The sequence below is a fragment of the Ranitomeya imitator genome, chromosome 2 (assembly GCF_032444005.1).
Source record: "Ranitomeya imitator isolate aRanImi1 chromosome 2, aRanImi1.pri, whole genome shotgun sequence".
In the NCBI taxonomy this organism is placed as follows: Eukaryota; Metazoa; Chordata; class Amphibia; order Anura; family Dendrobatidae; genus Ranitomeya; species Ranitomeya imitator.
The window spans coordinates 302742850-302887028 of NC_091283.1; the positions used below are offsets into that span (position 1 = coordinate 302742850).

The window sequence follows — 144179 nt, forward strand, 5'->3', positions numbered from 1 at the left end:
CAATTTTGTATTCAAAAAGTCAGATGGTACACCTTCCCTTCGGAGCCCTGCCATGCACCCAAACAGTGCCTTTCCCCACACATGGGGTATCGGCGTACTCAGGAAAAATTGCACAACAAATTATATGGAAGGGGACAGAGGAGGAAGATGCACTATTAATAAATGAGCTCAATAATAACACCTGGGGGATTACCTTTTACATCACAAATTTAATAAAGAAAAAATTATGTCTCTTGATTTTGAGACTCGCCATAGTGGGGGAAAAAATGATTACAAAAATCCACTTAAAAAAGTGGATTCAAATGGCTTTTAAGATTTCAACAGTGCACATTACAAGAAGGGGAAGGTTAACCCCTTCATGACCGTGGGATTTTTCATTTTTCCGTGTTCGTTTTTCACTCCCCTCCTTCCCAGAGCCATAACTTTATTTTTCCGTCAATTTGGCCATGTGAAGGCTTATTTTTTGCGGGACGAGTTGTACTTTTGAACGACATCATTGGTTTTAGCATGTCGTGTACTAGAAAACGGGAAAAAAATTCCAAGTGCGGTGAAATTGCAAAAAAAGTGCAGTCCCACACTTGTTTTTTGTTTGGCTTTTTTGCTAGGTTCACTAAATGCTAAAACTGACTTGACATTATGATTCTCCAGGTCAGTACGAGTTCGTAGACACCTAACATGACTAGGTTATTTTTTATCTAAGTGGTGAAAAAAAATTCCAAACTTTGCTAAAAAAAAAATAAAAATTGCGCCATTTTCCGATACTTGTAGCGTCTCCATTTTTCGTGATCTGGGGTCGGTTGAGGGCTTATTTTTTGCGTGCCGAGATGACGTTTTTAATGATAGCATTTCGGTGCAGATACCTTCTTTTGATCGCCCGTTATTGCACTTTAATGCAATGTTGCGGCGACCAAAAAAACGTAATTCTGGTGTTTCGAATTTTTTTCCCGCTACGCTGTTTAGCGATCAGGTTAATGCTTTTTTTTAATTGATAGATCGGGCGATTCTGAGCGCGGCGATACCAAATATGTGTAGATTTGATATTTCTTTTAATGATTTATTTTGATTGGGGCGAAAGGGGGGTGATTTAAAGTTTTATATTTTTTTTATTTTTTTAACATTTTTTTCAACTTTTTTTTTTTTTTTTTACTTTTGCCATGCTTCAATAGCCTCTATGGGAGGCTAGAAGCAGGCACAGCACGAGCGCCTCTGCTACATAGCAGCGATCTGCTGATGCAGGTGTGTTGTGAGCGCCGACCACAGGGTGGCGCTCACAGCCACCGGCGATCAGTAACCATAGAGGTCTCAAGGACCTCTATGGTTACAATGGAGATGCATCGCCAACCCCCGATCATGTGACGGGGTCGGCGATGACATCATTTCCGGCCGGAAGCGGTAGTTAAATGCCGCTGTCTGCGTTTGACAGCGGCATTTAACTAGTTAATAGGTGTGGGCAGATCGCGATTCTGCCCGCGCCTATTACGGGCACATGTCAGCTGTTCAAAACAGCTGACATGTCCCGGCTTTGATGCGGGCTCACCGCGGAGCCTTGCATCAAAGCAGGGGATCTGACCTTGGACGTACTATCCCGTCCAAGGTCAGAAAGGGGTTAATATACCCCACAGCCAATTTTTTCATATAAGAAAGCCTTGTACAAGAGAATCTTATGTAGCTCAGTCTAAAATTCTAAAAAGAAAATTTAAGGAAAAAGATTGTTAGGGCTAGCGGAACGTACCAAATAATTAGAGAAAAGGAATAAGGTGCTTTTGCAGCCTGGGGTCCACCGTGCAGAGATGGAACCTGCTGCTAAGCAATGACGGACTATATGGCGGTACAATGAGGATACACACGGGTTAGCTTCACCCTGTGTGAAAGAAGCGAACCCTGTTGAGTCACAGGGTCGCAGTACTGCACGTAACAAAACTAATAATTAAATAGCACGAGAGTGCATGCGATGCCGCACTGGCGGATGCCACTAACCACCCAGACTTGGGTTTGGAAAGCGCAGTGATAGCGCACGGCGCCGCACTGGTGGTCACAGCAATAGATGCTGTTTGTGTACCAGTGTTGGTTACAAGTCGGGCGCTAGATTACAATCTTCCTCCTTACACGAGCATTCAAACACAACGGAGGGGATGATTTAAGAGTGACTTTCACTCACAACACACACACACATATACAAGTGTATACTAGCGCATGGCCGTGCGAACCTTTTATAGCTGCAGCATGTACAGGGCCTTCCCAGAAGGACCAATGGGAGGCTGCCACAGAAGTTGAGCAACTTCAGGACCTTCCTGGAGGACCAAAGGGATCTGCTGCAGTATTTGAGCATGTGACCCTCGATCTCCAACGGGAGATCTTGCCCTGGGCATGCTCAGAAGGGAAAAAGCAGGACTTAGTCCCAAAAACGTCTGCTCGCCGTTCCCCAGTACTGGCTTCAATGGCGGAAGCTGGAAAAGCAGCAGTAACCTTTGCACAGAGTGAGACTGAGGAAGACGCTGGGACCGACGTCTCCGCTGAGCAGGCTCCACTGTGGCTGATGCAGAATGAGAGACCACAGCAGACATGGTTCAAGATTCCCCCTGTGCAGCGGTGGAAACTCGACAAAAATACCCTCAAAATTTGATAAATGGTGCATATAGGGATAACAAAATAAAAACACAGGAGGAATGTTTAAAAGGAAAAAATAGGAAGGGGGATAATTTAACTGTTGGTAAAGAAAAAAGCGAAGATCGCTGGAAATTGAATTTTGTGACAAAATTCAATAGGGGAAATAAAGTCATAAGAACTGTGCTTTCAAAATATTGGTATATCTTGAAGCGTGACCCTGTTTTGAGAAAATATCTCCCTGATAAAAAAGGGATTACATATAGAAGGGAGGAAAACTTTGAAAAATTTGGTGGCCCCCAGCAAATAAAAAAACAAAACTTTAACCCCTTAATCCCATATGACATACTATCCAGTCAAGGTGACCTGGGACTTAATTCCCAGTGACGGGATAGTACGTCATACGCGATCAGCCGCGCTCACGGGGGGAGTGCGGCAGGGTGTCAGCTGACTATCTCAGCTGACATCCGGCACTATGTGCCAGGAGCGGTCATGGACCGCTCCCGGAACATTAACCCCCGGGACACCGCGATCAAACATGATCGCAGTGTGCAGGCGGTATAGGGAAGCATCGCGCAGGGAGGGGGCTCCCCTGAGACGATCGGTACAAGGCGATGTACTCACCTTGTACCAAGCGTCTCGTCCCTGCAGGCCCCAGACCCAAAATAGCCTCGAGGCTACTTCCAGGTCCTGCAGGGACTACTTCTGGGTCCAGAGCAGGCTCTGGTAACCAAGGAGCAGGGCACGCCAGATCGCTGATCTGACACAGTGCTTTGCAAAGTGTCAGATCAGCGATCTGTCACTATACAGTGATGTCCCCCCTGGGACAAAGTAAAAAAAAATTTTTTAGATGTGTAAAATAAAAAAAAATAAAAAAAATTTTAAGTAAAGAAAAAAAATATATTGTTCCCATAAATACATTTTTTTGATCTAAATAATAAAAAAACAATAAAAGTACACACATTTAGTATCGCCGCGTCCATAACGACCCGACCTATAAAACTGGCCCACTAGTTAACCCCTTCAGTGAACACCGTAAAAAAAAAAACGAGGCAAAACACGCTTTATTATCATACCGCCGAACAAAAAGTGGAATAACACGCGATCAAAAAGACGTATGGGGTATCAGCACACTCAGGACAAATTGGACAACAACTATTGGGGTCCAATTTCTCTTGTTACCCTTGGGAAAATAAAAATTTGGGGGGCTAAAAAAACATTTTTGTGGGAAAAAATGTATTTTCACGACTCTGCGTTATAAACTGTAGTGAAACACTTGGGGGTTCAAAGCTGTCAAAACACATCTAGATAAGTTCCTTAGGGGGTCTACTTTCCAAAATGGTGTCAGTCACTTGTGGGGGGTTTCAGTGTTTAGGCACATCAGGGGCTCTCCAAACGCAACATGGTGTCCCATCTCAATTCCAGTCAATTTTGCATTGAAAAGTCAAACGGCGCTCCTTCCCTTCCGAGCTCTGCCATGCGCCCAAACAGTGGCTTACCCCCACATGTGGGGTATCGGCGTACTCAGACAAAATGGCACAACAACTTTTGGGGTCCAATTTCTTCTCCTACCCTTGGGAAAATAAAACAAATTGGAGCTGAAGTAAATTTTTTGTTAAAAAAAGTTAAATGTTAATTTTTTTTTTTAAACATTCCAAAAATTCCTGTAAAACACCTGAAGGGTTAATAAACTTCTGGAATGTGGGTTTGAGAACCTTGAGGGGTACAGTTTTTAGAATGGTGTCACACTTGGGTATTTTCTGTCATATAGACCCATCAAAATGACTTCAAATGTGATGTGGTCCCTAAAAAATATTGGTGCTGTAAAAACGAGATATTGCTGGTCAACTTTTAACCCTTATAACTCCCTAACAAAAAAAAAAATTTCGTTCCAAAATTGTGCTGATGTAAAGTAGACATGTGGGAAATGTTATTATGCTATTAAGTATTTTACATGACATATCTCTGTGATTTAAGGCTATAAAAATTCAAAGTTGGAAAATTGCAAAATTTTCGCCAAATTTCCATTTTTTTCACAAATAAACGCAAGTTATATCGAAGAAATTTTACCACTATCATGAAGTACAGCATGTCACGAGAAAACAATGTCAGAATCGCCAAGATCCGTTGAAGCGTTCCAGACCTCATAAAGGGACAGTGGTCAGAATTGTAAAAATTGGCCCGGTCATTAACGTGCAAACCACCCTTGGGGTTTAAGCGGTTAATAAAAGGATCAAATTTTATGTGGTGTTCTTCAAGGAACTGAAGTTTTTAAATGCAACTCCATAAAATGTTGTACCTGTGGGATCCTAGATCACGGGGCTAAAACTATCAAATGTAATAATATTGGTGAGGTCTTTGAGATCTCACAAAGACTCACCTGTAGTAGTTATCATGTTGTATATATCACCACATGCAGCTGCAGTTTGCAATATGTGGGACGCACTGTGCATACTCTGCGGTCCCGCATTAATGGTCACAGAAAACAGTCTCTAAAGGCATCTGCTAATTAAACATAACATTTTTAACATAAAAGTATCCCCGGTGGAGCAGATACCTTCTGGTGTTCCAAATACGAATGATCTTTTAAACTGGAAAGAAACATTTTGGATAACATTTTGGGAACATTATATTCAAATGGATTGAATGATATCAGAGTTTAAAAGTTTTTTTTTTCGGTTTTTTCTTTCTTGCATCTGCTGTCAAGGTTGGATCAATCAGTGGGTGTCTTCCTGAATATGGTACACACCCCAAATCAAGTTTCTGAGGCTGGGATAAAATGTTTGCTACTATATGTGTAATTGAATTTTATACTAGTAGGATTTGTACTGTCTTTTTAGGTTACCAGAAGAAGGATATATACTGTATCGGAAACGGGTTGTATATCCACTTTTAAGTTATCAAATAAAAAAATATGAAATATCATCTTTGGATTTGAGTCCTGGAAAGTGCTGCCATTCATAGTCTGGATGTGCTTTTCTTGATAAACCTTTAAAAAAAATAAATAAAAGGTCTCTTCTGATCCTATAATTCACGTGGCTCACAACCTAAGTGATGTGTAGGATAAATGATTTAGCTGGATTGTAACGCTCCATATTATTGTTAGAATTGTAATGATGTATTACATTCACTTGCATTTAATAATATACATTTTATAATATTCTGTAAGAAATAAGATTTGTAATGATATATAGCAGTTGTAATGGTTTTTATATTATTGAATTGTCTTGTGTCTACATAAAATCTGTGACTGGACCATTCTGAGATGTTATTATTTTCAGAACCATAAAATCTGTTAAAACTTTTACAATATTGCATCTCTCCTTATTCACAAACCTACAAAACACACACTTTATACTTGGGAAGGTGATTTGAAAGAGCTGAATTATAGGTTTATGGGCCATATAAATAATATGCCCAATCAGTGAGAATCACACTATCAAATAAGAATGACAAATGATCTGATAGGTATATCAAACTCATAAAATACTGCATACATAGCGCGATTCTCGTTGATTGGGTTTGTATTCACTATCAAATAAGAATGACAAATAAATGATCTGATGGGTATATCAAACTCATAAAATATAGGGAACAGCACAAAGGATGGTCTGATAGGGGAGCGGGAGTGTGTTTGTAGAGGGGGGCAGAACACACAGTTTTTGATAGGGCATGGCACCTGTCATATTAAGTTTGATGAATATGTAAGCTACACTATTTGAATTTTTTCACCAGGGCCATTGACCCCGTAGACTGGCATCCTTTAGAATGACAAATCTGTGTCCCACAAGATGGAGCCATGCTGTCCTGTAGAGAATCACTGGTTCCTTGGATGTATATCTCTATATGGAGGTACCGTATATACTCGAGTATAAGCCGACCCGAGTATAAGCCGACCCCCCCTAATTTTGCCACAAAAAACTGGGAAAACTTATTGACTCGAGTATAAGCCTAGGGTGGAAATGCAGCATTTACCGGTGAATTTCAAAAATAAAAATAGATCATTCTTGCCTCATAGCTGTGCCATATAGTGCTCTGCACCGTTCATATTGCCCCATAGCTCTGCCAAATAGTGCTCTGCACTGTTCATATTTCCCCATAGCTGTGCCATATAGTGCTCTGCACCGTTCATATTGCCCCATAGCTCTGCCATATAGTGCTCTACACCGTTCATATTTCCCCATAGCTGTGCCACATATAGTGCTCTGCACCGTTCATATTGCCCCATAGCTCTGCCATATAGTGCTCTGCACCGTTCATATTGCCCCATAGCTCTGCCACATAGTGCTCTGCACCGTTCATATTGCCCCATAGCTCTGCCATATAGTGCTCTGCACCGTTCATATTTCCCCATAGCTGTGCCCCATATAGTGCTCTGCACCGTTTATATTTCCCCATAGATGCTCCACATAAATCTGTGCCATTGCTGCTGCTGCAATAAAAAAAAAATGCCATACTCACCTCGCTGCTTGCAGCTCCCAGCGTCCAGTCCCGGCGTCTCTCCGCTCTGACTGATCAGGCAGAGAGCGCCGCGCACAATATATGCGTCATCGCGCCCTCTGACCTGCACAGTCAGTGCAGATAGACGCCGGGAAGATGGAGCGGCGCCCGGCGTGTGGAACGGGGATAGGTGAGTATGCGATACTTACCTGCTCCCGGCGTCCGGCTCCTTCTCCCGGACAGCTGTCTTCGGTGCCGCAGCTTCTTCCTCTATCAGCGGTCACCAGCACCGCTGATTAGAGAAATGAATAGGCGGCTCCACCCCTATGGGAGGTGGAGCCGCTTATTCATTTCTCTAATGAGCGGTCCCACGTGACCGCTGAACAGTGGAAGAGCTGCAGCACCGAAGACCGTGGGACAGGCGGGGAGCGTCAGGATCGCTGGAAGCAGGTAAGTATGCCTCAGCGCCCTCTCCCCCTCACCCGCCGACCCTGCCGCCCACCTTGACTTGAGTATAAGCCGAGAGGGGCACTTTCAGCCCCAAAATTTGGGCTGAAAATCTCGGCTTATACTCGAGTATATACGGTATATGTTACAGAGGCGCATAAATCCTCTTTTTATAGTTTACAACCTAGCACAGGAAAAGAGAGCGTTGTCACCCACTGGCACCAATCATGGACCCAGGCGTCAGGTGCTTAGATGACGTGCTTGATCATGCTAATGGTGGTTAGGCTCTTAGTGGTCAGGGCTCAGAACTCTCTTTATAAAAGTCCAAGACTGGGGAACTCCTAACTCTTTGATGGAGAAATTCATAAGTGTCAGTACTCTATGGAACAGTTGCCTACCTTCTCCCTCTGGTCACCCCACTGCCTTTCTGCCTTTTTCGGTGCTGCTGATCCATCCCCCTCAGCGCTTCTGGCCTCGCTCTGCATGCCACCTTGGGTCAGTGACTTCGTCATCCACCACCTCATGTTCCACCACCAAATCCTGTTCCTCCTGACTTGGTAACTTAACAACAACCTGACTTGTCAACAATTGTGCCTCATCATCATCTTCCTTGTTAGACAAAATGTGGGTACTCTAAGTTTTGTGCATCATTAAACAGAAATTCCAAGAGAGACAAGGGAATAATGCAGGTTAAGAGGCCACAATCAAGAAATTATGTTGTATAGAGCTACTTGGAGTATCCTAGTGTGGGATCACTAATCTCCTGGGACTCAACATAGAAGGAGTATCAGTGTGAGAATTAAGTGATTCAGACTCTTGGCTGGTGAGACTGGACCATGTGGAAGACTGGGTTGTGCTGCTAAACATGCTGAAAACATTATCTGCTATCCAACTGACCACTTGTTCGCACTGTTGTGACTTCAGAAGTGGTGTACTTTACCTTCCTGCAAAGTGGGACAGAAACCTAGGTGATGTGGATGGGCAGGGTTCTTGTGCTTCAGCAACTGGCGGTCACATCTGCTCCATATCCTCCATCATTAGCGCCTCCACTTCCCCGATCTTTACCGCACGCATTACAAATTTTCTAATTGCTAGGGCTCTGGAAACCAAGTTTATTTTTGAGAAAACAAAAATTGGTCACCTACAGCAGTCAAAGCATTTTTTGGGAGTTTAATATTACCATAATGTAACATAAACCACGTAAAAATTCATGAATGACAAATTCAATCCAGAAAAATTTCTCAACGCTTATTTGGAGTGTTATATACCTCCAGAATGCACCACAAAGCACGTAATACTCTATGGATAACACTATAGTCTATTTTTTCACCCTCCAAAAGAATATGGTCAACTGCCAATTCTATATATTTAGCAACGGACTGCAAAGCACTAAGCCCTGCCTAGAGACCGTATTCAGCTACTCTCCCTGCTTATGCAACTGTCCCTCCCTAGGCTAAATGCAGAATGTATCTGATACAAATAAAGCACAAGATTAGCCCTTACAAGGACTGTTAATATGATGGTTCATCTTCGGCACCAGTATCAACACTACAGGACTCTAATTTGTTATACTGTGCACAGAAAGGCCTGCACAATGACACTCTTCTTCCAATAAGAACGGTCCCTGAGCAGTGCACTGGCGTCAGTGTGCCAAGTGTGGTGGTGCCTGTTCTTTTATAACCCCTGATTACATAATACAGCCAATAGCAGTAATGCCACTACCGAGATGACTAAAGCATTACAGGTAATCTGGCAGGTAATCTCCTGCATGTTTATTGGCTGTGTAACAGACACCAAACATGCGGAGTAGGGATTCGAACTTCAAATCCAAGCAATGACTAATGCTCACCGAGTATTTCCAACCACGCAGATATTCAAGTGGTATCCTTTCTCATTTAATTATACGACTATCTGTTATGTTTTTGTACAATTTGTCAATAATGTATGTATTGTCTCCTTGTCTTGAGTTATTTTTGACGGTCAACAAAATACGATAGGTATGATAATGATTTTTTTCTCTGTGTGGGATTTTTGATGTTGGACAATCCCTTCTCACAGGAAAGTGAAAGATTTATCCAGCTTCTACTCCAAGACATGTTTAAAATGATGAATTCTTCATTTTTTTTCAAAAAGTTAAAATAAAGTCTTCTTTCTTTGGTTGAACCATGTAGGAAAAAATGTATTTAAGGATCATAGGGAACATAGGGAAAAGACTAATAGAATACCAAACGCGTTTTGAAAGCAAGTGCGTTCTTAAACTTGGTTCACTATCTCCACTTTTGGACATATCAAGCAATAAGAGTAAGTCACAAAGCAGCCGCAGCCTTGGCTTCCTGTTGATGTTCAATGCATCCGAATGTAGGAATAGTGAAACCAGCACTGATTTGGCGCTGGGCTCGTGTTATGTAACAACCTCACATGAGCCCCGGCAACGTGAGTGCCAAGACCACTTGAACAGCGCCGGCATGGAAAATGAGTATGAGTTCTGTTATTTGAAATAGGACAAACATGATGAATCATAAAGGTGTTGTCATAGTAGTGGACAACCCCTTTTAGAAATACAATTTTTGGTTAAAACATTTCCAACATTCTGAACATAAAAAAGGCTTCTCCCCTTTGTGACTTCTCTGATGTTAAGGAGTTGATTTTAGTGTAAAACATTTCCTATATTATGAACACGAAAAATACTTTTTTCTTGTGTGGGTTCTCTGGTGCTTAACCAAATCTGATTTCTGTGTAAAACATTTTCCACATTCTGAACATGAAAAAGGCTTGTCCCCTGTGTGAGTTCTTTGGTGTTTAACAAGATTACATTTCTGGTTAAAACATTTCCCACATTCTAAACATGAAAAAGGCTTCTCTTCTGTGTGGATTCTCTGGTGGCAATCAAGATGCGCTTTCCGGTTAAAACGTTTACTACATTCTGAACATGAAAAAGGCTTCTCTCCTGTGTGGGTTCTCTGATGCCTATCCAAACCTGATTTCTGTGTAAAACATTTCCCACATTCTGAACAAGAAAAAGGCTTCTCCCCTGTGTGGATTCTCTGGTGCTTAACAAAATCTGATTTATGGTTAAAACATTTCCCACAATCTGAACATGAAAAAGGCTTTTCCTCTGTGTGAATTCTCTGGTGTTTAACCAAATCTGATTTCTGTGTAAAACATTTCCCGCATTCTGAACATGAAAAAAGTTTCTCTCCTGTGTGGGTTCTTTGGTGTACAACCAGATTCCATTTCTGGTTAAAACATTTCCCACATTCTGAACAGGAAAAAGGCTTCTCCCCTGTGTGGGTTCTTTGGTGTCTAAGATGATGTGATTTGTGTTTAAAAAATTTCCCACACTTGGAACAAGAAAATCTTTTCTCCACTGTGTGAATTTTTGGATGTTTACGAAAATACTTTACGATGGGAAAATGGTTTCTATATTCTGAACATGAAAATGGCTTCTTTGATTGAGGAGTATTTCTGTTTTTAATGCTTTTTTTGTGATTCTTATTTTCCTTAGTTGTTGATAATGAATCAGAGGACAGAACCTGTTTCAAAGGATCATTTGACAGATCTTTGCTTTGAAGGGATGATGGTACATCTGATTTAAAATTTAAAGATGTCAGCTGTTCCTCTGATCTCCTGGTACAGTCATCTGCCAAGATATAAACCAATTATTAATTTTGTTTAAATCGTGTTTATTGAAGCAAATAAACAATACAGCAATGAAATAGAATGGGAACACAATCAATCAAATAAATGGAATACAATCTGCTGTTTCGTCGTAAAGTTAGTGTCTCAACAATTTTAAAGTGTTATTGGCATTTTCCAGTTTAAAACTTTAATTATCACTATTATAATAGGCAATTATTTGAAAAAGATTAGGCGTTACACTAAATGCTATAATCTTATAATAATCTTTATTTTTATATAGCGCTAACATATTCCGCAGCGCTTTACAGTTTGCACACATTATCATCACTGTCCCTGATGGGGCTCACAATCTAAATGCTAAGATACATATGTTGATAGTAGGTATCTCGTACAGGATGAGGAAAGTTTGAAGGAGAGGTAGTAAAAGAAAAAAGAAAGAGAGGAAAAGAAGAATAAAGATGAGGACAAGAAGATATATTATAGGTAGTCGAGTACGGGAGAGCCGAGCTCCCTCCCTCGGGCAGCTCCCCACCCCCCTCCAACGGAGGACAAGATGGCGACCTGCTGAATTTGGTTTCAGATCATGAGACCAGGTTAATTTAGATAAGTAATGTTCAGGAAGTAGGAACAGCTGAAGCTAATCCATATATGGATCAGCGTCTAGATAGCCACACATCCAAATACGGAGTCTCTCTGAATACAATCCATGGAGCCCAGGTATTGTAAAATTTTGTGGGATCCCCAGAAACCTGATTTATCAATTGCTCCATTCTGTAGATATCGTTAAGTTCCGCAACAAATTCAGAGCATGAGGGGGATTTTTCTTGCTTCCAATACCGGGGGATCAAGTTTCTAGTAGCCGTGAGGAAATGTCTGAGAAGATTCTTCTTAAACCCAGATATTGACAAGTCACACAAAGACAGGAGGGCTAATTCTGCTGTGGGCCTAGCCTTACGGATAGATCATTTGTTATCAAACATTGACATCCACAATTTCTGTATGGGCGGACATTCCCACCAGATATGGACATATGTTCCCTTTTTGCTTTGCACATCTCCAGCATATATCTGGGATCACCGGGAACATTGCATGAACCAAGGTAGGGCATCTATACCACCTCGACAGTATCTTGTAGCTCCTCTCCTGTGACACAGAGGACAGCGAGGTCCTAAAAGTAAATAATAGAATCTTGTTCCTCTCCTCTTGAGACAATGACACCCCCAAATCACTTTCCCATTTTGAGAAATATATTGGAAAATTGTGCGTTGGGGTTGGACCCCTTTGGAAAAGATTATATAGCAATGAGACCATGTGGACCAGAGGTTCCCCAGCAATACAAAGCTTTTCAAAAGGTGTCAATGCTCTTACAATGTTGTTTTGTTTAGATGTTGTGTGTATGAAACTTTTCAATTGTTCATAGAAAAACCAGGTACCTGTAGGAGGCTCCTCCCCTTGGTATATTTCGTGAAGAGGCTTGACACCTGTTTAATTTAAGTAGTCACATATTTTAGGTCTTGAGGCTCTATATTTGTTCAGGTAGGTCTCCCTGTGGAGTCCTGCAGGGAAATTAGGGTTATCATATATTGGGGTGAGTGGTCCCGGGGATGTTGAAGTTTGTAGGCGCACGCCGCTCTGCCGGATAAGTAGGATCATATTTCTAGTCATAAAGGGCAGGCAAAGCCCCCCCCCCTTCCCTTGCGTTCCATAATATTATTTGAGGGTCACCTCCAATGAGATCTCCTTCATTTTAACCCACTTTTTGCTGTTCCTGCTGTGATATAAATCTAAGATACAGGTTCCTATTGATGCACAGCCGTACACCAGAAAGTCTGGTAGTCCAATTCCCTCCCCTTTGCTTAGATCTACTTAATACAAAGTATGATGCTCATGTTCTAGTATGTGACCAAACAAATCGGGTGATTGTCTTAAGATGCAAGAAAAAAAAGAGGCTGGTAGATATAAGGGAATTGTTTGAAAATAATATTGGAGGCGATGCAATAAGTCCACCTTAATTACACGAACTCTGCCGAACCAGGACAGCTGAAGTCTGTGCCATCTCTCTAAATCTAATTCCACTTTATGTAAAGCAAGTTTAAAGTTTGCGTCATACAGTGTAGGAATTTTCGCTGTTATTTTTACACCTAAGTATGTAAGCAAGTCGAAACGCCACCTAAAAGGAAAGGAGGCGCGCAACTGGTTAACCTCAGATAGTTGTAGTGAAATGTTGAGAATCTCAGATTTATGGGGATTCATTTTAAAGATGCTCAAGAGACCAAACTTCTGAAATTCTAAGATAATGTTTGGTAAGCTAGTTAGCAGGGATGTAACATATAGAAGAATGTCGTTGGCTAAAAGAGCCACCTTGTGCTCCTCCGATCGCAGCTTAACTCCCTTAATGGAGGGGTTGTTGCGTATTGCAGAAGCCAAATACTCCATCGTTAAGATGTACAAGAGAGGGGAAAGTGGGCACCACTGCCTCCTGCCATTCCTGATTGCAACCACATCAGAAAGGGCGCCATTAACTTTTATCTGAGCGCTGGGGAGGGCATATAAGGCCATAATTCTATGAAGCATATTCTCTCCTAAGCCGATCCCTTTCAGGGCCTGGACAGTACACCCTGTCGAAGGCTTCCTCAGCATCAATCGACAGGATGCACATGGGGTTTGCCCTCCCACCCCCCACCCCACTCGATCTATCAATGAGATGGTCCGTATGGTGTTATCTTGCGCCTCCCTACCCGGAACAAAACCCACCTGATCTTGGTTTATTAAGCTCTTGAGAGGGGGGCCCAACCTGTTTGCAATCATCTTTACATAAAGCTTAAAGTCAAGGTTTATCAGGGATATTGGGCGATAATTATTACATAGGGAGAGATCCTTATCAGGCTTTGGTAGCACTGTAATGTGGGCGGACAAAGCCTGAGGAGGAAAATAGCTGCCTGAAGAGATAGAGTTACAAACTGTAAGAAAAATTTAGCTTAATGATGTGGAGAAAAGCTTATAAAAACCGGCTGTATACCCATCTGGGCCAGGGCTTTTCCCCTGCTTTAAGTCTTTAATAGTTTCGGACACCTCCTCCAGCGTAAATTCCCTTTCCAGGTCTGATACCATATCCTCCGATAGGAGGGGTATATTGTTCTGTTGTAAATATGTATTGATTTTGTCCTGAAGTAAGGATGTTGACATATCTTTCTAATGTCCGGGTATATTGCATAAGTCTTTATAATAATCACCAAAGCCCAGAAGGATGCCCCTAGTGTTGTGTACCCTTCTTCCTCCCTTATCCCTAATGAAGGGGATGAATGTATTCGGACCACGTGGGTTAATGCTTCCGGCCAGAAGTTTGCCGCTTTTATTTCCATACTGGTAAAAGCGATTGCGGAGTTTTTCTCTAAAGCATTGAGATTTTTGGTCCAGTATGGTGAGCAACTTCAGCGTTGCTATAGATAGGAGTGCGAATGTAGTCGCATTGCGGTCACGTTTGTGTTGTGTTTCTAATTTATGAATTTGATCTGACAGTTTAATTATTTCGGCAACTCTCTCACTTTTTAAGCATGCACCATGTGAAATAAGTACACCCCTTATTACACTTTTTAAAGCTTCCCATTTCATAGGAGGGGATGTGGGGTCCCTGTCGTGATTTGTTATAAAGTTAGAGATTGTATTTTCAACATCAGATTTACACAGCACGACTTGGAGCAAATTCTCATTTAGACGCCACAAGAAGCCCAACCTTGTGCGTGGATGTAACAAAATTGAGAAATATATTGGGGCATGGTCTGACCACAGAATCGAGCCCACCTCAGCCTCCACTGGTAGATCTAGTAGTAAGCTATGCGAGATAAAAAAAAATAGTCTATTCTACTGTATGTATTATGTACTTGTGAGAAGAAACTACAATTATTATTTTTGAATAAATTGTCTTTGAATGTCATTTAACACTTCTACTTAACCCCTTAGCGACCGCCGATACGCCTTTTAACGGCGGCCGCTAAGGGTACTTAAACCACAGCGCCGTTAATTAACGGCGCTGGGAAAAAAGTCCATAGCGCCCCCCAGAGGCCGATTTTCTCCGGGGTCTCGGCTGCCGAGGGTAGCCGAGACCCCAGAGAACATGATTCGGGGGGTTTTTAACCCACCCCGCATTTGCGATCGCCGGTAATTAACCGTTTACCGGCGATCGCAAAAAAAAAAAAAAAAAAAAACGCGATCTCTTTAATTTCTCTGTCCTCCGATGTGATCGCACATCGGAGGACATAGAAAAGGGGTCCCAGGTGGCCCCCCAATACTCACCTAGCTCCCCCGATGCTCCTCGTGTCTCCCGGTGGGCGCCGCCATCTTCAAAATGGCGGGCGCATGCGCAGTGCGCCCGCCGGCCAGCACCGGGAGAATCTTTGGGGTCTCGGCTGCCGGGGGTAGCCGAGACCCCAAAGAGCATGATTCGGGGGGTTTTTAACCCACCCCGCATTTGCGATCGCCGGTAATTAACTGTTTACCGGCGACCGCAAAAAAAAAAAAAAAAGTAAAGTGTAATTCTCTGTCCTCTGATGTGATCGCACATCAGAGGACAGAGAAATAGCGGGATTTGGGGACCCTAGCATACTCACCTAGGTCCCTGGATCCTCTTGCTGCTCCTCCTGGCCGCCGGCAGAAGAACATGGCGGACGCATGCCCAGTGCGCCCACCATCTGTCTCCATCTGCCGGCCGGCAGGAGAACAGCAGTTGGGGCTAAAATTAGGGTTAGGGTTAGGGGTAGGGTTAGGGGTAGGGTTAGGGTTAGGGTTAGGGGTAGGGTTAGGGCTAGGGTTAGGGCTAGGGTTGGGGCTAAATTTAGGGTTAGGGTTGGGGCTAAATTTAGGGTTAGGGTTGGGGCTAAATTTAGGGTTAGGCTTCTTTCACACTTACGTCGGTACGGGGCCGTCGCAATGCGTCGGCCCGACATACCGACGCACGTTGTGAAAATTGTGCACAACGTGGGCAGCAGCTGTAGTTTTTCAACGCATCCGCTGCCCAATCTATGTCCTGGGGAGGAGGGGGCGGAGTTACGGCCACGCATGCGCGGTCAGAAATGGCGGATGCGACGTACAAAAAAACGTTTCATTGAACTTTTTTTGTGCCGACGTTCCACCAAAACACAACTGATCCAGTGCACGACGGACGCGACGTGTGGCCATCCGTCACGATCCGTCGGCAATACAAGTCTATGGGCAAAAAACGCATCCTGCGGCCACATTTGCAGGATCCGTTTCTTGTCCAAAATGACGGATTGCGACGGAATGCCAAACGACGCAAGTGTGAAAGTAGCCTTAGGGCTAGGGTTAGGGTTGGGGCTAAAGTTAGGGCTAGGGTTGGGGCTAAAGTTAGGGTTAGAGCTGGGATTAGGGTTAGGATTAGGGTTGGTATTAGGGTTAGGGTTGGCATTAGAGTTACGCTTGGGATTAGGGTTAGGTTTGGGATTAGGGTTAAGGTTAGGGTTGTGATTAGGGGTGTATTGGGATTAGGGTTAGGTTTGAGGTTAGGGTTGAGATTAGGATTAGGGGTGTGTTGGATTTAGGGTTTTGATTAGGGTTATGGTTAGGGTTGACATTAGGGTTGTTTTGGGGTAAGGGTTGTGATTATGGTTAGGGTTAGTGATTAGGATTATGGATCAGGTTGGGATTAGGGTTAGGGGTGTGTTGGGGTTATGGTTGGAGCTAGAATTGGGGGGTTTCCACTGTTTAGGTACATCAGGGGGTCTCCAAACACGACAGCCAATTTTGCGCTCAAAAAGTCAAATGGTGCTCCCTCCCTTCTGAGCTCTGCCGTGCGCCCAAACAGCGGGTTACCCCCACATATGGGGCATCAGCATACTCGGGATAAATTGGACAACAACTTCTGGGGTCCAATTTCTCTTGTTACCCTTGTGAAAATAAAAACTTGGGGGCTACAAAATCTTTTTTGTGAAAAAAAAAAATATTTTTTATTTTCACGACTCTGCATTCTAAACTTCTGTGAAGCACTTGGGCATTCAAAGTTCTCACCACACATCTAGATAAGTTCCTTGGGGGGTCTAGTTTCCAAAATGGGGTCACTTGTGGGGGGTTACTACAGTTTAGGTACATCAGGGGCTCTGCAATCGCAACATAATGCCCACAGACCATTCTATCAAAGTCTGCATTCCAAAAAGGCGCTCCTTTTCTTCCGAGCTCTGCCGTGCGCCCAAACAGTGGTTTACCCCCACATATGGGGTACCAGCATACTCAGGACAAATTGGACAACAACTTTTGAGGTCCAATTTCTCTTGTTACCCTTGTGAAAATAAAAACTTGGGGGCTAAAAAATCTTTTTTGTGGAAAAAAAAATTTTTTTTATTTTCACGGCTCTGCATTATAAACTTCTGTGAAGCACTTGGGCATTCAAAGTTCTCACCACACATCTAGATAAGTTCCATGGGGGGTCTAGTTTCCAAAATGGGGTCACTTGTGGGGGATTTCTACTGTTTAGGCACATCAGGGGCTCTCCAAACGCGACATGGCGTCCGATCTCAATTCCAGCCAATTCTACATTGAAAAAGTAAAACGGCACTCTTTCTCTTCCAAGCTCTGCGGTGCGCCCAAACAGTGGTTTACCCCCACATATTGGGTATCGACGTACTCAGGAGAAATTGCACAACAACTTTAGTGGTCTAATTTCTCCTGTTACCCTTGTGAAAATAAAAATTTGTGGGCAAAAAGATCATTTTTGTAGAAAAAAATGCAATTTTTTTTTTTCACGGCTCTACGTTATAAACTTCTGTGAAGCACATGGGGGTTCAAAGTGCTCGCCACACATCTAGATAAGTTCCTTAAGGGGTCTAGTTTCCAAAATGGTGTCACTTGTGGGGGGTTTCCACTGTTTAGGCACATCAGGGGCTCTCCAAACGCGACATGGCGTCCAATCTCAATTCCAGCCAATTCTACATTGAAAAAGTAAAACGGCACTCCTTCTCTTCCAAGCTCTGCGGTGCGCCCTAACAGTTGTTTACCCCCACATATTGGGTATCAGCGTACTCAGGAGAAATTGCACAACAACCTTTGTGGTCTAATTTCTCCTGTTACCCTTGTGAAAATAAAAATTTGTGGGCAAAAAGATCATTTTTGTAGAAAAAATGCGATTTTTTTTTTTTCACGGCTCTACGTTATAAACTTCTGTGAAGCACATGGGGGTTCAAAGTGCTCGCCACACATCTAGATAAGTTCCTTAAGGGGTCTAGTTTCCAAAATGGTGTCACTTGTGGGGGGTTTCCACTGTTTAGGCACATCAGGGGCTCTCCAAACGCGACATGGCGTCCAATCTCAATTCCAGCCAATTCAACATTGAAAAAGTAAAACGGCGCTCCTTCACTTCTAAGTTCTGCGGTGCGCCCTAACAGTGGTTTACTCCCACATATGGGGTATTGGCGTATTCAGGAGAAATTGCATAACAAAATTTATGGTTACATTTCTGTTTTTACACTTGTGAAAATAAAAAAAATGGTTCTGAATTAAGATGTTTGCAAAAAAAAGTTAAATGTTCATTTTTTCCTTCCACATTGTTTCAGTTCCTGTGAAGCACGTAAAGGGTTAATAAACTTCTTGAATGTGGTTTTGAGAACCTTGAGGGGTGTAGTTTTTAGAATGGTGTCACACTTCATTATTTTCTATCATATAGACCCCTCAAAATGACTTCAAATGTGATGTGGTCCCTAAAAAAAAAATGGTGTTGTAAAAATGAGAAATTGCTGGTCAACTTTTAACCCTTATACCTCCCTAACAAAAAAAAATTTTGTTTCCAAAACTGTGCTGATGTAAAGTAGACATGTGGGAAATGTTATTTATTAACTATATTTCGTGACATATCTATCTGATTTAAGGGCATAAAAATACAAAGTTTGAAAATTGCAAAATTTTAAAAATTTTCGCCATATTTCCGTTTTTTTCATAAATAATCGCAAGTAATATCGAAGAAATGTTACCACTAACATGAAGTACAATATGTCACGAAAAAACAATCTCAGAATCAGCGGGATCCGTTGAAGCGTTCCAGAGTTATAACCTCATAAAGTGACAGTGGTCAGAATTGCAAAAATTGGCCTGGTCATTTAGTACCAAATTGGCTCTGTCACTAAGGGGTTAAACTATCCGCCAGGTTATTTAAAAATCTTGAATTCTTCACCAATACAATGACAGTTCATAGTCTAATAGAGAATCTCATAGGATGAACCAGTGGAGTGTGGTGTTCAACTGTTGGTTCATTCTGCCTCCCAAATATGGAATAAAAAGCCACAAAGAAACGTTATGTAGACGAACATAATACCAATAAAAACTTCTATTCATTTCACAAAAAAATCAAGTCCCCACTCAGCTCCATCATCTGTCAGTGGAAAAACAGAGGTTTCCATATTATTAATGGCTCAAAGGCTCTTGAAAAGCAACATGGCTTCCATAAACCAATCAACCAATAACCACTCTCCCAAAGTGAAATCTCCCCTTTGCCTCTGAGTCTTGCAGTGTGCCAAAACCACATTAAGCATCCATGTATTTGGCATTACTATAGTGAGAAGAACCCACTTAAAGGGAACCTGTCACCCCCAAAATCGAAGATGAGCTAAGCCCACCAGCATCAGGGGCTTATCTACAGCATTCTGCAATGCTGTAGATAAGCCCCGATGTATCCTGAAAGATGAGAAAAAGAGGTTAGATTATACTCATCTGGGGGGGCGGTCCTGTCCGATAGGAGGCCCCGGACCGCGACGCCCATCTCCATAGGATGACGTCCTCTTCTTGTCTTCACGCTGCGGCTCCGGCGCAGGCGTACTGTCTGCCCTGTTGAGGGCAGAGCAAAGTACTGCAGTGCACAGGCGCCGGGCCTCTCTGACTTTTCCCGGCGCCTGCGCACTGCAGTACTTTGCTCTGCCCTCAACAGGGCAGACAAAGTACGCCTGCGCCAGAGCCGTAGCGTGAACACAAGAAGAGGACGTCATCGTAAGAAGATAGGAGGCCCCGGACCGCGATGCCCACCGGACCGCCCCTAGGTGAGTATAATCTAACCTCTTTCGCATCTTTCAGGTTACATCGGGGGCTTATCTACAGCATTACAGAATGCTGTAGATAAGCCCCTGATGACGGTGGGCTTAGCTCATCTTCGATTTTGGGGGTGACAGATTCCCTTTAATTTACAGTGTGTTTCTCCTGGAGCACAATCTGGGCACTATGTGTTGCTTAATAAAATGGCATATTTGCATTTTTTTTCTCCCACATCCACTGCGTACTAATTTCCAGAAAGTGCCTGTGGAATAAAAAATAGTCAGTACTTTAATAGATTAATTCTCTGAGGGTTATAACATGGGTAGCAGCGGTGGATAAACCATATGTCCTGGGTGAAGGCGGCTACATGGATGGAACAATGGTCAGACAAAATGGAGGAGCAGCAGGTACAGCAGGGTTAAAACATTTGATCCTTTGTCCGGAGGAGTTGAGCCGGATTATAGAGCGTTTATCAGCATAAATGTCCAATTTGGTGGTGCTCAGCATATATCAATATGTAGATATGAACGATACAGAAAAAAGTTTGTGGCACTCACCTTGGCAGCTTGAATGAAAAGTCCTTTATTTCATGACTATCGTAGATGGTAAGGTTCAGTGGTGGGCGTCTTTCTCAGACACCGAGCTTACACCTGTGGGGACGCCCACATTCCAGGGTCTATGGTATGTGCACTCAACCAAATATATTGACTTGATTGTTATTTTATTATTTATGGCTGGATTGTTATGACCTTATGATAACTTTTTGGTGTTTGTTTACATGATTCATGCATATTGCACTTCCATTATGAGTGCCTAAATTGCTATGGTATCATGTCCTAGGGTCACATAGATGTATTATTGTACATGGATGGGGGTGTTATCATTGTTTTTAAATATTTTTAATCATGTTTGTGCTTTGGTGATAAAGTAGTTTTTAATATTTTTTGTACCTCGGGTGTGCACTTTCTACATACGCATTAGTCTTTCCTCCAGTACATGTCTTGAGGGGCATCTAGGCATAGATGAAATTCAACAGTGAGTCCTTCAGAGGTTCTACTGGCCTGGGTGTCACAGGGACATTGTTAATTTTTGCCGGTCCTGCCCTATCAGCTAACTGCCCCCATATCCCACTTCTGCAGTCCCCTTGTCCTGATACCCATAATTGAAGTCCCATTTAACCGGATTGCCATGGACCTGGTCGTGCCCTTAGTTAAGTCCACCAGGGGTCATCAATAGATCCTGGCAGTACCTCTAAGAAACTCCTCCGCCTAGAGTATAGCACGAGAGATAGTCCAAATTTTCTCCCAGTCGGGCATGCCGAATGAGGTCCTGACAGATCAAGGGACACCGTTCATGTCCAAGGTAATGAGGGAGTTGTGCAGGGCCCTCCAGATTACTAAACTTAGGACCTCGGTGTACCATCCGCAGACAGGATGCCTGGTAGAGAGGTTCAATAAGACCTTGAAGTTCATGTTGAAGGTTATGGAGAAGTATGACAGATTCAGATTGCCTCCTGCCATACCTACTGTTCTCCATCAGAGAAGTCCCACAGGCCTCTATAGGGTTTTCACTGTTCGAGCTGTTATACGGACGACTTCTAGATGTTGCAAAGGAGACCTGGGAAGCAGAAGTTATACCCCATCAGAGCGTCATGTGGCCCAAATGCGGGACCAGATCGCAAGGCTGATGCAGATTGTGAAGGACAGCCTCCTTCAAGCACAAGAAGCCCAGGTGAGGGTCTACAACCGAGCCGCGAGGCAATTTAGCCCTGGAGACAGGGTGTTGGTATTTATCCCCACTGTGGAAAGTTCCTGGCCAAGTGGCAAAGGCCATATGAGGTGGTTGAGAAGTTGAATGATGTCAACTACAAGGTCCACCCACCAGGGAGAACAAAGCCGTACCAAGTGTACCACATCAGCCTGCTCAAACCGTGGAGAGAAAGGGATCTGGTTGAAGCAACGTGCCTAGGGGCCCATCCTGAAGCCAAGGTTGAGGATGTCACAGTGGCAGAGACATTGTATCCAGCCCAGAAACAACAGTGCCGTGAGCTGCTTCAGCAGAACAGAGACCTGTTTTCAGAGTTACCAGGATGTACGAAGGTGGTGGAGCACAAAATCCTAACTGAACCGCATGTGAGGGTGAAACAAAGGATGTATTGGATTCCTGCAGCTCGCCACCAGGTGATATCCAAAGAGGTGAATAGAATGTTTAGCTTGGGCGTCATCGAGGAGTTAAAGAGTGGCTGGTACAGCAAACTTATCCTTGTGCCATAGCTGGACAGAGTGGCACTTCTGCAATGATTACAGGAAGCTAAATGAGGTATCCAAGTTCGATGCATATCCGATGCCCCGTGTTGATGAGCTTATTGAGGATACATCACAACCCTGGACCTAATGAAAGGGTACTGGCAAATCTCCTGTCTCCAAGTTCCAAGGAGAAGATGGCCTTCTCTACACCCGATAGGTGCTTTCAGTATACCCAGATGCCGTTCGGTTTACAAAAAGTCCTATCTACCTTCCAAAGGGCTATGGACTGGATACTATTCCCTCACAAGAAGTACACCACCGCTTACTTTGACGACATTGTTATCTTCAGCATGGATTGGGGAAGGCACCTGCAGAAGGTCCAGGCAGTACTGAGGAAGGCAGGGTTTACTATAAACCCAAAGAAGTACGCTTTTGGCAAAGAACTTGGGCTTCATCATTGGAAGAGGCGAGAAAGCCACATATAGACAAAGGGGAGGCAATCCAAAAGTGGCCGCAGCCGATTTCCAAGAAACAGGTTAGGGCGTTTCTGAGAATTGTGGGATATTATCGGCGATTTGTCTCGAATTTCACCATGATAGCAGCATCCCTGATGGATCTGCTCAAGGGCACAAGTACGTCGATGGTCAGGTGGTCCTCTGAAGCAGAGATGGCATTCCAGGAGTTGAAGCTCGCCATGTGCAGACAACCGGTCTTGGTAGCATCGGATTTCACTAAGGAATTTGTGCTCCAGATGGATGACTGACATTGGGGTGGGAGCTGTGTTGTCCCAGGAAATAGATTGGGATGAACATCCCGTCCTATACCTCCTGTGAGAAAAACTATGCCATCGTTGAAAAAGAGTGCTTGGCCATAAAGGTACTACCTGCTAGGCTGTAAATTCAGGCTAGTATCAGATCTTGCACCACTGAGATGGATGAGGGAAAGGAAGGGGAAGAAGCCAGGTGACTAGATGGTTTTTCGCACTCCAGGATTTTATTTTTCATGTGTAGCACAGGCTAGTGATGTTGTATGAAAATGCAGATGCCCTGTCGGAAGTCCACTGCTTAGCCAGTGAAGGTGCCCAAATCCCCAGCTTTGGGCAGAGGGGGGCTGGGATATGAGACAAAATCATTGGTAAAGTAATGAAAGGGAGATATGGGTCACTGCACTTAATGGTGGCAGTGATGTAAAACCAGAGTATTTTCTTCTAGTACACTGTGTTGGGAGGGTTAAGCTAAATATTCATACACTAGATTGTGGCCCGATTCTAACGCATCGGGTATTCTAGAATATGCATGTCCCCGTAGTATATGGACAATGATGATTCCAGAATTCACGGCAGACTGTGCCCGTCGCTGATTGGTCGAGGCAACCTTTATGACATCATCGTCGCCATGGCAACCATTATGACATCTACGTCGATACTGTGCCCGTCGCTGATTGGTCGAGGCGAATTCGCGACAGACTGTGCCCGTCGCTGATTGGTCGAGGCAACCTTTATGACATCATCATCATCACCATGCTGTGCCCGTCGCTGATTGGTCGAGGCCTGGTGGCTTCGACCAATCAGAGACGCGGGATTTCCAGGACAGACAGACAGACGGAAAAACCCTTAGACAATTATATATATAGATGGGCTGGATTTATGTGGGCATCTATAGAGTGGGTGGGACGATGCTCACTTTATCTCCCCCTGCACCGCTGTGTACTGACAGGACCTGTGTGATGTCAAAATCATGTGGCCAGTCACATGATGGATAGGAGTCACATGGTCTAGGGTTTAAGTGGCGGGCTTTGCAAGACAGCAGTGTACAGTGTACCTGCAGAGCAAAAACTCCAGGAAAGTGTTTGTGCCCGTGTAGCATGTTATGGATCTGTACAGTAGACACTATACCCGTGAGTGGGCTGAACCCGCTGGATAAGGACTGCGTTTTCTTCCTTTTTTATTTTGTTTTTCTGTTTTGCCCAGAGGGCCGCATTTATTTTTCCCTGCTTGGTTTATGTTGCATCAATAAACCAAGTATGTTCTTAAAGAGACTGTGTTCCGTTTATACCTTTGTGTCCAGCCGAGTGAGAAGCACTACCACATATAGTATTGTCGGATTCAAGAAAAGTTATAAAATAATTTGTGAGGTCCATCTATTTGCGATTCCCCTTTGGGATAGTGCAAAATTGGGGCTTATATTTTGTGAAGAATTCCAAAGATATCACCACATAAAGTGAAACACGTCAGATATGAAAAAAAAGCCCGATTAGGAACACAGAACTGGCTGCGGGAAGTGATTATCAAAGTATTTTGGGCACTACCTACTGTAGTCAAAAACGGTGACTATAGACAATAGCACATCTACTGAAATGATCAAACTCGACAATCTTCATCAGTAAAAAATGAGTAACTAGTGGTGAAACCTATCTGGGGTAATTACAGTATGTGGCTCTTGGCAATCTAAACTATCATCGTAAGGGCCAATAATTGATGAGTTTCAAGAAGAAATATTAGATAGTCAAATATAGGAGTAGAGAAAGTATTAGTCCTCCTCATTTCAGGAGAAATTGTGCAGTTAGCTGAATTCCTTTTGATCAAAAACAGATTTATAATTTTATGAGAGTGAATCCATGAAACCAGGGTTCGAGCCATGTAAGCACATCTCCTGCAGGCGTGACTAAATGTATATTACAGCCATCAGCCACACACAGCTTAGAGATACAGGCGCTTCTCACAAAGTTAGAATACCATCAAAAAGTTAATTTATTTCACTTCTCCAATACAAAAAGAGAAATTCATTATGTAGAGTCATTACAAACAGAGTGATCTATTTCAAGCGTTTATTTCTGTTAATATTGATGATTATGGCTTACAGCCAATGAAAACCCAAAAGTCATTATCTCAATAAATTAGAATACTTCATAACACCAGCTTGAAAAATTATTTTAAAATCAGAAATGTTGGCCTACTGAAATGTATGTTCAGCAAATGCACTCAATACTTGGTCAGGGCTCATTTTGCATCAATTACTGCATCAATGCGGCATGGCACGGAGGCGATCAGCCTGTGTCACTGCTGAGGTGTTAAGGAAGCCCAGGTTGCTTTGATAGCAGTCTTCAGCTCGTCTGCATTGTTGGGTTTGGTGTCTCATCTTCCTCTTGACAATACCCCACAGATTCCCTATAGGGTTAAGGTCAGGCAAGTTTTCTGGCCAATCAAGTACAGTGACACTGTTGTTTTTAAACCAGGTATTGGTACTTTTGGTAATGTGGACAGGTGCCAAGTCCTGCTGGAGAATTAAATTTCCATCTCCAAAAAGCTTGTCGGCAGAGGGAAGCATGAAGTGCTGTAAAATTTCCTGGTGGATGGCTGCGCTCACTTTGGTCTTGATAAAACACAGTGAACCTACACCAGCAGATGACATGGCTCCCCAAACCATCACTGATTGTGGAAACTTCACACTAGACCACAAGCAGATGGATTGTGGCCTCTCCACTCTTCCTCCAGACTTTGGGACCTTGATTTCCAGATGAAATGCAAAATTTACTTTCATCTGAAAACACCTTGGACCACTGAACAACAGTCCAGTTCTTTTTTTCACTGGTCCAGGTAAGACCCTCCTGGCGTTGTTTATTGTTTCTGAGTAGCTTGACACATGGAATGCGACACTTGTAGCCCATGTCCTGGATACCGCTATTTGTGGAGGCTCTTGGAGCAATGACTCCAGCAGCAGTCCACTCCTTGTGAATCTCCCCCAAATTTCTCAATGGCCTTTTCTTAACAATTCTTTCAAGGCTGCGGTTATCCCGGTTGCTTGTGCAACTTTTTCTACCACACTTTTTCTTTATACTCAAATTCCCATTAATATCTTTAACAATGACCTTTTGTGGCTTATCCTCCTTGTGGAGTGTGTCAGTGACTGCCTTCTGGACATCTGTCAAGTCAGCAGTCTTCCGCATGATTGTGGAGCTACTGAAACAGACTATGGGACCTTTTTAAAGCTTAGAAGCATTTGCAGGTGTTTTTTGTTAGTCATTATCTCAGTAAATTAGAATAATGTTTTCATTGGCTGTAAGTCATAATCATCAACATTAACAGAAATAAACACTTGAAATAGATCACTCTATTTGTAATGACTATCTAATATATGAGGTTCACTTTTGTATTGAAGAACTGAAATAAATTAACTATTGGGTGATACTCTAATTTTGTGTTAAGCACCTGTATATCATGGCACAGGATAAAAATGATAAAGGGAAACTCTGCTGGTATTGTACAGAAATTCACACTTGCCCTCACTGCACATTTAATAATGTCGATCATAAAAGTGAAGTTTGTCCAGAAAGACTGGACCTGGTCTTGTAGGGACCATATGAGCACATTCAGCAGCACAGAAGGGAGAGAAGGGAGATTCATCCAATAAGAGATCAGAGATCTAGGAAGCCACCAGCATCATTACCCTCCGCTTTCTCTTACATGCCTATTATAATATTTTTCTTCAAGTGATTTTCTAGCATGTCAGCACATTCTACGTACACGGTCATTTGGCTTTATAGTTTACGCATCTGGTCAGGTAATGGTCACCAGCTTTCACAATTTCACAAAGTAATTTCAACATTTCCAAATGGAGAATGTTGTGGTCTAGAGGCAAATTGGGGATCATACGATTGTGACACGGGCGGATTACATGACCGATAAAGCAGCTACAGCCAGTGACTAAAAAGAATCTGTGTAAAGAAGAAGAGTCGCGGACTGAATAGAGCACTTAGGGTGGAGATGAAAAAGGCATATATGATTAAAAGGAGCAAACCTTTAACACAGAATTATCCACAGTGGTACCTGATGAAGACGGCGGCTTGCCATTGAAATGCGTAGTTGACAACTACTATATTAAAGGTTTGCTCATTTTAATCATATATGCCTTTTTTATCTCCAGTCTAAGTGCTCCATTTAGACCACGACTCTTCTTCTTTACTCATTACCTATCCCTCTGTGAGGGTTCGTGGCCGGAGCTGCAGCGGTAGAGGCATTTACCTTCATCCCATTGAGGACCTGGGGTCATATGATCTTCAGGACCTGCAGTGACGTGGTGCTCAGTGCTCTCATCACTAACCACCATCAGGAGACACCGCAGCTTCCCCGAAGTACAGGGATTGCTACACCATTGTTCCGAGTGCTTCCAACATCAACTCACGCCTATCAGGGTTATGCATGCTTGCATAACCCTCAAAGGTTAGTAGCCCTTTGGCTATTCATATGCTAATTCTTGAACACATTGTTCCAACTAGTACCATGTGTGCTCCCCAAACCTTTTATTTTGCATGAAAAGAATCTGTGATTTCTCTGTATTTAGTGGTTACTACTCACCTGGGTAGTCATATGTAGGAATCTCCTCTTTACACCACTCATCACCCCTGACATATGTCTCTGTAGTATTAATATGGGTCAGATCTTCACCCTGAAACAAATATTGTAAAAGTGAGACAGAGGTAGAAGTCTAATCTATGATCAGCTCTAATCCTGCCATCTCCACCGTTCTCATTACACAAGTATAAAACATGTAATATTGGTGGACTGAGCACAAGACCTTCACAGCCATCTACATATTATAGGGGAAATCTCATGACACCTTCTCTCCATCTACCTGATGATCCTGAGGAACATTGGGATCTTCTTGTTTACAGTCCTTTGGAAGAAGAGGAAGGGGAAAACTCTCTGGTGTTGTCCTCTTAGTAGATAGATCTGGAGGAAACGCAAACAGGGACTGAATTAATTCTTTACATACAGATAATTACAGGCCGTGTGTATTTAGTCCTGTCTATTACCTGGTGATGTGAGGGACTGGGGAACCTCCATTATGACGTCCTTGTACAGATCTTTGTGTCCTTCTAAATACTCCCACTCCTCCATGGAAAAATAGACGGAGACATCCTGACACCTTATAGGAACCTGTCACATACAATGATACCGTCATTCCTCCGATCCCTTCATAGCATTACTGTATAATGTCCCAGCAGTGTCACCTCTCCAGTTAGCAGCTCAATCATCTTGTAGGTGAGTTCTAGGATCTCCTGGTCATTGATGTCCTCATGTATCAGGGGGTGAGGTGGAGGCCCCAAGATTGGGCTCAAGGGTCTTCCCCATCCTTCAGACACAGGGTCCTGACAGCGCTCACTAGAGGTCTTCTTCACCACTGTGTAATCCTGGTAATGAAGAGACACATTAATAAATCTCACTACAAACATTTCCAGAGTCCTCACCTCTCCAGTTCTGTCCATCTGTTATTCCCATTGATAAGAATGATGTAATGTGACGTCATCAGAATCTCTCACCTCTCCAGTAAGCCAGAAGATGATTTCTAGGGTGAGGTGTAATATCTTCTCTGCCATCTTGTCTCCGTCCATATCCAAAATGGGTAACTCACAAAAATTCTCTAATATAGAAGATCTTCACTGAGAGGATGCGATATTGTAGAGACCTGAATGAGAAGATGAGCCGATGTAACATCGTAATAATACAATTACTGGAGATAATAAGGGAAATATATCAGGAGATAGAACGTGTAAATGTATTCTCTAGTCTTGCATGGAGTGGAACATAAGTTGAATTGCTGACTAACATCTCCTCCATGTTCCCAATCACTGGCTGTTACTCACTGCTTCGGGAACTGATTAGCTGAACGAATAACAAGTTTGTTGGGACTGAGCAGGAACTACAGAGACTAGCGATGAACCAAGCAACAATGGTATTTTTATTATTTTACAACATTTAGTTTTTTCCCCTGACATCTACTAATAAAACCTATATAGTTTAGGCCACAGGCAACAAGCATGTCACGTCTCCTGCATCTTCTTATACTTACCTGTCCTGTCGCGCCGCTGCTACAGCTCCTGCTGGGTCTTCTTCCGGCTTCCGGTGTGCACGTTCGTCTCTGCGCGCTCCCGCTCCGTCCGCGCGCCACCTGGTCTCCTCTCTCCTTCCTTCCCCACTGGATCCTGGTTCTAGGCGCCGGCGTGTGCGCACTTCTCCTGACATCTACGCTGTCGGCGCACGCGTACTCCCTCTGGCTGATCCTCACTCTCTCCGCTCCTCCCCCCTGATCCTGGAGGGATCCTGACCCGGAAGTGCTGCGCAACTTTGCTATATCAGGTAGCCTCTCCTCCTACTCTGCCTGATTGTCATTTGTCCTCATTTGACCCAGGTCTCGCCATATCTTGCTCTGCCCTGTGCGTCCGTCATACCCTGCTCTGTCTTGCGCGTCCGCCATATCTTGCTCTGCCCTGTGCGTCCGTCATACCCTGCTCTGTCCTGTGTGTCCGCCATACCTTGCTCTGTCTAGTTCATTTCTTACCCTGCCTGTTCTGTGTTACCGTTATACCCTGTTTGCCCTGTGGCTCCATTTTAGCCAGTTCAGCGTCTTCTCCGCTCCTACTTTCTGTCCCCGAGTATCAGCTTCCGCGGCAATAGTCTCCCTCGGGTCTGCCCCTAACGCTCCCTGTATTGGGGGTAGTCCACCTGGTTAGCTCATCCTGAAGAGGTTTGTTGTCGCGGTACTGAAGGTTCGCTCTAGCAGGTTTTGAAGACCTGACCCCGTGACAGTACAATCAGGCCATGGACCCCGCTGCTACTCCGTCTCCCACCCAGAAAGAACTTCTATTTTTACGGGAGAATCAGACAAGAATTATGTCCTTCCTGAAGGCCATGGAGTCCCGTTTATCGGCCCTTCAGACTTCTGATCCTGGGAGCACTACTCAGCTGGCCGGTCTCCAACAGGAGCTTGCTCAGCAGCGTGATACCCAGGCTCACATTCTGAATTATATGGCATGATCGCCTGCTTGCCCTCCAGTCCGCCGCCTCTGTCTCGCCCTAGGCTACTACTACTCACCCTTTGCCCCGTTTTGCGAAGCCGCCACGGTACAGGGGTGACCCTAAGTTGTGCAGAGGGTTTATTAATCAGTGCCAACTACATATTGAGTTGCTGCCTCAGCAGTACCCCACTGACCGAGCAAAAGTGGCTTTTGTTGTGTCTCATTTAGAGGGAGAGGCCTTAGCCTGGGTGAATCCTCTCTGGGAGCGTGATGATCCTATAGTCTCGTAGCTTTCCACCTTTCTCAATACATTCCGCAAGGTATTCGACGAGCCTGGTCATTTGGCCTCTGCTACGGAATCACTCTTTAATCTTCAGACTCGCTTAAGGGCTCTGTTTTTTACTGCGGCAGTGCTTCGAATTTCCTGCGTTCTTGTCCATTGAGGCCGGGAAACGCCTCCGCCTAGGACAGGTAAGAGAGGATTTCCTAGGTGATTCTGATTCCTCTCCACCTATGACTCTTTCTGTTCTTTTGAATTTAGGTTCTAAGCATTTCTCTGAAGTAGCTTATATTCATTCAGGTTCAGCCGGAAATTTCATTCAGCTCGAGGCGGTGAGAAGACTTCGGATTCCTGTCAGGTCCCTGGAGACTCCTCGGCAGATTGCTTCGGTCGACGGTCAACCCCTGCGGGAGTCTGTTACTCAGGTTACCGAAGAACTGGAATTACAGATCGGAGTTCGACATCGAGAGAGAATTGTCTTCTACGTACAACCCTCCTTGTCTCATGCTATTCTTCTCGGTCTCCCTTGGCTGAGGAAGCACGAGCCTACTCTCAACTGGTGGTCTGGGGACATTCTTCGTTGGGGACATCTCTGCCAAAATCAGTGCTTGCTTCCCATCCAGTTTAAAACCTCTCCTCAATCAACATCTGTGTCTCCAGATTTACCATCTGCCTATGTGGCCATTGCTGACGTCTTCAACAAGAGAGAGGCGGAGATCCTTCCTCCGCATCGTCCATATGATTGCCCGATCGACCTTGTTCCAGGTTCCACTCCTCCTAGAGGCCGGATCTACCCTCTGTCCACTGCTGAGACCCAGGCTATGACCGAGTATGTTCAAGAGAACTTAGCCAAGGGCTTTATTCGAAAAATCCTCTTCTCCCGCTGGTGCAGGGTTCTTTTTCGTCAAAAAGAAAGATGGTACACTTCGTCCTGGCATCGACTACCGAGGTCTCAATAATATCACGATTAAGAACAAGTACCCACTTCCTCTCATTCCAGAACTATTTGACCGTCTCCGTGGTGCGCGTATCTTCACTAAATTGGATCTCCGTGGGGCCTACAATCTCATCCGTATTCGACGGAAAAATGGAAAACCGCATTCAACACCCGGGATGGTCATTAGGAGTACTTGGTTATGCCCTTTGGTCTGTGCAACGCCCCCGCTGTTTTCCAGGAGTTCGTGAACGATGTGCTCCGGGATCTACTTTATTCTAGCGTGGTGGTGTACTTGGACGATATTCTTATATTCTCTCCAGATCTTCTTACCCACAGAAAAGACGTCCGCCAAGTCCTCTTACGTCTTAGAGCGAATCGTCTGTATGCCAAGCTACAGAAGTGCGCCTTTGAACAGTTGTCCCTACCATTCTTAGGATACTTCATATTCGACTCTGGTCTTCAAATGGATCCGGAAAAATGTCCGCCGTGCTGAACTGGCCGCGTCCTCAAGGCGATCCAACGATTCCTTGGATTTGCCAATTACTACCGGCAGTTTATCCCACACTTTTCTACCCTGTCCGGCTCCATCTCCGCTTTGATCCGCAAGGGAGCTAACCCTCACTCCTGGTCCCCGGAGGCCGAAAACGCCTTCCAGTCTTTGAAACAAGCCTTTGCTACAGCTTCCGTACTCCATCGTCCAGAGATAAGCAAACCCTTCATTTTGTAGGTGGATGCTTCTGCAATCGGAGCTGGAGCAGTTCTTTCTCAGAAGTCTTCCTCTGGTCGGCTTGTCACCTGCAGCTTCTTCTCTAAGACCTTCTCTGCGGCTGAGAGGAACTATACCATTGGTGACAGAGATTTGCTGACTATCAAATTGGCGTTGGAGGAGTGGTGGTATTTGTTGGAAGGAGCTGTCCATCCTTTTAAGATCTATACTGACCACAAGAATCTGGCATACATCCGCTCTGCACAGAGACTGGATCCTCGGCAAGCCAGGTGGTCGCTGTTGAGGAGAAACCTTCACATATCGTGGATCCAAGTAAGGTCATCTCGGTTGCTCCCGTTACCTTGACATCGTTGCCTTCGGGTAAGACTTTTGTTCAAGAGCGCAACAGGAAGCAAGTTTTACGTTGGGGTCATGCTTCCAAGCTGGCAGTTCATGTCGGTTTTAAGAAAACCCTTTCTTTGGTGTCGCAGTACTACTGGTGGACATCTTTCTCAAGACACCCGAAGCTTCGTCGCTTCCTGCTCGTCCTGTGCAAAGAACAAAGTACCTAGACATTTACCCTCTGGTCTATTGCACCCGCTTCGAGTTCCCTTGTCTCCTTGGCGACACCTTGCAATGGACTTTATTACTGATCTGCCTCGGTCCTCTGGTCAAACAGTTATCTTTGTAGCAGTGGATCGATTTTCCAAGGTGGCTCATTTCGTTCCTCTTCCAGGTTTACCTTCTGCTCCCGAATTGGCTAAGATCTTCATCACTCATGTTTTTCGAATTCACGGCTTTCCTCAGCACATAGTTTCGGACAGAGGAGTTCAATTCACCTTGCGCTTCTGGCGTGCATTATGCAAACTAATGGACGTGACTTTGGACTTCTCCTCTGCCTACCACCCTCAAACTAATGGTCAGGCAGAACGCACAAATCAAATCCTGGTCACCTACCTTCATCATTTCTCAAACGTCCATCAAAACGACTGTTCTAGTCTACTTCCTTGGGCCGAGTTTGCATACAACCACTCTAATGAATCATCTTCCAAGTCTCCTTTCTTTGTCATCTACGGGCAACATCCAGGTGTACCTCTGCCAGTACTCCCTGCCTTGAGTGTGCCGGCGGCCGATCTTCTGTCCGAGGAGTTTTCTAAGGTCTGGCAGGAGACCAAAACCGCACTCGAATGAGCTGAAGACAGAATTAAAAAACATGCCGACAAGAGGCGTCTGGATTCTCCGTCTTTTCAACCTGGTGATAAAGTGTGGTTATCTTCCAAGTTTATTCGGCTTAAGATCCCTTCGTATAAGTTAGGTCCACGGTATATCGGTCCATTTGAGGTGTTAGCGCGCATTAATGATGTTGTTTACAAGTTAAGGTTACTCGCCTCGCTTCGCATTCCAAATTCATTTCACGTCTCTCTACTCAAGCCAGTCGTATTCAACCAATTTCACCCTACCACTGGTCAGTCGCCTGTACCCATTTCCGCACAAGATGTCTTTGAAGTTAAGGACATACTGTGTTATGATCTGGTGGCTTAGGAGCATCATGGGACGAGCATTGAAGGAAGTGGTACCTGTACTGACCGCAGTCCCTAAGCTCAACACAACACTAGAAGTAGCCGTGGGATGCTCCTGACACTCCCTAGGCACCTCGTCACAGCCTGAGAACTAACTACCCCTAAAGATAGAAACAGGAAAACTATCTTGCCTCAGAGAAAATCCCCAAAGGATAGATAGCCCCCACAAGTAATGACTGTGAGTGGAGAGGGAAAAGACATACACAGAATGAAACCAGGAAGAGCACAGGAGGCCAGTCTAGCTAGATAGGACAGGATGGAATACTGTGCGGTCAGCATAAAACACTACAAAAAATCCACACAGAGTTTACAAAAATCTCCACACCTGACTAAAGGTGTGGAGGGTAAATCTGCTTCCCAGAGCTTCCAGCTACACAGAATTAATTCATACTGACAAGCTGGACAAACATAGAAAGCACAGAACGGATTAGTCCACAACCTGTGGACAGAAAAGAGCAAGCAAGGACTTAGCTTTGCTGAACTGGTCAGGATAACAGGGAAATCCAAAGAGATGTGAATACAACCAGGAACCATTGACAAGTGGCACAGGCTGAAGAGAGAGCCAGGCATAAATAGTCGAGCAGAAAGACAATCAGTGGAAGCAGCTGCAGACTGCTAAATCCAAGGAGCAACCATACCACTTAAAACCACCGGAGGGAGCCCAAGAGCAGAACTCACAAAAGTGCCACTTACAACCACCGGAGGGAGCCCAAGAGCGGAATTCACAACAGTACCCCCCTTGAGGAAGGGTCACCGAACCCTCACCAGAGCCCCCAGGCCGATCAGGACGAGCCAAGTGAAAAGCACAAACCAAATCGGCGGCATGGACATCGGAGGCAACAACCCAAGAATTATCCTCCTGGCCATAACCCTTCCACTTGACAAGATACTGAAGCCTCCGCCTCGAAAAACGAGAATCCAAAATTTTCTCAACCTCATATTCCAACTCTCCCTCAACCAACACCGGGGCAGGAGGATCAACCGAGGGAACAACGGGCACCACATATCTCCGCAACAAAGATCTATGGAAAACATTATGAATGGCAAAAGAGGCTGGAAGAGCCAAACGAAAAGACACCGGATTGATAATTTCAGAAATCTTTTAAGGACCAATAAATCGAGGCTTAAACTTAGGAGAATAAACCTTCATAGGAACATGACGAGAAGACAACCAAACCAAATCCCCCACACGAAGCCGGGGACCAACACACCGACGGCGATTAGCAAAACGTTGAGCCTTTTCCTGAGACAATGTCAAATTGTCCACCACATGAGTCCAAATCTGCTGCAGCCTGTCCACCACAGAATCCACACCAGGACAATCAGAAGGCTCAACCTGCCCCGAAGAAAAACGAGGATGAAAACCAAAATTACAAAAGAAAGGTGAAACCAAAGTAGCCGAACTAGCCCGATTATTAAGGGCAAACTCGGCCAACGGCAAGAAAGCCACCCTATCATTCTGATCAGCAGACACAAAGCATCTCAAATAGGTTTCCAAGGTCTGATTAGTTCGCTCAGTTTGGCCATTAGTCTGAGGATGAAACGCTGAAGAAAAAGACAAATCAATGCCCATTCTAGCACAAAAGGCCCGCCAAAACCTAGAGACAAACTGAGAACCTCTGTCAGACACAATATTCTCCGGAATGCCATGCAAACGAACCACATGCTGAAAAAATAATGGAACCAAATCTGATGAGGAAGGCAACTTAGGCAAAGGTACCAGATGGACCATTTTAGAGAACCGGTCACAAACAACCCAGATAACAGACATCTATGAAACAGGAAGATCCGAAATAAAATCCATGGAAATATGCATCCAGGGCCTCTCAGGGACCGGCAAAGGCAAAAGCAACCCACTAGCGCGGGAACAGCAAGGCTTGGCCCAGGCGCAAGTCCCACAGGACTGCACAAAAGCACGCACATCGCGCGACAAGGAAGGCCACCAAAAGGACCTAGCAACCAATTCTCTGGTACCAAAAATCCCAGGATGACCAGCCAACACTGAACAATGAACCTCAGAAATCACCTTACTTGTCCATCCATCAGGAACAAACAGCTTCCCCACTGGACAGCGGTCAGGCCTATCAGCCTGAAATTCCCGAAGCACCCGCCACAAATCAGGGGAGATGGCAGAAAGAATCACCCCTTCCTTAAGAATGCCAACCGGCTCAAGGACTCCAGGAAAAACAGGCGAAAAACTCCTAGAGAGGGCATCAGCCTTAACATTCTTAGATCCCGGAAGATACGAGACCACAAAATCAAAACGGGAGAAAAACAGGGACCATCGAGCCTGTCTAGGATTCAGCCGCTTGGCCGACTCGAGGTAAATCAGATTCTTATGATCAGTCAAGACCACAACGCGGTGCTTAGCTCCCTCAAGCCAATGTCGCCACTCCTCAAACGCCCACTTCATAGCCAACAACTCCCGATTGCCGACATCATAATTGCGTTCCGCAGGCGAAAACTTTCTGGAAAAAAAGCACATGGTTTCATCAAAGAACCATCAGAATCCCTCTGAGACAAAACGGCCCCTGCCCCAATCTCAGAAGCGTCAACCTCAACCTGAATAGGAAGAGAAACATCCGGCTGACGCAACACAGGGGCAGAAGTAAATCGGCGTTTAAGCTCCCGAAAGGCCTCAACAGCCGCAGAGGACCAATTCGTCACATCAGCGTCTTTCTTCGTCAAATCAGTAAGGGGCTTAACCACACTGGAAAAGTTGGCAATGAAACGGCGATAGAAATTAGCAAAGCCCAAAAATTTTTGAAGGCTCTTCACAGATGTGGGTTGAATCCAGTCATGAATAGCTTGGACCTTAACAGGATCCATTTCCATAGACGAGGGAGAAAAAATAAAACCCCAAAAAAGAGACCTTCTGAACTCCGAATAGGCACTTAGACCCCTTCACAAATAAAGCATTATCACGAAGGATCTGGAACACCATCCTGACCTGCTCCACATGAGACTCCCAATCATCGGAAAAAATCAAAATATCATCCAAATATACAACCATGAATTTATCAAGATAATTGCGGAAAATATCATGCATGAAGGATTGGAACACAGATGGAGCATTAGAGAGCCCGAATGGCATCAAAAGGTATTCAAAATGGCCTTCGGGCGTATTAAATGCAGTTTTCCATTCGTCATCCTGTTTAATACGAACAAGATTATATGCCCCTCGGAGGTCAATCTTAGTAAACCAACTAGCCCCCTTAATCTGAGCAAACAAATCAGAAAGCAAAGGCAAGGGGTATTGGAATTTGACCGTGATCTTATTAAGAAGACGACAATCTATACAGGGTCTCAAGGAGCCATCCTTCTTAGCAACAAAAAAGAAACCCGCTCTCAATGGTGACGAAGACGGCCGAATATGCCCCTTCTCCAAAGATTCCTTAACATAGCTCCGCATGGCGGCATGCTCTGGCACAGACAGATTGAAAAGTCGGCCCTTAGGGAACTTACAACCAGGAATCAAGTTAATAGCACAATCACAGTCCCTATGTGGAGGAAGGGAACTGGACTTGGGCTCATCAAATACATCCTGGAAATCCGACAAAAACTCAGGGACCTCAGAAGAGGGGGAAGAGGAAATTGACATCAAAGGAATGTCACTATGTACCCCTTGACAACCCCAACTAGTCACAGACATAGTTTTCCAATCCAGCACCGGATTATGTTCCTGTAACCATGGAAAACCCAGTACAACAACATCATGCAGGTTATGCAACACCAGAAAATGGCAATTTTCCTGATGTGCAGGAGCCATGTACATGGTGATCTGCGTCCAGTACTGAGGTTTATCCTTGGCCAATGGTGTAGCATCAATGCCCCTCAAAGGAATAGGGCTCTGCAAAGGCTGCAAGGAAAAACCACAGCGCCTGGCGAATTCTAAGTCCATTAAGTTCAGGGCAGCGCCTGAATCCACAAATGCCATGACAGAAAAGGACGACAATGAGCAAATCAGGTGAGTGCGTCCCTCTCTGGCGATCCAGTGCCACGCATATCTGAGCTCCTCACCCTGATTATGGGCCATAGACTCCATTAGCGACTTAGTTCGCCTAGAGCCCCTTCGTTTTCCCATTTATTGCATTACTCCACAGTTTCGCGTAAGAAGGTGATTTTTCCTTCCACACGTTGTAACCAGCTTAACCAGATAAATTGGAAATTGTTCTGAAGAAGGTCCGGTGGGACCGAAAACGTTTAACTGTCGAAACTGTATCTGGGACTTGCAATAAAGCTGATTAACTTCACCTTACTACCGTTTTGAGTGCCAAGTTTATTGTATACATTGACTGACGGGTTGGAGACCCTACTTGAGCACCATCTCTCACCAACTAGCAGAGTGCCGTGTTTTGTTTATTAAATGAGCAAATCAGGGTCACAGATAAAAGAAATTTAGGCTGTACAGTACTAATGGTAACAGACCTAGCGACCCTCCTAGTACGTTTAGGGCAAACAGAAATAACATGAGCAGAATCACCACAGTAAAAACACAGCCTATTCTGACGTCTGAATTCCTGCCGTTCTGTTCTAGTCAAAATCCTATCACATTGCATAGGTTCAGGACTCTGCTCAGAGGACACTGCCATATGGTGCATAGCTTTGCGCTCGCGCAGACGCCGATCAATCTGAATGGCTAGAGACATAGAGTAGGCGTAGGGAAGCCCACCATAACATCTTTAAGGGCTTCAGAAAGACCTTTTCTGAAAATATATCAACAAAATCCAGAAAAAAAGTGGACTCACCACCTCCAAATACAATATCTTACAAAAAAACACCCTAACCATAATGGGTGAAAAAGAGGCATAGGCGAATATAATTAAAACATAATATTTTAAACTGCTATTGTTTACCATTAAACCTGCTCGCTACTTTGCACCAGACACTTTCTCCACTTGTCTTTAGCAGTACAGGCATATGGACACTTTTGTCTCATTAGCATTGCAAGTGTTAAGCCCCCGTCACATACAGCGAGATCGCTAGCGAGATCGCTGCTGAGTCACAAGTTTTGTGACGCAACAGCGATCTCAGTAGCGATCTCGCTATGTGTGACATGTAGCAGCGACCAGGCCCCTGCTGTGAGATCGCTGGTCGTGTCGGAATGGCCTGGGCCATTTTTTGATCGTTGAGGTCCCGCTGGGTAGCACACATCGCTGTGTTTGACACCTTACCAACGACCTCGCTGACAGGACGTCCCATTGAATCGTCATGAAATAGCATCGTTCTACAGGTCGCTACAGTTCGCCGCATCGCTGCTGCGTCGTTGGGGAGATCGCACTGTGTGACATCTCACCAGCGACCACATAGCGACGCTTGAGCGATCCCTGACAGGTCGTATCGTTGTCGGAATCGCTCAAGCGTCGCTATGTGTGACGGGGCCTTAATAAACAGGATTCTCTGCGGCTACTATGTGTCACGATACCCTTGTGATATTTTCACTAAGCACTTTGAGCTTTATTTAAGCAGAGTGGGTATACGAATTCCTGCAATTAGAAAGTTTTACAAATATATCTTTCTGCTAATATATTTTCTATGATTCTTTGCACTCAGCACTTTCATCCCCTTATGTGTAGGCGATGTTAAAATGCCGATATTTTGCTGAGTTTTTGATAAACTGCAATAGCTTCATGTTTGAGGCGATCTAGTTATTCTATTGAAAAAATAAAAATATATGATTGCAAAGGTGTATCTATAAAAGGAATAATATATTACTACTATTGAATAGGGCTGGTTCCCATTAATATATGATTTGAAAGTGTTATAGCGTTATGCAGTTTTGTCCATTCTCTCTCCTTTTCTTGTGTTTGTTCCATTAGGTGTTTTTTTTGAATTTTCTTGTCTTGTTGTTTTATGTTTTTTTGTTTATTAATAAAATATGTTTTAATTATATTCGCCTATGCCTCTTTTTCACCCTTTTCTGAAAATAGCAGCCAGAGCATCCTCATTCCATTTAGTGAGCACAGACCATTTCCTAAATTTCTGGCAGTATAATTCTGCCGCTTCCTGACCTTGACACAGGGCCAACAGGGTTTTTTCTGCATGATCCACAGAATAAGGTTCGTCATACAATAATCCGAGCGCTTGAAAAAATGCGTCTACATTCAGCAATGCCGGATCCCCTGATTCAAGGGAGAATGCCCAGTCCTGAGGGTCACCATGCAGCAAGGATATGATGATTTTAACTTGCTGAATGGGATCACCAGAAGAACGGGGTTCCAAAGCAAAAAACAATTTGCAGTTATTTTTAAAGTTCAAAAACTTGGATCTGTCCCCAAAAAACAAATCAGGAGTTGGAATTCTAGGCTCCAAAGCCGGAGTCTGGACAACATAATCTTGGATACTCTGTACTCTTGCAGCAAGTTGATCCACACGAGAAAACAAACCCTGAACATCCATGCCAGAGCATAAATCCTGAACCACCCAGAGATCAAGAGGAAAAAAAAGACAGAACAGAGCACAGAAAAAAAAATGGCTCAGAATTTTTTCCTTCTTTTGAGATGCATTTAATTCATTTATGGCCACTTGTACTGTTATGATCTGGTGGTTTAGGAGCAACATGGGACGAGCTCTGAAGGAAGTGGTACCTGTACTGACCGCAGTCCCTAAGCTCAACACAACGCTAGAAGTAGCCGTGGGATGCTCCTGACACTCCCTAGGCACCTCGTCACAGCCTGAGAACTAACTACCCCTAAAGATAGAAACAGGAAAACTATCTTGCCTCAGAGAAAATCCCCAAAGGATAGATAGCCCCCCACAAGTAATGACTGTGAGTGGAGAGGGAAAAGACATACACAGAATGAAACCAGGAAGAGCACAGGAGGCCAGTCTAGCTAGATAGATAGGACAGGATGGAATACTGTGCGGTCAGCATAAAACACTACAAAAAATCCACACAGAGTTTACAAAAATCTCCACACCTGACTAAAGGTGTGGAGGGTAAATCTGCTTCCCAGAGCTTCCAGCTACACAGAATTAATTCATACTGACAAGCTGAACAAACATAGAAAGCACAGAATGGATAAGTCCACAACCTGTGGACAGAAAAGAGCAAGCAAGGACTTAGCTTTGCTGAACTGGTCAGGATAACAGGGAAATCCAAAGAGATGTGAATCGAACCAGGAACCATTGACAAGTGGCACTGGCTGAAGAGAGAGCCAGGCATAAATAGCCGAGCAGAAAGACAATCAGTGGAAGCAGCTGCAGACTGCTAAATCCAAGGAGCAGCCATACCACTTAAAACCACCGGAGGGAGCCCAAGAGCAGAACTCACAAAAGTGCCACTTACAACTACCGGAGGGAGCCCAAGAGCGGAATTCACAACAATACTGGCTATGAAGAGATCTCAAGGTAGGGCCCTCTTTTCAATTGATTGGAAGGGCTTTGGTCCTGGGGAGTGATCTTGGGAACCTCGGGAGAACATCCAGACTCCTCAAATTCTTGCTAAGTTTCTTTCTAAGCTTAGGAGGGAGGGGCGAAAGGAGGGGGGTACTGTCACATCTCCTGCATCTTCTTATACTTACCTGTCCTGGCGCGCCACTACTGCAGCTCCTGCTGGGTCTTCTTCCAGCTTCCGGTGTGTGCATACGTCTCTGCGCACTCCCGCTCCGTCTGCGTGCCGCCTGGTCTCCTCTCTCCTTCCTTCCCCACTGGATCCTGGTTCTAGGCGCCAGCGCGTGCGCACTTCTCCTGACATCTGCGCTGTCGGCATACGCGTACTCCTTGTGGCTGGTCCTCGCTCTCTCCGCTCCTCCCCCCCTGATACTGGAGGGATCCTGACCCGGAAGTGCTGCGCACGTTTGCTATATCAGGTAGCCTCTCCTCCTACTCTTTGCCTGATTGTCATTTGTCCTCATTTGACCCAGGTCTCGCCATATCTTGCTCTGCCCTGTGCGTCCGTCATACCCTGCACTGTCTTGTGCGTCCGCCATATCTTGCTCTGCCCTGTGCGTCCGTCATACCCTGCTCTGTCCTGTGTGTCCGCCATACTTTGCTCTGTCTAATGCATTTCTTACCCTGCCTGTTCTGTGTTACCGTTATACCCTGTTTGCCCTGTGGCTCCGTTTTAGCCAGTTCAGCGTCTTCTCCACTCCTACTTTCTGTGCCCGAGTATCAGCTTCCACGGCAATAGTCTCCCTCGGGTCTGCCCCTAACGCTCCCTGTATTGTGGGTGGTCCACCTGGTTAGCTCATCCTGGGGACATTCGTTGTCGCGGTACTGAGGGTTCACTCTAGGAGGTTTTGAAGACCTGACCCCGTGACAAAGCAGTTTCTTCCTCGGAGTCGGCAGCTGAATATGTTTCTCATAGACTCATCTTCCATAACACTAATTCTCGTCTCATTTAGCGACACTGGAATCGGCATTAGCAATAGTGCAGGAGATATTCATTACACGTGACAGGAGAAATAACTACTTCATGATGAGGACGACATCTTCATCTTCTACTACGGCTCTAGATACATATTTGTCCAGAGTCCATCACTGACTCCATCACCACCGGCCGTCTATATGAAGGTTTCCAGTCTTCCCCGCACTGTAATCTTCTATCACGTTAGATATCAGGTCTGATTCACACACAGAAGTTTGAGATTTTTTTAAAAGCTTTTTTTGTAACAACAAGACAGGAGATATTTGAGGCCAATGTCTGAAAGTGACGTGTTTTTTTTCCTGTGGAAATGATGTGTTTCTTTTTTTAGCATTTTCTTGTAGGCTTCCATATATTAGATGAAAAACACTAAAACAAAAATTGGGGATGGAGGTTTTCTGGGAACATTATACTGAGTTAGGGACAGGAAAGTGGGACTGTACTATGAGAGTATTACATGTTTCCTCCACAAAACCCTCCTAAATATAACATTTTATAACAACCCCACAATTTGTGACTCGTCAGGGTAAATCGCTATCTCACCATTGGATTAAAGCTAGTGATGACCGACTATACTCGTTGCTCGTGTTTTCCCAAGCACGCTCAGGTGGTCTCCGAGTATTTGTGTCTCCTCGGAGATTTAGTTTTTGTTGACTCAGCTGCATGATTTAAAGCTGCTAGCCAGCCTGAGTACATGTGGGGGTTGCCTGGTTGCTAGGGAATCCCCACATGTAATCAACCTGTCTAGTAGCAGCAAATCATGCAACTGCGGCAAGGAAAACTAAATCTCCGAGCAGTCACAAATAGTCGGAGACCACCCGAGCAATGAGTATACTCGCTCATCACTAATTAGAGCTGATACTATGAGCTGTTGGTCAGAGCTATCCGAGAATTATTAGAGGTGATAGTTCCCCCCCAATTAGAAGGGACACCTGTGGATATTGGGGTCTTTATCAAGTAAATCCCACCAGAACTGTAGCAGGTAAAGTGCTGGAATCACTTTCTCCCATAGGGTTAAATGGCGTCTGTAACTTCAATGTCTTTCTATGAAGCTTCTTCTCGGAACTTTCTTGCGCTGTTTTCTGCCATATTTCTATTACTCTCCGGAATCAGGAAAGTATTAAGTCCAATAGAAACTGCGGAGAAAGAATCATTTCTAATTCTGTGTTTACAGGGAACTGGCTGCGATATCCCCTGTGCAATATATTTCTAGTATTAATGCGCCAGGAATGGGGAATCTCCACATCCTTCCACCCGCAGAGCCGCACTCCACATAGAGAATAATGGAGACTCCAGCACCGACCTCCACCCGCAGAGCCGCACTCCACATAGAGAATAATGGAGACTCCAGCACCGACCTCCACCCGCAGAGCCGCACGCCACATAGAGAATAATGGAGCCTCCAGCACCGGCCTCCACCCGCAGAGCCGCACTCCACATAGAGAATAATGGAGCCTCCAGCACCGACCTCCACCCGCAGAGCCACACTCCACATAGAGAATAATGGAGCCTCCAGCACCGACCTCCACCAGCAGAGCCACACTCTACATAGAGAATAATGGAGCCTCCAGCACCGACCTCCACCCGCAGAGCCACACTCCACATAGAGAATAATGGAGCCTCCAGCACCGACCTCCACCCGCAGAGCCGCACTCCACATAGAGAATAATGGGGCCTCCAGCACGACCTCCACCCGCAGAGCCGCACTCCACATAGAGAATAATGGAGCCTCCAGCACCGACCTCCACCCGCAGAGCCGCACTCCACATAGAGAATAATGGAGACTCCAGCACCGACCTCCACCCACAGAGCCGCACTCCACATAGAGAATAATGGGGCCTCCAGCACCGACCTCCACCCGCAGAGCCGCACTCCACATAGAGAATAATGGGGCCTCCAGCACCGACCTCCACCCGCAGAGCAGCACTCCACATAGAGAATAATGGAGCCTCCAGCACCGACCTCCACCCGCAGAGCCGCACTCCACATAGAGAATAATGGAGCCTCCAGCACCGACCTCCACCCGCAGAGCAGCACTCCACATAGAGAATAATGGGGCCTCCAGCACCGACCTCCACCCGCAGAGCCGCACTCCACATAGAGAATAATGGAGCCTCCAGCACCGACCTCCACCCGCAGAGCCGCACTCCACATAGAGAATAATGGAGCCTCCAGCACCGACCTCCACATAGAGAATAATGGGGCCTCCAGCACCGACCTCCACCCGCAGAGCCGCACTCCACATAGAGAATAATGGAGCCTCCAGCACCGACCTCCACCAGCAGAGCCGCACTCCACATAGAGAATAATGGAGCCTCCAGCACCGACCTCCACCCGCAGAGCCGCACTCCACATAGAGAATAATGGAGCCTCCAGCACCGACCTCCACCCGCAGAGCTGCACTCCACATAGAGAATAATGGAGCCTCCAGCACTGACCTCCACCCGCAGAGCAGCACTCCACATAGAGAATAATGGAGCCTCCAGCACTAACCTTCACCCTCAGAGCCGCACTCCACATAGAGAATAATGGAGCCTCCAGCACCGACCTCCACCCGCAGAGCCACACTCCACATAGAGAATAATGGAGCCTCCAGCACCGACCTCCACCCGCAGAGCCGCACTCCACATAGAGAATAATGGAGCCTCCAGCACCGACCTCCACCCGCAGAGCCGCACTCCACATAGAGAATAATGGAGCCTCCAGCACTGACCTCCACCAGCAGAGCCACACTCCACATAGAGAATAATGGAGCCTCCAGCACCGACCTCCACCAGCAGAGCCGCACCCCACATAGAGAATAATGGGGCCTCCAGCACCGACCTCCACCCGCAGAGCCGCACTCCACATAGAGAATAATGGAGCCTCCAGCACCGACCTCCACCAGCAGAGCCACACTCCACATAGAGAATAATGGGGCCTCCAGCACCGACCTCCACCCACAGAGCCACACTCCACATAGAGAATAATGGAGCCTCCAGCACCGACCTCCACCCGCAGAGCCGCACTCCACATAGAGAATAATGGAGCCTCCAGCACCGACCTCCACCCGCAGAGCCGCACTCCACATAGAGAATGGGGCCTCAAGCACTGACCTCCACCTGCAGAGCCGCTCTCCACATAGAGAATAATGGGGCCTCCAGCACCGACCTCCACCCGCAGAGCCGCACTCCACATAGAGAATAATGGGGCCTCCAGCACCGACCTCCACCCGCAGAGCCGCACTCCACATAGAGAATAATGGGGCCTCCAGCACCGACCTCCACTCGCAGAGCATACATACAACATAGTATGCATATGTATGCAGAGCATACATACAACATAGAAGAGGATTCTTTACTCTTAGGGCAGTGAGAATCTGGAATTGCTTGCCTGAGGAGGTGGTGATGGCGAACTCAGTCGAGGGGTTCAAGAGAGGCCTGGATGTCTTCCTGGAGCAGAACAATATTGTATCATACAATTAGGTTCTGTAGGACGTAGATCTGGGGATTTATTATGATGGAATATAGGCTGAACTGGATGGACAAATGTCTTTTTTCGGCCTTACTAACTATGTTACTATGTTACTATGTTACAGAATAATGGAGCCTCCAGCACCGACCTCCACCCGCAGAGCCGCACTCCACATAGAGAATAATGGAGCCTCCAGCACCGACCTCCACCCGCAGAGCCGCACTCCACATAGAGAATAATGGAGCCTCCAGCACCGACCTCCACATACAGAATAATGGAGCCTCCAGCACCGACCTCCACCCGCAGAGCCACACTCCACATAGAGAATAATGGAGCCTCCAGCACCGACCTCCACCCGCAGAGCCGCACTCCACATAGAGAATAATGGAGCCTCCAGCACCAACCTCCACCCGCAGAGCCGCTCTCCACATAGAGAATAATGGAGCCTCCAGCACCGACCTCCACCCGCAGAGCCGCACTCCACATACAGAATAATGGAGCCTCCAGCACCGACCTCCACCCGCAGAGCCACACTCCACATAGAGAATAATGGAGCCTCCAGCACCGACCTCCACCCGCAGAGCCGCACTCCACATACAGAATAATGGAGCCTCCAGCACTGACCTCCACCAGCAGAGCCACACTCCACATAGAGAATAATGGAGCCTCCAGCACCGACCTCCACCAGCAGAGCCACACTCCACATAGAGAATAATGGAGCCTCCAGCACCGACCTCCACCAGCAGAGCCGCACCCCACATAGAGAATAATGGGGCCTCCAGCACCGACCTCCACCCGCAGAGCCGCACTCCACATAGAGAATAATGGAGCCTCCAGCACCGACCTCCACCAGCAGAGCCACACTCCACATAGAGAATAATGGGGCCTCCAGCACCGACCTCCACCCACAGAGCCACACTCCACATAGAGAATGGGGCCTCAAGCACTGACCTCCACCCGCAGAGCCACACTCCACATAGAGAATAATGGAGCCTCCAGCACCGACCTCCACCCGCAGAGCCGCACTCCACATAGAGAATGGGGCCTCAAGCACTGACCTCCACCTGCAGAGCCGCTCTCCACATAGAGAATAATGGGGCCTCCAGCACCGACCTCCACCCGCAGAGCCGCACTCCACATAGAGAATAATGGGGCCTCCAGCACCGACCTCCACCCGCAGAGCCGCACTCCACATAGAGAATAATGGGGCCTCCAGCACCGACCTCCACTCGCAGAGCATACATACAACATAGTATGCATATGTATGCAGAGCATACATACAACATAGAAGAGGATTCTTTACTCTTAGGGCAGTGAGAATCTGGAATTGCTTGCCTGAGGAGGTGGTGATGGCGAACTCAGTCGAGGGGTTCAAGAGAGGCCTGGATGTCTTCCTGGAGCAGAACAATATTGTATCATACAATTCGGTTCTGTAGGACGTAGATCTGGGGATTTATTATGATGGAATATAGGCTGAACTGGATGGACAAATGTCTTTTTTCGGCCTTACTAACTATGTTACTATGTTACTATGTTACAGAATAATGGAGCCTCCAGCACCGACCTCCACCCGCAGAGCCGCACTCCACATAGAGAATAATGGAGCCTCCAGCACCGACCTCCACCCGCAGAGCCGCACTCCACATAGAGAATAATGGAGCCTCCAGCACCGACCTCCACATACAGAATAATGGAGCCTCCAGCACCGACCTCCACCCGCAGAGCCACACTCCACATAGAGAATAATGGAGCCTCCAGCACCGACCTCCACCCGCAGAGCCGCACTCCACATAGAGAATAATGGAGCCTCCAGCACCAACCTCCACCCGCAGAGCCGCTCTCCACATAGAGAATAATGGAGCCTCCAGCACCGACCTCCACCCGCAGAGCCGCACTCCACATACAGAATAATGGAGCCTCCAGCACCGACCTCCACCCGCAGAGCCACACTCCACATAGAGAATAATGGAGCCTCCAGCACCGACCTCCACCCGCAGAGCCGCACTCCACATACAGAATAATGGAGCCTCCAGCACCGACCTCCACCCGCAGAGCCACACTCCACATAGAGAATAATGGAGCCTCCAGCACCGACCTCCACCCGCAGAGCCGCACTCCACATAGAGAATAATGGAGCCCCCAGCACCGACCTCCACCCGCAGAGCCGCACTCCACATAAAGAATAATGGAGCCTCCAGCACCGACCTCCACCCGCAGAGCCACACTCCACATAGAGAATAATGGAGCCTCCAGCACCGACCTCCACCCGCAGAGCCACACTCCACATAGAGAATAATGGAGCCTCCAGCACCAACCTCCACCCGCAGAGCCGCACTCCACATAGAGACTAATGGAGCCTCCAGCACCGACCTCCACCCGCAGAGCCGCACTCCACATAGAGAATAATGGAGCCCCCAGCACCGACTTCCACCCGCAGAGCCGCACTCCACATAGAGAATAATGGAGCCTCCAGCACCGACCTCCACCCGCAGAGCCACACTCCACATAGAGAATAATGGAGCCTCCAGCACCAACCTCCACCCGCAGAGCCGCTCTCCACATAGAGAATAATGGAGCCTCCAGCACCGACCTCCACCCGTACTCCACATAGAGAATAATGGAGCCTCCAGCACCAACCTCCACCCGCAGAGCCGCACTCCACATAGAGAATAATGGAGCCTCCAGCACCAACCTCCACCCGCAGAGCCGCACTCCACATAGAGAATAATGGAGCCTCCAGCACCGACCTCCACCCGCAGAGCCTCACTCCACATAGAGAATAATGGAGCCTCCAGCACCGACCTCCACCCGCAGAGCCGCACTCCACATAGAGAATAATGGGGCCTCCAGCACCGACCTCCACCCGCAGAGCCACACTCCACATAGAGAATAATGGAACCTCCAACACCTACCTCCACCCGCAGAGCCGCACTCCACATAGAGAATAATGGAGCCTCCAGCACCGACCTCCACCCACAGAGCCGCACTCCACATAGAATAATGGAGTCTCCAGCACCGACCTCCACCCGCAGAGCCGCACTCCACATAGAGAATAATGGAGCCTCCAGCACCGACCTCCACCCACAGAGCCGCACTCCACATAGAGAATAATGGAGCCTCCAGCACCGACCTCCACCCGCAGAGCCACACTCCACATAGAGAATAATGGAACCTCCAACACCTACCTCCACCCGCAGAGCCGCACTCCACATAGAGAATAATGGAGCCTCCAGCACCGACCTCCACCCGCAGAGCCGCACTCCACATAGAGAATAATGGGGCCTCCAGCACCGACCTCCACCCGCAGAGCCGCACTCCACATAGAGAATAATGGAGCCTCCAGCACCGACCTCCACCCGCAGAGCCGCACTCCACATAGAGAATAATGGAGCCTCCAACACCTACCTCCACCCACAGAGCCGCACTCCACATAGAGAATAATGGAGCCTCCAGCACCGACCTCCACCCACAGAGCTGCACTCCCCATATGGCTGCTCTCTGCGCACAGGACCTGTGATGAGGTCACAGGAGGGGAGGAGTCAGGGGTCACATGATAAGGGGCCTTAGTGAATGATCTCCTGAGTGAAGACTCTACATGGAAACTTCTCCTCAGTCACTGACGTTTCCGCCATTATTCGCCCCTCACTACTGGCACAATTACCCCGCGCCGCCTTTTCTACACAGTGTTATGTGTGGACTGTAACGTGTGATTTCTCTGCTTGGAGACAAATAGACCCCACACATGAGGGAATTATTACCAGTTACCGGACGTCTATTATATGGCGGCATATGATTGTGTGATCAACTTCATGCCAGGAGGTAAAATTCCGAAATGTTATCTGTTTAACCTCGTCCAGGAAGGGCGGCTCTCACAGACTATATTCAGAGTCCGGCTAAGGGCGCGTTCACATCAGCGTATTTTAAATCGCTCCAATGTTCATCCTGGAGAGTTGGACAAGTGTCATGAGAGTGTGAAATGTTTTCTCTCCTACCGTCAGTATTCAATGCGTTTCTAACATCATTTGTTACTTACTATAAAGCTCCATGTAATGTAAAGCTGTTTACAGAACTAAGAAAGCAATATTATATACAGAACGAAGAAACCAATCTTATATACAGAACTAAGAAACCAATCTTATATACAGAACTAAGAGAGCAATCTTATATACAGAACTAAGAAAGCAATCTTATATACAGAACTAAGAGAGCAATCTTATATACAGGACTAAGAAAGCAATCTTATATACAGGAGTAAGAAACAATCTTATATACAGAACTAAGAAACAATCTTATATACAGGAGTAAGAAACAATCTTATATACAGAACTAAGAAAGCAATCTTATATACAGGACTAAGAAAGCAATCTTATATACAGAACTAAGAGAGCAATCTTATATACACGACTAAGAAAGCAATCTTATATACAGGAGTAAGAAACAATCTTATATACAGAACTAAGAGAGCAATCTTATATACAGGACTAAGAAAGCAATCTTATATACAGGAGTAAGAAACAATCTTATATACAGAACTAAGAAAGCAATCTTATATACAGAACTGAGAAAGCAATCTTATATACAGATCTAAGAAAGCAATCTTATATACAGAACTGAGAAAGCAATCTTATATACAGAACTAAGAAAGTAATCTTATATACAGAACTAAGAAAGCAATCTTATATACAGAACTAAGAAAGTAATCTTATATACAGAACTAAGAAAGCAATCTTATATACAGAACTAAGAAACCAATCTTATATACAGAACTAAAAAAGCAATCTAATATACAGAACTAAGAGAGCAATCTTATATACAGGACTAAGAAAGCAATCTTATATACAGAACTAAGAAAGCAATCTTATATACAGGAGTAAGAAACAATCTTATATACAGAACTAAGAAAGCAATCTTATATACATAACTAAGAAACAATCTTATATACAGAACTAAGAAAGCAATGCAATCTTACATACAGAACCATGAAAACAATGTTATATACAGACTAAGAAAGCAATGTTATATAGAGAACTTAGAAAGCAATGTTATATACAGAACTAAGAAAGCGATCTTATATACATAACTAAGAAAAGCAATCTTATATACAGGACTAAGAAAGCAATCTTATATACAGATCTAAGAAAGCAATCTTATATACAGAACTAAGAAAACAATCTTATATACAGAACTAAGAAAGCAATCTGATATACAGAACTAAGAAAGCAAAGCAATCTTACATACAGAACCATGAAAACAATGTTATATACAGACTAAGAAAGCAATGTTATATAGAGAACTTAGAAAGCAATGTTATATACCGAACTAAGAAAGCGATCTTATATATGTAACTAAGAAAAGCAATCTTATATACAGGACTAAGAAAGCAATCTTATATACAGATCTAAGAAAGCAATCTTATATACAGGACTGAGAAAGCAATCTTATATACAGAACTAAGAAAGTAATCTTATATACAGAACTAAGAAAGCAATCTTATATACAGAACTAAGAAAGTAATCTTATATACAGAACTAAGAAAGCAATCTTATATACAGAACTAAGAAAGCAATCTTATATACAGAACTAAGAAAGCAATGTTATATACAGGACTAAGAAAGCAATCTTATATACAGATCTAAGAAAGCAATCTTATATACAGAAATAAGAAAGCAATCTTATATACAGAAATAAGAAAGCAATCTTATATACAGAACAAAGAAAGCAATGTTATATACAGAACTCAGAAAGCAATGTTATATACAGGACTAAGAAAGCAATCTTATATACAGAACTAAGAAACCAATCTTATATACAGAACTAAAAAAGCAATCTAATATACAGAACTAAGAGAGCAATCTTATATACAGGACTAAGAAAGCAATCTTATATACAGAACTAAGAAAGCAATCTTATATACAGGAGTAAGAAACAATCTTATATACAGAACTAAGAAAGCAATCTTATATACAGAACTAAGAAAGCAATGCAATCTTACATACAGAACCATGAAAACAATATTATTTACAGACTAAGAAAGCAATGTTATATAGAGAACTTAGAAAGCAATGTTATATACCGAACTAAGAAAGCGATCTTATATACATAACTAAGAAAAGCAATCTTATATACAGGACTAAGAAAGCAATCTTATATACAGATCTAAGAAAGCAATCTTATATACAGAACTAAGAAAACAATCTTATATACAGAACTAAGAAAGCAATCTGATATACAGAACTAAGAAAGCAATGCAATCTTACATACAGAACCATGAAAACAATGTTATATACAGACTAAGAAAGCAATGTTATATAGAGAACTTAGAAAGCAATGTTATATACCGAACTAAGAAAGCGATCTTATATATGTAACTAAGAAAAGCAATCTTATATACAGGACTAAGAAAGCAATCTTATATACAGATCTAAGAAAGCAATCTTATATACAGAACTGAGAAAGCAATCTTATATACAGAACTAAGAAAGTAATCTTATATACAGAACTAAGAAAGCAATCTTATATACAGAACTAAGAAAGTAATCTTATATACAGAACTAAGAAAGCAATCTTATATACAGAACTAAGAAACCAATCTTATATACAGAACTAAAAAAGCAATCTAATATACAGAACTAAGAGAGCAATCTTATATACAGGACTAAGAAAGCAATCTTATATACAGAACTAAGAAAGCAATCTTATATACAGGAGTAAGAAACAATCTTATATACAGAACTAAGAAAGCAATCTTATATACATAACTAAGAAACAATCTTATATACAGAACTAAGAAAGCAATGCAATCTTACATACAGAACCATGAAAACAATGTTATATACAGACTAAGAAAGCAATGTTATATAGAGAACTTAGAAAGCAATGTTATATACAGAAGTAAGAAAGCGATCTTATATACATAACTAAGAAAAGCAATCTTATATACAGGACTAAGAAAGCAATCTTATATACAGATCTAAGAAAGCAATCTTATATACAGAACTAAGAAAACAATCTTATATACAGAACTAAGAAAGCAATCTGATATACAGAACTAAGAAAGCAAAGCAATCTTACATACAGAACCATGAAAACAATGTTATATACAGACTAAGAAAGCAATGTTATATAGAGAACTTAGAAAGCAATGTTATATACCGAACTAAGAAAGCGATCTTATATATGTAACTAAGAAAAGCAATCTTATATACAGGACTAAGAAAGCAATCTTATATACAGATCTAAGAAAGCAATCTTATATACAGAACTGAGAAAGCAATCTTATATACAGAACTAAGAAAGTAATCTTATATACAGAACTAAGAAAGCAATCTTATATACAGAACTAAGAAAGTAATCTTATATACAGAACTAAGAAAGCAATCTTATATACAGAACTAAGAAACCAATCTTATATACAGAACTAAAAAAGCAATCTAATATACAGAACTAAGAGAGCAATCTTATATACAGGACTAAGAAAGCAATCTTATATACAGAACTAAGAAAGCAATCTTATATACAGGAGTAAGAAACAATCTTATATACAGAACTAAGAAAGCAATCTTATATACATAACTAAGAAACAATCTTATATACAGAACTAAGAAAGCAATGCAATCTTACATACAGAACCATGAAAACAATGTTATATACAGACTAAGAAAGCAATGTTATATAGAGAACTTAGAAAGCAATGTTATATACAGAAGTAAGAAAGCGATTTTATATACATAACTAAGAAAAGCAATCTTATATACAGGACTAAGAAAGCAATCTTATATACAGATCTAAGAAAGCAATCTTATATACAGAACTAAGAAAACAATCTTATATACAGAACTAAGAAAGCAATCTGATATACAGAACTAAGAAAGCAAAGCAATCTTACATACAGAACCATGAAAACAATGTTATATACAGACTAAGAAAGCAATGTTATATAGAGAACTTAGAAAGCAATGTTATATAACGAACTAAGAAAGCGATCTTATATATGTAACTAAGAAAAGCAATCTTATATACAGGACTAAGAAAGCAATCTTATATACAGATCTAAGAAAGCAATCTTATATACAGAACTGAGAAAGCAATCTTATATACAGAACTAAGAAAGTAATCTTATATACAGAACTAAGAAAGCAATCTTATATACAGAACTAAGAAAGTAATCTTATATACAGAACTAAGAAAGCAATCTTATATACAGAACTAAGAAAGCAATCTTATATACAGAACTAAGAAAGCAATCTTATATACAGAACTAAGAAAGCAATCTTATATACAGAACTCAGAAAGCAATGTTATATACAGGACTAAGAAAGCAATCTTATATACAGAACTAAGAAAGCAATCTTATATACAGAACTAAGAAAGCAATGTTATATACAGAACTAAGAAAGCAATCTTATATACAGAACTCAGAAAGCAATGTTATATACAGGACTAAGAAAGCAATCTTATATACAGATCTAAGAAAGCAATCTTATATACAGGACTAAGAAAACAATCTTATATACAGGACTAAGAAACCAATCTTATATACAGGAGTAAGAAATCAATCCTATATACAGAACTAAGAAAGCAATCTTATATACAGAAATAAGAAAGCAATCTTATATACAGAAATAAGAAAGCAATCTTATATACAGAACAAAGAAAGCAATCTTATATAGAGAACTCAGAAAGCAATGTTATATACAGAACTCAGAAAGCAATGTTATATACAGGACTAAGAAAGCAATCTTATATACAGATCTAAGAAAGCAATCTTATATACAGAACTCAGAAAGCAATCTTATATACAGAACTTAGAACGCAATCTTATATACAGAACTAAGGCTAGTTTCACATTTGCGTTGGAATCCGCAGCGTTTAATCCGCATCCGCAAGTGGTGGAAAAAACGCATATAAACGTGTACAAACGCGGCGTTTTTTAGACGCATGCGGTTAAAAAAACGCCACGTTTGTACGCGTTTATATGCGTTTTTCTCTGCGTTTGCGTTTTTTGGTGCGCATGATGAGAAATTTTACAGGAGAAAAATCTAGATAACCAGACACCGCCAATGGGACTACAGAGGGCGTGTATTATGGGATTTCTTTATATAGACCCCTGAACAGCTGTAATCTTCATATTTTGCTCCTGTATCCTGTGTCATGATGGATCTTCGCATGGAGAGCTTTTATTTCAACCTGGATTTAAGCATCAAGCTGTTTCTTGCCTGTGCTTTTGCTTGGGAGCAAGACAGAAATCGCGAAAGATGGATGAGACATCGTAGGCATTTTTGGAGACACCCCATTATCAAACTACGTGAGAGACGGGGAGCCTATCACACGCTGTATGGGGAGCATAATGCCAACCCGGAGAAATTTAATGAATATACAAGGATGTTGCAAGACTCGTTCCGGGATTTGCTTGCTCGTGTCCAACGAGCCATACGGAGACAGGACACCCAGCTCCGTAGAGCGATTCCACCCGAGGAACGTCTGCTGGTTACATTAAGGTACGTTCCAAATCTAAACCAATGACAGTCCAAATTTGGGGTTTTCTGACATGTATTTTTTGTGTATTTTCCTTTCTGTCTTTAGCGTAACCACACCATAAATAGAATAGATTGTAATTTTTTTTTGCTTTGTTTTTCTTACAGATTTCTGGCAATCGGAGAGAGTTTATCATCCCTCCACTTCCAATACCGGCTTGGAATATCCACCCTGTCCGGAATAGTTGCGGACACCTGCCGGGCTTTGTGGAATGTACTTCGGGTTGAGTTTATACCCCTACCCACCTTGGACATGTGGCTTCAAATTGCGGAAAAATTCTGGAGTGTGTGTGATTTCCCAAACTGTTTGGGAGCGGTTGATGGAAAGCACATTCGCATTATCAAACCAGCCAGAACAGGGTCGGAGTACTTCAATTTAAAAAAATATTTTTCTGTTGTGCTCATGGCAATAGCCGATGCGGACTGTCGCTTCATCGCCGTGGACATTGGAGCTTTTGGCCGTGGCAACAATTCCCAGATTTTTAAGAACTCTGATATGGGCCGCCGTGTGTATGGCAAAAATTTTAATTTTCCACGGCCACAACCGCTCCCCAACACTTAAAGGGAACCTGTCACCTGAATTTGGCGAGACTGGTTTTGGGTCATATGGGCGGAGTTTTCGGAGTTTTTGTACTACGGAGGACAGAGAATGAACTTCAACCCAATATTGCGGCCAGCATGCAGCCAGCGGGTAAGGAAAGGGTAAATCAAACACCTGAAAACTCCGCCCATATGACCCAAAACCGGTCCCGCCACATTCAGGTGACAGGTACCCTTTAAGGTCCACCAGGTCAGGTGTCCTAACTAATGAGTTTTTTGACACCTGACCTGTTGAGTAGAGTTCTGCATTGTATTTCCACCATTTTCTCTTCAGACTGCCACACTAGTCACAGACTAAGCAGAAGGAAGAGATTATGGAGATAATACATCAATTAATTTTTTGGCCCACCTCATATCTTTATACTAAAGACACACAAAGATGCAGTCTTTTATTTGCTAAGCACTGGAGATATGATGTGGCCCAAAAATAAAGTGTGTGGCGAAGTTTCTTATTTGGCGCATGGTGTGTGTTGCCGGCGGTGAAAGACACAATAAACCAAACATAATTGGGGCAAATAAAATTGTACCGTATATACTCGAGTATAAGCCGACCCCCCTAATTTTGCCACAAAAAACTGGGAAAACTTATTGACTCGAGTATAAGCCTAGGGTGGAAATGCAGCATTTACCGGTGAATTTCAAAAAATAAAAATAGATCATTCTTGCCCCATAGCTGTGCCATATAGGGCTCTGCATGTTCATTATTGCCCCATAGCTGTGCCCCACATAGGGCTCTGCACCATTCATGATTGTCCCTATAGCTGTGCCCCATACAGTGCTCTGCACCGTTCATTATTTCCCTATAGCTGTGCCCCATACAGTGCTCTGCACCGTTCATGATTGTCCCATAGCTGTGCCCCATACAGTGCTCTGCACCGTTCATTGTTCCCTATAGCTGTGCCCCATACAGTGCTCTGCACCGTTCATTGTTCCCTATAGCTGTGCCCCATATAGTGCTCTGCACCGTTCATTGTTCCCTATAGCTGTGCCCCATATAGTGCTCTGCACCGTTCATTGTTCCCTATAGCTGTACCCCATATAGTGTTCTGCACCGTTCATTGTTCCCTATAGCTGTGCCCCATATAGTGCTCTGCACCGTTCATTGTTCCCTATAGCTGTGCCCCATATAGTGTTCTGCACCGTTCATTGTTCCCTATAGCTGTGCCCCATATAGTGTTCTGCACCGTTCATTGTTCCCTATAGCTGTGCCCCATATAGTGTTCTGCACCGTTCATTGTTCCCTATAGCTGTGCCCCATATAGTGTTCTGCACCGTTCATTGTTCCCTATAGCTGTGCCCCATATAGTGTTCTGCACCGTTCATTGTTCCCTATAGCTGTGCCCCATATAGTGTTCTGCACCGTTCATTGTTCCCTATATAAAGCTGTGCCATTGCCGCTGCTGCTGCAGTAAAAAAAAAAAAAAAAGCCATACTCACCTCTCTTGATTGCAGCTCCCGGCGCCTCCATCATCCCGGCGTCTCTGCACTGACTGATCAGGCAGAGGGCGCCGCGCACACTATATGCGTCATCGCGCCCTCTGACCTGAACAGTCAGAGCGCAGACGCCAGGAAGATGGAGGCGCCGGGAAGATGGAGCGGCGCCCGGCGGCTGGAACATGGACAGGTGAATATTACATACTCACCTGGTCCCGGCGTCCGGCTCCTTCCCCGCACAGCTGTCTTCGGTGCCGCAGCTTCTTTCTCTAATCAGCGGTCACCGGCAGCGCTGATTAGAGAAATGAATAGGCGGCTCCACCCCTATGGGAGGTGGAGCCGCTTATTCATTTCTGTAATGAGCGGTCCCACGTGACCGCTGAAGAGGGGAAGAACTGCAGCACCGAAGACCGTGGGACGGCAGGGACAGCGCCAGGATCGCTGGGACTAGGTGAGTATGCCTCAGCGCCCTCTCCCCCTCACCCGCCGACCCTGCCACCCACCTTGACTCGAGTATAAGCCGAGAGGGGCACTTTCAGCCCAAAAATTTGGGCTGAAAATCTCAGCTTATACTCGAGTATATACGGTATTTATTTTTTAACAACAAAAATATTTCTTTAACTGTGCCGGCTTGGGGTAGAGTGATGTAAACGGGGGGTGTGAAGCACTGCGGCCTGGCTAACCGTGGAAGACGCAGAGGTGGCAGGAGAAGGGGCAATGAAACTAGTGGGGTCTGGTAGTTCGGGGATGGGGCTTGACACATGAGAGGCTTGAGACGCACTGGAAGGGTGAGACAAACCCGACTTTATAGACACACTGGGAGGTGAAGGGGAGGAATACTAAGAGTCCGCAGTTTTTTTTTGCTTTTTGGGGGGATTGCCGGGTTCTGGGAAGCCTCGGTGGGCTAATATGTCTTTGCATGGTCGTGGTGGGTGACCTGTCAGGGTCCGGCTGCACTGTGTCAGAGTCCATAGTGCTCGTAGAGCGTGCAGCCATGCCAGAGTCCATAGTGCTCGTAGAGCGTACAGCCATGCCACAGTCCATAGCGCTCGTAGAATGTGCAGCCATGCCAGAGTCCATAGCGCTGGTAGAACGTGCAGCCATGCCGGAGTCTATAGTGCTCGTAGAGCGTGCAGCCATGCCAGAGTCCATAGCGCTCGTAGAGCGTGCAGTCATGCCAGAGTCCATAGTGCTCGTAGAGCGTGCAGCCATGCCAGAGTCCATAGCGCTCGTAGAGCATACAGCCATGCCAGAGTCCATAGCGCTCGTAGAGCGGAAGGCCATGCCAGGGTCCTGCTGCATCGTGGTGGTGGCGGTACAGAAGGCCATGCCAGGGTCCTGCTGCATTGTGGTGGTGGCGGTACGGAAGGCCATGCAGGGTCCTGCTGCATCGTGGTGGTGGCGGTACGGAAGGCCATGCCAGGGTCCTCCTGCATCGTGGTGTCAATGGAGGAGGTCCAAGCAGGAGCAGCGGTTGTCAAGGTGGTGGTTGCGGTGCGTTGCTCCTCATCAGAAGAAGACATTCTGATGCATGTAGAAAGAAAGAAATGCAAGAAATTAGGACATGTAGAGACAGAAAATAGAAAATAAAGGCATTGGCTAGGATATACTCACATTGTTCAGTGTCCTGTTTTCCTCCAAGGATGTAGCCTGCGTCTCGTCTGCTTCTGTGAAGTGACCTGCAACTGTCCACTCCCTCCCTTTATCTCCTTGTATGTGGGGGGGGTGGCTTATCAGTGTCTAGACATGTTTTTCTCTTGTGAAACGCATGCATTCATGAACGCAAGCAAACGCATGTGCTTGTGAACGCATGCGTTCATATAGACAGCAATGCTTTTTTTGGCGCATTCCTTGCGCAATCGACCGCATGCGTTTCCAGGCGGCAAATTGACGCCTCTAAAGATTACTACATGTTGCATTTCTGCGTCAAGCCGCAGACGACGAAACAACGCATGCGTCATCAAACACGGCAAAACGCGAACGCGTCCCTAATGTGAAATATAGGAATACACAACGCATGTGGATATATGCGGAAGAAATGCTGCGGACACAACCGCAAATGTGAAACCGGCCTAAGAAAGCAATGTTATATACAGGACTAAGAAAGCAATCTACTATATAATTGTCTAAGGGGTACTTCCGTCTGTCCTTCTGTCTGTCTGTCACGGATATTCATTGATCGTGGCCTCTGTCTATCATGGAAATCCAAGTCGCTGATTGGTTGCCGCAAAACAGCCACGACCAATCAGCGACGGGCACAGTCTGGAAGAAAATGGCCGCTCCTTACTCCCCGCAGTCAGTGGCCGGCGCCCGCTCCATACTCCCCGCAGTGTCCCCGGCGCCCGCTCCATACTCCCCGCAGTGTCCCTGGCGCCCGCTTCTCACAGTCAGTGTCCCCGGCGCTCCGCTCCATGCTCCCCGCAGTCACTCTCCCCGGCGCCCGCTCCATACCCCCCTTCCAGTCACCGCTAACACAGGGTTAATGCCGGCGGTAACGGACCGCGTTATGCCGCGGGTAACGCACTCCGTTACCGCCGCTATTAACCCTGTGTGTCCCCAACCTTTTACTATTGATACTGCCTATGAGGCATCAATAGTAAAAAAAGTAATGTTAAAAAAACAAAAAAACTTGATATACTCACCCTCCGTTGTCCGCTGAGGCGCTCGCGCCGGCCGCCATCTTCCTTTCCCAGCGATGCTTTGCGAAATTACCCAGGAGACCTAGCGGTCTCGCGAGACCGCTAAGTCATCTGGGTAATTTCGCAAAGCATCCTGGGAATGGAAGATGGCGGCAGCCGCGCGCCCATCGGCACAGCGCCGTTTGATCCCAGGAGGCGGAGAGATGGGACACTGAGGAGCAGCGACAAGAATGGTGAATATGTTCAACTACAAGGGGCCCTCGGATCGTTAGGTGAGTATGTTTATTTTTTATTTTTAAACCTGTGACATACGTGGCTCGGTAATATAGTACGTCACTGTGCAATATCCTACGTGGCTCTGTGCTGTATACTACGTCACTGGGCAATATACTACGTCGCTGGGCAATATACTACATGGCTGGGCAATATACTACGTTACTGGGCACTATACTACTTAACTGGGCAATATACTACGTGGCTCTGTGCTGTATACTACGTCACTGGGCAATATACTACGTGGCTCTGTGCTGTATACTACGTCACTGGGCAATATACTACATGGCTGGGCAATATACTATGTGGCTGGGCAATATACTACGTGGCTGGGCAATATACTATGTGGCTGGGCAATATACTATGTGGCTGGGCAATATACTACGTGGCTGGGCAATATACTACGTGGCTGGGCAATATACTACGTGGCTGGGCAATATACTACGTGGCTGGGCAATATACTACATGGCTGGGCAATATACTACGTGGCTGGGCAATATACTACACCGCTGGGCAATATACTACACCGCTGGGCAATATACTACGTGTCTGGCCAATATACTACGTGGCTGGGCAATATACTACACCGCTGGGCAATATACTACGTGTCTGGCCAATATACTACATGGCTGGGCAATATACTACGTGGGCTGAGCAATATACTACATGGCTGTTATGACCTGGTGGCCTTGGAGCAGCTTGAGACGTACTCTGGAGAAGGTGGCAAACCCTGAACTTAGCAGCGCAACTAGAAGTAGCCGTGGGGGGTACCTAACGCTCCCTAGACCCCTCGACACAGCCTAATAATTAACTACCCCTAAAGACAAAAACAGGAAACCTATCCTAACCTTGCCTCAGAGAAAATCCCCAAAGGATAGACAGCCCCCCACAAATATTGACTGTGAGAAGAGAGGGAAATAACATACGCAGACATGAAATCAGGATTTAGCATAGGAGGCCATACTAGCTAAAAAGAAAGGATAGAACAGAGTACTATGCGGTCAGTATTAAAACACTAGAAAATATCCACCACAGAAAATACAAAACACCACATCTGACTAAAGACATGGAGGGTATATCTGCATCTCCAGAGACACAGCTTGGCTGCAAAAAATCCTTCACAACAAAGCTGGACAAGACAAAACATGAAAAATGCACAGAACTATAAGGTCCACAGTAGGTGGACAGCAAAAACAAAGCCAGGTCTTTGAAGAAAAGCACAGCAAACAGGAGAGACCAGAAGGAATGTGAATCCTCCAAAAACCATGGACAACTGGCACTGACTAAAGGAACAAGCAAGGCTATACAGCCCAGCCCAAATTGCAAAAAATAGATACACCTGATAAATGCTGCGATCCAACTACCGCAGCACTACCACTCATAACCACCGGAGGGAGCCCAAGAGCAGAATTCACAACAGTACCCCCCCCCCCTTGAGGAGGGGTCGCCGAACCCTCACCAGAGCCCCCAGGCCGATCAGGATGAGCCAAATGAAAGGCACGAACCAAATCGTCAGCATGAACATCGGAGGCAACAACCCAAGAATTATCCTCCTGGCCATAACCCTTCCATTTGACCAGATACTGAAGCTTCCGCCTCAAAAAACGAGAATCCAAAATCTTCTCAACCACATACTCCAACTCCCCATCAATCAACACCGGGGCCGGAGGATCAACAGAGGGAACAACGGGCACCACATACTTCCGCAACAAAGATCTATGGAACACATTATGGATGGAAAAAAAGGCTGGAAGGGCCAAACGAAAAGACACTGGATTGATAATCTCAGAAATCCTATAAGGACCAATAAACCGAGGCTTGAACTTAGGGGAAGAAACCTTCATAGGAACATGACGGGAAGACAACCAGACCAAATCCCCAACCCGAAGCCGGGAACCAACACACCGACGATGGTTAGCAAAACGCTGAGCCTCCTCCTGAGACAACACCAAATTGTCCACCACATGAGCCAAATCCGCTGCAGCCTGTCAACCACAGAATCCACACCAGGACAATCAGAAGGCTCAACCTGCCCTGAAGAAAAACGAGGGTGAAAACCAAAATTACATAAAAAAGGCGAAACCAAGGTAGCAGAATTAGCCCGATTATTAAGGGCAAACTCGGCCAATGGCAAGAAAGCCACCCAATCATCCTGATCAGCAGACACAAAGCATCTCAAATAAGTTTCCAAAGTCTGATTAGTTCGCTCGGTCTGGCCATTTGTCTGAGGATGAAATGCGGAAAAAGAAGACAAATCAATGCCCAGCCTAGCACAAAAGGCCCGCCAAAACCTAGAAACAAACTGGGAACCTCTATGGGACACAATATTCTCCGCAATGCCATGCAAACGAACCACATGCTGAAAAAACAACGGAACCAAATCAGAAGAGGAAGGCAATTTAGGCAAAGGCACCAAATGAACCATCTTAGAAAACCGGTCACAAACCACCCAGATAACCGACATCCTCTGGGAAACCGGAAGATCTGAAATAAAATCCATAGAAATATGCGTTCAAGGTCTCTCAGGGACCGGCAAAGGCAGAAGCAACCCACTAGCGCGGGAATAGCAAGGCTTAGCCCGCGTGCAAATCCCACAGGACTGCACAAAAGAATGCAAATCCCGCGACAAAGAAGGCCACCAAAAGGACCTACCAACCAAATCTCTGGTACCAAAAATCCCAGGATGGCCAGCCAACACAGAACAATGAACCTCAGAAATCACTTTACTAGTCCATCTATCAGGAACAAACAGTTTCCCCACTGGACAGCGGTCAGGTTTATCAGCCTGAAATTCCTGAAGAACCCGTCGTAAATCAGGGGAGATGGCAGAAAGAACCACCCCTTCCTTCAGAATGCCGACCGGCTCAAGAACCCCAGGGGAATCAGGAAAAAAACTCCTAGAGAGGGCATCTGCCTTAACATTCTTAGTACCAGGAATGTACGAGACCACAAAATCAAAACGGGAGAAAAACAGGGACCATCGAGCCTGTCTAGGATTCAGCCGTTTGGCAGACTCGAGGTAAATCAAATTCTTATGATCGGTAAGGACCACAATACGGTGCTTGGCCCCCTCAAGCCAATGTCGCCACTCCTCAAATGCCCACTTCATAGCCAACAACTCCCGATTGCCGACATCATAATTGCGTTACGCAGACGAAAACGTCCGAGAAAAGAAGGCACACGGTTTCATCAAGGAATCATCAGAATTCCTCTGAGACAAAACGGCCCCTGCCCCAATCTCAGACGCGTCAACCTCAACCTGAAATGGAAGAGAAACATCCAGCTGACGCAACACAGGGGCAGAAGTAAAATCGGCGTTTAAGCTCCTGAAAGGCAGAAACAGCCGCGGAGGACCAATTCGTCACATCAGCGTCTTTCTTCGTCAAATCGGTCAGAGGTTTAACCACACTGGAGAAGTTGGCAATGAAACAACGATAAAATTTAGCAAAGCCCAAGAATTTCTGAAGGCTCTTCACAGATGTGGGCTGAATCCAATCATGAATGGCCTGAACCTTAACCGGATCCATTTCTATAGATGAGGGAGAAAAAATGAAACCCAAAAAAGAAACCTTCTGCACTCCAAAGAGGCACTTTTACCCCTTCACAAAAAAAGCATTATTACGGAGGATCTGAAATACCATCCTGACCGGTTTCACATGAGACTCCCAATCATCGGAAAAAATCAAAATATCATCCAAATATACAACCATGAATTTATTAAGATAACTCCGAAAGATATCATGCATGAAGGATTGGAACACAGATGGGGCATTAGAGAGTCTGAATGGCATCACAAGGTATTCAAAATGGCCTTCGGGCGTATTAAATGCAGTTTTCCATTCGTCACCCTGCTTAATGCGAATAAGATTATATGCCCCTCGAAGGTCAATCTTAGTAAACCAGCTAGCCCCCTTAATCCTAGCAAACAAATCAGTATGCAAAGGCAGAGGGTATTGAAATTTGACCGTGCTCTTATTCAAGAGGCGATAATCAATACAGGGTCTCAAGGAGCCATCCTTCTTGGCAACAAAAAAAAACCTGCTCCCAATGGTGAAGAAGATGGCCGAATATGCCCCTTCTCCAAAGACTCCTTAATATAGCTCCGCATAGCGGCATGTTCTGGCACCGATAGGTTGAAAAGTTGGCCCTTAGGGAACTTACAACCTAGAATCAAGTCAATAGCACAATCACAGTCCCTATGCGGTGGAAGGAAACTGGATTTGGGCTCATCGAATACACCCTGGAAGTCTGACAAAAACTCAGGAATTTCAGAAGAGGGGGAAGAGGAAATTGACATTAAAGAAACGTGACCATGAACCCCCGACAACCCCAACTAGTCACAGACATAGATCTCCAATCTAACACCGGATTATGTACCTGTACCCATGGAAAACCCAGCACAATATCATCATGCAAATTATGCAACACCAGAAAACGACAATCTTCCTGATGGGCTGGCGCCATGCGCATGGTCAGCTGTGTCCAAAACTGAGGTTTATTTTTAGCCAACGATGTAGCATCAATGCCCCTTAAAGAATAGGGTTCTGCAAAGGCTGCAAAGGGAAACCACAACGTCTGGCAAATTCTAAGTCCATTAAGTTCAGAGCGGCGCCTGAATCCACAAATGCCATGACAGAAAATGATGATAATGAGCAGATCAAGGTCACAGATAACAGAAATTTAGGTTGTACAGTACTGATGGTAACAGAACTAGCGATTCTCTTTGTACGCTTAGGGCAATCAGAAATAATATGAGCAGAATCGCCGTAGTAAAAACACAACCTATTCTGACGCCTGAATCTTTGACATTCAGCTTTAGACAAAATCCTATCACACTGCATAGGCTCAGGGCTCCGCTCAGAGGACAACGCCATAGTGTGCACAACTCTGCGCTCACGCAAGCGCCGATCAATCTGAATGGCCAGAGACATAGAATCACTCAGACCAGCAGGCGTGGGGAACCCCACCATAACATCTTTAACGGATTCAGAAAGACCCTTTCTGAAAATTGCCGCCAAGGCATCCTCATTCCATTTAGTCAGTACAGACCATTTTCTAAATTTCTGGCAATACGATTCTGCAGCTTCTTGACCTTGACACAGGTCCAGCAAGATTTTCTCAGCTTGATCCACAGAATTAGGCTCATCATACAATAACCCCAATGCTTGAAAGAAAGAATCAACATTAAGCTAAGCAGGATTGCCAGTTTCCAGGGAAAATGCCCAATCCTGTGGGTCACCACGCAGCAGGGATATGATGATTTTAACCTGCTGAATGGGATCACCAGAAGACCGGGGTCTCAATGCAAAAAACAGTTTACAGTTATTTTTGAAACTCAAAAATTTGGATCTGTCACCAAAGAATAAATCAGGAGTGGGAATCCTAGGTTCTAAGGCAGGAGTCTGAACAATATAATCTGAAATACCCTGTACCCTAGCAGCAAGCTGATCCACACGAGAAACTAACTCCTGAACACTCATGTTATTACTAGGTTCTGCAGCCACCCAGAGATTAAGAGGGAGGAACAGGCTAAGGAAAAAAAATGGCTCAAAACCTTTCCTCCCTTCTTTTGAGATGCAATTAACTCAGTGTTGGCCAGTTGTGCTGTTATGATCTGGTGGCCTTGGAGCAGCATGAGACATACTCTGGAGAAGGTGGTCCCTGTACTGACCGCAAACCCTGAACCTAGCAGCGCAACTAGAAGTAGCCATGGGAGATACCTAGCACTCCCTAGACCCCTCGGCACAGCCTAAGATCTAACTACCCCTAAAGACAGAAACAGGAAAAATATCTTGCCTCAGAGAAAATCCCCAAAGGATAGGTAGCCCCCCACAAATATTGACTGTGAGAGGAGAGGGAAATAACATACACAGATATGAAATCAGATTTTAGTATAGGAGGCCATACTAGCTAAAAAGAAAGAATAGAACAGAGTACTATGCGGTCAGTATAAAAACACTAGAAAATATCCATCGCATAAAATACGGATCACCACATCTGACTAAAGACATGGGGGGTATATCTGCATCTCCAGAGAAATAGCTAGGCTGCAAAAAATCCTTCACAGACTAAGCTGGACAAGACAAAAACATGAAAATGCACAGAACTATAAGGTCCACAGCAGATGGACAGCAAAAACAAAGCCAGGACTTATCTTTGTAGAAAAGCACAGCAAACTGGAGAGACCAGCAGGGAAGTGAATCCTTCAAGAACAATGGACAACTGGCACTGACTAAAGGATCCTGCAAAGCTATATACCCCAGTCAGTTTTGCAATTAGTAGATACACCTGTCCACTCCTGCAGTCCAGGCACAACTGCATTACCCTCTACAACCACCGGGGGGAGCCCAAAAGCTGAATTCACAAAAGTACCTGTTATGATCTGGTGGTTTAGGAGCAACATGGGATGAGCTCTGAAGGAGGTGGTACCTGTACTGACCGCAGTACCTAAGCTCGAAAATCCCCAAAGGATAGATAGCCCCCCACAAGTAATGACTGTGAGTGGAGAGGGAAAAGACATACACAGAATGAAACCAGGAAGAGCACAGGAGGCCAGTCTAGCTAGATAGATTGGACAGGATGGAATACTGTGCGGTCAGCATAAAACACTACAAAAAATCCACACAGAGTTTACAAAAATCTCCACACCTGACTAAAGGTGTGGAGGGTAAATCTGCTTCCCAGAGCTTCCAGCTTAACTGAATTAATCCATACTGACAAGCTGGACAAAACATAGAATGCAGAGACGGAAGAAGTCCACAACATGTGGACAGAAAAGAGCAAAGCAAGGACTTATCTTTGCTGAACTGGTCAGGATATCATGGAAATCCAAGAGAGATGTGAATCCAACCAGGAACCATTGACAAGTGGCACTGGCTGAAGGGAAGAGCCAGGCATAAATAGCCGAGCAGAAAGACAATCAGTGGAAGCAGCTGCAGACTGCTAAATCCAAGGAGCAGCCATACCACTTAAAACCACCGGAGGGAGCCCAAGAGCAGAACTCACAAAAGTACCGCTTACAACCACCAGAGGGAGCCCAATAGCAGAATTCACAACAGTACCCCCCCTTGAGGAGGGGTCACCGAACCCTCACCAGAGCCCCCAGGCCGATCAGGGCGAGCCAAGTGAAAAGCACGAACCAAATCGGTGGCATGGACATCAGAGGCAACAACCCAAGAATTATCCTCCTGGCCATAACCCTTCCACTTGACAAGATACTGAAGCCTCCACCTCGAAAAACGAGAATCCAAAATTTTCTCAACCTCATATTCCAACTCTCCCTCAACCAACACCGGGGCAGGAGGATCAACCGAGGGAACAACGGGCACCACATATCTCCGCAACAAAGATCTATGGAAAACATCATGAATGGCAAAAGAGGCTGGAAGAGCCAAACGAAAAGACACCGGATTGATAATTTCAGAAATCTTATAAGGACCAGTAAACCGAGGCTTAAACTTAGGGGAAGAAACCTTCATAGGAACATGACGAGAAGACAACCAAACCAAATCCCCCACACGAAGGCGGGGACCAACACACCGACGGCGGTTAGCAAAACGTTGAGCCTTTTCCTGAGACAACGTCAAATTGTCCACCACATGAGTCCAAATCTGCTGCAGCCTGTCCACCACAGAATCCACACCAGGACAATCAGAAGGCTGAACCTGCCCCGAAGAAAAATGAGGATGAAAACCAAAATTACAAAAGAAAGGTGAAACCAAAGTAGGCGAACTAGCTCTATTATTAAGGGCAAACTCGGCCAACGGCAATAAAGCCACCCAATCATCCTGATCAGCAAACACAAAGCATCTCAAATAGGTTTCCAAGGTCTGATTAGTTCGCTCAGTTTGGCCATTAGTCTGAGGATGAAACGCCGAAGAAAAAGACAAATCAATGCCCATCATAGCACAAAAGGTCCGCCAAAACCTAGAGACAAACTGAGAACGTCTGTCAGACACAATATTCTCCGGAATGCCATGCAAACGAACCACATGCTGAAAAAACAATGGAACCAAATCTGAGGAGGAAGGCAACTTAGGCAAAGGTACCAGATGGACCATTTTAGAGAACCGGTCACAAACAACCCAGATAACAGACATCTTCTGGGAAACAGGAAGATCCGAAATAAAATCCATGGAAATATGCGTCCAGGGCCTCTCAGGGACCGGCAAAGGCAAAAGCAACCCACTAGTGCGGGAAGAGCAAGGCTTGGCCCGGGCGCAAGTCCCACAGGACTGCACAAAAGCACGCACATCGCGCGACAAGGAAGGCCACCAAAAGTACCTAGCAACCAAATCTCTGGTAACAAAAATCCCAGGATGGCCAGCCAACACTGAACAATGAACCTCAGAAATTACCTTACTTGTCCATCTATCAGGAACAAACAGCTTCCCCACAGGACAGCGGTCAGGCTTAGCCTGAAATTCCCGAAGCACCCGCCGCAAATCAGGGGAGATGGCAGAAAGAATCACCCCTTCCTTAAGAATGCCAACCGGCTCAAGGACTCCAGGAGAATCAGGCAAAAAACTCCTAGAGAGGGCATCAGCCTTAACATTCTTAGAAGACGGAAGATACGAGACCACAAAATCAAAACGGTAGAAAAACAGGGACCATCGAGCCTGTCTAGGATTCAGCCGCTTGGCCGACTCGAGGTAAATCAGATTCTTATGATCAGTCAAGACCACAACGCGGTGCTTAGCTCCCTCAAGCCAATGTCGCCACTCCTCAAACGCCCACTTCATAGCCAACAACTCCCGATTGCCGACATCATAATTGCGTTCCGCAGGTGAAAACTTTCTGGAAAAAAAAGCACACGGTTTCATCAAAGAACCATCAGAATCCCTCTGAGACAAAACGGCCCCTGCCCCAATCTCAGAAGCATCAACCTCAACCTGAAAAGGAAGAGAAACATCCGGCTGACGCAACACAGGGGCAGAAGTAAATCGGCGTTTAAGCTCCCGAAAGGCCTCAACAGCCGCAGAGGACCAATTCGTCACATCAGCGCCTTTCTTCGTCAAATCAGTAAGGGGCTTAACCACACTGGAAAAGTTGGCAATGAAACGGCGATAGAAATTAGCAAAGCCCAAAAATTTTTGAAGGCTCTTCACAGATGTGGGTTGAATCCAGTCATGAATAGCTTGGACCTTAACAGGATCCATTTCCATAGATGAGGGAGAAAAAATAAAACCCAAAAAAGAGACCTTCTGAACTCCGAATAGGCACTTAGACCCCTTCACAAATAAAGCATTATCACGAAGGATCTGGAATACCATCCTGACCTGCTTCACATGAGACTCCCAATCATTGGAAAAAATCAAAATATCATCCAAATATACAACCATGAATTTATCAAGATAATTGCGGAAAATATCATGCATGAAAGATTGGAACACAGATGGAGCATTAGAGAGCCCGAATGGCATCACGAGGTATTCAAAATGGCCTTCGGGCGTATTAAATGCAGTTTTCCATTCGTCACCCTGTTTAATACGAACAAGATTATATGCCCCTCGGAGGTCAATCTTAGTGAACCAACTAGCCCCCTTAATCTGAGCAAACAAATCAGAAAGCAAAGGCAAGGGGTATTGGAATTTGACCGTGATCTTATTAGGAAGACGATAATATATACAGGGTCTCAAGGAGCCATCCTTCTTAGCAACAAAAAAGAAACCCGCTCCCAATGGTGACGAAGACGGCCGAATATGCCCCTTCTTCAAAGATTCCTTAACATAACTCCGCATGGCGGCATGCTCTGGCACAGACAGATTGAAAAGTCGGCCCTTAGGGAACTTACAACCTGGAATCAAGTTAATAGCACAATCACAGTCCCTATGTGGAGGAAGGGAACTGGACTTGGGCTCATCAAATACATCCTGGAAATCCGACAAAAACTCAGGGACCTCAGAAGAGGGGGAAGAGGAAATTGACATCAAAGGAACGTCACTATGTACCCCTTGGCAACCCCAACTAGTCACAGACATAGTTTTCCAATCCAGTACCGGATTATGTTCCTGTAACCATGGAAAACCCAGTACAACAACATCATGCAGGTTATGCAACACCAGAAAACGGCAATCTTCCTGATGTGCAGGAGCCATGTACATGGTCATCTGCGTCCAGTACTGAGGTTTATCCTTGGCCAATGGTGTAGCATCAATGCCCCTCAAAGGAATAGGGCTCTGCAAAGGCTGCAAAAAAAAACCACAGCGCCTTGCGAATTCTAAGTCCATTAAGTTCAGGGCAGCGCCTGAATCCACAAATGCCATGACAGAAAAGGACGACAATGAGCAAATCAGGGTCACAGATAAAAGAAATTTAGGCTGTACAGTACTGATGGTAACAGACCTAGCGACCCTCCTAGTACGCTTAGGGCAATCAGAAATAACATGAGCAGAATCACCACAGTAAAAACACAGCCTATTCTGACGTCTGAATTCCTGCCGTTCTGTTCTAGTCAAAATCCTATCACATTGCATAGGCTCAGGACTCTGCTCAGAGGACACTGCCATATGGTGCACAGCTTTGCGCTCGCGCAGACGCCGATCAATCTGAATGGCTAGAGACATAGATTCGCTCAAACCAGCAGGCGTAGGGAAGCCCACCATAACATCTTTAAGGGCTTCAGAAAGACCTTTTCTGAAAATAGCAGCCAGAGCATCCTCATTCCATTTAGTGAGCACAGACCATTTCCTAAATTTCTGGCAGTATAATTCTGCCACTTCCTGACCTTGACACAGGGCCAACAGGGTTTTTTCTGCATGATCCACAGAATTAGGTTCGTCATACAATAATCCGAGCGCTTGAAAAAATGCGTCTACATTCAGCAATGCCGGATCCCCTGATTCAAGGGAAAATGCCCAGTCCTGAGGGTCACCACGCAGCAAGGATATGATGATTTTAACTTGCTGAATGGGATCACCAGAAGAACAGGGTTTGAAAGCAAAAAACAATTTGCAGTTATTTTTAAAGTTCAAAAACTTGGATCTGTCCCCAAAAAAAAAATCAGGAGTAGGAATTTTAGGCTCCAAAGCCGGAGTCTGGACAACATAATCTTGGATACTCTGTACTCTTGCAGCAAGTTGATCCACACGAGAAAACAAACCCTGAACATCCATGCCAGAGCATAAATCCTGAACCACCCAGAGATCAAGAGGAAAAAAAAGACAAAACAGAGCACAGAAAATAAAAAAGGTCAGAATTTTTTTTTCCTTCTTTTGAGATGCATTTAATTCATTTATGGCCACTTGTACTATTATGATCTGGTGGTTTAGGAGCAACATGGGACGAGCTCTGAAGGAGGTGGTACCTGTACTGACCGCAGTCCCTAAGCTCAACACAACATTAGAAGTAGCCGTGGGATGCTCCTGTCACTCCCTAGGCACCTCGTCACAGCCTGAGAACTAACTACCCCTAAAGATAGAAACAGGAAAACTATCTTGCCTCAAAGAAAATCCCCAAAGGATAGATAGCCCCCCACAAGTAATGACTGTGAGTGGAGAGGGAAATGACATACACAGAATGAAACCAGGATGAAGCACAGGAGGCCAGTCTAGCTAGATAGATTGGACAGGATGGAATACTGTGCAGTCAGCATAAAACACTACAAAAAATCCACACAGAGTTTACAAAAATCTCCACACCTGACTAAAGGTGTGGAGGGTAAATCTGCTTCCCAGAGCTTCCAGCTTAACAGAATTAATTCATACTGACAAGCTGGACAAACATAGAAAGCACAGAACGGATAAGTCCACAACCTGTGGACAGAAAAGAGCAAGCAAGGACTTAGCTTTCCTGAACTGGTCAGGATAACAGGGAAATCCAAAGAGATGTGAATCCAACCAGGAACCATTGACAAGTGGCACTGGCTGAAGAGAGAGCCAGGCATAAATAGCCGAGCAGAAAGACAATCAGTGGAAGCAGCTGCAGACTGCTAAATCCAAGGAGCAGCCATACCACTTAAAACCACCTGAGGGAGCCCAAGAGCGGAATTCACAACAGTACCCCCCTTGAGGAGGGGTCACCGAACCCTCACTAGAGCCCCCAGGCCGATCAGGACGAGCCAGGTGAAAAGCACAAACCAAATTGGCGGCATGGATATCAGAGGCAGAAACCCAAGAATTATCCTCCTGGTCATAACCCTTCCACTTGACAAGGTACTGAAGCTTCCACCTCGAAAAACGGGAATCCAAAATCTTCTCAACAACATATTCCATCTCCCCATCGACCAATACAGGGGCCGGAGGATCAACAGAGGGAACAACGGGCTCCACATATTTCCGCAACAAAGATCTATGGAAGACATTATGAATAGCAAAAGAGGCCGGAAGCGCTAGGCGAAAGGACACCGGATTAATAATCTCAGAAATCCTATAAGGACCAATAAATCGAGGCTTAAACTTAGGGGAAGAAACCTTCATAGGAACATGACGGGAAGATAACCAAACCAGATCACCAACCCGAAGCCGGGAACCAACACACCGACGACGGTTAGCAAAACGCTGACCCTCCTCCAGAGATAGCACCAAATTGTCCACCACATAAGCCCAAATCTGCTGCAACCTGTCGACCACAGAATCCACACCAGGAAGGTCAGAAGGCTCAACCTGCCCAGAAGAAAAACGAGGATGAAAACCAAAATTACAAAAAAAAGGCGAAACCAAAGTAGCCAAACTAGCCCGATTATTAAGGGCAAACTCGGCCAATGGCAAAAAAGCCACCCAATAATCCTGATCAGCAGACACAAAGCATCTCAAATAGGTCTCCAAGGTCTGATTAGTTCGCTCAGTCTGGCCATTTGTCTGAGGAAATAGACAAATCAATGCCCAGCTTGGCACAAAAGGCACCCCAAAACCTAGAAACAAACTGGGAACCTCTGTCGGACACAATATTCTCCGGAATACCATGCAAACGTACCACATGCTGAAAAAACAACGGAACCAAATCAGAAGAAGACGGCAATTTAGGCAAAGGCACCAAATGAACCATCTTAGAAAATCGGTCACAGACAACCCAGATAACCGACATTCTTTGGGAAACAGGAAGATCAGAAATAAAATCCATAGAAATATGCGTCCAAGGTCTCTCAGGGACCGGCAATGGCAAAAGCCACCCACTAGCGCGGGAACAGCAAGGCTTAGCCCGTGCACAAATCCCACAGGACTGCACAAAAGAACGCACATCCCGTGACAAAGAAGGCCACCAAAAGGACCTACTAACCAAATCTCTGGTACCAAAAATCCCAGGATGGCCAGCCAACACAGAACAATGAACCTCAGAAATCACTTTACTAGTCCATCTATCAGGAACAAACAGTTTCCCCACAGGACAGCGGTCAGGCTTATCAGCCTGAAATTCCTGAAGAACCCGTCGCAAATCAGGGGAGATGGCAGATAGAATCACCCCTTCCTTCAAAATGCCGACCGGTTCATGAACCCCAGGGGAATCAGGAAAAAAACTCCTAGAGAGGGCATCCGCCTTAACATTCTTAGTACCAGGAATGTACGAGACCACAAAATCAAAACGGGAGAAAAACAGGGACCATCGAGCCTGTCTAGGATTCAGCCGTTTGGCAGACTTGAGGTAAATCAGATTCTTATGATCGGTCAGGACCACAATACTGTGCTTGGCCCCCTCAAGCCAATGTCGCCACTCGTCAAATGCCCACTTCATAGCCAACAACTCCCGATTGCCGACATCATAATTGCGTTCCACAGGCGAAAACTTCCGAGAAAAGAAGGCACACGGTTTCATCAAGGAACCCTCAGAATTCCACTGAGACAAAACGGCCCCTGCCCCAATCTCAGACGCGTCAACCTCAACCTGAAATAGAAGAGAAACATCAGGCTGACACAACACAGGGGCAGAAGTAAATCCGCGTTTAAGCTACTGAAAGGCAGAAACAGCCGCGGAGGACCAATTCGTCACATCAGCGCCTTTCTTGGTCAAATCGGTTAGAGGTTTAACCACACTGGAGAAGTTGGCAATGAAACGACGATGAAATTTAGCAAAGCCCAAGAATTTCTGAAGGCTCTTCACAGATGTGGGCTGAATCCAATCATGAATGGCCTGAACCTTAACCGGATCCATTTCTATAGATGAGGGAGAAAAAATGAAACCCAAAAAAGAAACCTTCTGCACTCCAAAGAGGCACTTTGACCCCTTCACAAATAAAGCATTGTTACGGAGGATCTGAAATACCATCCTGACCTGTTTCACATGAGACTCCCAATCATTGGAAAAAATCAAAATATCATCCAAATATACAACCATGAATTTATCAAGATAACTCCGAAAGATATCATGCATGAAGGGTTGGAACACAGATGGGACATTAACATAGTAACATAGTTAGTAAGGCCGAAAAAAGACATTTGTCCATCAAGTTCAGCCTATATTCCATCATAATAAATCCCCAGATCTACGTCCTTCTACAGAACCTAATTGTATGATACAATATTGTTCTGCTCCAGGAAGACATCCAGGCCTCTCTTGAACCCCTCGACTGAGTTCGCCATCACCACCTCCTCAGGCAAGCAATTCCAGATTCTCACTGCCCTAACAGTAAAGAATCCTCTTCTATGTTGGTGGAAAAACCTTCTCTCCTCCAGACGCAAAGAATGCCCCCTTGTGCTCGTCACCTTCCTTGGTATAAACAGATCCTCAGCGAGATATTTGTATTGTCCCCTTATATACTTATACATGATTATTAGATCGCCCCTCAGTCGTCTTTTTTCTAGACTAAATAATCCTAATTTCGCTAATCTATCTGGGTATTGTAGTTCTCCCATCCCCTTTATTAATTTTGTTGCCCTCCTTTGTACTCTCTCTAGTTCCATTATATCCTTCCTGAGCACCGGTGCCCAAAACTGGACACAGTACTCCATGTGCGGTCTAACTAGGGATTTGTACAGAGGCAGTATAATGCTCTCATCAAGTGTATCCAGACCTCTTTTAATGCACCCCATGATCCTGTTTGCCTTGGCAGCTGCTGCCTGGCACTGGCTGCTCCAGGTAAGTTTATCATTAACTAGGATCCCCAAGTCCTTCTCCCTGTCAGATTTACCCAGTGGTTTCCCATTCAGTGTGTAATGGTGACATTGATTCCTTCTTCCCATGTGTATAACCTTACATTTATCATTGTTAAACCTCATCTGCCACCTTTCAGCCCAAGTTTCCAATTTATCCAGATCCATCTGTAGCAGAATACTATCTTCTCTTGTATTAACTGCTTTACATAGTTTTGTATCATCTGCAAATATCGATATTTTACTGTGTAAACCTTTTACCAGATCATTAATGAATATGTTGAAGAGAACAGGTCCCAATACTGACCCCTGCGGTACCCCACTGGTCACAGCGACCCAGTTAGAGACTATACCATTTATAACCACCCTCTGCTTTCTATCACTAAGCCAGTTACTAACCCATTTACACACAATTTCCCCCAGACCAAGCATTCTCATTTTGTGTACCAACCTCTTGTGCGGCACGGTATCAAACGCTTTGGAAAAATCGAGATATACCACGTCCAATGACTCACCATGGTCCAGCCTATAGCTTACCTCTTCATAAAAACTGATTAGATTGGTTTGACAGGAGCGATTTCTCATAAACCCATGCTGATATGGAGTTAAACAGTTATTCTCATTGAGAATCCAGAATAACATCCCTCAGAAACCCTTCAAATATTTTACCAACAATAGAGGTTAGACTTACTGGCCTATAATTTCCAGGTTCACTTTTAGAGCCCTTTTTGAATATTGGCACCACATTTGCTATGCGCCAATCCTGCGGAACAGACCCTGTCGCTATAGAGTCCCTAAAAATAAGAAATAATGGTTTATCTATTACATTACTTAGTTCTCTTAGTACTCGTGGGTGTATGCCATCCGGACCCGGAGATTTATCTATTTTAATCTTATTTAGCCGGTTTCGCACCTCTTCTTGGGTTAGATTGGTGACCCTTAATATAGGGTTTTCATTGTTTCTTGGGATTTCACCTAGCATTTCATTTTCCACCGTGAATACCGTGGAGAAGAAGGTGTTTAATATGTTAGCTTTTTCCTCGTCATCTACAACCATTCTTTCCTCACTATTTTTTAAGGGGCCTACATTTTCAGTTTTTATTCTTTTACTATTGATATAGTTGAAGAACAGTTTGGGATTAGTTTTACTCTCCTTAGCAATGTGCTTCTCTGTTTCCTTTTTGGCAGCTTTAATTAGTTTTTTAGATAAAGTATTTTTCTCCCTATAGTTTTTTAGAGCTTCAATGGTGCCATCCTGCTTTAGTAGTGCAAATGCTTTCTTTTTACTGTTAATTGCCTGTCTTACTTCTTTGTTTAGCCACATTGGGTTTTTCCTATTTCTAGTCCTTTTATTCCCACAAGGTATAAACCGCTTACACTGCCTATTTAGGATGTTCTTAAACATTTCCCATTTATTATCTGTATTCTTATTTCTGAGGATATTGTCCCAGTCTACCAGATTAAGGGCATCTCTAAGCTGGTCAAACTTTGCCTTCCTAAAGTTCAGTGTTTTTGTGACTCCCTGACAAGTCCCCCTAGCGAAAGACAGGTGAAACTGTACAATATTGTGGTCGCTATTTCCTAGATGCCCGACCACCTGCAGATTTGTTATTCTGTCAGGTCTATTAGATAGTATTAGGTCTAAAAGTGCTGCTCCTCTGGTTGGATTCTGCACCAATTGTGAAAGATAATTTTTCTTGGTTATTAGCAGAAACCTGTTGCCTTTATGGGTTTCACAGGTTTCTGTTTCCCAGTTAATATCCGGGTAGTTAAAGTCCCCCATAACCAGGACCTCATTATGGGTTGCAGCTTCATCTATCTGCTTTAGAAGTAGACTTTCCATGGTTTCTGTTATATTTGGGGGTTTGTAACAGACCCCAATGAGAATTTTGTTACCATTTTTCCCTCCATGAATTTCGACCCATATGGACTCGACATCCTCATTTCCTTCGCTAATATCCTCCCTTAAAGTGGACTTTAGACAAGACTTTACATAGAGACAAACCCCTCCTCCTCTCCGATTTTTACGATCCTTTCTAAACAGACTGTAACCCTGTAAGTTAACTGCCCAGTCATAGCTTTCATCTAACCATGTCTCGGTTATTCCCACTATGTCAAAGTTACCTGTAGATATTTCTGCTTCTAGTTCTTCCATCTTGTTTGTCAGGCTTCTGGCGTTTGCGAGCATGCAGTTTAGAGGATTTTGTTTTGTTCCAATCTCCTCGCTGTGGATTGTTTTAGAAATGTTCTTACCTCCCTTCTGAGTATGTTTTCCTGGATCTTCTTTGTTCAAGTCTAATGTTTTTCTTCCCGTCCCCTCTTCTTCTAGTTTAACGCCCTCCTGATGAGTGTAGTGACATTTGTGTAGCGGCATTAGAGAGTCCGAATGGCATCACAAGGTATTCAAAATGGCCTTCGGGTGTATTAAATGCAGTTTTCCATTCGTCACCCTGCTTGATACGAATAAGATTATATGCCCCTCGAAAGTCAATCTTAGTAAACCAGCTAGACCCCTTAATCCTAGCAAACAAATCAGTAAGCAAAGGCAAGGGGTATTGAAATTTAACTGTGATCTTATTCAAGAGGCGATAATCAATACAGGGTCTCAAGGAGCCATCCTTCTTGGCAACAAAAAACAACCCCGCTCCCAACGGTGAAGAAGATGGCCGAATATGCCCTTTCTCCAAAGACTCCTTAATATAGCTCCGCATGGCGGTATGTTCAGGCACAGACAGGTTGCAAAGTCGGCCCTTAGGGAACTTACAACCTGGAATCAAGTCAATAGCACAATCACAGTCCCTATGCGGTGGAAGGGAACTGGATTTGGGCTCATCGAATACATCCTGGAAGTTAGACAAAAACTCAGGAACTTCAGAAGAGGGGGAAGAGGAAATTGACATCAAAGGAACCTGATCATGAACCCCCTGACAACCCCAACTAGTCACAGACATGGATTTCCAATGTAACACCGGATTATGTAGCTGCAACCATGGAAAACCCAGTACAATATCATCATGCAAATTATGCAACACCAGAAAACGACAATCTTCCTGATGGGCTGGCGCCATGCGCATGGTCAGCTGTGTCCAAAACTGAGGTTTATTTTTAGCCGACGGTGTATCATCAATGCCCCTCAAATGAATAGGGTTCTGCAAAGGCTGCAAGGGAAAACCACAACGTCTGGCAAATTCTAAGTCCATTAAGTTCAGAGCGGCGCCTGAATCCACAAATGCCATGACAGAAAATGATGATAATGAACAGATCAAGGTCACAGATAACATAAATTTAGGTTGTATAGTACTGATGGCAACAGAACTAGCGATTCTCTTAGTACGCTTAGGGCAATCAGAAATAACATGAGCAGAATCGCCGCAGTAAAAACACAACCTATTCTGATGTCTGAATGTTTGACGTTCAGCTCTAGACAAAATCCTATCACACTGCATAGGCTCAGGGCTCCGCTCAGAGGACAACACCACAGTGTGCACAACTCTGCGCTCGCGCAAGCGCCGATCAATCTGAATGGCCAGAGACATAGAATCACTCAGACCAGCAGGCGTGGGGAACCCCACCATAACATCTTTAATGGATTCAGAAAGACCCTTTCTGAAAATTGCCGCCAAGGCATCCTCATTCCATTTAGTCAGTACAGACCATTTTCTAAATTTCTGGCAATACAATTCTGCCGCTTCTTGACCTTGACACAGGTCTAACAAGATTTTCTCAGCCTGATCCACAGAATTAGGCTCATCATACAACAACCCCAATGCCTGAAAGAACGAATCAACATTAAGCAAAGCAGGATTTCCAGATTCTAGGGAAAATGCCCAATCCTGTGGGTCACCACGCAGCAGAGATATGATGATTTTAACCTGCTGAATAGGATCACCAGAAGACCGGGGTCTTAATGCAAAAAACAGTTTACAGTTATTTTTGAAACTCAAAAATTTGGATCTGTCACCAAAGAATAACTCAGAAGTGGGAATCTTAGGTTCTAAGGCAGGAGTCTGAACAATGAAATCTGAAATACCCTGTACCCTAGCAGCAAGCTGATCCACCTGAGAAACTAATTCCTGAACATTCATGTTAATACTTGACTCCGTAGCCACCCAGAGGTAAAGAGGGAGGAAAATACCAAACAGGCTAAGGAAAAAAAATGGCTCAAAAGCTTCCCTCCCTTCTTCTGAGATGCAATTAACTCATTGTTGGCCAGTTGTACTGTTATGATCTGGTGGCCTAGGAGCAGCATGAGACGGACTCTGGAGAAGGTGGTCCCTGTACTGACCGCAAACCCTGAACCTAGCAGCGTAACTAGAAGTAGCCGTGGGAGGTACCTAGCACTCCCTAGACCCCTCGGCACAGCCTAAGATCTAACTACCCCTAAAGACAAAAACAGGAAACCTATCTTGCCTCAGAGAAAATCCCCAAAGGATAGATAGCCCCCCACAAATATTGACTGTCAGAGGAGAGGGAAATAACATACGCAGATATGAAATCAGATTTTAGCATAGGAGGCCATACTAGCTAAAAAGAAAGAATAGAACAGAGTACTATGCGGTTAGTATAAAAACACTAGAAAATATCCACCGCAGAAAATACTGATCACCACATCTGACTAAAGACATGGGGGGTATATCTGCATCTCCAGAGAAATAGCTAGGCTGCAAAAAATCCTTCACAGACTAAGCTGGACAAGACAAAAACATGAAAATGCACAGAACTATAAGGTCCACAGCAGGTAGACAGCAAAAACAAAGCCAGGACTTATCTTTGTAGAAAAGCACAGCAAACTGGAGAGACCAGCAGGGAAGTGAATCCTTCAAGAACAATGGACAACTGGCACTGACTAAAGGATCCTGCAAAGCTATATACCCCAGTCAGTTTTGCAATTAGTAGATACACCTGTCTACTCCTGCAGTCCAGGCACAACTGCATTACCCTCTACAACCACCGGAGGGAGCCCAAAAGCTGAATTCACAACACCATACTAGCTAAAAAGAAAGGATAGAACAGAGTACTATGCGGTCAGTATTAAAACACTAGAAAATATTCACCACAGAAAATACAAAACACCACATCTGACTAAAGACATGGATGGTATATCTGCATCTCCAGAGACACAGCTTGGCTGCAAAAAATCCGTCACAACAAAGCTGGACAAGACAAAACATGAAAAATGCACAGAACTATAAGGTCCACTGTAGGTGGACAGCAAAAACAAAGCCAGGTCTTTGAAGAAAAGCACAGCGAACAGGAGAGACCAAAAGGGATGTGAATCCTCCAAAAACAATGGAGAACTGGCACTGACTAAAGGAACAAGCAAGGCTATATAGCCCAGCCCAAATTGCAAAAAATAGATACACCTGATAAATGCTGCGATCCAACTACCGCAGCACTACCACTCATAACCACCGGAGGGAGCCCAAGAGCAGAATTCACAACACATGGCCATGCATATTCTAGAATACCCGATGCGTTAGAATCGGGCCACCATCTAGTCTTATACACAGAACTAAGAAAGCAATCTTATATGCAGGACTAAGAAAGCAATCTTATAGACAGGACTAAGAAAGCAATGTTATATACAAGACTAAGAAAGCAATCTTATATACAGGATTAAGAAAGCAATCTTATATACAGAGCTAAGAAAGCAATCTTATATACAGGAGTAAGAAATCAACCCTATATACAGAACTAAGAAAGCAATCTTATACACCGTGTGCAGAATTATTAGGCAAGTTCTATTTTAGAAGATTATTTTTATTATTGATCAACAACTATGTTCTCAATCAACCCAAAAGACTCATAAATATCAAAACTTAATATTTTTGGAAGTTGGAGTGGTTTATTTTTTAGATTTGGCTATCTTAGGAGGATATCTGTTTGTGCAGGTAACTATTACTGTGCAGAATTATTAGGCAACTTATTAACCCCTTTCTGACATATGACTTACTATCTCGTCGAGGTGAGGTGGGCGCCTATGACCACCGACGGGATAGTACGTCATAGTGATCAGCGGCCGGGTGTCAGCTGCCTATCGCAGCTGACATCCGGTGCTATGTGCCAGGAGCGGTCACGGACCGCCCGTGGCACACCACGATCAAACATGATCGCGGTGTGCCGGTGGTACAGGGAAGCATCGCGCAGGGAGGAGCCCCCCAAAGGTCTCTTACCTCCTTCCTCGCTGCAGGCCCCGGATCCAAAATGGCCTTCCGAGCTCTCCCTTGCGCCCAAACGGTGGTTCCCCCCCACATATGGGGTATCAGTGTACACAGGACAAGTTGCACAACAACTTTTGGGGTCCTATTTCTCCTGTTACTCTTGGGATAATACAAAACTGGGGGCTAAAAAATAATTTTTGTGGGAAAAAAAAGATTTTTTATTTTCACGGCTCTGCATTATAAACTGTAGTGAAACACTTGGGGGTTCAAAGTTCTCACAACACATCTAGAGGAGTTCCTTAGAGGGTCTAATTTCCAAAATGGTGTCACTTGTGGGGGGTTTCTACTGTTTAGGTACATTAGGGGCTCTGCAAACGCAATGTGACGCCTGCAGACCATTCCATCTAAGTCTGGATTCCAAATGGCGCTCCTTCCCTTCCGAGCCCTCCCATGCGCCCAAACGGTGATTCCCCCCCACATATAGGGTATCAGCGTACTCAGGACAACTTGGACAACAACTTTTGGGGTCCAATTTCTCCTGTTACCCTCGGGAAAATACAAAACTGGGGGCTAAAAAATAATTTTTGTGGGAAAAATTTTTTGTTTTATTTTTACGGCTCTGCATTATAAACTTCTGTGAAGCCCTTGGTGGGTCAAAGTGCTCACCACACATCTAGATAAGTTCCTTAGGGGGTCTACTTTCCAAAATGGTGTTACTTGTGGGGGGATTTGATGTTTAGGCACATCAGTGGCTCTCCAAACGTAACATGGCGCCCCATCTCAATTCCAGTCAATTTTGCATTGAAAAGTCAAATGGTGCTCCTTCGCTTCGGAGCTCTGTCATGCGCCCAAACAGTGGTTTACCCCCACATATGGGGTATCGGCGTACTCAGGACAAATTGTACAACAACTCTTGGGGTCCATTTTGTCCTGTTACCTTTGGTAAAATAAAACAAATTGGAGCTGAAGTAAATTTTTTGTGAAAAAAAGTTAAATGTTCGTTTTTATTTAAACATTCCAAAAATTCCTGTGAAACACCTGAAGGGTTAATAAACTTCTTGAATGTGGTTTTGAGCACCTTGAGGGGTGCAGTTTTTAGAATGGTGTCACACTTGGGTATTTTCTATCATATAGACCCCTCAAAATGACTTCAAATGAGATGTGGTCCAAAAAAAATGGTGCTGTAAAAATGGGAAATTGCTGGTCAACTTTTAACCCTTATAACTCCCTAAAAAAAAAAATTTTGGTTCCAAAATTGTGCTGATGTAAAGTAGACATGTGGGAAATGTTACTTATTAAGCATTTTGTGTGACATATCTCTGTAATTTAATTGCATAAAAATTCAAAGTTGGAAAATTGCAAAATTTTTGCCAATGTGACGCCCAGGAGACCGGGATACCCAGCACCGGACCAATGGAGTCTGTCTCTTGAGGGGGATGTCACGGGTGGCTTGACCCGGTGCTGTGGCCTCAGGCAATGCACAGTGTAAGGGGTATCATGAGGGGACAGGCACTTACTTGATCAGCAGCAGGTTCTCCCAGCGGTGACGATCCCGATCCTGGATAGATGGCTATTGTCCAAATGAAAGACTGAGGCACTGAAACGTTTAACCAGTTTACTTTAACATAAAAGGATTTACAACCAGTCCTGTCACCGGAGTCTGTATGGGAACTCTGAGTTACTTTGACCCTGCCGGGGTCTTCGCCTCTTATTGTGCGCAATTTCTGTGTGGCCCTGCTGCTGTATGTGAACTGGCTGACGGCCCAATCTGTCCCCTCCGGGTCCTGGTTCGACGGGCAACCCGAGTCCTTTTATCGGTTTACCCCCTCTGGGGGTACCGCTGAACTCTGTGTCTGTTGCTGCGTCCGGCCCTAGTGAAGCTGATATCACCTCACGTTTTTCCGGTTGCTGTATTATATATAATGAATACAGCCACGGATCCGGTATCCGTCTTTGCGCCTGTTCTGGGTAGTGATTAATGCTACCCGGTTCTCACAATGTCCTTTTTCTCTATCCCTCTTCTCCTCAGGCCGGTGATTTAGGCCTGGTAACAGTCACAGGGCTGTTAGAGATTCAACTGTATGACCTCTCACTTTTAGCTCCTTAGCCCAACTGCCATTTCTTCTCTCAGACCAGAATGGATCAAGGGGAGTCTCTGGAGCTCCCCCTTCTGGCCGGAGGTGGTAGTGCAGTCTTGCTATTTTAGTATTTGCATTTACTGTCAGTAACTATTTTTGTGGCAAATACCCCTAGGGGTGCCACACCAAATTTCCGTTTTTTTTCACAAATAAACGCAGGTAAGATCAAATAAATTTTACCACTATCATGAAGTACAATATTTCATGAGAAAACAATGTCAGAATCACTGGGATCCTTTGAAGCGTTCCAGAGTTATAACCTCATAAAGGGACAGTGGTCAGAATTGTAAAAATTGGCCCGGTCATTAACGTGCAAACCACCCTTGGGGGTAAAGGGGTTAATTTTGCGGATTTTCTGCATTTTTCCCGCTATTCTATGCATTTGGGAAAAAACGCACAAAAACGCATGAAAAAATGCAAAAAAAAAAAACGCATGCGGATTTCTGGCTGAATTGTCCGTTTTTTTTGTCAGGAAAATTTCTGCAAGAAATCCTGACGTGTGCACATCGCCTAAAGTTTTTGCAAGAAAACACAACATTTAAACACCTTGATAGAGATCAAACAGCCAGTAACCTGTCAATGCCCCAACAAGCTTTTGTCAGACTGTTTAATTAACCCCTTAGTGACGGAACCAATTTGGGACTTAATGACGGAGCCAATTTTTACAATTCTGACCACTGTCACTTTACGAGGTTATAACTCTGGAACGCTTTAACTGATCCCGCTGATTCTGAGATTGTTTTTTGGTGACATATTGTACTTCATGATAGTGGTAACATTTCTTCTATATTACTTGCGATTATTAAAAAAAATGAAAATACGGATACAATTTTTAAAATTTTGCAGTTTTCAAACTTGGAATTTTTATGCCCTTAAATCAGAAAGATGTCACACAAAATAGTTAATAAATAAAAAAAATTTTAGGGACCATCTCACATTTAAAGTCACTGAGGGGTGTACATGACAGAAAATACCCAAACTTAACACCATTCTAAAAACTACACCCCCCAAGGTGCTCAAAACCACAGTCAAGAAGTTTATTAACCCTTGACGTGCTCCACAGCAACTGAAACAATGTGGAAGGAAAAAAATGAACATTTAACTTTTTTTTGCAAACATTTTAATTCAGAATCAATTTTTTTTATTTTCACAAGTGTAAAAAGAGAAAATGAACTACAAAATTTGTTGTGCAATTTCTCCTGAATACGCCGATACCATATATGTGGGGGTAAACCACTGTTTGGGCACACGGCAGGGCTTGGAAGAGAAGGAGCACCATTTGACTTTTTCAATGCAGAATTGCAGAGCTCCTGATGTACCTAAACAGTAGAAACCCCCCACAAGTGACCCCATTTTGGACACTAGACCCCACAATGAGCTTATCTAGATGTGTGGAGAGCACCTTGAAGCCCAAAGTGTTTCACTACAGTTTATAACCCAGAGCCGTGAAAATACAAAGTCATTTTTTTCCCCACAAAAATAATTAGTCCACATTTTTTCCCAAGGGTAACAGGAGAAATTAGACTCCCAAAGTTGTTGTGCAATTTTTCCTGAGTACACTTATGCCCCATGTTTGGGTAAACCACTGTTTGGGCGCACGTGGGAGCTTGGAAGAGAGGGAGCACCATTTGACTTTTTGAATGCAAGATTGGCTGGAATCAATGGTTTGGAGAGCCCCTGATGTGCCTAAACAGTGGAAACCCGTCAATTCTAACTCCAACACTAACCCCAACACACCCGTAACCCTAATCCCAAACCTAACACACCCCTAACCCTTATACTAAACATAACCCTAACCACAAGTCTAACCTTAATCCCAACACACCCCTAACCCTAATCCCAAACATAATCCTAACCACAAGCCTAACCTTAACCCCAACACACCCCTAACCCTAATTCCAAACCTAACTCTAGTTCCAACCGTATCCCTAAGTGCCCACGTTGCGGATTCGTGTGCAGATTTTTACGCAGTTTTTGAAAAATCCGCAGGCAAAACGCACTGCATTTTACTTGCGGATTTACAATGTTTTCTGTGCGGATTTCTATTGAGGAACAGGTGTAAAAAGCTGCGGAATCTGCACAAAGAATTGACATGCTGCGGAAAATACAACGCAGTGTTTCCGCGCGGTATTTTCCGCACCATGAGCACAGCGGATTTGGTTTTCCATAGGTTTACATGGTACTGTAAACGTGATGGAAAACTGCTACGAATCCGCAGCGGCCACCGTGTGCACAGAGCCTAATTCTAACCCAAACCCTAATTCTAACCCTAGTAGAAAAATAAAAATATATTTTCTTTATTTTATCATTTTGCCTACCTATGGGGGTGATAAAGGAAGGGGGTTATTTACTATCTTTTTTATTTTGATCACTGTGATAGGTTGTATCACAGTGATCAAAATGTACCTGGAATGAATCTGCCGGCCAATTCGATGGGCGCACTGCACATGTGCCTGCCCTTTTGGAAGATGGCGGCGCCCATGGAGAAGACGGACGGACACCCGGAGGGACACCGGGACTCGGTAAGTATGGGGGGGTGGGATCGGACAGCGGGGGGCGCGGGCGGAGAGAAGACTGATGGCGGCGGATCGCAGCTGTCAGTCGGTGGAGGCGGCAGATCGGGGTCTCCAGTTGTGGCCGATGATATTGCAGCTTCGGCCATGGCTGGATTGTAATATTTCACCAATTTTCAGTTAACCCTTTCACCCGATCTGCAGGAACGTGATCCTGCCATGACGCCACATAGGCGTCACAGGTTGGATTAACTCTGTGTACCATTTTATTATGTTCATTACTAAACATCGGGCTTGGTATTATCTATATATCTATCTATGTGTGTGTAAACATTATTCTTCAATGGAGTATATAAAGGAAAAGGTTGAACAAGAAATTACATCACAATTCTTTTTTTTTGGTTAAATAATAGATCTTTATTTAGCTTACAAAAAAGCACACAAAGCCGCATGAAAATCAGCATCAAATCTGCACGGATTTTTTTGCCAAGAGATGCAGAATCTGCACAGAAAATTCCACAGGCAGATCTGCAACGTGTGCACATACCATGACGCACACTTTTCCCCCAAAATTGGTGTGAAAACACGGTGCATCTTATAATCTGAACCTTAAAAAAAAAAAAAAAAACTTACTGAGGGGGGTTGCGGTGGTGGAGCAGTGATGCATGCCCACTCACACTAGCCCCCTGGATGCCCCTCTACATACCCCATGCCCCCCCTCACACTATGCAACACAGCCCCCTGGATGCCCATCTACATACCCCCTCACACCAGCCCCCTGGATGCCCCATGTCCCCCTCTACATACCCCATGCCCCCTCACACCAGCCCCTTGGATGCCCCTCTACATACCCCCTCACACTAGCCCCCTGATGCCCCCCTCTCCATGCCCCCCTCACACCATCCACACAACACCCTGGATGCCCTATGCCCCCTCACAACAGCCACAAGGCCCCCTGGATGCCCCATCACCTACATACCCCATGCAACACAGCCCACTGGATGCCCCCTCACACCATGCAACACAGCCCACTGGATGCCCCATGCACCCCTACATACCACATGTCCCCCTCACAACAGCCACAAGGCCCCCTGGATGCCCCATCACCTACATACCCCATGCAACATAGCCCACTGGATGCCCCCCTCACACCATGCAACACAGCCCACTGGATGCCCCCCTCACACCATGCAACACAGCCCCCTGGATGCCCCCCTCACACCATGCAACACAGCCCCCTGGAAGTCCCCCTCACACCATGCAACACAGCCCCCTGGATGTCCCCCTCACACCATGCAACACAGCCCCCTGGATGTCCCCCTCACACCATGCAACACAGCCCCCTGGATGTCCCCCTCACACCATGCAACACAGCCCCCTGCACGTCCCATGCCCCTTCAACAGTCACAAGGCCCCCTGGATGCCCCATGCCCCCTCACCTACATACCCCATGCCCCCTTACATTATGCAACACAGCCCCCTGGATGCCCCATGCCCCCCCTCACACCAGCCCCCTGACAATATGAAACACAGCCCCTGGATGCCCCATGCCCCCTCACAACAGCCACAAGGCCCCCTGGATGCCCTCTCACCTACATACCCCATGCCCCCCCCATTATGCAACACAACCCCCTGAATGCCCCATGCCCCCCCTCACACCAGCCCCCTGACACTATGAAACAGCCCCTGGATGCCCCATGCCCCCTTACCTACAAACCCGAGGGCCCCTCAACAGCCACAAAGCTCCCTGGATGTCCCATGCCCCCTCACCTACACACCCCATGCCCCTTCACACTATGCAACACAGCCCCCTGAATGCCCCTCTACATACCCCATGCCCCCTCACACCAGCCCCCTGGATGCCCCTCTACATACCCCATGCCCCCTCACACCAGCCCCCTGGATGCGCCTTTACATACCTCCTCACACTAGCCACAAGGCACCCTGGATGCCCCTCTACATACCCCATGCCTCCTCACAACAGCCACAGGCAACCTAGATGCCCCAAGCCCCCTCTACATGCCCCCCCCTCACACCAGCCTCCTAGATGCCGCTCTACATACTCCATGCCCCCTCACAACAGCCACAAGGCACCCTGGATGCCCCTCTACATACCCCATGCCTCCTCATAACAGCCACAAGGCACCCTAGATGCCCCCTCTCACACCAGACACACAGCCCCCTGGATGCCCCATGCCCCCTCTACATGCCTCCCCTCACACCAGCCCCCTGGATGCCCCTCTACATGACCCATCACACCAGACCCCTGAATGTCCCTGTACATATCCCATGCTCCCTCACACAGCCCCCTGGATGTCCCTCTACATGCCCCCCTCACACTGCCCCCTGGATGCCCCTCTACATGACCCATCATACCAGACCCCTGAATGTCCCTCTACATATCCCATGCCCCCTCACAACAGCCACAAGGCCCCTTGGATACCCCTTTACATACCCCATGCTCCCTCACACCAACCCCCTGGATGCCCCTCTACATACCCCATGCCCCCCTCATACCAGCCACACAGCTCCCTGGATACCTCTTGCCCCCTCTACATGCCCCCCTCACACCAGCCCCCTGGATGCCCCTCTACATGACCCATCATACCAGACCCCTGAATGTCCCTCTACATATCCCATGCCCCCTCACAACAGCCACAAGGCCCCTTGGATACCCCTTTACATACCCCATGCCTCCTCACACCAACTCGCTGGATGCCCCTCTACATACCCCATGCCCCCTCACACCAGCCCCCTGGATGCCCCTCTACATACCCCATGCCCCCTCACAGCAGCCCCCTGAATGCCCCTCTACATACCCCATGCCCCCTCACAGCAGCCCCCAGGATGCCCCTCTACATACCCCATGCTTTCTCACAGCAAATTACAACCTCAGAGCACTCACACTGATTCCTGCATCCTCATTCCCTTGTACAAGGCTCCATGGTGCCGCCCGAGTCCTCTCCTCACACGGCTCCATGTTGCAGCATCTCATTTCCAGCATCTCTTCTCCAGCAGCAGCCTCTAAGGCTACGTTCACACTAGCGTTCGGCTAGTGTGCGTCGCGCTAGCGTCGGGCGACGCACGCGTCATGCGCCCCTATGTTTAACATGGGGGACGCATGCGTTTTTGCTTGTTGCGTTTTCCGACACGTGCGTCTTTTTTGACGCTAGCGTCGGACCAAGAAAACGCAACAAGTTGCATTTTTCTTGCGTCCGATTTTCGTCAAAAAACGACGCACGCGTCGAAAAACGCATTTTTCGGTGCGTTGTGCGTCGCATCGCCGACGCAGCGGTGCACAACGCTAGTGTGAACGTAGCCTAAAACCGCAGCTTGAGCTTCCTGCTATCGGCTCGTCATTAGACTAAAGGAGGCCCCGCCCCTTCCGGTGACACCATGATTTCAAGGAATCACTCCTCCCCTCAAGAAATCAACTCCAATCTAGACGCTACCCTACCATATATGGAGTGAGGCTCTGCCAGTTGAGGTATGCGCTGGAGATTCCCCATTACGGAGGGGGGACATTAACCCCTTCAGCACTGAGACTCTTTTGGTGTCGCTGTGTGGTGTGAGCAGTGATGTGGAGCTTACTCTTTGCCACGTGGGGTTTTTTTTTGCCTTCCTCTGGATCAACATGTTGGGGCATGTTAGGTTAGGCTATGGGTGAACTAGATGGACTTATAGTCTTCCTTCAACCTTAATAACTATGTTACTATGTTACACAGGCGTAGCTATGGTTTGGGTTCAGGGGGTGAAGCTTCTGAGTGGCCCCTAACCAGGTAACCTTGATTACAGCTCGGTGACGCCCCCTAAGGCCGGGATCACACACGCGAGATACGGCCGAGTCTCACATAGTAATCCCCGGCCCTGCCGCCTGCACTCCGGAGTGGAGCGTGCGGCTCCATGTATTGCTATGCGACCGAACGCTCCGGAGTGCAGGCGGCAGGGCCGGGGATTACTATGTGAGACTCGGCCGTATCTCGCATGTGTGTGATCCCGGCCTAATACTGGAGGAGAACCTCAGCAGATGACCGCGCTGTTACTGAAAATAATCTCTATATAAAGACCAACATGGATATTACCGCCATATGGTCAGTGGTAGATACCAGCCCTACAGCACATATATGAGATCACACCACAGTTATAGATGGTGACTTAGACATGACTTCTTCCAGCCAGGACTCGCCTGCAGAGAATACAACAAAGACACGTTTCACTTCTCATATTCCAGCCCCATCACCATCTATTCCTAACCTGCACAAACTCCTCATCCTGCTGATACCCCAATACTGAGCCACTGCTGCCGCATGTGACCCTATTACTGCACCTGATACCCCAATACTGAGATGCTGCTGCCGTATGTGTCCTTATTACTGCACCTGATACCCCAATACTGAGCCGCTGCTGCCGTATGTGTCCCTATTACTGCCCCTGATGCCCCAATTCTGAGCCACTGCTGCCGTATGTGTCCCTATTACTGCACCTGATACCCCAATACTGAGCCGCTGCTGCCGTATGTGTCCCTATTACTGCACCTGATACCCCAATACTGAGCCACTGCTGCCGTATATGTCCCTATTACTGCACCTGATGCCCCAATACTGAGCCGCTGCTGTCGTATGTGTCCCTATTACTGCACCTGATACCCCAATACTGAGCCACTGCTGCCGTATGTGTCCCTATTACTGCACCTGATACCCCAATACTGAGCCGCTGAGGCTGTATGTGTCCCTATTACTGCACCTGATACCTCAATACTGAGCCGCTGCTGCCGTATATGTCCCTATTACTGCACCTGATACCCCAATACTGAGCCGCTGCTGCCGTATATATGCCCCTATTACTGCACCTGATACCCCAATACTGAGCCGCTGCTGCCGTATGTGTCCCTATTACTGCACCTGATACCCCAATACTGAGCCGCTGCTGCCGTATGTGTCCCTATTACTGCACCTGATACCCCAATACTGAGCCGCTGCTGTCGGATGTGTCCCTATTACTGCACCTGATACCCCAATACTGAGCCGCTGCTGCCGTATGTGTCCCTATTACTGCACCTGATACCCCAATACTGAGCCGCTGCTGCCGTATGTGTCCCTATTACTGCACCTGATACCCCAATACTGAGCCACTGCTGCCGTATATGTCCCTATTACTGCACCTGATGCCCCAATACTGAGCCGCTGCTGTCGTATGTGTCCCTATTACTGCCCCTGATACTCCAATATTGAGCCGCTGCTGCCGTATGTGTCCCTATTACTGCACCCGATACCCCAATACTGAGCCGCTGCTGGCGTATGTGTCCCTATTACTGCACCTGATACCCCAATACTGAGCCGCTGCTGTCGTATGTGTCCCTATTACTGCACCTGATACCCCAATACTGAGCCGCTGCTGGCATATGTGTCCCTATTACTGCCCCTGATACCCCAATACTGAGCCGCTTCTGCCGTATGTGTTCCTATTACTGACCCCGATACCCCAATACTGAGCCGCTGCTGCCGTATGTGTCCCTATTACTGCACCTGATACCCCAATACTGAGCCGCTGCTGCCGTATGTCCCTATTACTGCCCCTGATACTCCAATCCTGAGCCGCTACTGCTGTATGTGTCCCTATTACTGCCCCTGATACCCCAATACTGAGCCGCTTCTGCCGTATGTGTTCCTATTACTGAACCCCGATACCTCAATACTGAGCCGCTGCTGCCGTATGTCCCTATTACTGCACCTGCTGTGTGGTTTTCTGTGCCTTCCAAATTCTAAAGCAACCCTCTAGAATATTGTAATGCCAGGTGCAAGTGCCCTAGAAAACAGTACCCACATTTTTCCCCCTATAAAGTAATAATTCCCCCTGTGTGCCCCTTTGACAGTCACAGTAACCTGAGTTCCCCTATAATAATAAGTGCCCACTTTACAGTTTATAATGTCTCGAGACTCCCCCCTGTACAGCTCCCCTATACACAGTATGATACTCTCTTATACACAGTATAATGCCCCCTCACTGTATATATACTGACCCCTTAGTATCCCCCAAACGGTTTGATAGCTCCAACCGTGTATCTCCACACTGTATGATGGCCCCCTAGATAGACAATTCTGTATATAGATGGAGGCTAAGGGGTACTTCCGTCTGTCTGTCCTTCTGTCACGGATATTCATTGGTCATGGCCTCTGTCTATCATGGAAATCCAAGTCGCTGATTGGTCGCTGCAAAACAGCCACGACCAATCAGCGACGGACACAGTCTGGAAGAAAATGGCCGCTCCTTACTCCCCGCAGTCAGTGGCCGGCGCCTGCTCCATACTCCCCGCAGTCAGTGTCCCCGGCGCTCCGCTCCCCGCAGTAAGTGTCCCCGGCGCTCCACTCCTTGCAGTCAGTGTCCCTGGCGCTCCGCTCCCCGCAGTCAGTGTCCCCGGCGCTCCGCTGCTTACTCCCCGCAGTCAGTGTCCCCGCCGCCCGCTCCATACTCCCCTCCGGTCACCGTCGCATTCCGTTACCGCCGCTAGTAACCCTGTGTGTCCCCAACCTTTTACTATTGATGCTGCCTATGCGGCTTCAATAGTAAAAAAAAGTAATGTTAAAAATAGTAAAAAAACAAAAAACCTGCTATACTCACCCTCCGTTGTCCGCTGAGGCGCTCGCGCCTGCCGCCATTTTTCTTTCCCAGCGATGCTTTGCAAATTTACCCAAAATACCTAGCGGTCTCGCGAGACCGCTAAGTCATGTGGGTGATTTCGCAAAGCATCCTGGGAACGCAAGATGGCGGCAGGCGCGCGCCCATCTGCACAGCGCCGTTGGATCCCAGGAGGCGGAGAGATGGGACGCTGAGGAGCAGCGACCAGAATGGTGAGTATGTTCAACTACATCGTTAGGTGAGTATGCTTATTTTTTATTTTTTTAACCTGTGACATACGTGGCTCGGTAATATACTACATGGCTCTATGCTGTAGACTACAAGGCTGGGCAATATACTACATCGCTGTGCAATATACTACGTGGCTCTGCTATATACTATGTGGCTGGACAATATACTACATCGCTGTGCTGTATACTACGTCGCTGTGCAATATACTACGTGGCTCTGCTGTATACTACGTGGCTAGATAATATACTACGTCGCTGTGTGGTATACTACGTTGCTGTGCAATATACTACGTGGCTCTGCTGTATACTACGTCGCTGTGCAAGATACTACGTGGCTGGGCAATATACTACATGGCTCTGTGCTGTATACTACGTGGCTGGGCAATAAACTACGTCGCTGGGCAATATACTATGTGGCTGTCCAATATACGTCGCTGTGCAATATACTATGTGGCTCTGTGCTGTATACTACGTGGCTGGGCAATATACTACGTGGCTCTATGCTGTATACTCCGTCACTGGGCAATATACTACGTCGCTGGGCAATATACTACATGGCTGGGCAATATACTACGTAACTGGGCAATATACTACATCGCTGGGCAATATACTACGTCGCTGGGCAATATACTACGTGGCTGGACAATATACTACGTGGCTGGGCAATATACTACGTGGCTGGGCAATATACTACGTGGGCTGGGCAATATACTACGTGGACATGGATATTCTAGAACACCCGATGCGTTCGAATCGGGCCACCATCTAGTATAGTATAATGCACCAGACAATCCTCAATATAGTCCTCAATATAGTATAATGCACTCCCCATAGGCAGATATCACTACGGCTGGTATCTCAGCCTCAGTGCCCTCACGGGGAGCACTCTCTTTTGGGGAGCGCGGCGCTGCAGCCTGCTCTCTCTCTCGCTGGCGCACTGTCCCCTCTGTCCCACACGCTCTGCTCTTTTCTGACGGTAGAGGCTAAATCCAAGTCGGCTAAGGGACCTCTGCTGACGTTGTGCCCATGTGACCGGAAGGGGCGGAGCTTCTTCCTCCATAGAGCAGACAGAGCAGACATGAGGAAGCTGTGGATGTCATGGCGGGATTCCGTGCAGGATGTAGATTTTGAGTGTTTTGTGCAGGATTTGCCTCTTCCTCCATAGAGCAGAGCAGACAGGAGGGAGCTGTGGATCTCATGGCGGATTTCGAGGATTTTGTGCAAGATTTGGAGTGTTTTGGGTCGTTCTCCATAGTCACAGATCAGGTAAGTGGGAGTCTGCCTGGGGAGAAAGGGGTGATGTTGCATGGGGCTGCATGTGCATGCTGGACGGGGGTCTGCCTGGAGAGAAGGGGTTGATGCTTGCATGGGGCTGCATGTGCATGCTTGAGGGGGCTTGCATGGGGCTGCATGTGCATGCTGGAGGGGGTCTGCCTGGGGAGAAGGGGGTGATGTTTGCATGGGGCTGCATGTGAATGCAGGATGGGGGGGTCTGCCTGGGGAGAAAGGGGTGATGCTTGCGTGGGGCTGCATGTGCATGGGACTGCATGTGCATGCTGGAGGGGGGTCTGCCTGGGGAGAAGGGGTGGTGATGTTTGCATGGGGCTGCATGTGCATGCTGGAGGGGGTCTGCCTTGGGGGAAGTGAGTGATGTTGCTTGCATGGGGCTGCATGTGCATGCTGGAGGGGGGCTTGCATGGGGCTGCATGTGCATGCTGGAGGGGGTCTGCCTGGGGAGATAGGGGTGATGCTTGCATGGGGCTGCATGTGCATGGGACTGCATGTGCATGCTGGACGGGGGGTCTTCCTGGGGAGAAGGGGGTAATGTTGCTTGCATGGGGCTACATGTGTATAGTGGAGGGGGGTCTGCCTGGAGAGAAGGGGGTGATGCTTTAATGGGGCTGCATGTGCATACTGGAGGGGGTCTGCCTTGGGGGAAGTGAGTGATGTTGCTTGCATGGGGCTGCATGTGCATGCTGGAGGGGGTCTGCCTGGGGAGAAGGGGTGATGTCTGCGTAGGACTGCACGCTGGAGGGGCCTGCCTGGGGACAGGGGTGATGCTTGCATAGGACTGCACGCTGGAGGGGCCTGCCTGGGGACAGGGGTGATGCTTGCATGGGACTGCACGCTGGAGGGGCCTGCCTGGGGAAGGGGGTGACATTGCTTGCCTGGGACTGTGTGCTGGAGGGGCCTGCCTGGGGAAGGGGATGATGTTGCTTGCCTGGGACTGCGTGCTGGAGGGGCCTGCCTGGGGAAGGGAGACTGCATGCTGGGGGTCTCTGTTGGAAGGGGGTCATGTTCCTTGCGAGCGGGCTGCGTGTCTGTTGGGAAGGGGGGCAGCGTGCTGGGGGTCTCTGGGGAAGAGAGGCTGTGTGCTGGAGTCTCTGTTGGGAAGGGGGTCATGTTGCATGCGTGGGGGATCTGTGTGCAGGGGGGTCTACCTGCTGAGTGGGGCTGATGTTATTTTCATGGGTCTGCATGGTGTGGGGGGCTGTTGTCACATACTGTGCAGGTCAGTGTGTGATGTCACTTGCGTTGGGGGGGTGTAGGGAAGTATAGTGCTACCTGTGAGGGGGCGAACAGGGGAGGGGATGAATGATGATGGAGATCTGAGGGATTGATATTACTTAACATGAGAATCTCTGCCTGATGGTGAGTCGGTCCTGTTGTGTTTTTTTTTTTTTATAAATAAAACTTTCTCATTAATATTATTGGGCGCACATGACGTCAGGATGATGACTGACCTATGACCTCTGGGAGCAAAACTGCGTGATAATGTCCTCAGATCCCGGGCTTTATTCTCTCCTCGCACGATATTCTGTTCAGTATTATCCTGGTGGCCACTGGTGTCAGCCACTACTTGAGTTTTCTGCATGATTTTTTCTGTTTTATTCTAGGTATTGTGGCTTTTCCCCATCCTGTGTCCTCCAGAGCAGTGACCTCCCTACAGATGTCATTTCATCACTGGACTTCTCTTCACCAAGTGGAATGCTTGTGCCCCCACAAACCATGCGAGGACCCAAAGTGATGGCACTGTGGGTGTCTGATAATGTCAGATAGATGAGTATATTTCCTACAAAAAACCCCCAAGAAAGCAAAACGTCCCTCCGCCTCCCCGGCCCCGTCGGGTCCCTCCGCCTCCCCGGCCCCGCCGGTTCCCTCCGCCTCCCCGGCCCCGCCGGGTCCCTCCGCCTCCCCGGCCCCGCCGGGCCCCTCCGCCTCCCCGGCCCCGCCGGGTCCCTCCGCCTCCCCCCAAAATTCAAGTTGAGCTAAGCCAACCAGCATCAGGGGCTTATCTACAGCATTCTGTAATGCTGTTGCTGTAGATAAGCCCCCGATGTATCCTAAAAGATGAGAAAAAGAGGTTATATTATACTCACGCAGGCAGTCCGATCTGATGGGCGTCATGGTCCGGGGCCTCACATCTTGTTAGGATGACGTTCTCTTCTTGTCTTCACGCTGCGGTGCGCAGGTGTCGGGAAAGGTCAGAGAGGCCTGGGGCCTGCGCACTGCAGTGCTTTGTGCTGGAGCCGCAGTGAGAAGACAAGAAGAGGACGTCATCTGATGAAGATAGGAGGTGCTGGACCGGACCGCGATGCCCATTGGACAGGACTGGGACTGTCCGTGGGTGAGTATAATCTAACCTCTTTTTCTCATTTGTTTAGGATACATCGGGGGCTTATCTACAGCATTACAGAATGCATTACAGAATGCTGTAGATAAGCCCCTGATGCTGGTGGGCTTAGCTCACCCTTGATTTTGGGGGTGACAGGTTCCCTTTAAGCACCACAATACAATTTTTGCAGCTAAAGCACAGGGGACTTTGGTACAAAATGTGTTTTGCTTTTTTATCATTAATCTGTCTTTAATGTTTAATTTATTGTTTTGATTTCTAAAACACAACTTATTCATTTGTATTTATGCATATATTTATATATCTCTTTTATTCCTAACTATTTGACTTGTAATAAAATTGTTTGACAGCTATGAGTTGAATTTTCATTTCTATAATTCTTAAGCGCGGGGTGACATTAGTGGAGGGTAAGGAGTTGGATCTGTATCAGGCTGAGTTTACACATTGCAGGTTATTGGGGAAACTATCTGTAGGGACGTCCTCACCAGTAGACCGGACCCGCACTTGGGTGTTTTTTTTAAATCCATAATTGTTTTTCTGTAAAAGATATAAGCTGGCTTCCTCTGAGGGTGCTGCTGCCACCACTGATGGGACAGGCTGTGACATATTTTCCAGAGGAATAATGTATCTCTGGAATGTTAGGCAATATTTACATACTTTTTTATTTTTTTTTGTACTAATGGTTTTCAAAATTCTGACGACCTGTGACACAGCTGGAATGAATGTGTCGCATGTATTTATCTTGCTCCATCAATTAAGGAATGTTTCCCTCAGACCTCCTGGAGACTTCACAACCCTGGATCAGACCTAAATGACAGGACAATAAAACCTCACCCTCCTCATCTATGATGGCTGAGAGCGCCTCTAGTTCCTTCCACTGGGTCCACTGCTGAAAGCGCAGTTTTCACCTGAGGACCGTGGGCATCTTTCTACCACCTCACCCCTTTGCAAATCGGCCAAGCAGTATCAGCCCAAAGTCATGAAGCAGTCTCTTCTGAATTTTTTTTTTTTTTTTTAAACATTTTCTTAACCTGAGCACCACCTGCATCTGAGTTCTAAGTACGAGCAGCAGTAGAGTAGACAACTTAAAAAAAAACATGACAGATGTGAGCTTTCCTCCTGCTCCCTCTTCTGCTGCTGTCTTGACCTCTTCATCCAGCTCACGAACAACAGCCTACCCGCAAAGACAGGATGTGACAGCACCAGCAGTGTCACCAAGCATCTCCACCCTGTCCCATTGAAGTGTTCATCTCTCCATCACACAAACCCCATAGAGAAAGAGGAAATACCCCACTACCCGCCCACAGGCCCTGGTCCTGAATAACCGCATTTACCAATTCCTGGCCTTTGAAACAGTGCCATTCCAGCTGATGGAGAAAAAACATTTTAAATAAATGATGGTGGTGGCTGTTGCTAAGTACGTGGTTCCCATCCACCACTAATGTTTCAAGTTGGCCATCCCTGCCCAGCACACACATGTTGCAACCAAAATCAGGTGTGCACTGTGCAACGCCATCAGTGGCAAGGTCCAGATAACTACCGATACGTGGACCAGTAAGTATGGGCAGTGACGTTACATCTCCCTATCTGCACACTGTGTAAATGTTGCAGCTGGGACAGAGGAGGAAGGCGTTCTAGCGCATGTCCTACATCTATTGTTGGACATTGCTCTGCCCATGTGGCCTACTCCGCTTACTCCATCACCTAGCAGTAAGACTTGCACCAGCAACTTCAACACAGCCAGGGGGAAAAGACAGTAGGCTGTTCTCAAACTCATCATTTTGGGGGACAAGTTCCATACTGCTCAAGAGCTGTGGACAAGGAATAAACGAGACTGATGAGTGGTTGGTGCTGCTGGACCTAAATCCAGGCCTGGTGGTGTGCAATAACAGGCGAAATCTGGTAGCACCTCTAGGCGTAGCTGGTTTGACCACATCCCTTGCCTGGCACATGTGTCAAGTTTAGTGGTGCATCTTTCTTAAAAATTACCCATATGTGAGAGGTCGTCTGTGCATGATTATGGCGTTCACACCCTGCAGCTGCTCGACGGTCTGCACTGCAGCGTCACTTTTGCCTTCTCGCTCAGCGCCTCATATGCGACATATCAACAAGGTGGAACTCAAAAGTTGCATACGCTGTAGAGGCTGTGCGAGCAGAAGCAATACTGGAGTTTCAGCTGCAGCACGCACGGGTGAGTAGTTCTGTGGAACAACACTTCACCATGTCGTGAACACAACAGGGTGGCACTCAAAGTAGCTCACAGGCATCACTGGAGCATGGCAGGGAGGACATAGACCATACACCTCCCACAGAGGACAGTTTGTCTTTGCCTCTGGGCAGCCTGGCATGAATTATTATTTATATACCATCATTAATTCCATGGTGCTGTCAATGAGAAAGGGGTTACATACAGGGTTATAGATATCATTTACAGTGAACAAATTTACAATGACAGACGGGTACAGAGGGGAGAGGACCCTGTCCTTGCGGATTTATGTTCTATGGGATAATGGGAAAGAGACAGAAGGTCGGGGGTGCAGCAGCTCTGGTGGTGGGGAGGCGGCAGAATGGTTATTGCAGGCTGTAGGCTTTCCTGAAGAGATGGGTTTTCAGTTTCTGTCTGAAGGATCCGAGGGTGGTGGCACTAGTGGCTAATCAGACGTGTTGAGGTGTTGAATTCCAGAGGATGGGGGATATTGGGGAGAAATCTTGGAGGCAGTTGTGTGAGGAATGAATAAGTGTGGAGGAGAGTAGGAGGTCTTGGGAGGATCGAAGATTACGTGAGGGAAGATATTGGGAGAATAGTTCAGAGATATAGGGAGGGTACAGGTTGTGGATGGCTTTGTAGGTCAGTGTTAGTAGTTTGAACTGGATTCGTTGGGGAATTGGGAGCCAGTGGAGGGATTTGCAGAGGGGAGGAGAGAGGTGGATTAGCCGGGCAGCAGAGTTGAGGACAGACTGGAGTGGTGCAAGAGAGTTAGCAGGGAGGCCACAGATGAGGGTGTTGCAGTAGTCGAGGCGAGAGATGATGAGGGCATGCACAAGCGTTTTAGTAGATTGAGGGCAGAGGAAGGGACGGATTCTGGCAACATGTTTGAGTTGGAGGCGACAGGAGGTGGCAAGATTTTGGACGTGCGGTTTGATGGACAGGGCAGAGTCGAGAGTTAGGCCGGCGTCACACTAGCGAGTTTTACGGATGTATGAGAAGTGTAGAAAATACGGATTGCACACGGTACAATGATTCTCTATGGCCCAGCTCCTATCTGCCGTATTTTATAGATCCGTATTATACGGTCTTTTACGGCCGTAGAAAATCGCAGCATGCTGCGTTTGTCAGCGTATTGCGCAAAAAAAAAAAATCGCCAATGAAAGTCTATGGGGGCGAGAAAAATACGGATTACACACGGACCAACAGTGTGTCTTGCGAGAAAGACGCAGCGGTGTTCTATAGAAAAGCCGGCAATTCAGTGCGGTGTACAGTTAAATCACACTGACAGGTTAGAATAGAATAGCTAAAATAAATGTCTATACATAGTATAGGGATATATATATATGTCAGTGAGACACATATATTAATATATATATATATATATATATATATATATATTTCATGCAGCGCTAGATAGCAGAAAAGCCGGTAATTCAATTGCCGGCTTTTCCTATCTCCTTCCCCAACCCGACATGATATGAGACATGGTTACATACAGTAAACCATCTCATATCTCTTCTTTTATTACATATTCCTCTTTAGTAATGTAAGAAGTGTCTTGGTGTAAAATTTGGGGGCTCTATCTATTAAATTAAAGGGTAAAATTGCGGAAAAAATTGTTGTGGGCCCCCATGCAATTTTCTCCGCCAGAGTGGGAAAGCCAGTGACTGAGGGCAGATATTAATAGCCTGGAGAGGGACCATGGTTATTGCCCCCCCCCCTGGCTAAAAACATCTGACCCCAGCCACCCCAGAAAAGGCACATCTGGAAGATGCGCCTATTCTGGCACTTGGCCACTCTCTTCCCATTCACGTGTAGCGGTGGGATATGGGGTAATGAAGGGTTAATGCCACCTTGCTATTGTAAGGTGACATTAAGCCAAATTAATAATGGAGAGGCGTCAATTATGAAACCTATCCATTATTAATCCAATACTAGTAAAGGGTTAAAAAAACACACATTATTAAAAATTATTTCATTGAAATAAAAACAAAGGTTGTTGTAATAATTTATTCTACGCTCAATCCATCTGAATGAAGACCCTCGCTCTGTAACAAAGTAAAAATAATAAACCAACAATATACATACCTTCCGAAGATCTGTAAGGTCCCACGATGTAAATCCATCTGAAGGGGTTAAAACATTTTGCAGCCAGGAGCTCTGCTAATGCAGCGCTGCTCCTGCCTGCAAAACCCCGGGGAATGAAGGTAAAGTAGGTCAATGACCTATATTTACCTTCATTCGCGGTGAGGCGCCCTCTGCTGGCTGTTCCTGGAGCGTGGGAACTTTCCTAGAAAGCTCCCAGGCTCGAGTTCATATGAGGACAACCAGCAGAGGGCGCCCTCATATGAACGGCCAAATTTTGCATATACACACTACTAACATTAGTAGTGTGGAATATGCCAAAAAATGGGGATATGAGATGGTTTACTGTATGTAAACCATGTCTCATCATGTCGGGTTTAGGAAGGAGATAGCAAAAGCCGGTGATTGAATTACCGGCTTTAAAGCTATCTCGCGCTGTATGAAATATTAATATATATATATATATACATATACTGTATGTGTCTACTGACATATATATAGACAGTATATATGTTTTTTGTTTGTTTTTTTAAACATGGATCCCCTGTATAGCCGTATGTCGGTTTTGCAAGCCTGTGAGAAAAACACGCAGTACAGATGCCATACGGATTACATACGGAGGATGCCATGCGCAAAAAACGCTGAAACACCCTGCCTACGGAGGAGCTATGGACCACTATTTTGGGGACATTTCAGCGTATTACGGCCATAATATACAGACCGCATTGTCTTACGCTGAGTGTGACGCCGGCCTATGGCTGATAGACACTTCTGCTGGTTGTCCTCATATGACCTCGAGCGTGGGAACTTTTCAGAATATTCTCCCAGCCTCGAGGTCATATGAGGACAACCAGCAGAGGGCGCATCACCGCGAATGAAGGTAACTACAGGTCATTGACCTACTTTCCATTCATTCGCTGGGGTTTTACAGGCAGGAGCACAGCTGCATTATAGCAGAGCTCCTGCCTGTAAAATATTTTAACCCCTTCGGATGGATTTACATCGTGGGACGTGACAGATCATCGGAAGGTATGAGATATTGTTGTTTTTTATTTTTCCTTTGTTACAGAGTGAGGGTCTTCAGGTGGATTACCAGGATAATAAAATATTCCAACAACCTGTGTTTGTATTTCATTAAAAGACTTTGTAATAATGTGTGTGTTTTAACCATTTCATACAATTGGATTAATAATGGATAGGTGTCATAATTGACGCCTCTCCATTATTAATCTGGCTTAATGTCACCTTACAATAGCAAGGTGACATTAACCCTTCATTACCCCATATCCCACTGCTACACGGGAATGGGAAGAGAGTGGCCAAGTGCCAGAATAGGCGCATCTTCCAGATGTGCCTTTTCTGGGGGCAGATGTTTTTAGCCAGGGAGGGGGCCAATAACCATGGACTATCTGCCCTCAGTCACTGGCTTTACTACTCTGGTGGAGATATGAAATAGGAAATATCTATCCGATGATTTCTAGGTAACTATAAAATACACTTAAGATTATATACCTTTGATGTTCGCTGTTCACCTTGGTGTAGTATTTCATCTGATTGTGAGGCACTGTTTTAATATTTATATGTTGTTTTATGTATGTTAAATAAAGATTTTGTCTTAAAGAATACACTTCGTGACTAGGGTTTATTACGTTATGGTCAATATGTTTATATTGAGCTTGGAATGTGGCCCATTGGTAACCTGAGGAAATGGGTTGGTGCGTTTTGTTCATTCATTGTATGTAAACCATGTCTCATATCATGTCGGGCTTAGGAAGGAGATAGCTTTAAAGCCGATAATTCAATTGCCGGCTTTTGCTATCTCGCGCTGGATGAAATATTAATATATATACATATATGTGTCTACTGACATATATATATATATATATATATATATGTATAGACAGTATATATGTTGTTACGATTTTTTGAGCACATGGATCCATTGTATGTCCATAGGTCGGTTTTGCAAGCCTGCAAGAAAATCTCGCAGTACGGATGCCATACGGATTACATACGGAGGATGCCATGCGCAAAATACGCTGATACACCCTGCCTACGGAGGAGATACGGACCACTATTTTGGGCACTTTTCTGCGTATTACGGCCGTAAATTACGGACCGTATTGTCTTACGCCGAGTGTGACCACGGCCTAAGGGTGGCATGGAAGCCACCACCTGTGAGGTCACTGGAGATTACAGTTTGCGGTTATCTCAGAACCCTCTGAGCTGTCAACTGTCACTTGAGGTGAACTCAAGGAGCACAGTGACCGGCAATATGCATAACCTGGCGGAAACATTGTAGTAGGTTGGATTGCCGGACTGCCCCCTGCGTGACACAGGGGCACTACAGTACGGAAGTCCGACAGTGAACCAGTGGAATCATTACAGTGCATCAGATGGTGAATCACTGTTGGACTGCGTTGCCCACTAGAATTTGTTACATACAGCAAGCTAAATCTAAGTGGGCAGAAGGACCTGGTGTTTTAGCTTACTAAGCTTAGCTTACTAAGGCTAGGGTCACATTGCGTTAGGGCAGTCCGTTTAGCGCATAGCGCTATGGACTGCGCTAACGCAATGTCCCAAAAGGGATCGCATTAGCCGATCCCGCTAGCGCAGATCCCCGATCTGCGCTAGCGAGGAACGGACCGCGAACGCTGCAAGCAGTGTTCGCGGTCCGACACTCAAATGACGGCACATCGCTAGCGCACGCCCAATGTGGGCGTGCGCTAGCGATGCGTTCGCCATTACAGGCTATGGCGGCGTTAACGGACTACGTTACACCGCGTTATGCCGCGGTGTAACATAGTCAATTAATCGCGGTCACATAACGCAATGTGACCCTAGCCTAAGTCTGGTATTAAACCACTTCAAGAGACCTGGTCCTTTATCCCACTTGGATTTAGCTTTCTCACAGTGAGCAGGCTAAATTCAAGTTGGCAGAAGGACCTGGTCCTTTAGCCTGCTAGATCTAGTAGATCATCTTTCGTCGCAATGCGTCGGGCCGACGTACCGACGGACGTTGTGAAAGTTTTGCACGACGTGGGCAGCGGATACAGTTTTTCGACGCATCCGCTGCCCATTCTGCAGTCTGGGGAGGAGGGGGCGGAGTTTCAGCCGCGCATGCGCGGTCGAAAATGGCGGACGAGATGTACAAAAACACGTTACATTGAACATTTTTTTGTGACGACGGTCCGCCAAAACACGACGGATCCGTAGCACGACGGACGCAACATGTGGCAATTCGTCGCGATCCGTCGCTAATACAAGTTTATGGTTAAAAAAACGCATCCTGCGAGAACATTTGCAGGATCCGTTTTTGCCCAAAATGACGGATTGCGACGGATTGCAAGAAAAGGAAGTGAGAAAGAGGCCTTAGCCGAATGGGATTTAGCTTTCTCACAGAGAGCAGGCTAAATTCAAGCTGGCAGAAGGACCTGGTCCTTTAGCCTCCTATAGTATTAAAACACTCACAGGCACCTGGTCCTTTAGCCAACTGGGATTTAGTTTTCTCACAGAGACCAGGATAAATCCAAGTTGAAAGAAGGACCTGGTCCTTTAGCCTGCTAGGTCTAGTATTAAAACACTCACACACTCACAGGGACCTGGTCCTTTAGCCGACCGTGATTTAGCTTTCTCACAGAGAGCAGGCTAAATTCAAGCTGGCAGAAGGACCTGGTCCTTTAGTCTGCTAGATCTAGTATTAAAACACTCACAGTGACCTGGTCATTTAGCCAACTGGGATTTAGCTTTCTCACAGAGAGCAGGCTAAATCCAAGTTGGCAGAAGGACCTGGTCCCTTAGCCTGCTAGATTTAGTGTTAAAACACTCACAGGAACCTGGTCCTTTAGCCGACCGGGATTTAGCTTTCTCACAGAGAGCAGGCTAAATTCAAGTTGGCAGAAGGACCTGGTCCTTTAGCCTCCTATAGTATTAAAACACTCACAGGGACCTGGTCCTTTAGCCAACTGGGATTTAGCTTTCTCACAGAGAGCAGGCTAAATCCAAGTTGGCAGAAGGACCTGGTCCCTTAGCCTGCTAGATCCAGTGTTAAAACACTCACAGGGACCTGGTCCTTTAGCCGACCGGAATTTAGCTTTCTCACAGAGAGCAGGCTAAATTCAAGTTGGCAGAAGGACCTGGTCCTTTAACCTACTAGATCTAGTATTAAAACACTCACAGGGACCTGGTCCTTTAGCCGACCGGGATTTAGCTTTCTCACAGAGAGCAGGCTAAATTCAAGTTGGCAGAAGGACCTGGTCCTTTAACCTACTAGATCCAGTATTAAAACACTCACAGGGACCTGGTCCTTTAGCCAACTGGGATTTAGCTTTCTCACAGAGAGCAGGCTAAATCCAAGTTGGCAGAAGGACCTGGTCCCTTAGCCTGCTAGATCTAGTGTTAAAACACTCACAGGGACCTGGTCCTTTAGCCGACCGGGATTTAGCTTTCTCACAGAGAGCAGGCTAAATTCAAGTTGGCAGAAGGACCTGGTCCTTTAACCTACTAGATCTAGTATTAAAACACTCACAGGGACCTGGTCCTTTAGCCGACCGGGATTTAGCTTTCTCACAGAGAGCAGGCTAAATTCAAGTTGGCAGAAGGACCTGGTCCTTTAACCTACTAGATCTAGTATTAAAACACTCACAGGGACCTGGTCCTTTAGCCGACCGGGATTTAGCTTTCTCACAGAGAGCAGGCTAACTCCAAGTTGGCAGAAGGACCTGGTCCCTTAGCCTGCTAGATCTAGTGTTAAAACACTCACAGGAACCTGGTCCTTCAGTCTGCTAGATCTAGTATTAAAACACTCACAGGGACCTGGTCCTTTAGCCGACCGGGATTTAGCTTTCTCACAGAGAGCAGGCTAAATCCAAGTCGGCAGAAGGACCTGGTCCATTTGGCCAATAGTTATAGAATTGACCCCTTCACAACGCATGATGTAGTTGCATCATATATCATAAAAATATATAAAAAAAAAATATCACTTTTGCTCCATTTAAAAAAAAAAAATTGGAAATTTGGAATTGACGTGTTCAGAAAGGTCTGACCAATCAAAATGTAAAATAATCTGATCAGTAAACGGCACAAAGAGAAAAAAACTCGAAACGCCATAATGACTTTTTTTTGGTTGCCGCAACATTGTAATAAAATAAGAGGTGATCAAAACATGGTATCCGCGCCAAAATGGTATCAATAAGAACGTCCCGCCAAAATAAAAAAAAATCCCAAAGGCGATGTGGATGGAAAAATAAGTTATGGGCAGGAAAAAAAATATTAAAAAAATGAAAATCGCCGGAGAGTTAAATCACTCCTAGATGCATGCATGGAAAAAAAATCTGTGGTTGTGTGATCTACAAGTTACGTCATATATCATAAAAATATAAGAAAAAAAAAATATCGCTTTTGCTCCATTAAAAAAAAATAAATAAATTGGGAATTGATGTGTTCAGAAAGGTCTGACCAATCAAAATATAAAATAATCTGATTGGTAAACGGCATAACGAGAAGTAAACTCGAAACGCCATAATTACGTTTTTTTTTGTCGCCGCAACATTGCAATAAAATGAAATAAGAGGTGATCAAAACATGGTATCCGCGCCAAAATGGTATCAATAATAACGTCCCGCCAAAATAAAAAAAAAAAATCCCAACGGCGATGTGGATGGAAAAATAAGTTATGGGCAGGAAAAAAAATATTAAAAAACGGAAAATCGCCCGAGGGTTAAAACACTCCTAGGTGCATGCATGGAAAAAAATCTGTGGTCGTGTGATCTACAAAAATGATCACCAGAAAATAAAACGGGACGCGGATGAGATTGGCGCAGAATATTGTACACACTGGGATTAAGGGGAAAATTCTTGCGTATAATTGTCACATATAAATAAATGTGTGATCAGATGTCATATTTAGTCTGCGGCTCAAAAAAAATCACATCACAGTATTCATATATATCTATATACAGTAAGGGGCCTTCTGTCTACTTGGATTTAGCATTCTTATATAGAGCAGGATAAAACCAAGTCGGCTAAAGGACCTGGTCCCTCTGCCAACTAGGAAATAGCCGACTCTGTGTGAGAAAGCTAAATCCCAGTGCACAGAAGGACCTGGTCCCTTAGCCGACTGGGATTTAGCTTTCTCTATACTGAGCCGGCTAAATCCAAGTCGGCAGAGGGACCAGGTCCTTTAGCCGACTTGGATTTAGCCACAACCCTTTTCTGACCACACCTCTCTCTCTTCCTCTCTGCCCCCAGCAGTCACATGATCCTTTCTGTCCAGGGCAGAATATCTTCCCCCCAACAACCCAGCTGTCTGACTAAGTGGTTCCAGGTAAGGAGCAGGGAAAGCAACCTCCATACACATAGATCATATGATGCTCTGCAATATCCTATAATATTGTGGAATGGCCAAGATGGCGATCACTATAATCTAACACAGACTGATCCCAACACTGCTAGGCCAACCAATAAACCAACCAATAAAATATATCAACTATGCACACCAAATAATGATCAGACAACAATGTAGGCGACTTTCTCATCAATGTATAGTAGATCTGTATGCCAAGGTGGAAGGCGAGCGTCTTCTGTACATACAACTGAACCAACAAACACAGGGAGGCCATGTCAAAAGCGTGGTCTGATGGAGGATGGTCCACACTGGGACATGACATTGCAGGAGGCGTCCCTCACTCGCTTTCCACCTCATCTTCTAACCTGCTCCTTATAATAACTACAACCTGTGCACCTTCCAATCCCCGACTCTGTGGGACAAATACACAGAATATCCTAGAGAAGATCTTCATAGAGAGCACAGGAGAGGTAATCCGGACTTAGACATCAATGTCACTGCCGACAGATTCACCACAGTCCTCCTGACTCTAGAAGAAAGGAGCCGATGTATCAGTAGTGACCCTCTAATAGCATCAGGTTACCGCCACCAGCTCCACCAGCCTCTGTGTTATGGGGGAGATATTCTGGGAGAGAAAAGCCAGGATTTGGGAAAGGTGAGAGGATTTGTCCCAGTAAATAAGCCTCTTCTGGTTGATGACCACAGATCGGGGTATTTGGCAATTATGGCTCAGATTCCAGGTGGGAATAGGAGACGGTTTTCCTTGTTGCCCAGGAGGTTCCAGTAAAACATTCTTATTAATTTGCTGCTCTCAGAAATTCCCTCCATCAATAACATTGCTCCGGCCGCTGCATCGTCTGGGGTTGTGGCCGCTCTCTTAGATGGAGGCGCACGGCTCAGTCAGCACTAGGATTACCCCTGAATCCAGCGCTCTTGGAATCTCCCGTCTGTAATATCACTAAGGTCTATGAAAGATCTGGGGGGGATCCAATCACTTAATGGGGGGGAATTGTTCTACTTTTTGCAACATTACCTGTTCTTAAAGGAGCAGCACCAGCAGACGAGCTGAATACTTGTCAGCACAGCAGAGTCCTGCATACACTGAGGCCCCTGATCATGTGACCCCTGACTCCTCCCCTCCTGTGACCTATCACAGGTCCTGTGCACACAGAAAAGCAATATATGTGGAGTAGTGAGGCTCTGGGGGTTGAGGTAAGCGCTGGAGATTCCCCATTACTGAGGTGGAACATTAACCCCTTCAGCACTGAGACTCTTTTGGGGTCTCTGTGTGGTGAGAGCAGTGATGTGGAGCTTACTCTTTGCCATGTGGGGTTTTTTTTTTGCCTTCCTCTGGATCAACATGTTAGGGCAGCAGTGGGCAATTAATTTTGCCATGGGGCCACATGAGAAAGTGGGATGGTTTTAGAGGGCCGAACTAATATAATTACTGTATTTTTCGGACTATAAGGCACACCCCAAATTTGGGGTGAAAATTGCAGAAAAAAAGATTTTTTATAAGATGGGGGTCCATCTTATTGTCCGAATTTACAGTATCTTACGGTAAGAGTCTTACCTGAGGGCTGGCAGTGGCAGAGCAGGGTCACAGGAGACATGGTGTCGGCAGAGGTGGGGTGATGCGGTATGGCGTGCACCTGAGCAGGGTCCCTTCCTGCTTAGGCGGGCGACGCCACGGCCTGGTGTCCGTGGGGGGGTTGCAGCAGTGGAGGTGCGGCAGCAGAGGTGCGGTATGGCGTGCGCAGGGACCCTTCCACCGGTGAGGTGACGCAGCGGCCCGGAATGCAATGTGAGCAGCAGAGCCGGGTTGAATATCGGTGGTGGCGGCCATCTTCCCGAGGCCGCGCGTGTGCAGATAGAGGGCTCAGCTTCACGGGGCTTCAGGAAAATGGCCGTGGGAGGCCGCGCGTGCGCAGATGGAGATCGCGGCGGCCATTTTCCTGAGGCCGAGATCTAAATCTGCAAACTTGGCTTCAGGAAAATGGCCGCTGCGATCTCCATCTGCGCACGTGCGGCCTCCCGTGGCCATTTTCCTGAAGCCCCGTGAAGCAGAGCACTCCATCTGCGCACGCGCGACCTCGGGAAGATGGCCGCCGCCAACGATAAACAGGTAATCAACCTGGCCTTCACTCCAGCGGTCCTCCTCAGAAGCGGCTGGCCGAGCGGTGCCGGGGGTGGCTGTCAGAAGTGACAGCTAGCTAGGTCTGTGTTAGGGCATGTTAGGTTAGGCTATGGGTTGAACTAGATGGACTTAAAGTCTTCCTTCAGCCTTAATAGCTATGTTACTATGTTACACAGGCGTAGCTAGGGTTTTGGTTCAGGAAGGGTGAAGCTTCTGAGTGGGCCCCTAACCAGGTAACCTTGATTACAACTCGGTGACGCCCCCTAAGGCCGGGATCACACACACACGTGAGATACGGCAGAGTCTTGCATCGTAATCCCCGGCCCTGCCGCCTGCACTCCGGAGCGGAGCTTTTGGCTCCATGTATTGCTATGCGGCCGCACGCTCCGGAGGGCAGGCGGCAGGGCTGGGGATTACTATACGAGACTCGGCCGTATCTCGCATGTGTGTGATCCCGGCCTAATACTGGAGGAGAATCTCAGCAGATGACCGCGCTGTTACTGAAAATAATCTCTATATAAAGACCAACATGGATATTAGCGCCATATGGTCAGTGGTAGATACCAGTCATACGGAACATATATGAGATCACAGCACAGTTATAGATGGTGACTTACCACTGATGTTCTTTTTGATGGAATCGTTCACTTTTCCCGTCTTTTCCATCTGGCCCAGACCGACATGACTTCTACCAGCCAGGACTCGCCTGCAGAGAATACAACAAAGACACGTTTCGCTTCTCATATTCCAGCCCCATCACAATCTATTCCCAACCGGCACAAACTCCTCATCCTGCTGATGCCCCAATACTGAGCCCCTGCTGCTGTATGTGTCCCTATTACTGCCCCTGATACCCCAATACTGAGCCGCTGCTGCTGTATGTGTCCCTATTATTGCACCTGATACCCCAATACTGAGCCGCTGTTGCCGTATGTGACCCTATTACTGCACCTGATACCCCAATACTGAGCCACTGCTGCCGTATGTGTCCCTATTACTGCACCTGATACCCCAATACTGAGCCGCTGAGGCTGTATGTGTCCCTATTACTGCACCTGATACCCCAATACTGAGCCGCTGCTGCCATATGTGTCCCTATTACTGGTTCTCTGTGCCTTCTAAATTCTAAAGCAACCCTCTAGAATATAGTAATGCCAGGTGCAAGAGCCCTAGAAAAGAGTACCCACATTTTTCCCCCTAAAAAGTAATAATTCCTCCTGTGTGCCCCTTTGACAGTCACAGTAACCTGAGTTCCCCTATAATTATTATTATTATTTATTGTTGTAGCGCCATTTATTCCATGGCGCTTTACATGTGAGGAGGGGTATACATAATAAAAACAAGTACAATAATCTTAAACAATACAAGTCATAACTGGTACAGGAGGAGTGAGGACCCTGCCCATGGGGGCTCACAATCTACAAGGGATGGGTGAGGATACAGTTGGTGAGGATAGAGCTGGTCATGCAGCAGTTTAGTCGATCGGTGGTTACTGCAGGTTGTAGGCTTGTCGGAAGAGGTGGGTCTTCAGTTTCTTTTTTAAAGGGACTCTGTCACCTGAATTTGGAGGGAACAATCTTCAGCCATGGAGGCGGGGTTCTCGGGTGTTTGATTCAACCTTTCCTTACCCGCCGGCTGCATGCTGGCTGCAATATTGGATTGAAGTTCATTCTCTGTCCTCCGTAGTACACGCCTGTGCAAGGCAATCTTGCACAGCGCAGGCATGTACTATGGAGGACAGAGAATGAACTTCAATCCAATATTTCAGCCAGCATGCAGCCGGCGGGTAAGGAAAGGGTGAATCAAACACCCGAAAACCCCGCCTCCATGGCTGAAGATTGTTCCCTCCAAATTCAGGTGACAGTGTCCCTTTAAGGTTTCGATGGTAGGCGAGAGTCTGATGTGTTGTTGTAGAGGGTTCCAGAGTAGGGGTGATACGCAAGAGAAATCTTGTATACAATTGTGAGAAGAGGAGATAAGAGGGGAGTAGAGAAGGAGATCTTGTGAGGATCGGAGGTTGCGTGTAGGTAAGTAACACTGCAACACTGCAAAAACGCTAGTGCATGCCCTTATCATCTCCCGCCTCGACTACTGCAACCTCCTACTCTCTGGACTCCCCTCTAGCACTCTGGCACCACTCCAATCCATCCTACAATGTGCTGCCCGACTAATCCACCTGTCCCCCCGCTATTCCCCAGCCTCTCCCCTGTGTCAAGCCCTTCACTGGCTTCCTATCGCCCATAGACTCCAGTTCAAAACCCTCACACTGACATACAAAGCCATCCACAACCTGTCTCCTCCATACATCTGTGACATGGTCTCCCGGTACCTACCTACACGCAACCTCCGATCCTCCCAAGACCTCCTTCTCTACTCCCCTCTCATCTCTTCTTCCCATAACCGCATCCAAGACTTCTCCCGTGCTTCCCCCATACTCTGGAACTCTCTACCCCAACACATCAGACTCGCGCCTACCATAGAAACCTTCAAAAAGAACCTGAAGACTCCTCTCTTCTGACAAGCCTGCAGTGATCCTCAACCTACTGAACAGCCGCACAGCCAGCTCTTCCCTCACCTAGTGTATCCTCACCCACCCCCTGCAGACGGTGAGCCCTCGCGGGCAGGGTCCTCCCTCCTTATGTACTCGGGTGCCTTGTTATCTGCTCATGTTTAATGTATTTGTCTATATTTGCCCCGTATTCACATGTAAAGCGCCATGGAATAAATGGCGCTATAAAAATGTATAATAATAAATAAAAAGTGCCCACTTTACAGTTTATAATGTCCCGAGACTCCCCCCTGTACAGCTCCCCTATACACAGTATGATGCTCTCTTATACACAGTATAATGCCCCCTCACTGTATATATACTGACCCCTTAGTATCCCCCAAACGGTTTGATAGCTCCAACCGTGTATCTCCACACTGTATGATGGCCCCCTAGATAGCCTCCATATAGTATAATGCACCAGACAATCCTCAATATAGTCCTCAATATAGTATAATGCACTCCCCATAGGCAGACTCTATATAGTATAACACACTCTCCATAGGCAGATTCTATATAGTAGAATACACTCCCCATAAGCAGACTCTATAGTATAATGCAGTCCTTAAAGGGCCACTGTCACCCCCCTGCAGCCGTTATTAACTAAAAGAACCACCTTGTGCAGCAGTAATGCCGCATTCTAACAAGGTGGCTCTTTTAGTTTTGTGTTCAGGTATTACTAAAATAAAGCGTTTTGAAACTTTGCAAAAATACCTGTCTTTGTCCACAGAGGCGGGTCCTCAGCCCCCAGTTTGAAGGGTATTCTGCCGTCACTCACATTCTCAGGGGCTTTCGGCGCCGCCCCCTCCGCGCTGTTTTCTTTTCAAATGCGGCGCCGGCGCTGTGTAAATATTTGTGGGGCAGGCACAGTAAGCTCTGGCGGTCTGACATCCCAGCCAGGCTTGGAGACTGCGCCTGTGCGGGCAGTGTGGCCACCCACCTCGGTAGTCCCTGCCCCGCACTGTGTTATGCATTGTGCATAGTGCGGTGCTAGGATTCCTGGGCATGCGCACTGCGCTTCTCAGCCTGTCACCCAGGTCCCCCGCCCCCCGCCTTACAGCGTCTTTATACTGTAATCAGCTGATCGTGCCTCCTCCTTCTCTCACTGGCAGTCGCCGGGAAAGAACCAACATTGGCAACTTGCCTGCTAGCTGGTGTGTGTTTTTTCTAGGTGTTTTCTTTAGGTGTATGGATATGTTACTAAATTGGTGGTGAAATTTACCCAGCGAGAATGAAAGTTATATACTGATGTGGACATAACTTATACCGCACTGTGGATGCATATTGGTTGTTGGGGGCATTAGACCACACTGCAGCTGAATATACGGCATATGTGCGGCATAATGCTTCCCAATATCTCCGTATATTCAGCTGCAGTGTGGTCTAATGCCCCCCAACAACCAATATGCATCCACAGTGCGGTATAAGTTATGTCCACATCAGTATATAACTTTCATTCTCGCTGGGTAAATTTCGCCACCAATTTAGTAACATATCCATACACCTAAAGAATACACCTAGAAAAAACACACACCAGCTAGCAGGCAAGTTTCGAATGTTGGTTCTTTCCCGGCGACTGCTAGTGAGAGAAGGAGGAGGCACGATCAGCTGATTACAGTATAAAGACGCTGTAAGGCGGGGGGCGGGGGACCTGGGTGACAGGCTGAGAAGCGCAGTGTGCATGCCCAGGAATCCTAGCCCCGCACTATGCACAATGCATAACACAGTGCGGGGCAGGGACTACCGAGGTGGGTGGCCGCACTGCCCGCACAGGCGCAGTCTCCAAGCCTGGCTGGGATGTCAGACCGCCAGAGCTTACTGCGCCTGCCCCACAAATATTTACACAGCGCCGGCTTTGAAAAGAAAACAGCGCGGAGGGGGCGGCGCCGAAAGCCCCTGAAAATGTGAGTGATGGCAGAATACCCTTCAAACTGGGGGCTGAGGACCCGCCTCCGTGGACAAAGACAGGTATTTTTGCAAAGTTTCAAAACACTTTATTTTAGTAATACCTGAACACAAAACTAAAAGAGCCACCTTGTTAGAATGCGGCATTACTGCTGCACAAGGTGTTCTTTTAGTTTATAACGGCTGCAGGGGGTGACAGTGGCCCTTTAAAGGGAACCTGTAACCAGTTTTGGCTTATATAAGTTACGGCCATCAACTTTCAGGGCTGATATAGAGCATTCTATAATGCTGTATATCTGCCCCCAACCCGACCTGTAAGAGCAGAAAAAGACCTTTTATTATAATCACCTGTAGGGCAGCCCAGTCTGAGGGATGTCGCAGGTCAAAGAGCCCCGGCATCTGCGCACTGCAGTACTTTGCTCTGCCCTCAACAGGGCAGATAAGTACGCCTGCGCAGGAGCGCGATGTCGGGGAGCCTGTGTGGATGAAGCAGTGATGCATCATCCACATGAAGCAAGCAGGAGGACGGTGATCATAAGAAGATGGGATGCGCTGGGCCAAAAAGAGCGACACCCCTCGGACCAGACTGCCCCATAGGTGAGTATAATAAAAGTTATTTTTCTTCTGTTACAGGTCGGATTGGGGGCTACACAGCATTATAGAATGCTGTAGATAAGCCCTGAAAGGTGATGGTTGTATCTCTTATCGGCCAAACCTGGTGACAGGTTCCCTTTAATATAATGCACCCCCATAGGCCGCCTCTATAATATATTGCAGCCCCAAACATAATGCAACCCTATAGGCATTCTCTATAGCATTTTTCAGCCCCTAATATAATTCACCCCCATAGGCAGCCTCTAGCATAATGCACCCCCATTGGCAGCCTCTATAGTATAATTCAGCCCCTAATATACAGCACCCCAAAGGCAACCTCCATAGCATAATTCAGCCCCTAATATAATGCACCCCATAGGCAGCCTCTGTAGCATAATGCAGCCTTTAATATAAGGAACCTCCCATAGACAGCCTCTATAGCATAATTCAGCCCCTAATATAATGCACCCCCATATGCAGCCTCTATAGTATAATTCAGCCCCTAATATAATGCACCCCCATAGGTAGACTCTATAGCATAATGCAGCCTTAATATAGTGCACCCCGATAAGCAGCCTCGATAGCATTATACAGCCCTAATACTGTATAATGCACCCCCATAGGAAGCCTCTATAGCATAAATCAGCCCCTAATATAATGCACTCCCATAGGCAGCCTCTATAACATAATGCAGCCTTTGATATAATGCACCCCCATAGGCAGCCTCTATAGCATAATGTGGCCCTTAATATAATGCACCTCTGTAGGCAGCCTCTATATCAGTGTTCCCCAACTCCAGTCCTCAAGAGCCACCAACAGGTCATGTTTTCAGGATTTCCTTAGTATTGCCCAGGTGATGGAATTATTGCCTGTGCAGGTGAAGCAATTATCACCTGGGAAATACTAAGGAAATCCTGAAAACATGACCTGTTGGTGGCTCTTGAGGACCGGACTTGGGGAACACTGCTCTATAGCATAATGCAGCCTCTAATAGAATGCACCCCCATAAGCAGCCTCCATAGCATAATGCAGCCCCTAATATAATGCACCTCTATAGGCAGCCTCTATAGCATAATTCAGCCCCTAATATAATGTACCCCCATAAGCAGCCTCTATAGTATAATTCAGCCCCTAATATAATGCACCCCCATAGGCAGCCTCTATAGCATAATTCAGCCCCTAATATAATGCACCCCCATAGGCCGCCTCTATATCATAATTCAGCCCCTTATATAATGCAGCCTCTATAGCATAATTCAGCCCCTACTATAATGCACCCCCATATGCAGCCTCTATAGCATAATTCAGCCTCCAATATAATGCACCCCCATAGGCAGCCTCTAGCATAATTCAGGCTCTAATATAATGCACTCCTATAGGCAGCCTCTATAGAATAATTCAGCCTCTAATATAATGCACCCCCATAGGCAGCCTCTATAGTATAATGCAGCCCTTAATATAATACACCTGCATAGGCAGCCTTTATAGTATAATGCAAATGTAACGGGGTCTGCCGTGCTGGAGTACCTCTTTCAGTACCATCCCGTGTTTCAGGAGGTCCACTCTGCTTTGGCTGGAGTCGGAATGAAGGACGCTGGCTGGAATTCCTTGATTACATGGGCGCATATAAAAGATCACTGCGTCTCCACATATTTCCAGTATAACAACACTTTACTCACAGGACACAGAATATATATCACACAGATACAGAGGGCAGGCCAATTAAAAAGCGGCAGGCCAGACATACATTACCATAGCCGCAGGTGGCCGGAGCCTGCCGATATTTACTGTGGGTATTACAAAGGTGGGGAAGGTCAAAAGGGGAATATCTTGTCCTCTCTGCCCTGGGGCGCAGCCTGTGGGCTGATGCATTAGGGACATGTATCTCACCTGGAACCTATTATACATACATATAACTGCACAACATATTCTTGGTGCGGTGGGGTTCCGTAACAGCAACCTTTAATATAATGCACCCCTATAGGCAGCCTCTATAGCATAATGTAGCCCCTAATATAATGCACCCCGATAGGCAGCCTCTATAGCATAATGCAGCCCCTAATATAATGCACCACTATAGGCAACCTCTATAGTATAATTCAGCCCCTAATATAATGCACCACTATAGGCAGCCTCTATAGCATAATGCAGCCCCTAATATAATGCAGCCTCTATAGCATAATGCAGCCCCTAATATAATGCACCACTATAGGCAGCCTCTATAGCATAATGCAGCCCCTAATATAATGCAGCCTCTATAGCATAATGCAGCCCCTAATATAATGCACCCTCATAGGCAGCCTATAGATCATAATTCAGCCCCCAATATAATGCACCCCATATGCAGCCTCTATAGTATAATGCAGCCCTTAATATAATGCACTCCTATAGGCAGCCTCTATAGCATAATTCAGCCCCCAATATAATGCACCCCCATAGGCAGCCTCTATAGCATAATTCAGCCTCTAATATAATGCACCCCCATTGGCAGCCTCTATAGTATCATGCAGCACTTATTATAATACACCCGCATAGGCAGCCTCTATAGTATAATGCAGCCCTTAATAAAATGCACCCCCATAGGCAGCCTCTATTGCATAATGCAGCCCCTAATGTAAAGCACCCCCATAGGCAGCCTCTGTAGAACAATGGAAATTTTAATATAATGCACCCCCATAGGCAGCCTCTATAGAATAATGCAGCCCTAATATAAAGCACCCCGATAAGCAGCCTCTATAGCAGTGTTCCCCAACTCCGGTCCTCAAGAGTCACCAACAGGTCATGTATTCAGGATTTCCTTATTATTGCCCAGGTGATGGAATTCTTGCCTTTCCAGGTAATGCAATTATCACCTGTGCAATACTAAGGAAATCCTGAAAATATGACCTGTTGATGGCTCTTGAGGACCGTAGTTGGAGAACACTGCTCTATAGCATAATTCACCCCCTAATATAAAGCACCCCCATAGGCAGCCTCTATAGTATAATGCAGCCCCCCATAGGCAGCCTCTATAGCATAATTCAGCCCCTAATATAATGCACCCCCATTGGCAGCCTCTATAGTATAATTCAGCCCCCAATATAATGCACCCCATATGCAGCCTCTATAGTATAATGCAGCCCTTAATATAATGCAATCCTATAGGCAGCCTCTATAGCATAATTCAGCCCCCAATATAATGCACCCCCATAGGCAGCCTCTATAGCATAATTCAGCCTCTAATATAATGCACCCCCATAGTCAGCCTCTATAACATAATGCAACCATTAATATAATGCACCCCCATTGTCAGCCTCTATATCATAAAGCAGCCCCTAATATAATGCACCCCTATAGGCAGGCTCTAGCATAATTCAGCCCCTAATATAATGCACCCCCATAGGCAGCCTCTATAGCATAATTCAGCCTCTAACATAATGCACCCCATAGGCAGCTTCTATAGTATAATGCAGCCCTTAATATAATACATCCGCATAAGCAGCCTCTATAGTATAATGCAGCCCTTAATATAATGCATCCCCATAGGCAGCCTCTATAGTATAATGCAACCTTTAATATAATGCACCCCCATAGGCAGCCTCTATAGCATAATGCAGCCCCTAATATAATGCACCCCCATACGCAGCCTGTATAATATAATGCAACCTTTAATATAATGCACCCTGTGATGCAATGACCCCTGTTACAGCTAATGGGCGCTGCGTGAACGCTTCAGGATGCACTTGGAGGCACAATTCTGATGGTGAATTAGGGACTGGCATTATTGTAAATGGCCGGTATGTTTCTCTGCGCTGTAAGCCCAAAATTATACGGTTATGCTGGGACTTATAGTTTCACAAGTGTTTGTTGTGTTTACTTATAAGGGGGGCTTATAGGGTTAGTCAAAGAGCTGGGTGGGAATTAACTAACCACACATGCACCGCCCATCCATGGGGGATGGTTACAACCATATAATGTGACTGAGGTCTGGTCACATTGTCAGAGTTTATGGACCTGAGTGGTCTGTGTTGTAGGTCCTGAAAGAGGTCAGGTCTATCTATGTTGGAAGCTCTGGCGAGTGGAGACTTCCTGAAGAGCACGCGGAGAGACCGTGGACCTGGATGGTCGGCGTTATAAGCTCCTGTGAGTGGAGACTTCCTGGAAGCACCTGAAAATATTTAGAATTGAGAGTCCTCAGTGGTTGATACCTTTTAATGGCTAACTGAAAAGATGGCAACAAATTGCAAGCTTTCAAGACTACACAGGTCTCTTCATCAGGCAAAGACTAAAACAAATTCTGAAGAATCACATATTTATGCACAACATAGCATATAAAAAAAAGGGAAAAACCATGGATATGACAGGTGACATGAAGCAGAATTACCATGGGTGATAAACAGTTACGTCCATAAATATTGGGCAAATTCTTAGATAAGGATTGTTTTATTGTCCTGTGATTTGGGTCTCTGTTGTGATGACCCCACATGGTCTGAGGGGCAAGTTCCTTAGTTGATGTAAAAAGACATAAATCCGTGTGACACATTCATTCCTGCAGTGTGAGTGTCAAAGGTCGTCATCAGTTTATATTCCCAGACTCTTCTGTCTTTCTGCGATTTGAAGCTACGTTTCAACACAAGTGTGTTCAAAGAGATATGCTCTTCTTTGCAGGGCTACTCAAAAATTCACCATTTTTAGATGTACTCTTCACACCTGAAACATATAATATAGACCTGGCCTATTTAAATGACTCTTCCCACAAATATGAAAAAAACAAAAAGAGAACAATGGAAGCATATGTCATAGGTATCTAAAAAGCAACTAATTTTATTGAGTACAAACAAAACAGATCACTATGAAATATATATATAAAACATATTCTATACCGTCCTCTGAGAGACACACATGCAAAATATAACTGCAGGCACAAGGCCATGCACAGCAACCACACCAAATCTCCAAAAAAATAGATCAATATGCACAAAAACAAGTATTAACAGGTTAATAAATGGACAGAGTACTGTATATAATTTGGAATCAGTCCAAGACAATTGACTAAGTGTCCTAAATATGTGGGGATCACTATCCCCTCACTGTAATATGCATGGATCGATATACAGGAATAGCTACCATAGAGTAAAATGCTAAGTGCTCTGTAAATTCTCTCACATAGCTGCCACTAGGGTTGAGCGACCTTGACTTTTTTAGGGTCGAGCCGGGTTTCGCGAAACCCGACTATCTCAAAAGTCGAGTCAAGTGAAATCGGCCGATTATGGCGAAAAGTCGAGGATCGACCGAAACACGAAACCCAATGCAAAGCCAATGGGATTTTTTTTTTTCTCTCTCTCTCTCCCCCCGTCCCTGAACTGAAAAGCTGGTGTTACACAGTGCAAATCGCTACAGCGCACAAGCGACAACATGGCGATAGGTCTTAGGGGCGTGGACGCCTATGTCATCACTCTGCCCACGCCCCTTCATTGGCTGAAAAAAATGGCGCCAAGCGCATCATACGAAACGCGACTTTGGCGCGAAAGTCGCGTACCGCATGGCCGACCCCACACAGGGATCGGGTCGGGTTTCATGAAACCCGACTTTGCCAAAAGTCGGCGACTTTTGAAAATGAACGATCCGTTTCGCTCAACCCTAGCTGCCACTACATAGTTAACAACACTCTAAGCAAACTGTGCATACGGGGCTGGTAGCCACACCAGGCCCCATTACTAAGCGCATATAAACAACAAGGGAGTATGGATGCAATCAGCGTCGGACTGGGGCACCGGGACACCGGAGAATCCTCCGGTGGGCCCTGCCTGCCTCCTTCATTTGTCCCTGCACAGTGCCCAGGCGCAGGCTGCCTCATTCACGCTCGCATAGTGTGTGTGATCCTCATGTCCTGTGTGAGAGAAGTGCAGCCGCGCTGCAGCTCCTTCTCCACACACACACATCACATGACATCACATCACCACCACACCACACTAGTAATAAATAATGGACCAGTCCATCACCATTCATTACCGCGCGCTCTCAGTGCTGGGCTGGCTGCAGACAGTGCAGTGGCTAGACTGTCTGCAGCCGCTGCAGTGCCGACTGTGCGCTACTGGCTGCTAGCATGCCATTGAGAGCAGGCAGCCCGTGCGCAGCGATTCGCCGCTCAGCAGACCCGGCCACGGCACCACCCCTCACCCCACCAGCACCAGTCAGGAGCGAGTCACTCAGTCTCAGTCACATGACTCCATGAGCCATTGCATTTGCATACATACATTTGCATGATGAGCATCATCCTTCCTTCATGATCTTCTCAACTCCGCCTCCTCTTCTAGTTCTGTGGTCTGGTTGGACTTCGGTATTCTAATGCTGATTGGCTGGCCTGACATGCAGCCAATCAGCATTAGTTTTGCTTTGTGTGACCTCACAGGTCACAGCACAGAGTGAGCTGTGCTGTGATTGGTCGACTGTCCTCCTGCCCAAGCAGCACAGGCGCACTGAGTCCTGCACCATCATTCATAGTCGGAGTCGGAGAGGCTGCAGTGCTGCCTGTAGCTGATGGTTGAGAATTTCCTGTCTTAGTGAGTCACTATTGTAATAAATCAATGTACTAATGTATGTAACAGTATGTGAGTAAAATATGCCTGCAGGCTGCAGCAGTAGACAGCCACTGAGACAGTTATTATTGGAGGCCCCCCCGCCCCTGCAATCTAAAGCAGTGACACAAGGTGGAGGTCTGGGGGGCCCCCATAGAAAATTTCTAATTTCCTGTGGTCCCCCTTCCCCACTGTCTCCTAATTTACTGTGGGGCCCGGTCACCTCTCCCACCATTTCACCTCTGGGGAAGGGCCCCAAAGGGGCACACAGGGGGCCCTTAAGAAATTAGGTGACAGTCAGTGGGGAAGGGGTCCTCAGGAAATCAGATGACGTGACACAGTGAGGAAGGCAATATACTACGTGGCTGTGCAATGTACTACATGGCTCTGCTGTATATACTACGTGGCTGGGCAATATACTATGTGGCTCTGTGCTGTATATACTACGTGGCTCTTTGCAATATACAACGTCGCTCTGTGCTGTATATACTACATGGCTCTGTGCTGTATACTACGTGGCTGGGCAATATACTACGTCGCTGTGCAATATACTACGTCACTGTTCAATATACTACGTGGCTCTGTGCTGTATACTACGTAGCTGGTCAATATACTACGTGGCTGTGCAATATACTACGTGGCTCTGTGCTGTATATACTACGTGGCTCTGTGCTGTATACAACGTGGCTGGGCAATATACTACGGGGCTCTGTGCTGTATACTACGTGATTGGCAATATACTACGTGGGCGGCTGGCAAATATACTACGTCACTGGGCAATATACTACGTGGCTGGGCAATATACTACGTAGCTGGGCAATATACTACGTAGCTGGGCAATATAGTACGTCACTGGGCAATATACTACGTGGCTGGGCAATATACTACGTGGCTGGGCAATATACTACGTTGCTGGGCAATATACTACGTTGCTGGGCAATATACTACGTGGCTGGGCAATATACTACGTGGCTGGGCAATATACTACGTGGCTGGGCAATATACTACGTAGCTGGGCAATATAGTACGTCACTGGGCAATATACTACGTGGCTGGGCAATATACTACGTAGCTGGGCAATATACTACGTGGCTGGGCAATATACTACGTCAATGGGCAATATACTACATGGCTGGGCAATATACTACGTGGCTGGGCAATATACTACGCGGGCTGTGCAATATACTACGTAGCTGGGCAATATACTACGTAGCTGGGCAATATAGTACGTGACTGGGCAATATACTACGTCACTGGGCAATATACTACGTTATGTAGCTGGGCAATATACTACGTCTACGTCACTGGGCAATATACTACGTGGCTGGTTAATATACTACGTGGACAGTCACATGCATATTCTAGAATACCCGATGCGTTACAATCGGGCCACCATCTAGTAGTACTAATAAAATGTTCTATGTTTTTGTTTCACTACTCAAATATTTTAAAAAATGGACGTTTGGTCTTGCCGTCATCATACTGATGAGCCGAATGATATTGCAAGGTAATTTTTTCACAAAATGCTCAAAAAAAAACAACTTTTTTTTTTCCCACAATTTCACTGAACTTGGAACATGTTTCCCTTTTTCAAGTACACTATGTGTAAAAATCAATGGTGTCATTCAAAAGTTCAACTCGCCCTGCAAAAAACAAGTCCTCATATGTCTAATATCAGACCTGGGCAAAGTGCGGACCGCGGGCCACATGCGGCTCTGGCTGCCTGTCTCTGTCCGTCCCACGTACCAAGACAGCCGTGTGACAGGGCCGCGTGCTCAAATTAGATGCAAGTTCCATTTGTGGGACTTCGACTTTAACCCCTTCCCGACCTTTGACGCATACGCTGCGTCATGAAAGTCGGTGCCATTCCGACCCATGACGCAGCATATGCGTCATGGAAAGATCGCGTCCCTGCAGATCGGGTGAAAGGGTTAACTCCCATTTCACCCGATCTGCAGGGACAGGGGGAGTGGTAGTTTAGCCCAGGGGGGGTGGCTTCACCCCCTCGTGGCTACGATCGCTCTGATTGGCTGTTGAAAGTGAAACTGCCAATCAGAGCGATTTGTAATATTTCACCTAAAAAAATGGTGAAATATTACAATCCAGCCATGGCCGATGCTGCAATATCATCGGCCATGGCTGGACACACTAATGTGCACCCACCCCACCCCTCCGATCGCCCCCTCAGCCCCCCGATCTGTGGTCCGCTCCCCTCAGTCCTGTGCTCCGCTCCCCCGTCCTCCTGCCCGCTCCCCCCGTGCTCCAATCACACCCCCCGTGCTCCAATCAAACCCCCCCGCACTCCAATCCCACCCCCCGCACAGCGATCCCCCCCCTGCACAACGATCCCCCCCCGTGGTCCGATCCACCCGCCCGCACAGCGATCCCCCACTCCGTGCTCCAATCCACCCCCCCGTGTTCCGATCCACCCCCCGTGCTCCGACGCCCCCCCCCCCGTGCCCTGATCTCCCCCCCTTATACTTACCTGGCCTCCCGGGGACCGTCCGTCTTCTTTCCTGGGCGCCGCCATCTTCCAAAATGGCGGGCGCATGTGCAGTGCGCCCGCCGAATCTGCCGGCCAGCAGATTCGTTCCAGAGTGAATTTTGATCACTGAGATAGGTTATATCTGTGATCAAAATAAAAAAAAAAGTAAATGACCCCCCCCCCTTTGTCACCCCCATAGGTAGGGACAATAAAAAAAATATTTTTTTTTTTCCACTAAGGTTGGGGTAAGAACTAGGGGTAGGGTTAGGGGTAGGGTTAAGGTTAGGGGTAGGGTTAGGGGTAGGGTTTGGGGTAGGGTTAGGGTTAGGGCTAGGGTTAGGGTTAGGGCTAGGGCTAGGGTTAGGGTTTCGGTATGTGCACACGTATTCTGGTCCTCTGCGGATTTTTCCGCTGCGGATTTGATAAATCCGCAGTGCTAAACCGCTGCGGATTTATGGCGGATTTACTGCGTTTTTCCTGCGCATTTCAATGCGATTTTACAACAGCGATTTTCTATTTGAGCAGTTGTAAAACCGCTGCGGAATCCGCACAAAGAAGTGACATGCTGCGGAATGTAAACCGTTGCGTTTCCGTGCAGTTTTTCTGCAGCATGTGTACAGCGATTTTTGTTTCCCATAGGTTTGCATTGAACTGTAAACTCATGGGAAACTGCTGCGGATCCGCAGCGTTTTCCGCAGCGTGTGCACATACCTTTAGAATTAGGCTATGTGCACACGGTGCGGATTGGCCGCTGCGGATCCGCAGCAGAGTTCCATCAGGTTTACAGTACCATGTAAACATATGGAAAGCCAAATCCGCTGTGCCCATGGTGCGGAAAATACCGCGCGGGAACGCTGCGTTGTATTTTCCGCAGCATGTCAATTCTTTGTGCGGATTCCGCAGCGTTTTACACCTGTTCCTCAATAGGAATCCGCAGGTGAAATCCGGACAAAAAACACTGGAAATCCGCGGTAAATCCGCAGGTAAAACGCAGTGCCTTTTACCCGTGGATTTTTCAAAAATGGTGCTGAAAAATCTCATACGAATCCGCAACGTGGGCACATAGCCTTAGGGCTAGGGTTGGGTTGGAATTAGGGTTGTGGTTAGGGTTAGGGGTGTGTTGTGGTTAGGGTTAGGGGTGTGGGGGGGTTAGGGGTGTGTTGGGGTTAGGGTTGTGATTAGGGTTATGGCTACAGTTGGGATTAGAGTTAGGGGTGTGTTGGGGTTAGTGTTGGAGTTAGAATTGAGGGGTTTCCACTGTTTAGGCACATCAGGGGGTCTCCAAACGCAACATGGCGCAACCATTGATTCCAGCCAATCTTCTATTCAAAAAGTCAAATGGTGCTCCCTCACTTCCGAGCCCCGACGTGTGCCCAAACAGTGGTTTACCCCCACATATGGGGTACCAGCATACTCAGGACAAACTGTGCAACAATTACTGGGGTCCAATTTCTCCTGTTACCCTTGAGAAAATAAAAAATTGCTTGCTAAAACATCATTTTTGAGGAAAGAAAAATGATTTTTTATTTTCACGGCTCTGCGTTGTAAACGTCTGTGAAGCACTTGGGGGTTCAAAGTGCTCACCACATATCTAGATAAGTTCCTTGGGGGGTCTAGTTTCCAAAATGGGGTCACTTGTGGGGGGTTTCTACTGTTTAGGCACACCAGGGGCTCTGCAAACGCAACATGACGTCCGCAGACCATTCCATCAAAGTCTGCATTTCAAAAGTCACTACTTCCCTTCTGAGCCCCCACGTGTGCCCAAACAGTGGTTTACCCCCACACATTGGGTATCAGCGTACTCAGGAGAAACTGGACAACAACATTTGTGGTCCAATTTCTCCTGTAACCCTTGGGAAAATTAAAAATTGTGGGCTAAAAAATTATTTTTGAGGAAAGAAAACGTATTTATTATTTTCACTGCTCTGTGTTATGAACTTCTGTGAAGCACTTGGGGGTTCAAAGTGCTCACCTCACATCTAGATAAGTTCCTTTCGGGGTCTAGTTTCCAAAATGGGGTCACTTGTGGGGGGTTTCTATTGTTTAGCCACATCAGGGGCTCTGCAAACGCAACGTGACGCCCGCAGAGCATTCCATCAAAGTCTGCATTTCAATACGTCACTACTTCACTTCCGAGCCCCAGCATGTGCCTAAACAGTGGTTTACCCCCACATATTGGGTATCAGCGTACTCAGGAGAAACTGGACAACAACTTTTGGGGTCAAATTTCTCCTGTTACCCTTGGGAAAATAAAAAATTGCGGGCTAAAAAATCATTTTTGAGAAAAGAATTTTTTTTTTTTCATGCCTCTGCGTTATAAACTTCTGTGAAGCACTTGAGGGTTCAAAGTGCTCACCACACATCTAGATTAGTTCCTTTGGGGGTCTAGTTTCCAAAATGGGGTCATTTGTGGGGGATCTCTAATGTTTAGGCACACAGGGGCTCTCCAAACGCGACATGGTGTCCGCTAATGATTGGAGCTAATTTTCCATTTAAAAAGCCAAATGGCGTGCCTTCCCTTCTGAGCCCTGCCGTGCGCCCAAACAGTGGTTTACCCCCACATATGGGGTATCTGCGTACTCAGGACAAACTGGACAACAACATTTGTGGTCCAATTTCTCCTATTACCATTGGCAAAATAGGAAATTCCAGGCTGAAAAATCATTTTTGAAAAAAGAAAAATTATTTTTTATTTTCATGGCCCTGCATTATAAACTTCTGTGAAGCACCTGGGGGTTTAAAGTGCTCAGTATGCATCTAGATAAGTTCCTTGGGGGGGTCTAATTTCCAAAATGGGGTCACTTGTGGGGGAGCTCCATTGCATAGGCACACAGGGGCTCTCCAAATGCGACATGGTGTCCGCTAACAAATGGAGCTAATTTTCCATTCAAAAAGTCAAAAGGCGCGCCTTCCCTTCTGAGCCCTGCCGTGTGCCCAAACAGTGGTTTACCCCCACATATGAGGTATCGGCGTACTCGGGAGAAATTGCTCAACAAATTTTAGGATCCATTTTATCCTATTGCCCATGTGAAAATGAAAAAATTGAGGCGAAAAGAAATTTTTTGTGAAAAAAAAGTACTTTTTCATTTTTACGGATCAATTTGTGAAGCACCTGAGGGTTTAAAGTGCTCACTAGGCATCTAGATAAGTTCCTTGGGGGGTCCAGTTTCCAAAATGGGGTCACTTGTGGGGGAGCTCCAATGTTTAAGCACACAGGGTCTCTCCAAACGCGACATGGTGTCCGCTAACGATGGAGATAATTTTTCATTCAAAAAGTCAAATGGCGCTCCTTCCCTTCCGAGCCTTACCATGTGCCCAAACAGTGGTTTACCCCCACATGTGAGGTATCGGTGTGCTCAGGAGAAATTGCCAAACAAATTTTAGGATCCATTTTATCCTGTTGTCCATGTGAAAATGAAAAAATTGAGGCTAAAATAATTTTTTTTGTGAAAAAATAGTACTTTTTCATTTTTACGGATCAATTTGTGAAGCAGCTGGGGGTTTAAAGGGCTCACTATGCATCTAGATAAGTTCCTTGGGGTGTCTAGTTTCCAAAATGCGGTCACTTGTGGGGGAGCTCCAATTTTTAGGCACACGGGGGCTCTCCAAACTTGACATGGTGTCCGCTAAAGAGTGCAGCCAATTTTTCATTCAAAAAGTCAAATGGCGCTCCTTCCCTTCCAAGCCCTGCCGTGCGCCCAAACAGTGGTTTGCCCCCACATATGAGGTATCAGCGTACTCAGGACAAATTGGACAACAACTTTCGTGGTTCAGTTTCTCCTTTTACCATTGGGAAAATACAAAAATTGTTGCTGAAAAATCATTTTTGTGACTAAAAAGTTAAATGTTCATTTTTTCCTTCCATGTTGCTTCTGCTGCTGTGAAGCACCTGAAGGGTTAATAAACTTCTGGAATGTGGTTTTGTGCACCTTGAGGAGTGCAGTTTTTAGAATGGTGTCACTTTTGGGTATTTTCAGCCATATAGACCCCTCAAACTGACTTCAAATGTGAGGTGGTCCCTAAAAAAAATGGTTTTGTAAATTTCGTTGTAAAAATTAGAAATCGCTGGTCAAATTTTAACCCTTATAACTTCCTAGCAAAAAAAAATTTTGTTTCCAAAATTGTGCTGATGTAAAGTAGACGTGTGGGAAATGTTATTTATTAACTATTTTGTGTCACATACCTCTCTGGTTTAACAGAATAAAAATTCAAAATGTGAAAATTGCGAAATTTTCAAAATTTTCGCCAAATTTCCGTTTTTATCACAAATAAACACAGAATTTATTGACCTAAATTTACCACTAACATGAAGCCCAATATGTCACGAAAAAACAATCTCAGAACCGCTAGGATCCATTGAAGCGTTCCTGAGTTATTACCTCATAAAGGGACACTGGTCAGAATTGCAAAAAACGGCAAGGTCTTTAAGGTCAAAATAGGCTGGGTCATGAAGGGGTTAAGGAAATGTACCTTGAAAGTATTTATTGTTGTCAAAGTATTGGAGTGTTTCTTTAGTTTGTTATTTATACATTAAGTTAAATTGGTTATTTATTGGTTAATAAACACTACGTTTGATATTACATCATTTTGCAACATAATTGGTATTATTTCTATATAACTGCGTGGTGGGCCCCAAGAATGATTTTTCTCTGGTGGGCCCAAGGTACTCCAGTCCGACGCTGGATGCAATACATAACCTGCACGTGCAGTCAGCGTCGGACTGGAGCACCTTGGGCCCACCAGAGAAAATCATTCTTGGGGCCCACTATGTAGCTACATAGAAATAGATACAAGACCACCAATTGTACGGTAAAAAGCGCTAATATCAGGGTATAATATAAGGTAGTTCACGTCTTAATAATGTAGCAAGGGTTGGGGTAGCCCCCTCACAGAATATAATGTAGCCCCCTCATAAAATATAATGCAGTCCCCTCTCATAGAATATAATGCAGCACCCCACAAAATATAATGCAACCCCCTCAGGTATGACACAGTCCCCACCATAGAATATAATGTAGCACCCCATAGGGTATAATGCAGCCCCCCCATATAGTATAATGCCACCCACCACAGAATATAATGTAGTCCCAAGAGAATGCAGTTCCACCACAGAATATAATGCAGCCCCCCCATAGAGTATACTGTAGCCCCCTCATATAGTATGATGTAGCCCCCATAATATTATGTAGTACCTTGAGTATAATGCAGTCCCCCCACAGAATATAATGTAGCCCCCCAGGGCCGTATTTAGAGTTTCTGCTGCCCTAGGCACTTTTAGTGCTGCCTCCCCCTTTGGTGAGTATGACACTATCGGCATAGACTTTGGCAAGAATCGCTGATGTGAAAGTCGCCTTTTGCAGCAGATCCGGCAGTTTTTCTGCATCTGCCGCGTAACTGATTACTTACGGCAACACTGCATTCGGCCTCATTCATTCCCTATGGGATTTGCGGCACTTCCCCGTGATCTGGCAAATGTGGTACCATACCTCCCAACTTTTGAAGAAGGGAAGGAGGTATAACGTTTGCGGCGCGCGTAGTGCGCCGTGGCAAATTTTAGGCCACGCCTCTGACCAGACCCATTTCACAACTAGTCACACCCATATCCACGTCCCAACCGCAGCCGTTTAGCACTGCTGATCACACTGTTTGCTTATAATTATTGTATATAAAACAAAAATATGGCCACACAGTGCTCCATACTGTATAATGGCCACACATGATGCTCAATACTGTATAACGGCCACCACACATGATGCTCCATACTGTATAATGGCCACACATGATGCTGCATACTGTATAATGGCCACACACAGTTCTTCATACTGTATAATGGCCACACATGATGCTCCATAGTGTATAATGGCCACACATTGCTCCATACTGTATAATGGCCAGACAGTGCTCCATACTGTATAATGATCCCACATAATGCTCAATACTGTATAATGGCCACAAATGATGCTCCATACTGTATAACGGCCACACATGATGCTCCATACTGTATTATGTCCATTGGCCACACATGATGCTCCATACTGTATAACGGCCACACATGATGCTGAATACTGTATAATGACCCCCCTCCTGTATGCATGGCTCATCTCCCTCCTATCCCATATACATAGCTCATATTACCCCCCCCCCCCCTTGTATGCATGGCTTATATTCCCCCCTGTATGGCTCATATTCCCCCCCGTATGCATGGCTCATTCCCCCCTGTATGGCTTATATTCCCCCCTGTATGGCTTATATTCCCCCCTGTATGGCTCATATTCCCCCCCGTATGCATGGCTTATTCCCCCCTGCATGGCTTATATTCCCCCCTGCATGGCTTATATTCCCCCCTGTATGGCTTATATTCCCCCCTGTATGGCTCATATTCCCCCCCGTATGCATGGCTCATTCCCCCCTGTATGGCTTATATTCCCCCCTGTATGGCTCATATTCCCCCCTGTATGGCTCATTCCCCCCTGCATGGCTCATATTCCCCCCTGTATGGCTTATATTCCCCCCTGTATGGCTCATATTCCCCCCCGTATGCATGGTCATTCCCCCCTGCATGGCTTATATTCCGCCCCTGTATGGCTTATATTCCCCCCTGTATGGCTCATATTCCCCCCTGTATGGCTCATTCCCCCCTGCATGGCTCATATTCCCCCCTGTATGGCTTATATTCCCCCCTGTATGGCTCATATTCCCCCCTGTATGGCTCATATTCCCCCCTGCATGGCTTATATTCCGTCCCTGTATGGCTTATATTCCCCCCTGTATGGCTCATATTCCCCCCTGTATGGCTTATATTCCCCCTGTATGGCTCATTCCCCCCTGCATGGCTTATATTCCGCCCCTGTATGGCTCATATTCCCCCCCCCCCCCCCGTATGCATGGCTCATTCCCCCCTGCATGGCTTATATTCCGCCCCTGTATGGCTTATATTCCCCCCTGTATGGCTCATATTCCCCCCCGTATGCATGGCTCATTCCCCCCTGCATGGCTTATATTCCGCCCCTGTATGGCTTATATTCCCCCCTATATGGCTCATATTCCCCCCCCCCGTATGCATGGCTCATTCCCCCCTGCATGGCTTATATTCCGCCCCTGTATGGCTTATATTCCCCCCTGTATGGCTCATATTCCCCCCCCCGTATGCATGGCTCATTCCCCCCTGCATGGCTTATATTCCCCCCTGCATGGCTTAGATTCCCCCCTGCATGGCGGCTTATCTCTCTGCACCCGCACCTGCTCCTGCTCCTGCTCGGTGCGCCGGCTTATGTCCTCCTTCCTCCCCCCCGTCCCTCATACTCACCTGTTCCACTGCACGGCCGTGCCGACATCCCTCGCGCTCTGTCCCGACTCCAGGCGGCGGCGCCGGCGCAGCAGCTTCTTCCTGCTTGAGCGGTCATGTGACACCGTTCATTAAGATCATGAATATGCGCATATTCATGATCTTAATGAGCGGTGTCACGTGACCGCTCGTTCAGGATGAGCTGCAGTGCAGACGCCGAGACCATCGCTGGAGCAGGGTGAGTATTCAAGGCGGGCGGCGGGGGGGGGGGGGTGTTGTGAATTCTGTGGCAGAGCTCCCTCCTGTGGTCACAAGTGGTACTTCGGCTGATTCTCTCTGTGAGCTTCTGTTGGTGGAGGGAAGTGGTACTGCTGATTCTGAGTTTCCTCCCTCAGGTGATCTGGTGAGGTCGTTAGGTGCTTCTCTACTTAACTCCACCTAATGCTTTGATCCTGGCTTCCTGTCAATGTTCCAGTGTTGGACTTGCTTTTCCCTGGATCATTCCTGTGGCCTGCTGCTCTGCATAGCTAAGTTCTTCTTTGCTATTTGTTTGCTATTTTTTCTGTCCAGCTTGTCTAATTTGTTGCTGGAAGCTCTGGGACGCAAAGGGTGTACCTCCGTGCCGTTAGTTCGGTACGGAGGGTCTTTTTGCCCCCTTTGCGTGGTTTTCTTTAGGGTTTTGTGTAGACCGCAAAGTTATCTTTTCTATCCTCGCTCTGTTAAAGGGAACCTGTCACCCCGTTTTTGAGATTGAGCTATAAATACTGTTAAATAGGGCCTGCGCTGTGTGTTCCTATAGTGTATGTAGTGTACCCCGATTCCCCACCTATGCTGAGAAATAACTTACCAAAGTCGCCGTTTTCGCCTGTTAATCAGGCTGGTCAGGTCGGGAGGGCGTGGTGACATCGCTGGTTCTTCCTCAGCTTTACGTTGGTGGCGTAGTGGTGAACAAGCAGCGCGCTATCTGCGCTGTCATCCCTTTCGTCGGTGGGGGCGGCCATCTTCCTGGGGCCGCGCGTGCGCAGATCGAGTGCTCTGATGCACGGGGCTTCAGGAAAATGGCCGCGGGATGCCGCGCGTGCGCATTAGAGATCGCGGCGGCCATTTTCCCAAAGCCGAGTTTGCATCTCGGCTTTGGGAAAATGGCCGCCGCGATCTCTAATGCGCACGCGCGGCATCCCGCGGCCATTTTCCTGAAGCCCCGTGCAGCAGAGCACTCGATCTGCGCACGCGCGGCCCCAGGAAGATGGCCGCCCCCACCGATGCAAGGGATTACAGCGCAGATCGCGCGCTGTGTCTTCACCACTACGCCACTACGCCACCAACGTAAAGCTGAGGAAGAACCACCGATGTCACCACGCCCTCCCGACCTGACCAGCCTGATTGACAGGCGAAAACGGCGACTTTGGTAAGTTATTTCTCAGCATAGGTGGGGAATCGGGGTACACTACATACACTATAGGAACACACAGCACAGGCCCTATTTAACAGTATTTATAGCTCAATCTCAAAAAACGGGGTGACAGGTTCCCTTTAAGAAAGTCGGGCCTCACTTTGCTGAATCTATTTCATCTCTACGTTTGTCTTTTCATCTTAACTCACAGTCATTATATGTGGGGGGCTGCCTTTTCCTTTGGGGTATTTCTCTGAGGCAAGGTAGGCTTATTTTCTATCTTCAGGCTAGTTAGTTTCTCAGGCTGTGCCACGGCTGCCTCTAGTGTTGTTTGGAGAGGATTAGGGATTGCGGTCTGCAGAGTTCCCACGTCTCAGAACTCGTTCTATGATTTTGGGTTATTGTCAGATCACTGTATGTGCTCTGACCGCTATGTCCATTGTGGTACTGAATTGCCTTTCATAACAGGGGGGCCCTGGAGCGGGGGTGGGGGCCCTGGAGCGGGGGGGGGGGGGGGGCCTGGAGCAGTGGGGGCCCTGCCAGTAGGTGTCAGTGCCAGGGCCCACCGGAGGATCCTCCGGTTCCCCAGTGGGCCAGTCCGAGCCTGCGTGCAGTCCTGAAGGCCCCAACGCGCGTTTCACGTCTTGCTTCTTCCGGGGGAATGCATGTGTGGGTATCAGTGTCAGGGGCTTTTATAGCCCTGTCTTTCATTGGTGGCAGCGGCGTTGAAATGGCGCTCACATCGCTGAGCCGGGCCCCAGCGCATGCGCAGGTCGGCGTCCCACGTCACTGCTCCGCTTCCCCGTCCGACGCGTCAAGCCGGGGGACGGAGTCAGCGACGTCATGGACGCGTCTCCACAGCAACGCGGTAATCCAGACAGCGATGTTGCACGCACGCCGCAGAAAAGATGTAAGTGAAGGGGAGTGTTGTTATGGTGTCTAGGGAGCGGAGGAAGGGAGGGAGGGATCGTGATGAGGGCTTCACATACCGGACTACATAAAATGAGGGCAGGGAAAGATTTTTTCTACAATGACTGGAATTGTATGGACTAAACAAAAAAAACAAAAAAAACGTCAGATCAGAGGGCAACACGTGCAGGCTACATACCACCCCCACACACCATTGCATAAGTTTAATTAAACCAATATAATAAATTTGAAAGATTTGAAAAAATATATATATATAGTGAAATACATATAAAAATCAGATAATAAATAAAGTGCTAGAGAGCTATATATAAACAGCTAGAAAGATCTAATTTTTTCAGCTGAAACTATTGATCATAAAAAAGTGTACCATAGAATTAACTAGCTAAGAATAAATCATATTATACATATAAAGTGTCTAGTGCCTGGTAGCTATTCCTGTATATCGGTCCATGCATATTACAGTGAGGGGATAGTGATCCCCACATATTTAGGACACTTAGTCAATTGTCTTGGACTGATTCCAAATTATATACAGTACTCTGTCCATTTATTAACCTGTTAATACTTGTTTCTGTGCATATTGATCTATTTTTTTGGAGATTTGGTGTGGTTGCTGTGCATGGCCTTGTGCCTGCAGTTATATTTTGCATGTGTGTCTCTCAGAGGACGGTATAGAATATGTTTTATATATATACTGTATTTAATAGTGATCTGTTTTGTTTGTACATTGTTCTCTTTTTGTTTTTTTGTACTCTTCACACCTGTTTGCTAGACCTGGAGCTAATGCATCAAGCTGGCAGACAGTCGCGAGCCACAATTCATGGGACCGCGAGCCACATGTGGCTCCCGAGCAACAGGTTTGGGACCCCTGCTCTATAGTATAATGCAGCCCTTAATAGAATGAACCCCCATAGTGTTTATAGCATAATTCAGCCCCATTAAAAAATTAAACCAATACTCCCCTTTCTTCCTTGTTCCTCCGCTGCTCTGAGCAGCTGCTCTAGGTAGTGATGTCATTGTGACCCCCTGTCAGTGTCAGCGTTAGTGATATCAGACGCTGAGAGGGGGATAATGGGAGAGGGAGCATAACGCTCCTTCTCTCATCAATGCGGTTAGCTGTATCGGAATCTAGCCGATACAGTTGGACTTGCGATGACTGGCATGGGGGGCCCACTGCTGGCACCAGGACCCTGCCTGCTCAAGGGCTCCATAGTGGCCGGGCGGCAGAGCTGGGAGATCGATTGTCCCTGCACTGCCGTAGAATGTAACTGTATGGGCACGCTGTGCAAGCCAATACAGTTACAGTAGCGTAGCTCCAGGTGGGCCCCTTCAGAGCACGGGGCCCAGGGTGACCACCCCCTCTGCCCCTCCGGTAGCTACGCTACTGCGTAACAGCTGTGGACAGAATGCGGCTTAGCTGGTTCCCAAGCCCACATTAGATCCATTCAGACAACTGCAGGATGAGAGGACAGAAGCCCAGAGAAGTTCTCCCACAATGCAATTATTTCTCTCCTGGTTCTGTTCCAGCACAATAATGTAGATACTAGTGATGAGTGAGCCGCTCTCCACTACACGATCCGGCATCGGGAGCTCGGACAAGCTTGTTACTGGAGTGATGGAGAGCCATGCTCCAGTTCCCAGCCAATAAACATGCGGGGATTGCCCGCCATACACGTTAATACCGTAGCCATGTTGGCTACTGGCGTTACTGTGACTGTTTGGCTGCATCACGTCATCTATACAATGTGCACAGCCAATTTTTTGTACAATACTTTGACTTTTCTTATGGCATTGTAGAGTTTGAGGGCCTAATCTGAGAGTTCTGCACCACCCATGTACCGATTGTAATCCAAGTTACAATCTGGCTTTGGGACTTGTGTTGTGGTACCACGAACAGTGACAAGGGACCTGTTGTCACGGTGTATGGTGGTGAAGATAAGGACATCCCTTTTATCCTTATAATTGACCACCAGCATGTTGTCGCTGCATTGGGCTCGGCTTTCGCCTTTTCTCTGCGTTTGCCCATTTAGTGGCTTAGGCAGGTCTCTCTGATTTTTTTCGCATGGCGCCGCAGGCAACTTTACCTCTCGCAGAGAGGGTCTTGAAGAGGGGGATGCTGTGAAAGTTATCAATGTAGAGGTGATAATCCTTATCCAGCAGTGGGTGCATCAATTCCCACAAAATTTTCCCACTCACCCCCAGTTAATCTGGGTGTCTTTTCCCTTGTAGACCCTAAATCTGTGTGTTTACCCTAGGGTACTCTCGTACAATTTGTACAGTTTAATTCCATACCTGGCCATTTTACTGGGCAGGTATTGTTGAAATTTTAATCTCCCTTTGAAATAAACCAGAGATTCATTTATAGTGATGTCCCTTTGGAGGTTGTACGCCTCAGCAAATTTTCCACTGAAGTGTTCAACCACTGGCCTAATTTAATATAGATTATCAAAGTTCGGATCATCTCGGGGAGGACACTGCGCACTATCACCATAATGCAATCGATTTTGGATCTCTTCAAATCGTGTACTTGTTATGGCCATACAGAATACTGGTGCTGTAGAGTATATCAGTACTCCAGTATTGCCGAAGCTCTGGTTTTCGGATTATGCCCATATGCAGCACAATTCCCCAAAATGTCATCATCTCTGCTGCATCTACAGGGGTCAATCTGATGTATGATAATGTGGGATTTTGGGTGAAAAATAGATGGGCATACAAGTTTGTCTGGGCCACCATAAGTGGATTCCTTAACTGCTGATCAAATCCGGAATAATGGGCTGATAATTTTCGGGAGATGCAATCTATATAGGATCGATTGTTGGAGGGGTTGCCTGGGTCCTAGGGTGCCTTGTTGTGGTTCATTCCTAACTAGATGAGGAGGACTAAAGGAATGTGGGATCTTCCTCACTGGCTGAATCCGTCTTGGAGGCAAGGAAAGTGTATGCCTCCTCTGCTGAATACCGTCTTGACGAATGGGCCATTTTTATTTTATCTTTCTAAACCATGGGGATGTCTGTGCAAGTGGTGCTTTACACGTGTAATGTGTGGAGCTTGTGTATAGGATAATATTTATTAAAAAAACAGCAGGTAAAGACCCCAATATCCACAGGTGTCCCTTCTAATTTAGGGGAATGATCACCTCTAATAATCCTCGGACAGTTCTGACAAACCCAGAAAAGTGCCCCTTTATGGAGGTGACAGAAAGTCTGTTTAGTTACATAGTTACATAGTTATTAAGGTTGAAGGAAGACTATAAGTCCATCTAGTTCAACCCATAGCCTAACCTAACATGCCCTAACATGTTGATCCAGAGGAAGGCAAAGAAAACCCATGTGGCAAAGAGTAAGCTCCACATTGGGGAAAAAAATTCCTTCCCGACTCCACATACGGCAATCAGACTGGTTCCCTGGATCAACGCCCTATCAAGGAATCTAGTGTATATACCCTGTAACATTATACTTTTCCAGAAAGGCATCCAGTCCCCTCTTAAATTTAAGTAATGAATCACTCATTACAACATCATACGGCAGAGAGTTCCATAGTCTCACTGCTCTTACAGTAAAGAATCCGCGTCTGTTATTATGCTTAAACCTTTTTTCCTCCAAACGCAGAGGATGCCCCCTTGTCCCTGTTTCAGGTCTATGATTAAAAAGATCATCAGAAAGGTCTTTGTACTGTCCCCTCATATATTTATACATTAAAATAAGATCACCCCTTAGTCTTCGTTTTTCCAAACTAAATAGCCCCAAGTGTAATAACCTGTCTTGGTATTGCAGACCCCCCAGTCCTCTAATAACCTTGGTCGCTCTTCTCTGCACCCACACTAGTTCAGCTATGTCTTTCTTATACACCGGAGACCAGAACTGTGCACAGTATTCTAAGTGTGGTCGAACTAGTGACTTGTATAGAGGTAAAATTATGTTTTCCTCATGAGCATCTATGCCTTTTTTAATGCATCCCATTATTTTATTTGCCTTTGTAGCAGCTGCCTGACAGTGGCCACTAAATGTGAGTTTGTCATCCACCCATACACCCAGGTCTTTTTCATTGACGGTTTTGCCCAGAGTTTTAGAATTAAGCACATAATTATACATCTTATTACTTCTACCCAAGTGCATGACCTTACATATATCCCCATTAAAGCTCATTTGCCATTTATCAGCCCAAGCTTCTAGTTTACATAAATCATCCTGTAATATAAAATTGTCCTCCTCTGTATTGATTACCCTGCAGAGTTTAGTGTCATATGCAAATATTGAAATTCTACTCTGAATGCCCCCTACAAGGTCATTAATAATTATGTTGAAAAGAAGAGGGCCCAATACTGACCCCTGTGGTACCCCACTGCTAACCGCTACCCAGTCCGAGTGTGCTCCATTAATAACCACCCTTTGTTTCCTATTCCTGAGCCAGCTCTCAACCCACTTACACATATTTTCCCCTATCCCCATTATTCTCATTTTATGTATCAACCTTTTGTGTGGCACCATATCAAAAGCTTTTGAAAAGTCCATATACACTACATCCACTGGGTTCCCTTGGTCCAATCCGGAACTTACCTCTTCATAGAAACTGATCAAATTAGTCTGACATGAACGGTCCCTAGTAAACCCGTGCTGATACTGGGTCATGAGGTTATTCCTCTTCAGATACTTCAGTACAGCATCCCTTAGAATGCCCTCCAGGATTTTACCCACAGTAGAGGTTAAGCTAACTGGCCTATAATTACCGAGTTCAGTTTTTGTCCCCTTTTTGAATATTGGCACCACATTTGCTATACGCCAGTCCTGTGGTACAGACCCTGTTATTATGGAGTCTTTAAAGATTAAAAATAATGGTCTATCAATGACTGTACTTAATTCCTGCAGTACTCGAGGGTGTATCCCATCCGGGCCCGGAGATTTGTCAATTTTAGTGATTTTTAGACGACGCCGTACTTACTGCTGGGTTAAGCAGGTGACATTTAATTGGGAATTTTTATCACTAGTCATTTTGTCTGCCATGGGATTTTCTTGTGTAAATACTGAAGAAAAAAAGTCATTTAGCATATTGGCTTTTTCCTCATCCTCATCCACCATTTCACCCAGACTATTTTTAAGTCACTTTAGCTTCATAGTATCAGCTCTAATCCAATGGTGAGAGAGTGATTTACCCTGAAGAGTCACAGATTGTGGGGTTGTTATAAAAATGTTACATTTAGGGGGTTTTCTGTTGTCTCCTTATAAAAATCACAATGGTTTTGTTTCTTTTCAACTGATAGATACAAACGACCCAACTATGAAAGACGGGAACCAAGGAAACATGTATTACTCTCATTGTATGGTGCCCTTTTTTGGTCCCCACCCACAGTATAACGTTCCCACAGTACCACCATCCTCAATATTATTTTTGTATTCAAAATAACGGAATGGAGAAAGTCAGCACTCACACCTTTTAAAAGATGCTTCAGTTCTTCTACTGGTCCATGTTCATAGACCAGTGGAACATGGACCACTAGAAGCGCAAATTAACCCCTTTACCGCCAAGGGTGGTTTGCACGTCAATGACCAGGCCACTTTTTACAATTCTGACCACTGTCCCTTTATGAGGTTATAACTCTGGAACGCTTCAACGGATCTTGGTGATTCTGACATTGTTTTCTCGTGACATATTGTACTTCATGACAGTGGTAAAATTTCTTTGATAGTACCTGCGTTTATTTGTGAAAAAAACGGAAATTTGGCAAAAATTTTGAAAATTTCGCAATTTTCAAACTTTGAATTTTTATGCAATTAAATCACAGAGATATGTCACACAAAATACTTAATAAGTAACATTTCCCACATGTCTAATTTACATCAGCACAATTTTGGAACCAAAATTTTTTTTTTGTTAGGGAGTTATAAGGGTTAAAAGTTGACCAGCAATTTCTCATTTTTACAACACCTTTTTTTTTTTAGGGACCACATCTCATTTGAAGTCATTTTGAGGGGTCTATATGATAGAAAATACCCAAGTGTGACACCATTCTAAAAACTGCACGCCTCGAGGTGCTCAAAACCACATTCAAGAAGTTTATTAACCCTTCAGGTGTTTAATAGGAATTTTTGGAATGTTTAAATAAAAATGAACATTTAACTTTTTTTCACAAAAAATTTACTTCAGCTCCAATTTGTTTTATTTTACCAAGGGTAACAGGAGAAAATGGACCCCAAAAGTTGTTGTACAATTTGTCCTGAGTACGCCGATACCCCATATATGGGGGTAAACCACTGTTTGGGCGCATGACAGAGCTTGGAAGCGAAGGAGGGCAATTTGACTTTTCAATGCAAAATTGACAGGAATTGAGATGGGACGCCATGTTGCGTTTGGAGAGCCACTGATGTGCCTAAACATTGAAACCCCCCACAAGTGACACCATTTTGGAAAGTAGACCCCCTAAGGAACTTATCTAGAGGTGTGGTGAGCACTTTGACCCACCAAGTGCTTCACAGAAGTTTATAATGCAGAACCGTAAAAATAAAATATCATTTTTTCACAAAAATTATCTTTTCGCCCCCAATTTTTTATTTTCCGAAGGGTAAGAGAAGAAATTGGACCCCATAAGCTGTTGTCCAATTTGTCCTGAGTACGCTGATACCCCATATGTGGGGGTAAACCACTGTTTGGGCACATGATAGAGCTCGGAAGGGAAGGAGCACCGTTTGACTTTTCATGCCAAAATTGACAGGAATTGAGATGGGACTTTTATAGCGGGTTTTTTAGCGAATTTTTATGATTGGTAGCCGTCACACACTGAAAGACGCTTTTTATTGCAAAAAATATTTTTTGCGTTACCAAATTTTGAGAGCTATAATTTTTCCATATTTTGGTCCACAGAGTCATGTGAGGTCTTGTTTTTTGCGGGACGAGTTGACGTTTTTATTGGTGACATTTTCGGGCGCGTGACATTTTTTGATCGCTTTTTATTCCGATTTTTGTGAGGAAGAATGACCAAAAACCAGCTATTCATGAATTTCTTTTGGGGGAGGCGTTTATACCGTTCCGCGTTTGGTAAAATTGATGAAGCAGTTTTATTCTTCGGTTCAGTACGATTACAGCGATACCTCATTTATATCATTTTTTTATGGTTTGGCGCTTTTATACGATAAAAACTATTTTACAGAAAAAATAATTATTTTTGCATCGCTTTATTCTCAGGACTATAACTTTTTAATTTTTTTGCTGATGATGCTGTATGGCGGTTCGTTTTTTGTGGGACAAGATGACGTTTTCAGTGGTACCATGGTTATTTGTGTTATTCCACTTTTTGTTCGGCGGTATGATAATAAAGCGTTGTTTTTTGCCTCGTTTTTTTTTTTTTTTTTCTTACGGTGTTTACTGAAGGGGTTAACTAGTGGGCCAGTTTTATAGGTCGGGTCGTTACGGACGCGGCGATACTAAATATGTGTACTTTTATTGTTTGTTTTTTTTTTATTTAGATGAAGAAATGTATTTATGGGAATAATTTTTTTTTTTTTTTTCATTATTTAGGAATATTTTTTTCTATTTTTTTTTACACATTTGGAAAAAAATTTTTTTAACTTTTTTTACTTTGTCCCGGGGGGGAAATCACAGATCAGTGATCTGACAGTTTGCACAGCACTCTGTCAGATCACTGATCTGACATGCAGCACTGCAGGCTTCACAGTGCCTGCTCTGAGCAGGCTCTGTGAAGCCACCTCCCTCCCTGCAGGACCCGGATCCGCGGCCATCTTGGATCCGGGCCTGGAGCAGGGAGGGAGGGAGGTAAGACCCTCGCAGCAACGCGATCACATCGCGTTGCTGCGGGGGGCTCAGGGAAGCACGCAGGGAGCCCCCTCCCTGCGCGGTGCTTCCCTGCACCGCCGGCACATCACGATCATCTTTGATCGCGGTGTGCCGGGGGTTAATGTGCCGGGTGAGGTCCGTGACCGCTCCTGGCACATTGTGCCGGATGTCAGTTGCGATAAGCAGCTGACACCCTGCCGCGATCGGCGGCGCTCCCCCCGTGAGCGCTGCCGATCGCTATGACGTACTATCCCGTCCAGGGTCAGATAGGCCCAGGGCACCTGGACGGGATAGTACGTATAAGGTCACAGAGGGGTTAAGTCTGTAACGTTCATTGTCTGTCAGGTCTTTTTTTTTTTTAAATCACTGAACCTGCCGCCACGCTGCTAGCAGTGTTGCACGTTTTGTCAATGTCCTGAATCAAATGAAAATTAAAAAGGACTGAAGTATTTTCTAAAATGGGTGAGTGCTGGTTTTCTTCATTCCGTTGTCTTGATTATTTTTGGAATATTTTCACACCTTTTTTTGGTGTTCATGTAATATATGGAAGCTTACATGGAGATATTTGCATCAAATTACTCCTGTCTTGATGTTCTTATAAAAAAGCTTTTTTAAAAGCCTCAGGGTATGTGCACACGTCAGGATTTCTTGCAGAAATTTCCTGAAGAAAACCGGAAATTTTCTGCAAGAAATCCGCATTTTTTTTTTTTGCTTTCTTTTTCCCGTTTTTTTCATGTTTTTTTTTTTTTTAGCATTTTGCAAGCGAAATTAGCTTGCAGAATGCTAAAGTTTTCCAGGCGATCTGTAGCATCGCTTGGAAAACTGACTGACAGGTTGGTCACACTTGTCAAACATAGTGTTTGACAAGTGTGACCAACTTTTTACTATAGATGCTGCCTAAGCAGCATTTATAGTAAAAGATAGAATGTTTAAAAATAATAAAAAAATTAAAAAAATGGTTATACTTACCTGCAAACAGCCGATCTCCTCAGCGGCAGCCGATCTCCTCAGTGGCGTCCGTTCCTATAGATGGTGTGTGTGTGCAGGACCTTCGATGACGTCACATAAGCGGTCACGCGACCAATCACAAGACGGCGACGTCATCGCAGGTCCTTCACCCAGAGCATCTATAGGAACGGAAGCGGCGGCGTGCACCGATGAGAGGCGGGAAGACTCCGGGGCCATGTTCTGTACATGTACGGCGCATATCATGAAGGGGTTAATATCTGTTTTGTTTTCTGGTGTTTTCGTGTTATATAGGAAAGCCTAAGGGGAGAAATAAACCCCATAAAACACTGTACATGGAGACTTTGGTATCAGATAACTTCTGTCCACGGTGTTTGTGCAAACAAAAAAGCTTTTATAAAAGCCTTAAACTTCTGTGTGTGAATCAGAGCTGAGATCTAACGTGATAGAAGATTACAGTGCGGGGAAGACGGGAAACCTTCATATAGACGGCCGGTGGTGATGAAGTCAGTGACGGACTCCGGACAAATCTGTTTCTAGAGCCGTAGTAGAAGATGAAGATGTCGTCCTCACCATGAAGTAGTAATTTCTCCTGTCACGTGTAATGAATATCTCCTGCAGTATTGCTAATGCCGATTCCAGTGTCGGTAAATGAGACGAGAATTAGCGTTATGGAAGATGAGTCTATGAGGAACGTATTCAGCTGCCGACTCCGAGGAAGAAACTGCTTGTTGTCTGTGGCCTAAATATATAGGTTTTATTAGTAGATGTAGAGAAGAAAACTAAATACTGTAAAATAATAAATCTCCTCATATGTTTCGCTTATTATCTCCAGTAATTGTATTATTACACAGAATTCTTTATGATATTACATCGGCTCATCTTCTCATTCAGGTCTCTACAATATCGGATCCTCTCAGTGAAGATCTACATAAGAACATTTTCCTGATTTACCCAGCAAAGATGGATATGGACAGAGACAAGATGGCAGAGAGGATATTACACCTCACCCTAGAGATCCTCTTCCGGCTTACTGGAGAGGTGAGAGATTCTGATGACGTCACATTACATCATTCTCTTCTATGGGAATAACAGATGGACAGAACTGGAGAGGTGAGGACTCTGGAAATGTCTGTAGTGGGATTTATTAATGTGTCTCTCCATAACCAGGATTACACAGTAGTGAAGAAGACCTCTAGTGAGCGCTGTCAGGACCCTGTGTCTGAAGGATGCAGAAGACCCCTGAGCCCAATCACGGGTCCTCCACCTCACCCCCTGATACATGAGGACATCAATGACCAGAAGATCCTAAAACTCATCTACAAGATGATTGAGCTGCTGACTGGAGAGGTGACACTGCTGGGAATGCTGGGACATTGTACAGTAACGCTATGAAGGGATCGGTGGATGACGGTATCATTGTATGTGTCAGGTTCCTATAAGGTGTCAGGATGTCTCCGTCTATTTCTCCATGGAGGAATGGGAGTATTTAGAAGGACACAAAGATCTGTACAAGAACGTCATAATGGACATTCCCCAACCCCTCACGTCACCAGGTAATAGACAGGACTAAATACACACGGCCTATAATTATCTGTATGTGAAGAATGAATTCATTCCCTGTATGTGTTTCCTCCAGATCTATCCAGTAAGAGGACAACACCAGAGAGATGTCCCCGTCCTCTTCTTCCACAGGACTGTAAACAAGAAGATCCCAATGTTCCTCAGGATCATCAGGTAGATGGAGAGAAGGTGTCATGAGATCTCACCTATGATATGTAGATGTTATGAAGGTCTTGTGCTCAGTCTTGTTTTATCCCCCAGTATTATATGTTTTATACTTTTGTAATGAGAACGATGGAGATGGCAGGATTAGAGCTGATCATTGATATGACTTTTCCATCTATCTATGACTTTTTGTTTTAGAGTGAAGATCTGACCCATATTAATACTACAGTGACATATGTGAGGGGTGATGAGTGGTGTAAAGAGGAGATTCCTACATGTGACTACCCAGGTGAGTAGTAATCACTAAATGTACAAAACTTTATTAAATACCATTAAAATACAGAAACAAACATAACAAAAGGGTAATCACAGGAAAATTACAGTGGTCAACCGAGCAAGGAAGGCACTGTTTTTACACAGTAAAAACAGGCAATAAAACCCAAGGCAAAAACATAATGATAGTTGTAGGTATGCTCAAAAAGTGCATTGTGCTGACAACATGTGCCACTTGAAGATCTAATAGGTATGGAGTATGTATAAGAATACAAACGAATAACGGCACAGGAGAGGTGCAAAAAGTCAATAACCACAGTGGTAAAAAAAAAAGCAAGAACCATCATGGGGATTGTCTGGTGTTAATTCCAGCATTGAGGATGAAGTAGAATCAAATCCATTGATGATATGTGTTAGTTCCTCTGTGTATTTTTTGGTCGGATCTCCCTGAAGTGGAGTGTAGTATTTTATATCCAAGAGTTGTCTGTTTGCTTCCTGGATGTAATCTGTCGTGATCATTATGACTACAGCTCCTCCTTTGTCTGCTGGTTTGATAATGATATTGTTATTGACTTTTAAGGATTGTATGGCTTTTCTTTCCTCCATAGTGATATTTTACGG

General features: G+C 45.8%; 2 protein-coding genes across 6 annotated transcripts in view; one reads left to right on the top strand and one right to left on the bottom strand.

The window, feature by feature from the left end:
- Positions 1-8583: 8583 nt before the first annotated feature.
- LOC138666968 (gastrula zinc finger protein XlCGF57.1-like) lies at positions 8584-108057 on the bottom strand. Of its 5 annotated transcripts, none has more exons than XM_069755179.1 (7): positions 108003-108057; positions 28719-28864; positions 28410-28589; positions 28212-28335; positions 28031-28128; positions 27754-27844; positions 8584-11131 (listed from the first exon to the last, which is right to left on the bottom strand). In XM_069755179.1, the coding sequence occupies exons 2-7, from the start codon at positions 28788-28790 to the stop codon at positions 10161-10163; spliced, it is 1536 nt and encodes a 511-aa protein (XP_069611280.1). In that variant the 5' UTR covers positions 28791-28864; positions 108003-108057; the 3' UTR covers positions 8584-10160. The 5 variants fall into 5 exon arrangements, with proteins under 5 accessions (XP_069611280.1, XP_069611276.1, XP_069611278.1 ...); XM_069755175.1 differs by lacking the exon at positions 108003-108057 and adding an exon at positions 48921-49021; XM_069755177.1 differs by lacking the exon at positions 108003-108057 and adding an exon at positions 48976-49020.
- A 34395-nt stretch (positions 108058-142452) lies between these two features.
- Positions 142453-144179, top strand: part of LOC138666959 (oocyte zinc finger protein XlCOF22-like) — a 14216-nt gene continuing 12489 nt past the window's right edge. The window contains exons 1-5 of the mRNA XM_069755165.1: positions 142453-142598; positions 142728-142907; positions 142990-143113; positions 143197-143294; positions 143484-143574. Coding sequence (XP_069611266.1) covers positions 142521-142598; positions 142728-142907; positions 142990-143113; positions 143197-143294; positions 143484-143574 — 571 coding nt within the window. The 5' untranslated portion in view covers positions 142453-142520. The remainder of the gene's footprint in view (positions 142599-142727; positions 142908-142989; positions 143114-143196; positions 143295-143483; positions 143575-144179) is intronic.

Bases quoted from the DNA above. Each gene is read 5' to 3' on its own strand.
- LOC138666968 (XM_069755179.1), bottom strand. From the start codon at position 28,790: ATGGACGGAGACAAGATGGCAGAGAAGATATTACACCTCACCCTAGAA. The intron at 28,336-28,409 runs GTGACACTGCTG...TGTATGTGACAG, and splicing joins TTGAGCTGCTAACTGGAGAG to GTTCCTATAAGGTGTCAGGA. The intron at 27,845-28,030 runs GTAGATGGAGAG...TATTTGTTTCAG, and splicing joins ATGTTCCTCAGGATCATCAG to GGTGAAGATCTGACCCATAT.